Source organism: Microtus pennsylvanicus, chromosome 1, assembly GCF_037038515.1.
Source record: "Microtus pennsylvanicus isolate mMicPen1 chromosome 1, mMicPen1.hap1, whole genome shotgun sequence".
Lineage (NCBI taxonomy): Eukaryota > Metazoa > Chordata > Mammalia > Rodentia > Cricetidae > Microtus > Microtus pennsylvanicus.
The window spans coordinates 107,274,214-107,396,109 of record NC_134579.1 but is presented as its reverse complement, the minus strand read 5'-3'; the positions used below and the strand labels follow the sequence as shown (position 1 = coordinate 107,396,109).

The 121,896-nt window shown below is 42.5% G+C and overlaps 1 protein-coding gene and 1 non-coding gene across 4 annotated transcripts; both read left to right on the top strand.

Moving 5' to 3' along the window:
• Positions 1-235: 235 nt before the first annotated feature.
• Tpst1 (tyrosylprotein sulfotransferase 1) lies at positions 236-56,053 on the top strand. Of its 3 annotated transcripts, XR_012910984.1 has the most exons (7): positions 236-437; positions 21,652-22,600; positions 35,844-36,042; positions 50,165-50,215; positions 54,380-54,475; positions 54,890-54,933; positions 55,540-56,053. XR_012910984.1 is itself a non-coding variant. In XM_075977799.1 (6 exons), exons 2-5 carry the CDS (start codon positions 21,756-21,758, stop codon positions 54,905-54,907), a joined length of 1,113 nt encoding a protein of 370 aa, XP_075833914.1. In that variant the 5' UTR covers positions 236-437; positions 21,652-21,755; the 3' UTR covers positions 54,908-54,933; positions 55,540-56,053. The 3 variants fall into 3 exon arrangements, 2 of the variants coding, with proteins under 2 accessions (XP_075833914.1, XP_075833917.1); XM_075977799.1 differs by lacking the exon at positions 54,380-54,475; XM_075977802.1 differs by lacking the exons at positions 50,165-50,215; positions 54,380-54,475.
• Positions 50,976-51,108, top strand: LOC142842835 (small nucleolar RNA SNORA51). Its single transcript, XR_012909496.1, has one exon. It is a non-coding gene; the product is annotated as a small nucleolar RNA SNORA51 (small nucleolar RNA).
• Positions 56,054-121,896: the final 65,843 nt, after the last annotated feature.

The following is a 121,896-nucleotide window of genomic DNA, read 5'->3' as shown; positions in this document are numbered from 1 at the left end:
CCCTGCAGGTAGCGGCGGGGGTAGCCCCCCCACCTCCGCTCAGCCTAGCTCGCCTAACGTTGGGCCCGGATGTCAGACCCCACCCACCCCTCAGCTCCTGCCCCACCGGCTCTCTCCCAAACTCCGCCTCCCCGCGGAACCGACAAATCAGAGCGGCAGACACATCGCGCGGCCGGAGTCCGGGTAGCCAATGGCGGCGGGCGTGAGATCCTGCGGCCACGCGGCGGCGGGCGGCAGGAGCTGGAGGCGGCGACAGCGGTCAGTCGCTGCTGAGGCGGCCGCGGGTGCGCTTCTCGGCGGGGCCGGGCAGGGCCGTCGCCTGGCGGTGAAGAAGCGCTCCCGGGGAGGGCGCCATGGCCACCAGCTAGGGCGCCGGGAGAAACGGCCGAAGCCCAAGATGCCAGAGCGGCGTCACGGCTGCGCCTCCGCCATCGTAGGTAAGCGCGGCGCCGCGCTCCGGGCGCCGAGCCCCGGACGCCTCCATCCTTCATCCCGCCTGCCCCTTCCCCCCATCGCCCCGGTTGGCCGCCCGTCGCGTCCCGCTGCCTTTGCCCAGCAGTCCCTGGCGTTGCTGCCGCCCCCGCATCCGTCCAGCAGGCATCCCGCCTCACCTGCGTACACTCCCTCGGCATCCCTAGCCTGACAGAGACCGTCATCCCGGTTTTTTGAGACAACCCCCTCCCTCTTTTATGAGACATCGCACTTTGTAGCCCAGGCTGGCGTTGAACTCAGTCATTAGCCCTTGGTGACTTCGAACTAAATTCATAATGATGCAGCCCACATTGTCTTCTACCTCATTGCGTGTAGCTTAGGTTGGCTTCAAACTTAACTGTGTAGCTCAGGCTGACCTCGGAATCACCGTTTAGCCCAGGCTGGCCTCCTGCTCATCATGTAGATGGCCTCCATCTTCTAAGGCCTGGGATGGCAAGCACGAGCCATCGTGACTCCCCCTTTCCATGGCAGTTGCAGGTTCTGCTTCATGGGGAATCATACCTGGAGACCCTTCATTTCTCTCCTCTGCTCAAGTCTTCTGACTTTAGTAAACCTCCAGATTTTGCCTTTTCTTCCGCTCGACGCTCGACCCTTCAGACACTTCCCACGATTCTAACGCCAGTTCCTTTCCCCCTTTCTTTTTAAAGATGTATGCATGTTTTGTCTGCATGTATGTATGTGCACCACGTGTGTGCCTGGTGCCTCAAGAGGCCAGAAGAGAGCGTTGAGTGCCTGGGAGTTGGAGTTATGGATGCTTGTGAGGCACCATGTGGGTACTGGGAACTGAACTGTCATCCTCTGCAAGAGCAACAAGTGCTCCAACCCCCCTGAGCAATGGCTCTAGTTACCCCTCTCCTCGCTTGAGTTAGGACCTCAAACTGGTTCTAGGTTGCCCAGAACAGACTGTGTAGCCTTGAACTCAAAACAACCCAGCTTCTGCCTCCCACTTGTTGGGATGACAGGCGTGAACCACAGTGGGCAACTGAGATTTATGCTTTAAACACTGCTAGGGACAAGCAGATGGCTCAGGGAGTAAATGCTCTTGCCGCCAAACCTGACCACCCAAGTTAGAGCCTCAGAGCCCAAAATGTGGCAGGAGAGACCTGGCTTCTGCACGCTGTCCTCTGACCGCCACTGGAGCCTCCCATACCCTAGTAAATAAACGATGTAAAATATATATCGTTGTCCTTAGGTAAATTGTACCCATTATGTGTAAAGTGCTCATGGATGGTGACTCACACGGTAGGCCTAGCACAAGGAAGGTAGGCCCAGCTTTGCTTAGAGTACTTGAAGATCCTTTGACACCTCTCTCTCTCTCAGAGAATAGAAGAAATTGGTGGGTATTAGGACTCTTAAGGGCTTGCCATTTTTGCCTGTTGTTTGTGCTTATTTGATTCTGATCTAAACTTTTATCTCAGGAAGGGGGTCCTCGTCCCTAAAGAGAGACAACCTGTCTCTGCCTTCTGAGTGCTGGGATTAAAGGCGTGTGCCACTTTGCCCAGAGTATTTGTGGTTTTCTTTTCCTCCTTTCTTTTTTGTTTTTCTTTTTTGAGACAGTTTTCTCTGTAGCTTTGGTGCCTGTCCTGGAACTAGCTCTTGTAGACCAGGCTGGTCTCAAACTCACGGAGATCCACCTGCCTCTGCCTCCCGAGTGCTGGAATTAAAGACGTGAGCCACCACTGCCCAACTATTCATGGTTTTCAAAGATGTTTATTCAGTCTCCATTTCTGGTGAACATCAGGTCTCAGTTTTCATCTTTGCTGGATGACTCTTCGTCTCTCCCTCTTCTCTCTACCCGTGGTCTCTAAGCATATGTAAGCGCGCGCGCACACACACACACACACACACATACACACACACACACACACACATCCATTTCTCCTTAGAAATCTTAGAACCAGGGAGTCTTAGCTAATGATGGCTCGGGAGTGAAGAGTTTGTACTAGTCTTGAAACGGACCTAAGTTCAGTTCCCAGAACCCATATTGGGCAGTTCACAATGGCTCACAGGATATGGTGCCCTCTCCTGCATTCTGGGGCATCTGCACCCACATGCAAGTACGCACACGCATGCACACAAACATTCACAAAATTAAAAATAAATCTTTAAAGATGCATTTATGTATATATACACTGTGTGTCTGAATGTTTGCACATGTGTATGTGTTGGGGTTGCTTGTGCCAGTACATACATAGAGGCAGAAGAGGGCATCTCTGGTCTTTATGGCTATACAGCAAGCACCCTTTAAAAAATGTTTTTTATAATTTGTTTATTATTGTTTTGTGTGCATTGGTGTTTTGCCTGCACGTATTTTCTATTCAAGGGAGTCAGATCCCCTAGATTGGAGTCACAGACAGTTGTGAGCTGCCACATGGTTACTGGGAATTGAACCCAGGTCCTCTGGAAGAGCAGTCAGTGCTCTTAACCTCTAAGCCATCTCTCCAGCCTCCAGCAAGCACTCTAAACAGTGGAAAAATTTCTTCAGCCTCCAAAAGGAGTCTTGACCCTTTTCCTGGGAGGCAGCAGGATGGACTGGGGAGTCCAAGTGTAATCAAGGGGAAAGAAAGGGGCTGGGTCATATCTCTTTGTGTATCTAGTTTATAGAAAAGCTTTCCTCCTCCTCCTTTTTGGTTTTTTGACACAGGGTTTTCTGTGTAGCCATGGCTGCCCTGGAACTCGCTCTTTAGACGAGGCTGACCTCAAACTCAGAGATCCTCTTGTCTCTACCTCCCAAGTGCAGAGATTGAAAGTGTGTGCCACCACCACCCCTGCTTATAGAAAACCGTTCAATTTGCCTTCCTTTTTGGATATTTGTGTGAGTATGGATGCACACGTGTTTGGTCCTCACCGTCTACCTTGTTTTGTCTAAGGCAAAATCTCTTCTAATTCTCCATCATATATGTCAGGCTAGCTGGCTTGCAAGCTTCCAGAGATCCTTTGTCTCCACCTTCCACCTTGCTGTGGGAACATTGAGGTTATAGGCACACACTACTGTGTCTGGCTTTGTATGGGTTCTGGGGATCCAAGCTAAGGTCCTCATGGTTGTGTGCAAGCACTTTACCCCACTGAACCATTTCCCTAGCTATCATGCCTCCTCCCACCCCATCTCTTTTTGAGATAGGATCTCATTCTCAACTCAGGCTGGTCCAGAGTTTGCTACAGTCTTCCTGCCTCAGGGTCCTGAATGCTGAGATTACAGATATGAGCCACCACACTGGGTTATCTTAATGCTTAATGTCCACTGTGTTTATATATCTTCTTCCTCTCTCTCAGCCCTAAGAGTAGAGCTTTGAAATCAAGATGGGCTTCTACTTCTACATCCTCTACTCTAGCAGGTTACATGAACGGCCATTGAGAATAGATTTAAAAAAAGATTTATTGTATTTTTAATAGTATGTGTATCTCTGTGTGTGAGTGTATAGGTTTGATGTGGGAGTCCCCTCTCTGTTCTGTGATTACCATTAATGAATAAAGAAACTGCTTTGGACCTATAGCAAGGCAGAACTTAGGTAGGCAGGGAAAACTAGGCTGAATGCTGGGAGAAAGAAGGGCAGAGTCAGAGAGATGCCATGGAGCCACTGCCAGAGTCAGACATGCTGAAACTTTACAGTAAGCCACTGTCATGAGGCAATACACAGATTAATGGAGATGGGTTAAATTTATATGTAAGAGTTAGCTAATAAGAACCTAGAGCTAGTGGGCCAAGCAGTGATTTAAATAATACAGTTCCTGTGTGATTATTTCGGGACTAAGTGGCCAGGAACCAACAAGCGGCCTCCTGCTGCATAGGTTTGTGCACATGAGTGTACAGCCTGTTAAGGACAGAAGAGGACGTCAGATCCCCTGAAGCTGGAGTTACAGGTGCTTATGAGCTTCCTCACAGCTGGTAATCAAGCTTGGGTCCTCTGCAAGATCAGCAACCGCTGAGCCTTCTCTCCAGCTTGGAGGATCTGTTCTGAAAAGAGTTTTCTGATATTGGTAGTGCTGTGAAAGATGAATTAGACAGAGACGAGACTCTCTTCGTGGAGGTCACCACAGCGCCGGATGCAGGGGTAGATTTAAGGATGGAGAGTTTGGGGGACTTGGCATTTCAGGGTCTTGTGTGTGCTAAGCAAGCATGCTGCCACTGATCTGATTTACATCTCAAGCCCTAAGACTTCCCCACTTGGGACTTTGGTAGCTGCCCTAATGGTGTTTCTGTTCATTCTGTTAGGAAATGCCAGAAAAGGAACAGGTTTCGAAGGGAAAGGGAGCGACCCAGTACCGTACCTGTTACAGAGCTCACTGCTTGCTGAGCGCCAGCCTTCCTTCTTCTGTAAGCAGTCCCTGGATATTTGTAAGCCTTTGGTGAATTTTCAGGTTGCTGAGAAAACTGGTGGTAACCAGTTTGTCTACTTCCATGCAAAGCAAACTTTGGAAGGCCATACTCCAGCATCCTAGAAGTGCTTGTGTGTTTGTGTGTGTGTGTGCGCGTGTGTGTGTTGACACTCCTTTTGACCACTGTGCCTCAGTCCACATCTCCTATTTGCACAGAACAGCAGGTCAAGCAGCTGAGAGACATTCGCATGCATTTGGGGGGCTTTTCTAAGCTCTCTGAATATCTCATTCCCCAAATCTTTAGTCTTGATTGTTCCAGTTGTGGTTGCTGTTGCCTGAAGCCGTGGCACTAATTAGTTGTCTCTGATTATTTTTAGCAGATGCTTTGGGGATGTGACCGTCCATATGAAGGGAGCTCCAATTCCACTCAGCACTGTTTTGCTGGGAGCTGTAGCTCTGCTCTGCCCCAGCCGGTGGCTACTGGTGTTCCAAAGATGGCTATGAGGCTGGTGGTTTTCAAGATTTCCTCAGAGCTGGGGGAGGGGGTGAGGCCAGTTATAGTGCTATAGGGCTCACTGCTTGCTGAGCGTCGGGCTTCTCTCTTGTATAAACATTCCTTGGATTTTTGTAAGCCTTTGGTGAATTTTCAGAGTTCTAAGAAAGCTAATGTTGAGGATTTTGTTGGTGTGCCTGTACTCCCATGAAGAGCAGACTTTGGAAGATCCTAGGTTGAACTGCTTCTTCCTTCCTACCTCTCCTGCTTATGAAGAAGAAGGGGTTCAAGCATTAGGTTTTAACACATTTGTTTAGGCCACTGGTAACTCTGAAACGCTACAGATCTGTTTTTCTGTTTCTGTTTTGTGCTGGGAGTCAGCTGACTGTTTAAAAGTCCCTCAGTATGTGTTTCTGCCCTCTTCTGCTCGTGCCCTTCCCCACCAAATGGGGCTGTTACGGATCCTCCGCTGTAGCGCCATTTCCTCTGTCCTGCCCTTCCTCAGCCCGTCGGCCTAGCTCTTCCCTAAACTTCTCAGGTCTGTTCGTACCTCCCGTGTGACCGTCATGGCATGCGGAGGATCTCTTGTCTCCTTCCCCACCAACTCTTCGTAGGCAGATGGTGAGTCACGTTCGTTTCTGTGCTCTGTGTGTTTGAAATGTAGGAGTCAGATTTCATGGCAGAAACAGCCCATGTTTAAGATATTGTTACTCTGGATTGCATTTTAATTTTTCAGTACCGGATTGAAGGATGTTTCCTACTCTAGAGAAGTTACACAGGCTGCTGTCATGAAGTCCTCAGAAAGGTGCAAGAAGATAAAATAATAATAAGGCATTTCCATGTTGCTCATAAACATTGTAATTATAGTGGTTTCTGGTGAGCAATTCCATGTCTGTCTTCTCAAGAAGACGACGGCAGAATTTCTTCTGTGAGTAACTAGGTTGGTGGCAGTAATTTCCACAACAGAAGTGGAGAACCGATGTATGTGGGATAGTGAAACTACGCTGGGGCTGGAGAGATGGCGGTTAGTGCACGTGCACCGTTCTGTTGCTGTAAAGAGACACCGTGACCGAGAGCATTTAGCTGGGGGCTGGCTTACAGTTTCAGAGGTTTGATCCGTCTTCATCATGGCAGGGAGCAAGGCGGCATGCAAGCAGATGATGGAGCCGTAGCTGAGAGCCACATCATGATCTATGGGCAGAGAGAGACTCTGGGCTTGGCGTGCACTTGAAGCCTCAGAGCCCGTTCCCATTGACACACTTCCTCCAACAAGGCCACTCCTCCTTTCGAATAGTGCCACTCCCAGGTGACTGAAGCATTCAAATATGATCCTTTGGGGGCCATTCTTATTCAAACCCTCACACTGCTTTGCAGAGGACCTGGGTTTGGTTTTTAGTGTTCGCATCAGGCAGCTCACAAACTGCCTGTAACCTCACATTCAGGGATTTGGTATCGACTTCTGGTTTCTGAAAACACTTGTGTGTATGAAGTACACATAAACTTACGCAGGCACATACATGTGTATAACAAATCCTAGCTTGGTGCGGTGGTTACTCCTTTACTCTCAGTACTCAGAAGGCTGAGCCAGGTGGATCTCTGAGTGCTAGGTCAGTCACGGTTACATCGTAAGACCTTGTCTCAAAAAACAAAACAAAACCACAAACAAGACAGGGTTTCTCTAAGTAGCTCTGACTGTCCTGGAACTTGCTCTGTAGACCAGGCTGGCCTCGAATTTACAGAGATCCACCTGCCTCTGCCTCCTCAGTGCTGGAATTGAAAGTGTGCGCCACCACTGCCTAGCAACAACAAAAAATCCTACCCTCCCCCCCCAAAAAAAAAACCTAACAGGAAAGACACTTGTATGTGCACTTTCTATTCTCCTTATAGATCTGTTACCTCAAGACCAGACCTAGTTCTCCAGCCTTAGACTTAAGCAGGTGCAATCTGTGGAGAGGCAAAACCTGTGGGGAATGCATGCTTCCCACCTGTGAAAGTGAAGCGTGCGTGCGTGCGTGCGTGGATTAGGTTTTTTCTCTCATCATTCTAAGTATATTTGAGATGATTCTTCCAGAGAAAATATGAACTGTTTGCTTATGGAAGACAACTTTAGAAAATCTTAAATCTGCTTTGTTTCTCTAACAGTGCACACATAGCTTTTGCTCACTTTGTCCCTAGTGTGTCTGTCTGGGAAGCACCGTAATACAAAGTCAGACCTAGCTGGCTTCCGGCTTTACCAGCAGTTTGCCAAGTAGACTCATGAAGAAAATCATCCTTCTGAGCCTCAGTTTCTTCCCATCTAAAATTATTCTTAGAAATGTTTCTTTAATTTGGTGCTCCCTTCCAATTCCACAGTGCATGAACTTGTTATTTTTTGCATCAAGCATAAGTGATCAAAATAAGGGTAAGATTCTGTCTTATGTATTAGTGAGAGTGTGAGTTGATACAAGCAGATGTAATAGACAAATAGATAAAGAGCGGATTAGGGGCTCGAGAGATGACTCAGTGCATAAGTGAGTGTTCCTGTTGCTCTTCCAGGTGATCCAGGTTCAAGTCTTAGTACTCACACGGTGGCTCACAACCATCTCTGTCTCCAGTTCTCGGATACCCAGTGCCTTCTTCTGGCCCTCACAGACATGGGGCATGCATGTGATGCCTAGACATACGTGCAGGCAAACATCATGTACAATTAAAAAATGGGTTCCAAGGCCTGGGACAATGACACAGTGCATAAAGCGCTTTCCACACAGCATGAGGTTTAGAGTTCAGACTCCTGGAACCTGTGTAGAAACCAGGAAATAACGGCAACTGTCTGTTTTTCCAGCACTTGGGAGCCAGAAACAAGATCCCAGGAGTGAGCTGGTTTTAAGCAGGGGATGATGAGTGTATTTCATAGACAAGCCAAAGTCTATGAAAGATCCCACTTCAGTTAACAAAGTGGAGAGTGATTAAGACTTTGAGTCCTAATCACATTCAAGCACACACACGCATGCATGCATTCCACAGACATGCACGTGCGAAAGAAACAAACCAGTGGTGGCTCAAAGGAAAAGAAAGAGAAGGTGAACTTTGTGTTTCTAGCCTTTCTAAGGGTGGTGAAATTATAACGTTAAGCTTGGAAGAAAGGACCAGTAGTCTAACCTTAGGAAGGTGTTAGCTACCTAGAGTGTTGGTGAGGACGTTTAATGTGACCACTCTGCTGTAATGAATAGCCAATATGCGTATACTACAGTATGCTGTAGTCTGTGGAGTAAGCCAAAGGGTGAAGTGTTGGCAGCGTCTCCAGGAAATCACAACAGGCTCTAGTTACAGCCATCACCAGCACCACTAACTTCTCGGCAGTCGAAACTAATGCATTCAGAACAAATTTGTTCCAGTTTTGGGGGCTTGAGAGATGGCTCAGTGGTTAAGCGCACATAGGATCTAAGTTCAGTTCCTGCACTCACATCAGGTGGTTCACAGTCGCCTGTCACCCCAGCTCTAGGGGATCTCCACGTGCTCTTCTCGCCTCTGTGGACACTGTACTTACATGCACACACATACTCATATTTAAAAATAAAAAAATAAAAAGTCCTGTTTTTAAGGAGCTCAAAGTTGATTGGAAAAGCAGACAAATTAACCATCTAATGTAACGGAGAGGCGTGGTAGATGTTAGTACCATGGAACTGAGGATGGCTTTGAAGTTGAAAGGATGAGTGGGGGTTAGGTATAGATGTGGTGGTACCTTGCACAAGCACCTCAGAGATGCTTCAGTTGACATGGGCAGCACTGGGTGGGAGAAGGGGAGACCAGAGTTAGAGGCCAAGGCAGATGGAGGCTGGGGCTGGATCCCAAAGAGGCCTTACGTTTTGGTTGTGGGTGACTTTCTGAGAGGAACTGCCCACCAGAGGTTTTAAGCAGGGGATGGTGAGTGCATTTTCACCCTGGGGTAGTGAATGAACTGACTGAAGAAAGTTGAGGCTCAGCCATAGGCTGTGGATAAGTTGTTTATATTTTTATCTTGTGTGCACACATGCCACAGTGCAAATGTATACAAGTCAGAGGACAACCTGAGGGAATTGCGTCTTTCCCTCCTTGGGATTGAGTTCAGGCTGACAGGCTTGGTGCCAAGTGTCTTTGCCCACTGAGCTGTCTTGCTGCTCCTTCCATGAATTCTATAGTTATTTTGTTGATTAGAAAAAAAGAAGGCCAGACAGTGGTTGGGCATGCTTTTCATTCCAGCACTCAGGAAGCAGAGGCAGGTGGATCTGAATTTGAGGCCAGGCTTGGCTACAGAGTGAGTTCCAGGACAGCCAGGGCTACACAGAGAAGTCCTATCAAGAAGAAGAAGATAGTGAACTAACAACAGAATAGGGCTGGAGAGATGGCGCAGCAGTTAAGAGAACTGGTTGCTAGTCCAGAGAACCTGGTTTAATTCCTAGCACCCATATGGTGGCTCACAACCATTTGTAAGCCTGGTCCCAAGGGGTCCAACATTTTCTTCTGGCCTCCATGGGCATCAAGGCATACGTGGTACACAGACACACGCATACACACAAAATACATTGCTTTCAGACGATTTTGTTTCTGTTTACTTGTAGTTCTTTGTTTTATTTTGGTTATTTTGTTGAATATTTCTTTGTTTCAGGTGACTCTATAGGTGTTTCTAGAAGATTTAGGAAACACTTTGCTTCATATTTACCCATGGGTTCCTGGTTTTATCCTCACCTACTGTTCACGTATCCACAGCACACTGGTTGATGATGGGTTTTCACCAAGATTGCAGTCTGCTGGAGTAAACTAACCACTCACAGTGGTCTGTCTGAGTGAACACAAGATGTTTTTACCCAGTCGTTTGAGGTTGCAGAAAGGGGAAGTGGTTGATTTTGGGCTGGAGGATGGAAAAAGAGTACCCAGAGACAGCGGCCCTCCCTGAGGAGATGTGTGAAGGAAAAGGGGAACAACACAGGAGGCGAGCACAGGCAGTTGTCGACAAGCTGGCGCTGGTGTGAGTAGTCCTGAGGGCAGGCAAGGTGGGGGACAAGGACCAGCATGTGTGGGCGCCTTGGAAGCTACTCTTTAGAAGGGAGAGCCTTGCAGGTGTCTTGTTTCCTCCACTCCCTGCACCTTCCTTCCATAATTCCACCCTGATTGCTGTGAAAGGGTTTGTCATTGCTCTTGTTCTGTGGGTGAGGAAACTGTGACTCAGTGCTTTAACTCATGCCGTGACTCAGACCGAGCTCAGCTGCCATCTCCTGTGACCACCTGGCTGTGAGACGGACTCGGCGCCCCCTTCTCGTCTCCTTTCCCTTGTCTGGATTAATTCTACAAAGTTGCTAGGAAGGCATAAGCTTGATTGAGTGGCCGAATGGAAATAAACTGTTGGATCAGCCCTCCCTTGTGTGTGTGTGTTTGCGCACGAAAATGTGTTGATTACCATGGCTTATAGCTGACTGTTAGACTTGAGTTGAAAAATCCAGAAGAGGACTGAGTCAGCAAAACCGCCTGCATGTGTGCACGTGTGTGTGCGTGTGTGCGTGTGCGCGCCATGGTGCACTTGTGGAGAACAGAGGACGACTTTCTGGAGTAGATTCTTTCACCTTTACACTGGTTCTGGAGACAGAGCTCAGGTCCCAGGCTTGCATCACTGGGGGCAAGCACCTTTAACCACTCTGCAGAACCATTTTGCTGGCCTCATCTTATCGTCTTTTGACAAATGTCCTATGTATCTAAAAAATGGATCATTATATTGAGCCAACAGTGATCCTTGCTGAGTTTCAGCAGGTCGGCTCACTAGTCTCGTTAGATGTCCTCCTTCACTCACCTACCCTCCAGAGTTCTTCTGTTTGTTTGTTTTGGTTTTTCCAACACAGGGTTTCTCTGTGTAGACCTGGCTATCCCGGAACTCATTTTGTAGACCAGGCTGGCCTCAAACTCAGATCCACCTGTCTCTGCCTCCCAAGTGCTGGGATTAAAGGTGTGCGCCATCACCACCTGACGCCTCCACTGTTCTTAATACAACTCCTAGACATTATTTTATTTAACTTGAACTTTCAAAAGTGCTTGGGCTTTTAGCTTGTATTTCCCCCGCCGCGGAGTGTATCCTGGATGTTAGGGGCAGTTCTTAATGCCTGGCCTGCTCGCATTCCTCCTGACCATAGCATGCTTATTGAAGTGTGCTGCCTCCAGTCAGGTCCATCCTTGGAGTTCTTTGTCTAGGGTTGAGGCCTCCTGAGCTTTCCTTCTTCCACGTCAGCATATCTGTAGGTGTCATCCTTGTTCACACCATAGTTGGTGCAGCTTCATGGTGTAGCTTCTCTCGCATTCCTAGGAGAGGAAACCTCACAGCAGCTTCCTGCCCTCTGGTCTTACAATGTTCCTGCCGCTCTTCTACACTTATTCCGTGAGCCTTAGCTTTAGGAGTTGTGTTGAAGACGGGAGATGTATTTATTTTTATGTCATGCATATGGGTGTTTTGCCTGCAAGTATGTCATGTGTATCACATGAGTGCCTCGTGCTCACTGAAGCCAGAAGAGGGGTCAGTTCCCTTGGAACTATAGTTTTAGACAGTTAGGAGCTGCCGTGTTCTGGGACTTGAACCCAGGTCCTGTGGTATAACTTGATTTCTAATTGATCTTAATAATAAAAACTCAGAGTCAGATATTAGGGGGTGAAAGCTGAAAGATCACAGCAGAGCAACCAGCTACTAGCTCTTACCTCTATGAGATCCTCGGACCAAATAGGTATCCTGTCTCTATAAGTCCCCAGACTGAATGCCATCTCTATGAAACCTCAGACCGAGTCCTGAGCTCCTGTCTCTTCCCGCCTTATATTCCTCTCTCCACCCAGCCACATCATTCCTGTCCCCACCTCCCAAGTGTTGGGATTAAAGGTGTGAGCCACCACTGCTTGGCTCTGTTTCTCTTTTAGACTGACTCAGTTTAGCACAGCCCAGGGTGGCCTGAACTCAGAGAGGTCCGCCTCTGAGTGGTGGGATTAAAGGTATGTACCACCGCTGCCTGGCCTCTATGGCTAGCTCTGCACTCTGATCTTCAGGCAAACTTCATTTGTTACAGCACAAACAAAATATCACTACACTCTAGAAGAGAAGTCAATGTTCTTAACTGCTGAGTCATTCCTGCTCCCTGCTTCCAGTCAACAAAAAAACTACAGAATCTGGAGCAGGGCCAGCAAGATGAGTCAGCAGAGACACTTGACAGCAAGCCTGTCAGCCTGAGTTTAAGCCCAAGGAAGGAAAGAAGCAGCTCCCTCAAGCTGTCCTCTGGCTTCTGCACATGCACAGTGTGGCGTTTTAATTTCACTGATTTATTATGTGTATATGTGTATAGGAGAGGTGGGTGGAGCTTAGAGCATAGCTTGCAGGAGTCTGTTCTCCTATTTTAATGTGAGTGTAGAGAATTGAATGTAGATCGTCAGATGTGGCAGCAAGCACCTTTACTCATGAACTCATCTTGCTGGCCAGTCATTACTGGTTTTATTTTATTTATTTAATTCATTTTTCTTGTTTGTTTGTTTATTTATTTATTTATTTGAGATAGGGTCTCAAATATGGCCTTGACTGGCCTGGAGCTTGCCACAAGGCACGAACCCAAAGAGACACAATTGCCTTGGCCTCCCGAGTGCTGTGATTAAATGTGTCCCCCACCACATCTGGCAGTGCTGTTTTTAATATTTATCTATTCTATGAGTTTGGTGTCTTGCCTGTTTCTGTGCCTGTGTACCACATCCATGCAGTGCTCATGGAGGGCAGAAGAGGAGGATTCCCTGCACCTGGAGTTACAGAGTTGTGAGCCACCATGTGGGTGCTGGAATCAGACCTGGTTCCTCTGGGAGAGCAGCCAGTGCTGGTCACCTCCGAGCCGTCTATCTCTCCAGCTCAGTGCTGAAGTACTTTGGAAATTTTGTGGAGATTTTGCGGAGTGCGGGTAGAATGGTTGCCTAGCATGGAAAGCCTTTTCCTTGTTCTCCAGGACTGTACATAAGCAATGAAAGAGGAAGAACAGGCTGCAGTGGACCAGTTCTGGTCAGAGTGTTAAGTTATGTTTTACAGCATGTCAGTTCTTCGTCTTCCTCTTGAAGCTAAAAGTGAAACTAAGCATTCTAAGGTCTGTGCTGGTTGTATTTAGCCTTATCTCTGTAAAGGCCCCAACTGAGAAAACACTGCTCGTACTTTTTTGAAAAGACATGATACAGCATTTAAGGTGCTGGGAAGAGGCCTCTCTCTTATCACACGATGTCCATATACACTTGCATGTATACACTGGTAGAAGGGTAGGGAAATGGTCAGGCCAGCCTTTACTGTGCTTTTTTCTTTTCTCTTTTTTTGACTGACTTAGCCTTTCACAATTTCATATATATATAATATATACGAATATAACATATTCACATATATGTAGTATATATGTGAAATATTTGCATATAATATATTCACATATATAAAATATTTCACTATACCCTCCCATGGTCCTCTCTTAGTTCCTTCTCCCACTGGACCCTTTCTTCCCAACAAGTCCTCCTACTTCAATGTCTTTTAAGAAGATTTCTTTTTATTATTTTAATTATGTACATGGTATGTGAGTGTGTAGGCAAGTGTCCACAGAGGTCAAAGCTATTAAGATTCCCCCTGGAGCTGGGCTTACAGCCAGGTGTGAACTGTCCTCAGAAAGAACAGTATGTACCCTTTGTTTGTTAGCTTGTTTGTTTGTTGAGACAGGGTTTCTCTGTGTTTCCCTGACTGTCCTGGAACTTGCTCTGTAGACCAGGCTGGCTTCAAACTTACAGAGATCCTCCTGCCTCTGCCTCCTGAGTGCTGGAATTAAAGGTGTGCGCCACCACTGTAGGCCAGTATGTACTCTTAACCATTGAGCTGTCTCTCCAGCCCTGCCATGTCATTTTTTTTCTTTAGGGTTTGTGTGTGTGTGTGTGTGTGTGTGTGTGTGTGTGTGTGTGTGTGTGTGTAGGCCTGGACTCAATAGTGTCTTCCTCAATCTCTCTCCACTTTATTGAGGCAAGGTCTCTCACTGATTTGGCGAGTCTTAACTGGCCAGCTTGCCTTGGGGAATCCCTGTCACTGTTTTCCAAGTGTTAAGATCACAGGCAGCTACCATGCCCGTCCAACTTTTTTATGTGTGCTCTAGGCTCCAGCTCTCACACTTGCCTGGCTAGGGTTTTATCCACTGAACCATATCCCCGGCCCCATGCTTTCTTAAAGGGCTACTTGCCAAGGCTTTGAGAGGAATAAGATCACGATGTGAGTAGGGACCTCATGCTTGACACTGTCTCCTAGCTAGAGAATGTTGCTGCCAGATGGGTCCTTTTGGAAGCTCACTGAAGATGACTGCATGTGATGTGCACTGTCTTTCCACTACGCCTGCTGTGGTGGAGGTGGCGCGTAGACAAAGTCTTTGGGCTGTAGGGATTGAACAGCTTTTGGAGTAAATACAATATGTAAGATAAAATGCAAAAGGACATTTGAAGATTTGGTGAGACCTAGGGAAGTGCTGAGGAGAACATACTGCCTGAGTCTCAGCTTGGTCATCTGTGAAGCAGGATGACCCCGAGGCCCCTTGTTGCGGAAGTGCTGAGGAGAACATGCTGCCTGAGCCTCAGCTTGGTCATCTGTGAAGTGGGGTGACCCGAGGCCCCTTGTAGCAGAGCTGCAGTCTGGACCTGTGGTCTTCCAGCTTGAGAAACATCCAAAGAGGAAGTCGAACTTCATAAGTTAGTAAAAATAAGGAAAATGTTTTGCAGACATGAAAGACCGTTTCTTGGACTTTTTTTTTTTGTTTTTCGAGACAGGATTTCTCTGTGGCTTTGGGGCCTGTCCTGGAACTAGCTCTGTAGACCAGGCTGGTCTCGAACTCACAGAGATCCACCTGCCTCTGCCTCCTGAGTGCTGGGATTAAAGGCGTGCGCCACCATCGCCTGGCTTTTTTTGGTATTTTTGTCTGGCTAATGTGCCCAACTGATCCTTCTGTCCTTAGCTGGAGCACCCATTTGGTGACCTTGATGGCCTGTTAAGTGTGCAAAAGTCACATGTAGGGCCACAAAGATCTATGTTCTGAGATATATTCTGATACTATCAGTATGCTCAGGATAGGTAGTGGGAAATTGCTAATGGTATAAGACACTGTAGGCATCAGCCATGTTAACCTTTTCTTTTTTTGAGCTAGAGTCTCTAGGTCAGGTTGGCTTCCAAATCCATATGTAGCTAAGGATGACCTTGAAGCTAAGAATGGCTTTGAATTCCTCATTTTCTCGCCTTAGCTTTTAAGTACTGGGACAGTTGCCATGGCCATCTTGTTTATTTATTTATTTATTTTCTCTTTGACTTTTTTGAGACAGGGTTTAGCCACGGCTGTCCTGGAACTCTCTCTGTAGACCAGGCTGGCCTTGAACTCAAGAGAAAGAAAGATTCACCTGCCTCTGCCTCTGAGTGCTGGCATTAAAGGCATGCGACACCATGGCCAGCTCACCATGTTAAGTTTTGGTAAGCATCTACTTTTTATTTTTGATTTTAGAAGGGTAGCTAGTTGTTTGTTTTTGTTTTACAACTGAGTGGATTTTCCCCCCCTTATGGGGATAGAAGCCAAGGCATTATGCATGCTGGGCAAACACTACCAGAGTCACACCCCTGCCTTCAGTTGACTTTCCTTGCTGCTAAGGTAACTTTGAGTCATCTGTCATCCATTGAGTCCCGACAGTTGTCAAAAGTTAGCAAGTTAAATATAACTTAAAATATGAAATGTGTAAGTTTTTATCAGAAAGCCTTGCTCAATCGGAATAATTCTGTGTAGTTTTGCTTCTCTGCTTTCCTGTAGCATGCTCAGAAAGCCCTGAAACAAATGGATCCCGTTAGGAAGACACTCCCGTGACAACCCAAAGATAAAGCAACCATTGTTAAAGCCTCGAAAATTAGCTCTGCCCTGTTTCACTGAGTTGAGTGTGCTTTGTCCAGATTTCAGTCATTTAGAAGATTTCATTGAAGAATTTGTGAACTAGACTTGAGAACTTTTCCTAGAATCATTTCTCTGTCGGTATCAGTAACACTTGCCGTTCACTTCATTCCCTGCCACTGGACCCACACCACTGAGTACCGTTTGGTCAATTCACTTTCTTGTTTTCCAAAATATCACAGTTCCCCTCAAATTTTCCTTCACTAAAAAGAAAAAACAGGAGCTTGAGAGACGGCTCAGTGGTTATGCTCCTGCATCACGTGGATTCTGCTCTTCACCCATGTCGGGCGAATCTCACAACTTCCTGCAGCTCTAGTTCCAGGGCATCCAGCACCCTCATCTAGACTCCTCCACCACCTGCGCGCGCGTGTGCGCGCGCGCGCGCACACACACACACACACATAAAAGTAAAAGAAGAATCAGGCTGGGCAGTGGTGATGCACGCCTGAAATCCCAGGGTTTCTTTAATGAAACCCTGTCTTGAAAAACCAAAAGAGAAAAATAAAAGAACAAAAACTTACATATAGTAAAACTGACCTTTTTCTACACAATTTTGTGACTTTTTGTTTGTTTGAAACAGGGTCTCTTGTATGTATGCAAGGCTGGCTTTGACCTCCTGATCTTCATGCCTCCACCTCCTAAGTTCAGGGATTGCAGGCATATACCACTATGCTGGGTTTATGTGATGCTGGGGATGATCTCAGTGCTTCGTGCATACCAGGCAAGCGCTCTCCCAGTCTCAGTCTGTCCGGACTACATGTGGGCACACACATGTTGGGAGGCCAGGTGACTACCTCCAGTGTCGTTCCTCCGGTGCCCTCCACCTTTTTTTCGCCAAGCAGGTTACACAGGCTGACCAGCACTGTCTCCACCTCCCTTTGCTGAGCTCACACACAAATGTTGTGTGCATGTGTGCACATGTGTATATAAGCACTGTATGTGCAGGTAAAGAAAAACCACTGGAAGACAGCTCTCTGCTTCTGCTGTGTGTTGGAGGAATTGAATTCTGTTAAAGCCCTCTGTCTTTAAACAGTTCCCCTTGAATGCCCTGTCATGGCACATGAATCCTGGGTCACGGTCTCTTGCTATTTCCAAATAAACTCGTTGCTCTGGACAGTCTCTATTTCTGTTAGTCATTTTAGGTCGGCGTCATTCCAGTGGCTTTGTAGTTCTGAAACTTCAAAGTGGGAGTCCTTCAGCTTTATTCGTTGTCAAGGTTGTTTTGGCTAGAATGATCCTAAGTCTGATCAAGTGCCTCTTGCTTACAATCAGTCACATTTAATGATGCTGCACAGTCATCATCCTGACTGGCACTGTGAGGTTTGGAGTCCAGCCCTGCCTGCTTTCGTCTCTTCATCTGCCCCCTTGTTCCCTGCCTTGGAACTACATTGGCCTTTTCTCCTTGACAGTGTTCGAATGCCTTCTCCACACGGGCTCTTGAGCTCAGCATGCCCTTCACTTCATGCTGCCTTGCTCCTACTCATTCTTCAAATCGTAGCCTAAGTAAGGGCCACTTTGACAGAAAGACTGGTGGCTGGAGCATTGGCTCAGTGGTTAAGAGCACTGCCTGCTCTTCCAGAGGTCCTGAGTTCAATTCCCAGCCACCACATGGTGGCTCATCTGTAATGAGATTAGATGCCTTCTTTTGGCCTGCACGCATGCATTGCGGATAGAATACTGTATATATAATAAGACACTGTTTACTTAATAAGTAAGTTTTTTTTTTTTAAGGAAAGACTGATTTGAGGGAAGGCTTTAGTAATGTGCTTGCCTAGCAAGCACAAGGATGTGAATTTGACCCCCAGAACCCATGTAAAAAAACGCCGAGTGTGGTGGTGCTTGCTTGTAATCCCAGTGCTCGGAAGGTAGAGACAGGTCGAGCCTCGGGGCTCACTGGTTTGTCAGTGTGACAAGTGGTGAGTTCCAGGCCAAGAGAAATCTCTGTCTCAGGAGGTGGCTCGTGCTTCTGAGGATGACACCAAGGTTGACCTCTGACTTCTATATGCAGACACACACTCACATACATCACACGCACACGCACACACACACAAGGACAAACATTGAGTTGAGACATCTGGCTGGTTATTTGGCCCTTTGGTTCTTTGTTGTTGTTGTTGTTTGTTTAATGTGCATTGGTGTTTGACATGCATGTCTGTGTGAGGGAGTCAAATCTACTTGAGTTGTGTAGAGAGTTGTGAGCTGCCATGCAGGTGTTGGGAATTGAACTCAGGTCCTTTGGAAGAGCAGCCAGTGTTCTTAACCACTGAGCCATCTCTCCAGCCCCCTTCTTATATTCTTTTTTTTTTTAATGTCCTGCTGAGTTGTTTCCTGTATGTTTAAAATTGTCATGCTGTGTGTCATCCTTGGGCCTGTTGTCATTTGGGTGAAGCAGACCCTCAGCTCTATAGAATGCCCCCCTCTTCTAGTTTGGGAAGGTCCCCGTCATCCTTATAATATAGTTCTAATTTCATCAACCAGAACGTTGCTGTTCCAGGGTTGACTCTTACTCTGTTTTCTGTTTCTTGGTCTTCTTGCCATTGTTTTTTTTTTTTTTTCCTTCCCATATACTCCCTTTTAAATTAAATCCTGGAATAACATCTTAGGAGTGCCTTCCATATAATGGTTACTATTTTGTATTAAGACTTTTTTTTTATTGAGAAAAGGAGAAAAAAAAAACAAGTTTCCACCTCCTCCCAGCCTCCCATTTCCCTCCCCCTCCTCCCACCCTTCTACCCCTCCTCCCACCCATCTCCCCCTCCCCCCACTCCTTTCTCCCTCCCTCTCCAGTCCAAAGAGCAGTCAGGGTTCCCTGCCCTGTGGAAAGTCCAAGGTCCTCCCCCCTCCGTCCATGTCTAGGAAGGTGAACATCCAAACTGGCTAGGCTCCCACAAAGCCAGCACATTACGTAGGATCAAAACCCCATGCCATTGTCCTTTGCGTCTCATCAGCCCTCATTGTTCGCCATGTTCAGAGAGTCCCGTTTTATCCCATGCTTTTTCAGTCACAGTCCAGCTGGCCTTGGTGAGCTCCCAGTAGATCAGCTCCACTGTCTCAGTGGGTCGGTGCACCCCTCGTGGTCCCGACTTCTTTGCTCATGTTCTCCCTCCTTCTGCTCCTCATTGGGACCTTGGGAGCTCAGTCCAGTGCTCCAGTGTGGGTCTCTGTTGTATTAAGACTTTTTAATGCTGTATTGCTACCAGTTGTTTTAATTAATGCTTTTTATTTGTAGTCTTCTTTTTATTTATTACGTATACAATATTCTGTCTTGTGTGTCTGCCTGCAGGCCAGAAGAGGACATCAGATCTCATTTCAGATGGTTGTGAGCCACTATGTGGTTGCTGGGAATTGAACTCAGGACCTTTGGAAGAGCAGGCAATGCTCTTAACCTCTGAGCCATCTCTCCAGCCCCTTGTAGTCTTTTTTTTTAATTAAGTCAATCTTTTTTTTTAATCTCAGCATATTTCTCAGGGTTCTTGATTGAAGTCTGTGCAATGCCTGACAGAATACTAGACACTCCATTGCATCAAATGGATTAATAAATGAATAAACGAAAACCAGATTTTGGTTGGTATAGCTCGCTGAGACCATTAAACCATTTTTTAATTATGTATTCATTTTTAGAAAACAGCTGTGTTGAGGTGTGATTTGTGTCATAATACTCACCCATTGTTAGAGCTCAATGATTTTATTAGATTTATAGTTGTGCAACTGTGACAGCAGGGCATTCAGGAGATTTCATCTACTGGACAAAGTCCATACTGCCTGTTGGCAGTTGAATTCCTGCTTCTGCGGACTCTTCTCTCTGTAAGCTTGTCTGTGTAGATACACTATATACTGTGTGCGGGTGTTTGATTAGTGCGTGGCTTAGACCACTGAGACATTAAGCTCTTCCACCCGTACATCTGGCCTGGAGCAGGGGAGCTGTCAAGTTCAGGCTGTTTGTACATCTAAGTCTTCCTTTTCCTTTTTCTTTTTCCCTTTCCCTCTTCTCCTTCTTTAATTTTTTTTCAGACGGTATCTACTAGTCCAGTCTGACCTAGATTTCAGTATATAGCCCAGGCTAGCACCAAACTCCTGGCATTTTACCTGCCTCAAAGTCTTAGGATTGTAAATCTGAGCCGTACAAACGTCTCCATTCCTGATTTCTTTGTGCCTGCGTTGCCCAGCCGGCACAGCCTCAGCCTTCTAGAGTTGCTCACTTTGTTCAGCTTGACAGTGCACTTGGGCACGTGTCTTGTTCCCCACCTCAGATTAACAAGCTCCCTCCACTTAAGAGCAAAAGCTACCAGTGCCAACTGTTCACTGTCCTGCAGCTCATGTTACCTACTGAGCTGGGGGGTGGCGGAGTTACAGACTCGCTGTTCTGACCTGCTTTTGTAGTGTTCAGTTGTAAATGTTCTTAGGTTGTTTGATTTCCAGAGCACTGAAAGGCCCAGTTGTTAATCAAGCAATAATTGCTGAGGGGAGGGGGATTGGCTGCGTTGTCACTGGGCCAGAGCTGGAAGTCCTGACTCTCAGAATATATTCTCCTCCTCCTTTTCTAAGATTTTTAAAAATTTTTATTTTATGTGTGTGGGTATTTTGTCTATGTGTGTGTGTGTGTGTCTGTCTGTATGTATCACATGTGCCTGGCACCCATGGAAGCCAGGAAAGTCCATCAGATCCCGGGAAACTGGAGTCATAGATGATTATTAGCCACCATGTGGGAGCTAGGAATTGGACCCATGTTCTCTGCAAGAGCAGCAGGATGGTTCAGCCATCTCCCCAGCCTGGAATGTTTTTTTTTTTCTGTCTTTGTTAGCATCCTGCTGGAAAACAGAGTCAGTAGGGTATGTTTAGAGAACACAGACACACTCACATCATACTCTCTGCGGGTAGGAGGATGGAACAGCTAGAAGATTGATGTGTATTTCTGTGTGTAGTAATTTGAATACAAGTGGAATGTATTAAATATTTGCTAAATTTGCTGTTAAAAATGGTTTTGTTTTTCTGTTATGAGCCAGGTGCATAGCTTCATGTTTGTTAAATAAAAAAAAAGCTGTTTCTAATTATAAGCATTTTTTGTTTGTTTGAGGGGATGGGGCTCTCTTCTAGAGGGTCTTCATGGTAGGGAAGCACTCTGCCATTAGGCTGTATTCCCAGCATCCTTTTACTTTGAGACAGACTTACGAAGTTACCCACGCTGTCCTCGAATGTAGACTGGCCTTAATACAGTCTGCTGGTCTCAGCCTCCTGAGTAGCTGGGTTATAGATCTGCACCATGTGCCTCACTGTTTGCTCACATCTGTGGATCTTACATTCTTAGGAGAGTCAAGCATCCAGGTCGCTTCTGCTGCTTTCTGGCTAGAACCATTGCTGACTGGTACAATTATAATGTAATCTTTGTTTTTCTACCAGATGCTGACCATCTTTCTGAAGTAGAATCTCCATGGCCTGAACATTTCTTGACAAAAGTAATTTTGAGTAAAATATATGTTTAAAAAGAAGATAACCACATCAAGATGGTGGGAAAGCTGAAGCAGAACCTACTTTTGGCATGTCTGGTGATTAGTTCTGTGACAGTGTTTTACTTGGGCCAGCATGCCATGGAGTGCCATCACCGAATAGAGGAACACAGCCAGCCAGCTAGACTGGAGAACCCCAAGACGACTGTGCGACCTGACCTGGACAGCAAAGACAACAAAACATTCACCTATCACAAAGATATGCCTTTAATATTTATTGGAGGTGTGCCCCGGAGTGGAACAACGCTCATGAGGGCTATGCTGGATGCACATCCTGACATCCGCTGTGGAGAGGAAACCCGGGTCATCCCGCGGATCCTTGCCCTGAAGCAGATGTGGTCCCGGTCCAGTAAAGAGAAGATCCGCCTGGACGAGGCTGGTGTCACTGATGAAGTGCTGGATTCTGCCATGCAAGCCTTCCTTCTGGAGGTCATTGTTAAACACGGGGAGCCAGCACCTTATTTATGTAACAAAGATCCTTTTGCCCTGAAATCTTTGACTTACCTTGCTAGGTTATTTCCCAATGCCAAATTTCTCCTGATGATCCGAGATGGCCGGGCATCCGTGCATTCCATGATTTCTCGAAAAGTAACCATAGCGGGATTTGACCTGAACAGCTACAGGGACTGCTTGACCAAGTGGAATCGGGCCATAGAAACCATGTACAACCAGTGTGTGGAGGTTGGGTATAAAAAGTGCATGATGGTCCACTATGAACAGCTTGTCTTACACCCTGAACGGTGGATGAGAACGCTCTTGAAGTTCCTCCAGATCCCATGGAACCATTCAGTCTTGCACCATGAGGAAATGATCGGGAAAGCTGGGGGAGTGTCTCTGTCAAAGTGAGTACATGCAGTGTTTCTTCTTCTTTCTGACCCTGTATTCAAATGATGGAGATGTAGAAGTGTGCCATTCACTCAGGCCACACACACACACACACACACGGGACTCGGAGACAAGCTTCTGTGAGTCCAAGGCCAACCAGGTCTGTGAAGTGTTGCAGAGCAGTCAGGGCCACAGAGACCCTGCCTCAAGAAAGAAGAGAAAAGATATAGGCAAGTGTGTTTGTGCAGTGCTGGGGACAGTGCTGCTGGGCAAACCCTGTACTGAAGTCACATCACCAAGCTGAATTTAGAAAATGTCACAGGGACAGATAAGGACATCATTATCTCCTGCAGGTAGGAGGTTGATCAACCACAGAAAGAGCAAGGCCAGATTAGACTCCAGAGCTTGCCCCTGGTGGGCTCTTGTATTTTTCCAAAGGACTGAACCGCATTCCTTGCTTTTGGGTATGTGAAAGATACATTGTGTTTTTACAAAAGGCTAGACAATCTCCAAATCTGGGCACCTAGTTCATATAAGAAGATTGTTAGTTCAGTATGCATACAACAGTGATTTTAGCATTGGTGAGATGTCAGTGTCTGCTTTCTTTTTCCTGAACTAGCTGTCCTGGCACTGATAATCTGTTGTTGACTTTTTTATTCCTACAGTGAGGTCATGCGAATAGAAGTTGCTGCTACATTCAGTAGAGTAGGGGCTGGAGAGACGGCTCAGTGGTTAAGAGCATTGACTGTTCTTCCAGAGGACCCCAGTTCAAGTCCCAGCACCCACATGGCAGCTCATGATTGTCTGAAACTCAAGTTCCGAAGAATCTGACACCCTTACACAACAGACATGCAGGCAAAACACCAATGTACATAAAATACAAATAAATAAATTTTTAAAAAATTGAGGAGAGTAAATTGGTTATACTTAAATTTCACTTTTATTCCTATATATTCCCTTATAAAATTAAGATAAAAAAGCAGATCACATACTTCCAGTATACAGTGGTACAGAATATACATTACTGCTCCACAGTGTAGGGAAGGGGCACAGTGAGGAAGTAATGGACCAAAGCAAGACCAAAAACCAGTTAGGCTAACCCCAAACTCTGTGCACTCTCTTCTTTGTGTGTGTGTGTGTACATGCGTGCATGCACACACACGTGTTGACTGGTGATCTTACTATTTTATTCTGGAAGCTCATTCATCTTTTTAAAAAAAGATTTATTTTATTTGTGTGCTATGTGAGTGCAATACCAGTAGAGACCAGACGAGGCTATCAGGTTGTCTGGAGTTGGAGTACCAGGGTTGTGCACTGCTCGACATGGGCACTGTTGGCCAAGCTTGGGTCCTTCCCAACAGCAGCAGGCACTCTCACTTTGACAGCTCTCCAGCCCCTCTTCCATCTTATCTTCTGCAGCAATGAAAAAGAATGCATGATACTTTTCAAATTTTGATTAGATGATGGGTATGGTGTCATATGTCTTGACTCTCAGAGCTCAGGAGACAGAGTTTGAGACCAGCATGACTTATATAGTGAGTTCCAGGCAAGCCAGTTGACACCCTGCTTAGCTGAGATCCTTCCTCAAACAAAACAACCCTCCCCCCCAAAAAACCTATCAAGATTTTATTTGAGGGTTTTTTTTTTTTTGTTCATGTCATTGCTTGGGTAACTATCTATGGAATAGCTTTTAAATGTGTTTCATAATCCCCGATTTATTCATGTTTTGTTTGATTATTTTTCTCATTACTCATTACGTTTTTCTGCTTATTTGTGCACCAGACATTGTGAATATTACTATTTTGGGTCTTGGGTATTTTTGTACTTTCTATAAATACTCTAAAAGTATTGAGCCTTGTTCTGGAGTTCATTTAAATTACTTGGCAGATTGAGTGTTTAGAATTTTGTGTCTATGGTTTATTTGGTGAGTGAAAGAACTACTTTATGCTTTCTGTGAATACGGCCTTCTTGAGTACTGTCTACTGGGGAGTTTCCCACCTGCTGGGTAGGAGCAGGCTCTGTTCTGTTGCCATAGAAGGGCTGGACAGAATTTTATGCATTGGTTTGCATCCCCCCCCCATCACAGCTCCAGAATCCCTCTGTCTCTGTTCTCAAAGCTCCAGCTACTTGCCTTTCGTTGGACTTTCTGTTCCATTTTTTTAAGTGTCTGCTGACCCAGCCTTCATGGTGGGACATGAATCATATAGCCCAGAGTGGCCTTGAGCTCCCTATATAGTTGTATCAGTCAGGGCTCTCTAGAGTAACAAAACTTATAGAATGATTCTCTCTGTCTCTGTCTCTCTCTCTCTGTGTGTGTGTGTACGTGCGTGCGTGTGTGTAAAGAAGATTTATTGGAATGGCTTACAGGCTGCAGTCCAGCTAACCCAACAATGGCTGGCCTTGAATGTAAAGTCCAAGACTCTAGTGGTTGCTCAGTCCACAAGTCTGGATGTGTCAGCTGGTCTTTAGTGTATGCTGGAGTTCCAAAGAGGTTCCAGTGCCAGTGAAGGAATGAGTGTGCTAGCTAGCAAGGCCAGGGCAAGCAGACAAAGAGCAAAAGCTTTCTTCTTCCATGTCCTTAGATAGGTTTCCAGCAGAAGGTATGACCCCGATTAAAGGCGGGTCTGTAACGGAGGTTTCTCTCCTATCCACCAGTTCCCGAATAACCACTCTGAGGCTTAATACTAATTACTTAACTTAAAACTGTTTGGCCTGTTAGCTCAGCCTTATTATTAACCAACTCTTACAATTTAAATTAACTCACTTCTATTATTCTATATTTTACCATGAGACTTGTTGCTTTGTTCTTCAATCTTGCTTTCCCGGTGACTGCTGGCTGGCGTCTCTCTCACTTCTGCCTTCTTTCTTCCTGTCTGTCTGCTTGAATTTCCTGCCTGGCTCTATTCTGCCTGGCCATTGGCCAAATCAGCTCCTTTATTAACCAGTGGTATTCACAGCATAAAGAAGGGCATCCCACATCACTAATCTTCCCACCTCAAGATCAAAGGTATCTGCCTCAGAGGTCCAGACTAGAATTAGATTTACCCATTTCAAACCAAGCGAAAGGTCTCCCACAGGTGTGCCCTCCTGTATTGTAGTTCACTCCAAATGTAGTCAAGTTGACAACCAGAAATAGCCGTCACAATAGTTAAGCGTGGTCTTGAATTTTTGACCCTCCTACTTATATTTCTGGACTATTGGAACTTCAGGAACGTGCCACCAATCCCATCTTGTCTTCCTGTCATGTGTTAATATGTTCTGGTTTTTACAGTTGCAGCTTTCCTATTCTGAGTGCACAATTTTCTGCTCTGTCTCTGTAACATGATTGTGTTACTTTTCAGTATGTATTCCTAATGTGTCGAGGCTGAAGGAAACCTAAGGCTTTTGTTCTCTCAACAACTGAACTCAGCCATCTTGGCTGCTTGTGAAATAACAGCTTCTGGACTCCATGCAAGGGACATGGTTTCTGCCATTTCATTGGAAACCCAGTATCATTTATCACATTATTTGAGTGCAGACTTTTCTGTTATTGTTTTATCATAGGTTCACAACATTGTAAATTCGCATTAAGTTGATTTAATAGGAATCGAGGAAAGAGGCATCTTCAAATAGTTTTAAATGTTTTGCTGGCGACTGGAGTTGTGGTTCAGTGGTTAGAGCACTTGCTGCTTTTTGCAGAGAACCAAGTTCAGTTCCTGGACTCCCAGTGAATGATTCACAACTTCTCCAGTTTCGGGGGCTCTGATGTTCTCTTCTGCCTCCACTGACAGCTGCGCACATGAGGTGCACACATACAATCAAATAAATGAATATCAGTAAATCTTCAAAGAAAGACTGAAATGAGGCTGGGACCTAGCTGTTCTTCCTGACTCATCATGGCTTACAGCAGTATGTAATTCCAATTCCAGGGGATCCTAAGCCCTCTTCTGACCTCTGTACATATCAGGCACACACATGGTGCACATACATACATGCAGGCAAAACATTCATATACATAAAATAAAAATAAATCAATCATAAAATGTTTTCTGGAGACCAGTGAGTTATCAGCAGAGAAGGGTGCTTTCCATATCCATAGAAGGAGAGAGCCAGTTCTTCCGAGTCCTCTTGCCTCCATACTCTTCCTTGCACGGTCACCTAAAAATGCATATGATAAAAACTGATTCTGAAAACGTTTCCTGGGCAGGTGAGATGCTTCTGGCTAAAAGTCAGTCGTGTGTTCAAGGCTGATGACCCGAGTTTCAGTCTGATCCCGGGACCCAACTGGTAGAAGAAAACTGACTCCTTACAAGTTGTCCTCTGATCTTCATATGTGCAACACACGTACACACACACACGTACACACACGTGTACACACATACACGTGTACACACACGTGTACACACACATACACATACACACACGTGTACACACACACGCTCACACACACGTGTACACACACACACGCTCACACGCAAAATAAACAAGTAATAATTAAAAACAAAATATTTTGCTGTTTAGGGTGACATAAAAAAAAGATGATGCAGGAAAGAACTGGGATTTTCTTCTTCCATGTGAGGAACACACACGTACACAACCTACAGGAAAATAACCAAACCTGTGAGAATCAAGTTTTTTAGAAATCTAGAAATTACACAAAAGCTCAAAACATCTAGGGGGCCGGAGAGATCACTCAGCAGGTAAGAGCACTTGTTGCTCTTGGAGAGGAGCCTTGGGTTTGGTTCTAAGCTCTCCAAGCCTCTGATAACTCTCACTCTGGCTACAGAGAGTCCGACACTCTTCTGGCTGCAGCAACAGTGTATGACATACATGCAGGCAACACGCATACATGTAAAATAAGCATCTATTAAAAACATCTCGGGGAGTACTTATTCATAAAATATCTGAATTTCATGGGAAGGGTGATACTTATATGTTTGTTTTTTTTTTTAATTCACCTTAGCCCTGATCATCACTCTATCAGCTGGGCTGAATGGACAGCCTGAATTGGTGCTTGTTTGCTTTTTTGGTAGTTCCTTGAAAAGGTCTCTCTATTCCTTTTGACCCAGAACTGGTTTGCCCCTGAAGCTGCTGAGAATATTGAGGCCTGTTACCAGAAACATCTAGGGGTTTTGGCATGCTACCTGAGGCAGTAGATAACAATGTGGTCAAACTCCAGAAACCCTGAACATGTACAAGGTCTCTGACGTGTTCTGCCAGCGCAGATGGCCAAGGTCCTGGACTTGCGTGCATGCCTGCCTGGAGAGGACTTCTGGCTGGTCCCAAGGCTCCACAGAAACAGAAAACACAGGCAAGGGCAGAGTTAGAAACCAGCTGCCTGAATGCGGTGCCCCAAACACACACAGAGCTCTTGTGGGTTTAGGCATATAAAAAACTTTATCTAGTCAGGCAATGGTGGAACAAGGCTTTAATCTCAGCACTCAGGAGGCAGAGGCAAGCAGATCTGAGTTCAAGGCCAACCTGGTCTACAGAGTGACTTCCAGGACTGCCTGAGCTACACAGAAAAAAAAAACAAACAGAAAGACACTCTGTCTGGTTGTTGGCTAACCACCAGTTTGACAAACACAGACTTCGGTGCCACACATGAAAAAAGAAACGCAGACTTTGTAAAATCCATTCTGAAGAAAATTATACACTAAGCAACAACTAGGGCAAAGTGGAGTGTATGTTCATTTATGTGAGGTACACCTATGTGCTGATGCTCATGTGTATGTGTGCCTGTGGAGAAGTCACTGTGGGTGGTTTCTCAAGTGCGGTCACTGTGGTTCTGAGCCCCAGGGATCTGCCTGTGTCTCCTGCTCCAGCTCTACGATTGTAAGCACATGCTGTTTTACATAGGTTCTGAGGATCAGACTCATCTCCACACTTGCAAGGCAAACGTTCCATGGATGGAGCCAGCTCCCAGGCCCTGAAATATTTATTTATTCTTTTTTTTTTGTTTTGTTTTGTTTTTTTGTTTTTTTTCGAGACAGGGTTTCTCTGTGGTTTTGGAGCCTGTCCTGGAACTAGCTCTTGTAGACCAGGCTGGCCTCGAACTCACAGAGATCCTCCTGCCTCTGCCTCCCGAGTGCTGGGATTAAAGGCGTGCGCCACCACCGCCCGGCTTATTCATTTATTTTTAAATTAACAACAAGCCAGAAGCAGGTAGATCTCTGTAATTTCAAGGTCAGCTTGGTCTGGTGATAGTGAGTTCCAGAACAGCCAGGTTTATAAAACCCTGACTCAAACACTCAAACAACAACAAACAAAAAACCAAAAACATCAACCTAAATCCAATTATGAGTCTGTTGGTTTCCTTTGCTGCTTAGTTGAGTTTTTTGTTTTGTCTTGTTTTTGTCTGTTTAACCCAAGCCAGGGTCATTTTGGGAAGAGGGAACTTCAGTTGAGAAAACGCCTCCCAGGGGCCCTGTAGAGATGGCTTCCAGTTAAGAGCATTTACTGCTCTTGTAGAGGATCCTGATTCAGTCCCCAGGCCCCACACAGTGCTTTATAACCATCTGCAGCTCCAGTTCCAGGGGATCTAACACCTTCGGATTTCCACAGCACTCAACACATGTGGTGCACATACATGCACTCAGGCAAAACAGTGACACACACAGAATAAAATGAGGAAGTCTAAAAAATAAAGAGAAAACATTTGCGGGACTACTGATTGTTGTGAGCAGTACCACCCTTGTGCAGGCCGTCCTTGGTTCTGTAAGGAAGCAGGCTGAGCAAGCCGTGGAGAGAGCAGTACAGCAGACAGTGGCCTCCGTCGTCTCTGCTACAATTCATGCCTCCTCCAGGACCCTGCCCTGTTTTAGTTCCTGCTCCGACTGCTCTCAGGGAAGGACTATGATTGGGATGTGTAAGCCAAATAAATCCTTTCCTCCCCAAGTTACTTTTGGTCACGGTGTCTTATCATAGCAACAGAAAGCAAATCAAGACAGTTCACATACGGGATTTTAGTTAGCGTTTTAGCACTGGCCCCTTGTGTTACTCCTGAAGTCCAGAACAGGCTCTGTAGAATTGTAAGCAGCATTGAACCACAGTGATTGTCACTTCATGCTGGAGGGCCAAAGCAGACCGTGCTAGTGAGGGAACATTTGAGAAACGGGATGCAGTGTTTTTATAACCACATTAGGTCGTTAAAAAAAAAATGAAATCAGATTTGCTGTTTGCAAAGAATGCAGGGCTGGCTGGCCACACACCAAGATGTTGCTCCACAGAGAAAATAAGACGACCAGGGACGAACTGCAGCACAGCTGCTTTGTCTCCACACAGAAGAATAAAGGCTGAGGCACAGCCCGCATGTGGGGGAGCTGAAGAGTAGACCACGGGAGGCTGTTTTCTCCTCATTCTTGCCTTGACCGTTCCTGTAAACTGTGACATGTTCTTTCTTTCTGAAGAATGGAAGCAGATTTCCCCAGTTTCTTCTATTGAGTAGATGAGGAGAAATAATCAGATATAAAATATTTAAAGCAGTCATGAAAATGCATTTTTATTCTATTCATTTCATTCTAGAGACAATCACTGATTTTATAGGATGGATATTGAATTTAAACAGATTGATTAGCTTCAAAGAAAGTAAAGGTGGTGAAGAGATCATAACTAGGTTATTTCCAGCCACTAGAGAACAGGTAGTCTAATGTTACATAAATATGTTAGGTCATGAGAGAGGGAAGGATTGTGGCTGACACCTGTAATCCGAGCACACGAGCTAGAGCTAGGAGGATCAGGAGTTAAAGGCTGCCGGGGTCTGATACATTGAGAATTGGAGGCTGTCTTAGTCAGGGTGACTGCTGGCTGTGATGAGTCATCCTGACTAAAAGCAAGTTGGGGAGAAAAAGTTTATTTGGCGTACACTTCCACATTGCTGTTCAACACCAAAGGAAGTCAGGACAGGAACTCAAACAAGGCAGGAACCTGGGGGCAGGAGCTGATGCAGAATCCATGGAGGAGTCTGCTTATGGTCTTGTTCCTCCTCATGGTTTGCATAGCCTGCTTTCTTACAGAACCCAGGACCAACAGCCCAGAGATGGCACCACCCACAGTGGGCTGGGCCTTCCCCGTCTATCACTAGTTTAGAAGGTGCCCCACAATTGATTTTATGGAGGCATTTTCTTAGTTGAGTTTCTCACCTCTCAAATGACTTCAGTTTGTATCAGGTTAACATAAAACTACCCAGGACAGACACCAATGGGGCTACTGAAGACCTTATCTCAAAAGCAAAGAAAAATCAGGGAAGGGAGTGGAAAAATGACTCAGTAATTTTTAGGGAGTACTGCTTTTGCAGAGGACCCGAGTGACTCCCAGCACCCATGTCAAGGCACTTCGCAACCACCTGTAATTCCAATTCCAAGGACTGTATTGTGTGTTATTCTAATGTCAACTTTCCACAAGTTGGACTCACCTGAGTAGGGAACCTTCCCCAGGAACTGTCCTGTCGGGCCTGATTGACGTGGGAAGACCCACCCCACTGTAGGCGGCACCTTCTGGTGGGAGCCCAGATACAGGGATGGGGGAGGCTTTTGGGGAGACTTTCGTTTGCTTGGCTTCCCTCCTGATGCTGGGTGGCTTTGCCCTTTGGTTGCCCTGACTCCTTAGATGGTAGCAGAACCCAGCAGCCCTCCAGGAACCTTCTAGGCTATTGGATCCAGTGCCCTCCTCCAACTTGTGTGCATGACCACACATGGGACACACAGACATGCATGCAGGAAGGGGCCCATACACATAATAACTGGATTTTTTCCTTATTTTTTTAAGACAGGATTTCTCTGATAAGCTCTGGCTGTCCTGGAATTCATTTTGTAGACCAGGCTGGCCTCAGATTCAGAGATCTGCCTTCCTCTGCTTCCCAAGTGCTGGGACTAAAAGCATGTGCCACTATTGCCTAGCTTTAAGAAAAATTTTTAAATCTTTAAAAAATTTTCATTTTGGTTGGGCGGTGGTGGCGCACGCCTTTAATCCCAGCACTCGGGAAGCAGAGGCAGGCGGATCTCTGGGAGTTCGAGGACAGCCTGGGCTACAAGAGCTAGTTCCGGGACAGGCACCAAAGCTACAGAGAAACCCTGTCTCAAAAAACAAAACAAAACAAAAAAAAATTGTCATTTTATGACCCCTTTATTTAGTCACAATTTGCAGTGGAAATTGTGGGAAGGAAATTTCAGATAAATTTTTAAAATGTCTGCCAGATGCTCAAACCATAAACAATAGCGATGAAAGGAATTCAACTGTGTATCAAAGACTGGTAAGATAGCATGACCAAATAACTTTTATTTTAGCAACTGTCAACATAATTTACTCAATCTGTGAATTAAAGAATAAAGACCCACCTGATTATGCCATTCAGTTCTGAGCTTTCTTGGTTAAAATTTAACCTTAAGGAAGGAAGGGATAAACTTGAAATGTAACCATTACTTTTATTTCCTGCGTTTTTATTACACATCCTATTCCGTGCTGGGTAGTGCCCCCACAATGGGCAACAGTGTTAACGAGACATACACAGCACAGCTTCCCCTCCTGGGACTCTTATTAACACTGAGAGGCCGTCCTATAAATACGTTAGAAGACAAGCGAAAGGTGTGTTTTGTGAGATGGTAATAAACACTGGGTGACAAGCAGTGAGGCAGAGAGATGGCTGTTTGTGGAAACGGCTGGAGGAGTGTCAGGAAAAGCCTGTGACATCTGAGTGGAAGGTGCGGGCTAAGTGGATGAAGCAGACAAACAGCAAGATAAAGGCTATATATGAAGTAAGAAAACCGTGTGTTAGAGGCTTTAATGAAGAAGAGAAAGAAAGAAAGGAAGTAAGAAAGAAAGAAAGAAAGAAAGAAAGAAAGAAAGAAGAAAAAACAAAGAAAAAGCAAGAGCAGTGATGAGAACAAGAGTTGTAATCTGCCTGGCTACATGTGATGCCCTGCCTCAAAAACCAAACAGTAATAACCTGACATGCCTTAATTACCTTCAGTCTGCAGGTTTCAGGTGCTCCATTCCTTTCTTTACCACACATTTAAATTTGTAAATTTTTTATTTTATGGCTCTATATTATATGTCTGTGTTTGTGTCTTGGTGAGTGTATGTCACATGTGTGCTGGGAGCTGCTTGGTGTGAGTGCTGGGCACTGAGCCCAGGTACTCTGCAAGGGTAGGGAACACTCCTAACTGAGCTGTCTACCACACATTGAAGGTTTTGTTTTATTTGTTGATAGAGGTGCACTGTGTAGCCTTGGCTGACCTGGAACTAGACATAGCCAGCCTCAAACTTAACAGAGATCCACACTTCCTGAGTGCAGGGTTATTTTTATTTTCATGTGTTTCTATGTCTCTGTGTGTATGTCATGTCTATTTGGGCCTGTGGAGACCAAGAAGGGTTGATGGAGCCCCTAGAGCAGAGTTTCTCAACCTGTGGATCTCAACCCCTTAGGGGTCAAATGACTCTTTCATGGGAGTTGCCTAAGATGACCAGAAAACACAGATATTTATGTTAATATTCACAACAGTCTGGATTGATGGCTCAGGGTTTAAGAGCACTGGCTGCTCTTCCAGAGGTCCTGAGTTCAATTCCCAGCATCATATTGTGGATCACAGCCATCTATAGTGAGATCTGATGTCCTCTTCTGGCCTGCAGGGATACATGTAGATTGAGCACTCATGTACATAAAAATAAATAGATCTGAAAAAAGATTCATAACAGTAGCAAGATTACAGTTATGAAGTAGTAATGAAAATAATTTATGTTTGGGGTCACCAGAACATGGGAACTGTATTAAAGGGTGGCAGCGTCAGGAAAGTTAAGCACTGCCCTGGAGCCCCCTGTTGTGTTGGCTGGAAAGGAGTGTGGATCTCCTGCAAGAGCAGCAGCAGTATTACCTTAGAGCCATCGCCAGCCATTTTTTTAACCATATACTTTATTTTTGAAGGATACATAATTGTCTGAAATGTTATTTGTGGCATGCTGATTCCCCCCCCCCCCCCCCACACACACATTTTTCTCAGTTCTATACTCTATACCAGTTGGCAGCTGAACCTAGAGGCTTAGGCAGTCTGATTTGGCAATGTTATTCATCAGTGCGTGGTTCTCTTTCTTTTGTGATGTTAGCAGCTCTTGATCTTCGGTGCCTAGATTTATCAGTTTGCTCTGTCTTGCATCTTTTTGTAGTCTGATTTCTATTTCTCTTTCATATGTTAGTTATAAAATTTTATTATCCTACTGCTGGCTTGTTAGCCTTTGTTCATGAGTCTTTGTGTGCCCATGCCCACACATGTAAACAATTATGCTATAAATATCATCTGTATGTAGCACATATATTTATTTTTAGGTTTATATGTTTTGCTTTATGTGTATGAGTTCTGTCTGCATGTGTGTATGTTCACCATCTGCGCGCCTGGTGCCTGTGGAGGTCAGAATAGGGCGCCACCTGGAACTGGAGTTACAAATGGTTGTGAGTTGCCATGTGGGTGCTGGGAGGTGAATCTTGCTCCTTTGCAAGAACAAGTGCCCTTAACTACTGAGCCATCATTCCAGCCTCCAATATAACATGCTTTTAAAAAGATTTTATCTATGCATATGTGTGTGTCTTTGTGTACACTCGTGTGCTCTGTGGGTACACACCCAGGCCAGAAGAGGATGTTAGATCATCTGGAGCTGGAGTGACAGGCAGTGGTGAGCCACCCAAAGTGCGTGCTAGGACTTGAACTCTGGTCCTCTTTAAGAGCAGCAAGTGCTTTTAGCTACTGAGCTGTCTCCAGTCCCATAGCACCTGAATTTCTGGTGTAGATACATTTAAAAGTATTTTGAGCTAGGCGGTGGTGGCGCATGCCTTTAATCCCAGCACTCAGGAGGCAGAGGCAGGTGGATTTCTGTGAGTTCGAGGCCAGCCTGGTCTATAAGAGCTAGTTCCAGGACAGGCTCCAAAGCTACACAGAGAAACCCTGTTTTGAAAAGCAAAGCAAAAGCAAGCAAACAAACAAAAAACCCAAAAAGTATGTTTGTTAGAATTATTAAAATTCCATGTATTTATTTATGTGTGTGTCTGTGTATATACACATGACACTGTGTGTATATGGAACTCAGAGGACAACCTGTAGGAATTAGTAGGTTCTGGGGATAGAGCGCAAGACATCAGGTTTGGTGACAAGTGCCTTTTACTGACTTAGCTATCTTCCTGGTCCTAAGCATTTTAAAACCATCTTTCACAAAGACAGAACCTGAACATTTTCTAATACTAGTCTTTAAAAATATGGCTATTGGTGGCATCTCATGGTGTATTTCCCTGTGGTCATCTGGCTTTGGTTTCTTGACTTCTATTCTTCCTCTTTGCATGTCCACTCCACACGGATGCTTCAGATGGAGGACTTGAGTTCTGGTAGTAGTTGCTGCACACTGATTCAGCTGCGGCTTGACAGACAGCCTGACTGTGGACAGCTTTAGTAGTGGGTGCTGAGAGAGGCTGGACTCTCATGACCCATCGATGGGGCGCTGGCTGGTTCACGTTGGTTAGGTTTTTTTGTTTTGTTTTGTTTTTGTTTGTTTTGTTTGTTTGTTTGTTTTTGAGACAAGGTTTCTCTGTGAAGCTTTGGAGCCTGTCTTGGAACTAGCTCTTGTAGACCAGGCTGGCCTTGAACTCACAGAAATCCACCTGCCTCTGCCTCCTGAGTGCTGGGATTGAAGGTGTGCGCCACCACCGCCCGGCTGGGCTGTGGGTTTTGAATCACACCAGTGTGTCAGATACTGTGTTTTAAGGTTCCGGGGAGACAGAGTGCCAGAATGGTAACTGAAATCCCTAGTACATGTCAAGACCACATGTTGCCTGCTTTCTAAGACTGAAGGAAACACTTGTCTGCTGCCCATTCTTTTACATTTTTATTATGTTTATTACTGTGTGTGTGTGTGTTAGAGAGAGTGTGTATGTTAGTGAGTGTACATGGGCACATCGTTTGGCTCAGTAGAGAGAGAGAATAAATAGTGACACTCTTTATGAGTCAGAAGACAAGTTTTGAGAGTTAGTTGTCTTCTGTTAAGTGCTTTTAAACCCACTGAGCCATCTCAGCAGCCCTGACAAAGAATTTAAAGCTATCAAATAGAATTTACAATTGTTTAACTCTTTTCTCTTTCTGTCCCATGCAGTCAGGCTGACCTCTGACTTGCTTTTACACACTGGGATAATCTGGAACTCCTGATCCTCCTGCCTCTGCTTTTGGAGTGCTGAGATTATAGGTGGATACCGCCATGTTTTTGTTTTGTTTATATTTTTGGTAAGTAATTGTTCATTTTTTTTTTCAGAGTGGAAAGATCAACAGACCAAGTCATCAAGCCTGTCAACATGGGGGCTCTAGCAAAGTGGGTTGGGAAGATACCCTCAGATGTTCTACAAGACATGGCAGTAATTGCACCCATGCTTTCTAAACTTGGATATGATCCACATGCCAATCCCCCTAACTACGGAAAACCTGACCCCAAGATCCTTGAAAACACCAGAAGGGTAAGTGAGATTCTCAAAGTAACTAAGGAAAGACATGGGATTTGGCTTTGAGTAGATTTTTCTTGCTCCGTTTCTAACTTTTTATGACCAGGAAATTATTTCAAATTATCATTGTTCTAACTTGCTGAATGCTTTACCATCAGAGGTCTGCAATGTCAGCAAAACCCTTCTTTCAAAGAGCTGTGGGGACAGTTGAGTCACGTGCTCTGCTCAGCTGGTAGGATGTTGTCCTTTGACTCCATTTGCATGGTGACATTTGTTCCCGTAGCTGATTACCCCAAATTTGCACAAACAGCAGAATTATCTGGCTTTACTTCTGGTTCCTTTTTCTTTCCTTACGTGTAAGGAACGCTTTACTTTTAACGCTTTGTTTAGCTGAGGTGTGATTTCTTGACCCCTGAGGACAGATGTTATACTGTCCCCTGCTGGGGAGATGGCTCAAGTCCTCAAGCTTGTTGCGCAGATGTCAGGTCTTGGGTTCAGTCCCCAGAACCCACAGAAAAGCTGGCATGATGTTCACCTCCATACACATGTGGACATGCACTCTCCCCAATATATATAAGCACTACACATAATAAAACTAGATACAGATTATCATGGAGAGATGTCTCCGCAGTTAAGAGCACTGGCTGCTCTTGGAGAGGACCTGGATTCAGTTCCCAGCACCCACATGGCAGCTCACAACTGCCTATAACTTTAGCTCCAGGGGATCAGATGCCCTTTTTTGGCCTCTAAGGGCACTGTATACATGTGGTGCACTACATACATGCAGGCTAAACATTTAAACACGTAAATAAAAATAAACAATAAACGGGGTTGCAGCTTTACTGAATGTTGTTTCAGATAGCTAAAAACTTAAAGAACTAACCTGAATAAATACATTAGTGGTAAAATCTGGTTTCAAATCAGAATTTTACATATCTGCTAAAAGTTTTTGTTGCGTAAGATAAACATAACACTTAAACTTTTTTTTGACATCTGTGTTGGGGAAAGGATTAGACAGAGTCGCCTGTGGCTCAGGCTGGCCTTTAACTCACTAGATAGAAGAGGAGCTGGGTACTGAACTCAGGTTCTATATTTTAGGGTTTTTATCAAGGTTAGATTAATAAAGGTGAAATTAAAACAGTCAAAGTGTCTGAGATTTTTTTTTTTAGTTACTTGATATATGTTGCTGAACACACGTGTATACTGTAGAAATTATTGAAAATCAATATAATGGAAGCAATTTGTTTTAGATTTTTGCTAATTTTAATAGGTTTTACTGATTAATGTAATTGAACATTTACAGTTTATTAGCTGTCTATATGTGGGTTTTTGTCTGTTTTGTTTTTTTCCCTCCCTCCCTCCCTCCCTCCCTCCCTCCCTCCCTCCCTCCCTCCCTCCCTTCCTTTCTTTTTTTATTACGTAGACAGTGTTCTGTCTGTATGTATCCGTGCATGCCAGAAGTGGACACCAGATCTCGTTACAGATGGCTGTGAGCCGCCATGTGGTTGCTGGGAATTGAACTCAGGACCTTTGGAAGAGGAGACAGTGCTCTTAATCCTGAGCCATCTCTCCAGCCCCGTGTTTTTGTTTTTTCAAGACAGGGTTTCTCTGCCCCAGAACTCGCTCAGTAGACCAGGCTGGCCTTGAGCTCAGAGATCCTCCTGCCTCTGCCTCCAGAGTGCTGGGATTAAAGGTGTGCGCCACCACCATCTGACTGTTGGTTGTGTTTATGAACTGTGTTTTCTGAAAGTTTTATTGTTTCACATATTAAAGTTTTGAACTGCAGTTTGCTAAACAGCAAGCCAGCATTAGTCTAGCCTCTCACTTTGTAATCCCTGACAGTCTTTTTTTAATGGGCTGGTAACTGGTAGCTTTCTCCTGTGCACAAGACTAGATGGGATTTCCTTAAATTAAGACAGGTGTGTCAGTAATATTTCAAGGTTTCCAGGACAGTATTCAGTACAGTTTCACATGTGCAAGTTGTCTTGGCTAGATTATTTTTGGCTTTCTTGAGTGGTAGTTGAGAAGAATGCTGTGGTTTGAACCCATGTGATTCGAGAATGTGTTTTATGCCCACTGTGGCTTTTGAAAGGGTTTCATAATGCATCCTGGGGGGTCGAGAATTGAGAAAGAAAAGATGAATTCCATTTTTGATCCCTTTGTAATAATGTATTCAATACTAACATGCTTAGATTTTTGTTTCTTATTTTTCTTTTACTGTGTGTATGGCATGCACGTGGAAGTCGGAGGACAACTCTGGAGAGGGTTCTCTCCTTCCACTTTTATGCAGGTTCCAAGAATCACACTCAGCTTGCCAGACTGTCAGCCACTGGAAACTAGTGAGCCATCTTGCTAACCCCATCCTTGTCTTCTGAATTTGAATTTCATTGTCTGCCTTACCAGTTAGCTGCATTTCAAACCAAATCCTGTGTATCTTCAAAACTTTTTTTTCTGTTTTGCTCTGTTTTTTTGCCTTTGATGATTCAGATGCTGATAATATGCAGCAGTCGTGAGCTGTATCATGATCATATAGTTCCAAAGACATCTCTAATGCAGAGTCTGGTGGCTGTCTGCAGCAGTCGTGAACTGTATCATGATCATATAGTTCCAAAGACATCTCTAATGCAGAGTCTGGCTGTCTGCAGCAGTCGTGAGCTGTATCATGATTATATAGTTCCAAAGACATCTCTAATGCAGAGTCTGGTGGCAGTCTGCAGAAGTTGTGCCTTTACTTATGCTGGGGAGAGAGGAGGACGGGGTAGGAGAACAATCACATTTTGACTGGGAATGTAGAAATCCCCATCTGCAGACCTAAAAATGCTGGTTTTTACAGAGTGTACGAAGCCCAGGAGTTAGGATGTCTGAGTCAGCACATCTTAGGGATACATTGCCCAATTCTAAATCAAAATCATGTGTGTTGAGGTTGCCCTGACTCACACAGTAAGCTGGAAATGAGATACTAACGCATCCCATGCCCTCTCCCCACCACTCTCTAATCCCCAGATTGTGGCACACTTTTATAAATAATGCTCCCCGGGTCACATTTCAGCTTCTCCCTCTTCCATACTTTTTTTTTTTTAATCTTTTTAGACCTAGGAATTTGTTTGAGAATATGACCAAATATACTCCCTTCCTCAGAAATATAGGCTTATGCATACATTGAATTTTAGTGAACACAGTTTTAAGTTTCCTGTTTCATAGTGTTCTTGTCAAGCTCATCCACCCTCAAGGCTTTAATTATTTTTATTATAACCCATTTGCTGATGGCTGTCATTCTTGGGGTTTTCTGAGGAGACTTTGGCTGAGCTGAAGGTTCATTGTTCCTAACTGCTACTTGGGTACATGAAAGATCCTCATATCCAGTGTGCAGAAAAACTTACTGTCTAAACTTCCTGCTGGCTAGAGAGTTAGCTGCACCTGTTTCCGGCTAGAAGAAATGCAGACTAGGTAACAGGAGTGCAGCTGTGACAGCCTGCATGCTGCATGTGTGCTCTGGCAGCCAGAGAGCAGGTAGGAGTTGGTGCACACAGGGCAAGCCTGATGTTGTTTAAAGACCTGGTTGCTAAACTTAAGAGTCAGGATGTTGTTTGTAGCACGTTTTACATGCAGATAAAACATTAGTTCACATAAATAATTTAAAAAGAAAAGCTGTATAACAGCAATAATTGAAGAGGTCATGAATTTGGGAGGAGTAGGGGAGACGTGAGAAGATGGAGTAAAGGTGTTGTATGTAAATGCAGAACTCGTGTAGGAGATCCCCCCAAATAAAGATAAGTGTTTCTCCTTTTTTTTTTTTTTTTTTTTTTTTTGGTTTTTTGAGACAGGGTTTCTCTGTGTAACAGTTTTGGCTGTCCTGGAACTCCCTTTATAAACCAGATTGCCTCGAACTCACTGTGATCTGCCTGCCTCTGCTTCCCAAGTGCCGGGATTAAAGGCGTGTGCCACCACCCCCAGCTTTGTTTCTCATTTCAAGAAAGCAAAGAGCAGCTCCAAGTATGAATGGTGTAGCCCTCGTCTACCCTAGTGAGAAAAGAGGAAGTCGTAGTTGGTGGAAAGCAGGGGTCAGGGTGCAGAAGGCACAGTACAAGACAAGGGGGAGCTTGCAGTGAGTGAGGAGAGCGGGGTTAACGGCCTGGACCATGCAGCAGAAGCCACAGTTGGTAAAAAGCTCTTGTCAGCCTGACCCATGGTGGATGGAGAAAACCTACTACTGAAAGTTGTTCTCTGACCTCCATACATACAGCATGGCACACCCGCACACATGCACATGCACACACAGCAACACACACGCTTCATTAGATGATTTAAAAAAGAGAGAAACTGCAGCAGGTGAGACAGAAAGTTGCTAGAGCCTGGAAGGTGCCGCTGCATGTTGAGGTGTAGCTGCTTCTGCTTGTGTCCATCTCCGGGCATGGCATTCTATCTAGTTTGTCCAGCTCTTTACCTTAGACCACCTAGCACTGCAGATCCCATGGGAAAATTCTTGAGTGGGGGCCGGAGAGATGGCTCAGTATTTGAGAGTGGTTGCTCCTTCTACAGAAAACCTGCACATCACACCTCCAACTCCACTCCAGGAATCTGTACCCTCCTTTGTCCTCTTAGGCTAGACTTCTTAGAACAAAATTTACTTTTGAATATTTGGGGATTTTGTTTTTGGTCTTTGATCCTGGTTTTAATTGTTCTGTTCTCAGAGAACAATCATACTATGGTTTCAATTCTTTAAATGTGCTTAAAATTGCTCTGTGGCCAGCGTGTGGCCTCACGTTAATGCGAAAAAACTGTTCTGCAGTTGTGATATTCTGTAAATGCCATCATATTGTTTGGTCTGATAATTCTTAGTTGATTTATAAATTTGAGAAGAGTGCTATACTTGTGGCTTTTCTTCTTTCATTGTCCCCTGTGCTTCATGCATTTGGATCTGTGTTGCTGAGAGAATAACTAGATAGAGCTTGAGGAATTAGAATTAGCTCTTGCCATGAGGTAGCCCCAGCACTGATGTCTTTCCTAGGAGTTGGCCTTATCTGAAGAGCAGAGCCGCAGTGCGGTCTGTTTTCCTCATCCTTCAACTTTTTTAATCTGTGTCTTGATATTGAAAGTGACTTAAGTGATGGTGTTGTGGTTAATGTAGTCTGACAGTTCCTTTAAGTGAGGTGTTGATTTCCTTATATGTATGGTAACTACTCATCTGGTTGAGCTGAATGAATTCCGCCATCAAGTGTTTGTTTCTTATTTTTGAACTGTCTATCTCTGTTCCTTTCTTTTCCTGGCTTCTTTTGGATTAATCAAGTATTTTTTAGTATTTTGTTTTATTTGCTGTGGCAATTATCTCCTCATTTTAGCTATATTTGTGTTTGTCTATTATATTGCTGTAATATTGCTGTAGAACAAGGGCTGCAGTTTTTCCGTAAACAGACAGTTATTATATATTTTATGCATTTTGGACCACATGTTTTTCTTGATACAGATTTCTTCCCGGCATCTTTTCTCTTCAGCCAATGCCTGCCTTATTAGGATTTACTAGCTGCTAATTCTCTTAGCTAAATGTTTTGCTTTGGGAATTTTAAAATTACATTTATTTATTTTGTATGGGATGAGGTGCATATGCAGCCCCATGCCTGGCTTTGTGTGTGTGTGTGTGTGTGTGTGTGTGCGCGCGTGCGTGCGTGCGTGCGTGTGTGTGTGTCAGAGGCTCCACCTTAGATGTCTTCCTTATTCACGCTCCACCGTATTCATTGAGGAGAGTCTCTACTGAACCCAGATCTCACAGATAAGACTAGCCAGCTTGCTCTGGGGAATCCCTTGTTTCCATCATCCAATCACTAGGATTGCAGGGGAGATACCACAGCCGCCCAGTATTTATGTGGGGGTCATGCAAACTTAGGTCCGCATTCTTGCAGAACAGCGCTTTATCTACTAAACCATCTCCTACCCCCTTCTGGCTTTTTATTAGTTTTAAATTAAATGAACATATTTTTTATTCACCGATCCTTTGTCTTCTGAATCTAATTGGCTGCCCGGTGATGTTCTCATTTCAGACAATGCATTCTCCAGTTCTTGAATTTCCATTTTTCTTCATTATGTTCATCTCTTCATGTTCTTCAGCATGTCAGTGGCACTGGCCAGAAACAGATCTCTGTGCTGTTGCCTGAGGAGTTTGTTGTCTAAGATCTCTACTCAAGTGAAGCCCAGATTATTGACCTCCCTCTGAGCTAGTATGAGATGGAGTTGAAGATTGTTACTTAAAAACATTGATTTGAGGTTAATGTAGATTTAGAACTAGAGATGCTCAGAGACAGATCAGGATAGGATACACTCCGTGGGAGTTCCCTGAGAGATACTTGTCCATTGTCTTTTTGCTGCTATATGTATAATTTTGCAAGGTTCTAGATTGTCTCTTTGAAGGAACGGTGAGGAATTTCAGTGAGATGCCTGAGTGGCTCCTGCATGGGATCCCAGCTGAGAAGGCAGATGACTGTGCTGTAACTAAACAGTCCTGTCTGTGAGATTCTGAGACGTTTCACTTGGGAAAAGAGGGAAGCCATAGTTAGGATCATAGTTGCTCAGGAGTTAGCATGGTTTGTTGCTGTGCTGACATTATCTGAAGTATCTCTGTATAAAAGGCCTCCTGTCTCCATGTCAGCAGCCTTCACAGCGACGTTGCTCATTGATTCGCAGCTGGTAAGAGACTTCAGCCAGACTGCTAAGAGAGGGGCCTTCCCTTCCCACACCTGCTTAAGTTTGTCTTTCTGTCCCAGGCCAGTGCTTCAGAGATAGCCTCGCAGTCAGGATTCCTGGCCGCTAGTTTAGCTGAATGGGGGCACCATTCAGTGAGACTGTCTGAGAAGATAAAATAGAGAGCACTAGAGGAAAACACTCAGCATTGACCTCTGGCCTCTGCATGCGTGTGCACATGTATGTACACACGAACACACTCATGTGAACATGTGTGACAGATACACAAATAGGAAGTGAAATAAATACGTTTTTCCCAAACTCTGTCTTTCCTCCTTTATTTACCTGGAGTGATCATTCAGATCTCACAGTGAGCTTCTCTGGGGTTGAACGCCAGCTTCTACCTTTATTTTCCTCTCAGAGCTGAGTAAATTAAGAGAGATAGTGACCCTTAGCCCAACTCTTTGTTCCCGGCTGCTCAGCCACAAAATAACCACATAGAAATGGTATTAATTAAATCACTGCTTGGCCTATTAGCTTCATTTTTAGCTGGCTGTGGCATGTACTCCTGTAACCAGTACTTATGAGACTGAGTCCAGAGAGAGCCTCGGTTACATGGTGAGTGCCAGGACAATCAGAGTTGGAGTTCTGTTTTGTTCTAATCTCGAACTCTACCCTAAATTTTTTTTAAATATTTATTTATTTATTTATTATGTATACAATACTCTGTTGGCGTGTATGCCTGAAGGCCAGAAGTGGGCATCAGACCTCATTACAGATGGTTGTGAGCCACCATGTGGTTGCTGGGAATTGAACTCAGGACCTTTGGAAGAGCAGGCAACGCTCTTAACCGCTGAGCCATCTCTCCAGCCCCCTCTACCCTAAATTTTTAAGACAAGTTCGAGACCAGCCTGGTCTACAGAGCTAGTTCCAGGACAGGCTCCAAAGCCACAGAGAAACCCTGTTTCGAAAAACCCCCCCAAAAAAATAAAATAAATTTTTAAGACATAAAAAAGTCTCTGTTAGAGAGTGAGCAGTGTTTCCACTAAGTTTGTGACCGTGCCTTGTAACTCCTTAAACACAGCCACTTTCTAAAGCAGGGAGACAAAACCAGACTGACTCATCTCTGCTGCACCTCTCATCCAGATGGGAGGGGCTACCCTGTCTAGAGTCAGGCAACTCAAGGGACAAACCAGCCTGTGAAGACCCCAGCCCTGACATTTCCCCTCCAGCCTCTCCTGTGCACATTGCAGGAGCAGGACCGTGGAAAGACAAACGGAGCCGTAGAAACGTCCAGGTGCGGGGCACAGGCATGCTGGAAATGCCCTTTCAGGCTGCAAAGACAAAGATGAGAGGCGAGGAGGCTGGAGGAGTAGCTCTGCCTTGAGGTCGCATGGTTAAGAGCACTGGCTGCTCTTCCAGAGGACCTGGGCTCAATTCCCAGCACGCTCAGAGTGGCTCAGAACCATCTGTAATTCCAGTAATCTGGACTCTGAAACCCTCTTCTGGCCCAGGTGGATACCAACTATACACATGATACACAGACTTACATGCAAACAAAGCACCCATACACTAAAAATTTTTAAAAAACTAGAGGTAAAGGTGATAATTAGCAAAAATTCACGCACATGAAACGCAATGGAGGGATAGCCAATGAGTAATAGATGCCCCCAAAGGAGAGGACAGGGACGTGGGAAGCTGGCTGCGACCTGGCAGGTACAAGCTCTCACCGTTCTGAGAAGCACTGTGAAAAGGCGGCAGAGCCTGGATAGAGTTTGGTAGTGTTTTTAAATTTCAAGGATCTTGGGCAGCTGCTACCAAGGAAAAGAAATGGAGGGAGAGGGGATTGTCAGCAAACAGAAATAATACTGGCTGCAGTGTTCTCACTTGTGATACTACATGTTAGCCAACAGCAGACACGGCAGTGATTGCCAGCTGCACATGTAATTTCTTACTAGTTTTGAGTAGCTTGTACATGTCGTGTCCCTTAGCATCTGCTTTCTTTTCATTCATTTATTTTCAGGGTGGGTTTTTTTGTTTTTCTTTTCTTTTTTATTTAGACAGGATCTGGCAGTGCAGCCTGAATTATTCAGGAATTCACTATATAACCCAGTCTGTGCTCAAACCACAGTCTGCTGTCTTAACCCTCTGAGTGCTGGAATTGCTGATGTGTGACACCATGCCCTGTCCACTGCCTTTTAGAATTTTAATTTTTTAGGTTTTTGCATTTTTATGTGAATGAGTGTTTTGCATGCATGAATGTCTGTGCACCACGTGAGTGCAAAGTTCAGAAGGAGTCAGATCCCCTAGGATTGGTGATTGTGAGCCACCATGTGGATGCTGGAAACCAAACCCAGGACCTCTGCAATAGCAACAAGTGCTCTTAACTGCTAAACCATCTCTCCAGGTCCTCCATTGCCTTATAAGTAGTCTAGTGATATATCTGAGTAGGAATAGCACCTGCTGCAAAATAGTATCTCCTAAACATGGCGGGAATGCTGCCCAATGAAATCTCAGCAGTAGAGTTACCTAAACAGGATTTGCATGGTGACCACACCAGTCAACATGCCAGTGTGCTTAGGGGAAATTTACTAAGGTCCTGCCCACACTAGGTAGAAGAGCTCCAGTCAATCATTGGCTACTGAGGTAGGGATCTGTTTTCTCCAGGGACAGGCCCCTTGCTGTGTTATCCAATCCCAAGTAGTCAGCCCGAAACATATGTTCATACAAGCAACACTAAATGGACTTAGGATTTATATATACATGCATGCACATATATATATATATCCTCTAGCCGTTCCACAAGAATAGTAGAGAGCTGGGCCAGGATACCAGTCTTAATATGACAGTTAGCTGGTTCTTTGGTATTCAACGCTCATAGCAATGTGGCTATCATAGTCCTCTGTATTGGGAAGCCACTTGCTCGTTCCCGGCCACGCAGACTCGCAATTACCACACAGAAACTGCATTAATTAAATCACTGCTCAGCCTATTAGCTCTAGCTTCTTATTGGCTAGCTCTTCTATCTTAATTTAACCCAATTCTATTAATCGGTGTATCGCCATGTGGCTGTGGCCTACTGGCAAGGTCCCAGCACATCTGTTCCAGGCTGAGACTACATGGCGTCTCCTGACTCCACCTACTCTTTCTGTGTATCTTTTCCAGCCTGGCTATATTCTGTTAAGCCATTGGCTGAAAGCAGCTTCTTTATTCATTAACCAATAAAAGCAGCACATACACAGAAGGACTTCCCACACCAGTCCTCGACAAGCATGGTCCAGCACATTCATCATGAACTTTCATCTTCAGAACCTTATCCTGGTGACTAGAGAGGTGGTTTCACAGTTAAGAGCACTGGCTGCTCTATCAGAGGACCTAGGTTCAATTCCCAGCACCCACATGGTGACTTAGAACTGCCTGTAACTTCAGTTCGGAGGGGGTCTGATACTCTCTTTTGGGCTTTATACATGAATGCCGTACACAGACATACATGCAAGCAAAGCACCCATACACATATATTGAAAACAAACAAACTATACAGACCAGGTTTGCATTGAACTCACCTATTCTCTTCCCTTTCTGCCTCCTAAGTTCTGGAATTAAAGGCACTTGTCACCATCCTGGGCTTGAAAAATCCAAGTCTTAACGATAACTTTCATATATTGGTACTGCTTACTGTGATAAGAAAGTGTCTATTTTATATGGACCATGTAGTCCCTATTAATAACTTTCTGACTCATCTGCATCCAACAGTTATTGCACTGTAACCTTTTTTTTGTATTAAAGATATGTTTAGAGTGGATTTTCGTGCTTCTGAGCTGATTAATGCATTTTCTTCACAATGGTGGGAAGCGTTAACATCGTTCCCACTGCTTCCAGACAGGACAAGACTGTTGAACTTTCTAAGAACCCAGTCTGTGCTATGCACAACTGCCAGAGCACTTAGATCAGAACACGTAAACACGCATGTCACCAGCTGTTAGACAGCATTTCTGTTTTGGCGATAAGGAGTCTCTCTGAGTCGCACAAGCCCAGAGGGACTGGAAATGTAAACTTCAAAGCTAGCTCCTTCCTGTGTTGTCATTCCTGGCTAGAGTTGTGTTTTCTCTACGTGTGAAACTACTAAGTCATAATTCCCCAAGGGAAAGTGATAGAAATAATGAATTGTATTAATGATGAATAGCAGGCAAAGCATGTCCTGTTGGTGAGGGTCTGCCAGGAACTGAGACTTAAAATCAATCCAGTTCTGCACAAAATTATGTTTAAGCTAATTCTGGCTGGAGACCTGTCTCTTCACTCGTCCCCGGACCCAAAGGAAGCGCCAAACTCAAGTTCCCGTCCTTTCCTTCCTGTGTGTTTTCCCTATCCAAATTGCTTCCTTCAGCTAGTTGTGGGTTCAACCCCCTGATTCAAGGTAAACTTCACTCAACAGTCTCGAATATCACAGTATGATCAAATATCCCGAAACAGAATCTAGTATCAAATTTCTTCTGTGTTTGTTTATTATTCGCCATTTAGAGAATTTCTTTGTGTGCTCAGAAGCTATCTGGTGACTAGTCAGTATCCATAGGTTCTTGTCACAGTAATTCTGAACTTGGCAGCTGTCAGACTGTGTGTGTGTGTGTGTGTGTGTGTGTGTGTGTGTGTGTGTGTGTGTGACTTTTTGAGACAGGGTTTCTCTGTGTTGCCCTGGCTGTCCTGGAACTCATCCTGTAGACTAGACTAGCCTTGAACTCACAGAGATCCGCCTGCCTCTGCTTCCTGAGTGCTGGGATTAAAGGCGTGCTCCACCATGCTGGTGTCAACCTTTTTTTTTCCAACTTTTTTTAATAGACTGCTTTTTCATTCTTTATGACATTAATAGTTCTACTTAAAACCAAAAAACTAAACAGAAGCAAAACTACTACAAACTGTTGAAACCAACATTTTTATACTTAAACAGTGGGTGTGTATGCATTTTAGTAGCTATTTATTTATTTATTTGGAGAGAGACATAGGTTCTCACTGTGTAGCCAAAGCTGGCCTCAAACTCATATTTTTTTTGCTCCTGCTTCTGCCTTTCAAGTTCTGCATACCAGATATGAACCTCCACAACCAGCAAACAATAACTTGTTAACATTACGCCATTGAGTTAATTTGGTTATCTGATTTTTCCTATTTAAATATATATACAGAGAAGTATGCCTAGCATATCAATAAAAGATCACACCTCATAATACTACAAAATTAAGACAGTATATTTCTTCTTTTTTTTTTTTTTTTTTTTTTGGTTTTTCGAGACAGGGTTTCTCTGTGGTTTTGGAGCCTGTCCTGGAACTAGCTCTTGTAGATCAGGCTGGTCTCGAACTCACAGAGATCTGCCTGCCTCTGCCTCCCAAGTGCTGGGATTAAAGGCGTGCGCCACCACCGCCCTGCAAGACAGTATATTTCTTAGGATCTGTCTCCCCTGATACACACTGTCATGGTTATGTGTTGAGATTCATCTATGTCGTTAGTCGTATAACAATTTATATTATTCCCACTGTAGAATATACAATATATGCATTGACTGTGTTTAATAATTTATTATTATTTAGTGACCCTCAGGATTAAAACTAGGATATCATACACACTAGGATATTACAATACCATAGAGCCACACCCATTTTTAGACAGGGTGTCACTGTGTATCCCTGGCCAGCCTGTATCTTGCTATATAGACCAAGCTGACCTCAAACTCAGAGAGCCACCTGCCTCTGCTTCCCAAATGCTGGGATTAAAAGCATATGCCATCACATTCTGCCTATTTGGAATTCTTTTGAGACTGGGTGTCAAGTAGTCTGTGCTGGTCTTGAACTCACTGTGTAGCTGAGGCTGGCCTTAAACTTGAGATGCTCCTGCCTCCACCTCCCAACTGCTTGGATTATAGATGCACATTCCTGTGCCTGTTTTACTTATCCATTCTGAGTGTGTTGTTCCTCAGGACTGCTTTTGTCATACTGTATCTGGAAGTTAGGGTTTGTTATAGTGTATGCCCTTATGTAAAACTTTATTGTCCTAATTATAACTATTTAATTAGTTTAGCACAAATTTGTGTGTGTGTGTGGGGGTGTTTGTGTATGCATACACACTGGATTAGTTACTTTTTAATTGCTGTAACAAAACACCAGTACATAAGAGAAAGCAATTAATTGGGCTTAAGGTTTCAGAGGGCTAGAGTCCATCATGAAAGTCGGCATGGCAGCAGCAGCAGGCCTGCGGGCTCCGGAGCACAGCTGAGAGCTCATTTCCCAGTCCACAAACAGGAAGCAGAGACAGCACAGTGGGAATGGTGTGAATTTTTTGAAATCGTAAAACCTGTCCTAGTGACACGTCCTCCAACAAGGCCTTCCGAAACAGTTCCGCATGCTGGGTGGGGGGCGGGGTACCAAGTATTCAAACTTATGTGCGTGGAACTGGGATGTAGCCCAAAGCCCTGGATTCCATCCCAGGACTGTATAAACCAGGCACAGTGATTCGGGCCTGAACCCCAGCACTGCCACAGTGGAGACGGGCAGGAGGAGTGGGGGCTCAAGGTGATTCTCAGCTAAATAATGCATTTAAGGCCACTCTGGGATGGCCTTGTCTCAAAAGAAGAGATCTCTGAGCTTTAAGTAGATGTTACTCTAAGAATCATCTAATATTTCTTAAATAGGCTTTTTGGGCAAACTGAGGAAACTGCTGTTGGCTCAAATCCAGGATTGTAACTGGAGAACTGATGGGCAACCAGGAGGAGCCCACTCCTAACCAAGCTCTGGCACTTGATTGTGGTTCCTACCCGACATGGCCTGCCCCTTCCCAGTCAGCCAGCCCAGGAGCACTGGGGCAGCTGCTGCCATGGACTCTAAGTGAGTTAGGTCTCACTGAGTTCTGTTTCCCTCGCTGGCCCTGAACTGGCAGGTCGCTCTCTCGTGAGTGAGGCAGCAGCCCAGTGGCTGTGCCGTGCACCAGGAGCCCAGTGGCTGTGCACCAGGACCCCAGTGGCTGTGCTGTGCACCAGGACCCCAGTGGCTGTGCTGTGCACCAGGAGCCCAGTGGCTGTACCGTGCACCAGGAGCCCAGTGGCTGTACCGTGCACCAGGAGCCCAGAGGCTGTGCCGTGCACCAGGAGCCCAGTGGCTGTGCCGTGCACCAGGAGCCCAGTGGCTGTGCCGTGCACCAGGAGCCCAGTGGCTGTGCCGTGCACCAGGAGCCCAGTGGCTGTGCCGTGCACCAGGAGCCCAGTGGCTGTGCTGTGCACCAGGAGCCCAGTGGCTGTGCCGTGCACCAGGAGCCCAGTGGCTGTGCCGTGCACCAGGAGCCCAGTGGCTGTGCTGTGCACCAGGAGCCCAGTGGCTGTGCCGTGCACCAGGAGCCCAGTGGCTGTGCCGTGCACCAGGAGCCCAGTGGCTGTGCTGTGCACCAGGAGGCTCCGTGTCCTAACTCACCCCTGCTCTGTTCTTTCCAGGTCTATAAAGGAGAATTTCAGCTACCTGACTTTCTGAAAGAAAAGCCCCAGGTACCGTACGTACACCACTTCCCCTTCCTCTTCTTTTCTGTAAGAGCTGGCTCTTCCACAAAGTAAGCTTTGGAAAAGACAATGAAGTATAAACAAACAAGAAATAAAATCCAGGTGTGCTGCTTTGTAGCCGTAATGCCAGCCATCAGCTGAGAGGAGAGCATCAGCACAAATCCAAGGCTGCCTGGGCTACACAGTGCAGTTCCAGGCCAGCTCCCTTCTCAGCGTGCCAACAAGCAGATAAGTAAGGGAAGTAGAAAAGACAGTGACCTGTGCTGGCGGTAGCGAGCGGCTGTGATGTGAGAGAATTTAGGGTCTTCCGCAGCTAGGGAAGTGCACACTCAGCCACACAGATTTCACATGGGAATGGGGAGAATGCCTGAGCATCTACTTTGCATTAAGTTGCAAAGTAATAATAATAATAATAATAAATAATAATAATAATAATATGTACCTTTGGTATTTTTATTATATTCATGTTTGAGGTGTTTTAGCTGTTCTCACATTGGAAACTGAAAGACCTATAATACATAATGCACACAGCAGTTGGCTGTCAGCAAATGTGAGAGTTCAAAGCCTGTAATCCTTGTTTTTAAAAATAATTGAAACCAGCCAGGCAGTGGTGGCACACACCTTTAATCCCAGCACTCAGAAGGCAGAGGCAGGTGGATCTCTGTGAGTTCGAGGCCAGCCTGGTATACACAGTAAGTTCCAGATCATTCAGGCTACATAGTAGGGCCTGTCTTAAAAACAAAAACAAGGCCTCCTTGTGCTTACCACAGGCTGTGTTCTTACACTGGCTGTATAGAAAGAGGAGGCATAATAAAGCCACCCCATGTACACCTCAGCTCAGGCCACTGTGCCTGGTCTGTATTGTGAATGGGGAGACATGGAACAACAACAAAAAGAAACCAATCTATAATTACAACTGTAATGTTTCAACTCACTTGCATTCCATTTTTGTGTCCAGAATTGGAGGAAAACCGAGATTCTCATGGTGTGCCTGGAGTAGCACAGTGTGTCCTGTGGTCCCCTGTCACTGGTGTAACAGCTGGGAGAAGAGACATCACTGCCTGTCATTAGCCTTGATGTTCCACATGGGCTGAGGCTTCCTATCTCTAGGGTGCTGCTGTCCATACTGAACTCAGTTTCTGAAAGTGTTTGAGTTAGGATTGCAGGGGAAACACTGTCTTATGTGTCGCATACAGCAAGCCTGGAGTAAGCAGGCCTCCTCTGGAGCTCAGTGACGCTGTCTCTCACCAGGAGTGAAGGCCGTGCCCAACCTGACCACTGTCAGTTACCAGCCGTCTGGAATGATGTGTGGTACCAGAGGGTCTCAGAGTGCATTCAGGGCATATTCTTAGCAGTGTCTGTTTAACTCTTTCCCATTCTTTCATGTATTCAACAATTGTTGCTAGGAATTTGCTAGGAGTGAGAAATTAGGATATGTCCGCAGGAGTTGGGAGAAACGGAGTCTTCTCAAGGAACTCAAGGACCTGATGTTTGTATAGAGGGAGAGCAGGGCCAGGCCCAAAGTGCGCATGACATCCCAGAGCCCTGGGTGGATTCCCGAAGATACCATTACTCACAGCCTTGGAAATTGCCAGAAAGCAATCTAAGAGGCAGGATAAACTTGAAGAAACCAAGAAAGGGGATTTGAGACCGAAACTGACGACTTCCCTGTGCTTCAGCACACACCCAGTAGCTCCAGATGGAGAGGGGGTGGGTAGAATCATGCAAGAGAAAGTCCCCGAACTTAGAGGGGAAGCCGTCTTCGGTCATAGAGACATGGTCATGAGTTTAAAGATTGATAAGAGTCCAGGACAGTGGTGCATACACCTTTAATCCTGGCACTCGGGAGGCAGAGACTGGTGGATCTCTGAGTTTGAGGTCAGCCTGCTCTACAGAGTGAGTTCCAGGACAGCCAGGGATACTCTAGAAACTCTGTCTCCAGTGGGGAGGGGGGAATGATAAATTACACACCAGAGTTGAGAATATTTGCTTATTAAAACTTGCCATAGCTGGATATAGTAGCACACGTCTGTTCCCCAGCACTGGGAAGATGGAGGCAGGAGGATAATATGCTCAAGGTCAGCCTGGGCTATAGAGCCAGACCCTATCCTAAACAAGCAGAAACAACGCTAGAGTTGGTGCAGTGGCTCAGAGGGTAAAGGCATTGCCCCCCAGCCTGTCAGCCCGAGGTTGATCCCACATAAAGAGGGAAGGATGAACTGACTCCTGCCGTCCACATCCATGCTGTGGTAGGCACTTCCCCACAGAGCATCCACGCAAACACCCGACCACATACATGCTGTGGTAGGCACTTCCCCACAGAGCATCCACGCAAACACCCGTCTACACAAACCTAATAAGCAAACGAGGAATTTTTAAAAATGAATGCCAGAGTTGGGTATGGTGATACACCCTTGAACTCAGCGCTTGGGGGACAGAGGCAGGTGGATTTCTATGAGTTCAAGGCTGGCCTGGTCTATATACAGAGTTCTAGGCCGGCCAGTGGTACATAGTAAACCCTGTCTCAATATAGTAATCTAATATTAAACTTTTAATTATTATTCTTAAGTGTATGCTTGTTTTTCCTGCGTGCATATCTGTGTACCTCATGCACGCCAGTGCCCACAGAGGTCAGAAGAGGGTGTCATAGCCCCTGGAACTGGAGTTAACAAACCTTTGTGAGCCCGCATGTGCGTGTTATGAGTCAAACCCGAGTTCTCTGGAAGAGCAACAAATGCCCTTAACCACTGAGACGTCTCTCCAACCCAATAATAAAATTGGTTTTTGTCCTTTGAGACAAGGTCATTTTATTATGTAATGCTTGCTGTCCTGAACTCACTATGTAGACCATACTGACTTCGAACTCACAGAGATATGACTGTCCCTGCCTCCCAAGTGCTGGGATTAAAGGCGTGCGCCACAATGCCCAACTCCAAAAATAAAGTATCTAAGAACTATAAATAAATGGTAGGAAACAAGCCTTCAGTGGGACAACAGTAAGTTGTAGAGTATAGAGAAGTCTTATAAGACAATAAGAAAAAGCTTTAAAATGCCTTGATACGCACTTCAGGCTACTCACTGTTTCCCGCACTCGTGCCGGGGGATCTGACACTCTCTTCTGGCCCCTTGGGGCATCACACTCACATGTATGTACTCTTACACAGGCAGAAAGACACACACACACAGAGACATACATGTTAAAACATGTTTAACACATGTTAAAAAATAGAAATCTTGAAAAAGTGTGCTATAGCAATGGCTCAGCAGTTAAGAACGGCTGCCCTCCCAGAGGACCCAGGTTCAGTTCCCAGCCTCCATGTGGCTGCAAGTCTAGGTCCAGGGGATTTGATGCCTTCTTCTAGTTTCTTTGGGAACCAGGCATGCACACGATGCATAGACATACATGTAGGCAAAATACCCATATACATTAAATAAATAAGTAAAAATTTAAAAGAAAGATTATGGTTTAATTAAGAAATGGGTCCAAGTGTGGGCACATGCTTGTAGTATCAGTACTTGTGAACTAGAGGCAGAAGCATCAAATTCCAGGCCATCTTCAGCTACACAGAGTGTTCAAGGTCCTGTGGGTTACACGAAACCCTGTCACAAAACAAGAAACAGAAACTTGATAAGCTTGGCAGCACATGCTGGTAATCCCAGAGTGAGGAGGCAGAGGCGGGGGACCACTGCAAGTTCAGCCAGCCTGCTCCGCACAGTGGAGTTCAAGGTCAGTCAGAAGTGAGGAGGTACAGGGGCTGGGTCTTGGAGGGCCCTGGAGACACTGCGTGTCCTGTCCCTGTGGAGTCAGAGCCCACACTCCCTGTGCTCATTCCTATGCGAATAACCAAAAGCTCCAGCATTTGACTTGAGGCCAGGCTGACTGGAAGGTTCTGAAAGTGAGCCCACCCTGTCATCTCGTGTCCCCACACAGATTTGTGAGAAACAAAGGCATCCTTGTTACTCAGGCGATGCCAAGGATTTAGTCTGTCCCTGGAGTGTGGGAAAGGCCAGTCCAGTTTCTTTCCTTAGAACAGTTACAGGCTGAGTTTATCTAAAACTTTGAGCAGACGCTGTTAATGGGTCTGGGGTCGCTCAGAGGGTCATTCACCATGACCATGAATATATTTTAGTAAGGAGAGGCTTTTTATTTAGGTGCTGGCCCCCCGAAGGACTGCACCGGAGAGCTCTCCCAAGGTGCAGTCCCCAGCCATATCAACCCAGGATGTATAAAGGCAAACCCGTAAAATGGTATGTATTCTGTCTGTGTGAAGGCAGGGTCTTTCTGTAACATATATGTCTTGCAGTTGTCCTAGTGATCTTTTTGAGCAGAGTAAGCAAGCTTAATTACAAAAGCAGAAATAGCAGTCGGTGTAATGACCTACTATTTTGCTAGAACAGCAGATTTGACAAGACCAGTCAATTTTAAGAATGGTCTTCAGTGTCTTGGGAAGGGGGAGTGGGCCGCTGGAGCACAGCCTTCACAGGCCACGGCCTGCGTGCTAGAGGCTTTCTTTTCTCCAGTCTCTCAAGCATGGTAAGTTTAAACCTTAAGTGTGATGTTAGCCGTCAGTCCTCTGGGGCATGGCTGCTGTGTTGCTGAGAGCAGTCGTACCTCTTCCAGCTGACTGCAGGACTTTAACGTATCTGTGGTTCCTTCCACAGACCAAGCGATTGGAGTAGCTGAGCCTGGAACTTCCCACAGTGAGGTGAGGCCCGCCGGGTGCTGCTGGGTGGGAGTCTCCACTTGGGCCGACAGAGACAGCTGTGTGTTCAGATAGTGAGCACGGCTCTGTCACCTCCTGGCACCAAGCAGCTTAACTCTGTGTCTGTTCCCTTATCTGTGAAATGAAAGCGTGGAGTAAGTGGAGATGGCGTTTGGAAGGGGTCTTTAACGTTAGGAGGGACCGAGAGACTGAGAGCCCAGTCACCGAGGGCCGACGAGAAGAGTGATCCCGGAGAGCCCATTCATCTCCTATGGTCACTGCACATAATGAGAAGTCAGCATGGTGGCTTTGCACGTTGGACATTAGTGGTAGCTGTGGATGCAGGTGACTGTCGCCACCATTAGAAAGCGTCTGTAGCAGCCCTGTGTTCTCTTGCTTTGTACCTTGAGGTTATTTGCAGGCACTGGAAACAGCACAGATGGCAAAGTGTGTCCTCCATGCCCCTCAGAGGCGTGGTTGTTCGTCCTCCTGCCCCTGAACTGCAGGGGCCCACCTAGCCACTGGTGCAAACAGGGAAGCAGGTGGGGATGGTACGGGAAGGGCAGCTTTGATCTGTGCCCGTGACCACATGCTATGTGTTTGCCCTAGGGATGACTGCTGCCTTTTCTACAGAAGGGAAATCTCTGGAACTGCTGTCTCCTGCAGGGAGAAATGCTGTGACCCAACCCATCGCTTCTGCTCACCTGCCAGCCTCCTGTCCCTAGGGAGGTGCCACAGCCGGCCTCCCTGAGTGATGGCTCTCGAGCCCAGTGACTAGCACAGCCCTCAAGATGAGGAGCCCCGCAGGGACACGGTTCTGTTACAGCTCCTCTTGTTCTTGTCGTTCTTACCAGATTCCAGTCTTAATTTCAAGAGAAGGAGAGTTTAAGGAAGGCATTTGGTTAACAAAATTGGCAATCTAGTTCAGAATCTGTTGTCTGTACACGTTCGTGTTTTTGTAGAACACTTGTGCCTGTTTAAATATATTGATGTGGATAATAGTAAATACTTACTTATTTAAACGATTGATTGTATTGTTTCAGAGAGTTGGGAAATGACTGTATACATTTACAGCCTAATGACTTTTGTATTTTATTTTTCAGAATAAAAGCTTAAATGTGAAGCATTCGAGTGCTTTTGCTTTGTCATTCGGAGCATAGACCTCAGATGGTGCTACACACCAGCTTCCTGTGGGCTGTGCTATAGGTTCCCTCCCTCGCTTCCCTCCCCTGTGTGTGTGCATGTGTGTATGTATTTGGGGCGTGTGTGGATGGTTAAGGTCAAAGACCTTACCGTTTCCAAGAAGCCATTATTGTGGAACACAGAATAACAGAGGTAATAATAATCACATTTATTGATTATTATTATTATGTTTCAGGTGCCTGGCATGGAACGAGATGTTTTACGTATTATTCCATCTTCACACCTGTCCCTAGTTTAGTCACGTATGTCGACGTCACCAACCACAGCACTTTTAGCCTGAAACTTAAAGGTCATCTCTGCTTTCGTCCTCTTCTCTTTCCCTCCACGCATGTACAAGGGGACAAGACCTTTGATCCTACCTTCATGTATTTATTGAAGTTATCCGCTTGCCTCCAGCTCCTCTGTCCCAGCCCTAATCAAAGAATCCACCCTGTCATCCTGACACCATTACAGTAGAGGATCGGAACAGTATCTCCACACCCACTCTTGCCCCATCCTCTCCACGCACGACTTCACTGCCCCCTTGGGAATAGCGCACACGCTGCTGTGATCCAGCCCTAGCCAGCTCTCTGCTCAATCCCACCATAGGCCTCTCTCCCTGGAATGTCATCTTTCCCTCTGCTCCTGGCCTGGTAGCTACCTCCTTATCCTGAGGTCCCTGCAAGTTCTGTGTCCTCAGGAAGATTCTCCTAGCTCTTAAAACTAGTCACCTGCGGTGGTTACTTTTGCGTTGCTGTAACCAAGATACTCTACAGAAACAGCTTCACGGGAGGAACGGGTTCTTTTGGCTTACGGTCCATCCTGGAGAGAAGGCATGGAGAGTGGATGCTGAGATGTTGAGTCCGGTTGGCCAGGAAGCACAGTGGCAGGAGCCAGGCATGGGCAGAGCCTTTAAAGGTGCACCCTGGAAGAAGGTGATGGCCAGACCACAGGACTACAGCAATCTCCCCCTCCCATTCCAACAGGCTCCTTACTGAGACACTGTCAGGGAGTCCCGGCTAACAGGCTTCCATATGACGAGATTTCTGACTAGAGGAAGTTAGCTAACACTAACGGTCTTGGTGGCCACCCTACTTTCTACTTTCTGCCTCCTGCCTATAATGGGAGAGCGTGGAAGATTATGTTGCCATCAGAAAGTTAGAAGGGACCCCTGCTTCTGCCATGTAGGCCCTGACTTCTGCCTCCGGCTAGCTCATCTATGTTGTCTGTCTGTGGTGGCTGGGGCCTGAATTCTTTAGAGCTACGGCATGTTTTGTCTGTCTATAGCTTTAATAATTCTTATCCTCAACAGTCCTTCTTACTGCTCCTCTTAAACCCACGTCCAAGCAGGGCTGTAGTGGCACACGCCTTTAATCCCAGCACTGGGGAGACAGGGAAAGGCAGATCTCTGTGAGTTCAAGGACAGCCAGGACTGTTAAGCCCATGCCCAAGCCCTTCCATAGCCCTGATGACATGTAAACCTCCATGGGGCTCCTGCAGAATGGAACTGCTTACATCTGGCCCAAAGTCCATGATGTGGCCTCTGTACCTCACTGACACCCCCACTACACCCCTTCTTCATAACGTCTTTTTTTCTGGCCTAAGTATATATTTCCTTTTCCATTTTCCTTTTTCGACCCACCCTCACCCAGGCAAGGTTTCTTAGTGTAGCCCTGGCTGTCCTGGAACTCACTCTGTAGACCAGACTAGCCTTGATCATAAAGATCTGTCTATCTCTGTTTGCCTAGTGCTGGGATTAAACATATGGGCCACAAACTCTTGGCTCTTTTTTCTTATTTTGAGATAGGGTCTCATTCTGTAGGCCAGGCCAGTCTAACTATATAGTCTCAGCTCGCCCGAATTGTAGCAACCCTTATGCCAGGATTATAGGTGTGAGCCACTATGCCTGGCTGTAGTCTAAGCATATATTTCCTGAGCTCCACTAAGGAAGGCCTTTCTCTTCCCTATGACATCACAGATCCCGTCCAGCATCTTATTCATCTACTTACTAGTTTCTCAGACAGGATCTTCCTTGTTCTACATAGCCCAGGCTGACCTGGATTTCACTGTATATCCTAGGTAGTCTTCAGCCTTGTGGCCGTCTTTCTGCCTTATCCTACCAAGTCTCCTCAGTCATTTAATAAACATGTCTATGTTTGTGGAAGGTCAGTGTTTCATAAAATCAAATGAAGCCCTACAGAGTGACTGAAAAGTGACTAGATGGAATTGAATAGAAGACACGGATATCAACCTGTATATCTTCGAACACCTGATCTTTGATAAAGAAGCAAAAAATACCAAATGGAAAAAAAGAAAGGATATTTAACAAGTGGTGCTGGCATAACTGGATATCAACATGAAGAAGAATGAAAATAGACCCATAGCTATCACCATGCACAAAACTCAAGTCCAAATGGATCAAAGACCTCAACATAAAGCCAGCCACACTGAACCTTATAGAAGAGGAAGTGGGAAGTACGCTTGAACGCATTGGCACCGGAAACCACTTCCTAAATAGAACCCCAGGAGCACAGACACTAAGAGAAATAATTAATACATGGGACCTGTGGGAGCCCGTGAGGGTCCAACACAGATTCCCTAACCCGGTTGGAACGGAGTCGTGAGGAATAAAACTGACACAGCTTACACGGTCAGCATGGGAAAAGCCAGATCTCTCTCCAAAGACCTCTCATTTATTCTCCAAACAGCTTATATATCCTCACATGAATAGAGCGGGAACACATTAGGCTATCTCCTAGGCAACCAGATGCATGGGCTCTGGTCACATCTGCATCTAGCAGTCAGGTAGGCCTTGAATTAGCATCTCTATAAGACATCCTCCAAATTACAAAGGAAGGAAGCACCAAACATCCTGGCCAGTTTCAGTCAACACCTCAGGAGATCTACATCCTTGCTATTGTTAGGCAGAGACATCTTGTCTGCAGAGCTACATGATCAGCTCAGACTGGGCCTATGGCTTTTGTGCCATACAGAAATATGGGCCTACAATCCACTCTCTCTTATTAATTTTAATAATCCCGGTGCTTCTGCAACAGGACAGATAAGTTGCGCCTGATTTGGGCAAAGTCCTCTTCATTTACCCAAATTTTCCCGTCATTGGAACAGGCATCTTTTATGCAAGCCCCTGTCTTAGGCATCTGGGGAGAAGAAGCTTCAGACCCGTCATTGACTGCCGACCTCTGTAAAGAGAAGAGATTAGTGGAGAGAAATATACTTTTCAGGCCCTGTGTATCAGCCATATCTTGCCAGGATGTATCACAATGCTTTATGAATAATTATGCTCCCAAAGGCTATATTCTCCTATCTTAAAGGAGAGTAGAATCGCCTGAGTTGAAAATGTTTCTTCCGCTGGTACAGACCATCATTCAGAATTTACTTTCTCAGCATGCGTATCAACTCTCAACATTCATCGTCACAACCTCTCTTTCAGCCAACTGTCAACCGCAGCAATTCACAATCATGATTTTTCCACATCATCGGTCAATACCGATCTTTAAATTTCTAATACCGTAATTTCATGTTTAGCAGGTCAAAACCAGCTCTCCCAATTTTTATAATTTCGTGTTTGGTTGGTCATTACCAACAATCATGACTTTTCCATATTATCGGTCAATACCGATCTTCCAATTTTTCATGTCATTTCATATTTAGCCAGTCAGTACCAGCTCTCCAAATTATTCATAATTTCATATTTAGCCGTTCAAAACCAGCTCTCTGATTATTCATTTCATATTTAGCCGGTCCACACCAGCTCTCTGATTATTTATTACTTCACATTTAGTTGGTCAGTACCAACTCTTCAATTACTCATAAATTCATATTTAGCCAGTCAATACCAGCTCTCCAATTATTATAATCTCATATTTAGTTGGTCATTACCAACTCTTTCATATTCTTTCTTTACCATAATTTCATATTCTGTTCGGTCATTACCGATGTATTTGGCACCATTGGTCATTACCAGATTTTTCCCATCACCTTATATGCAGCTGTAAATATCAGGTCATTACCGTTAAGAGCATAATACCATTTGCTGTTATTAAATCTCATTTTCAGTCTTTGTGTAGCTGTTAAACCCTCAGTCTGCCCCCTTGTTAAGTAAAGGGGGGTTTGAGACATACTTTATTTTGCATCTTTCTTTCCCTGAGGGGAAAGCTTAGGTCTTAGTTCTTAGGTTTAATATTTTATTCAAAATAAGTCCTGCCCCATAAACCGAGAACACTCAAATGTTCAGTTTGTATCTTAGTTCTGAAGCAACAGGTTTCACACCACAGCCAGCAGCAGACACCGCAGTCAGCTCATCTCAGCAGGATCTCTCTGTCCGAAGTCTCCTTGCAGCGCTGCCTGCGAGTTGCGGGTCCAGATCAGGCTCCTCTTTGTGGGCTGGGTTACTGGATTCCTGGAGCCGTTTTATTTCTGTTCCTTCTGTGGTGTGGTTGTCAGCTACGCTGTCTCCAGGTCCGTTGTCCTTCTGCTGAATGCATCGAATTAGTTGCTCTGGAAGCCATCTCGCTTGGTTTTCGTCCTGTGAGAAAACACAGACATGCCCTCGACCCCATATTAGGATGGGGTCGGGTCCCTTCCAAACCCCATTGCAAGGATCTTTCCATTTTGCTTTAGCAAATGTGGTTTTTGTACCGTTATGCCACAATCTGTCCGCAGCTGATTGCTCATGGACATCTGTATTTAGAAAGTTTAGCGTAAACAATGCATGATTTAAGGCATTGTGTGGCATCTGAGGATACAACTCCCCTGTCTTTATTTTTTGGAGTTGTGTTTTCAAGGAGCTGTGTGCCCGCTCCACAATTCCTTGTCCTTGAGGATTATATGGAATACCAGTCTTATGAACGATATTCCATTGAGTACAGAATCTTTGAAAAACTTTGTTAATATATCCGGATCCATTGTCCGTCTTTATTACCTTTGGGGTTCCCATGCATGAAAAGCATTTTAAGCAATGAGTTATTACATGCTTGGCAGCTTCTCCAGTTTGTGCTGTGGCCATTATGAATCCTGAGTAAGTATCAATTGTCACATGCACATATCTCAATTTTCCAAACTCAGTAATGTGAGTTACATCCATTTGCCATATATGGTTAGGAAGAAGTCCTCGGGGATTTACCCCCAAATGAAGCACAGGTAAATATTGTGGGCATCTTTCACATTGTTTAACAATTTGTCGAGCAGCTTCTCTGGTCAGCTTAAATTGTTTTCTTAAACTTAAGCTGTTTTGATGATGCAAAGCATGTGATTGCTGTGCAAGTTCAACCTGAGATACAGCAATTATTTTTGTAAGTTTGTCAGCTAGAGCATTACCTTCAGTTAATGGACCAGGAAGACTTGAATACGCTCTGATATGTCCCACAAAACATGGTAACTTCCTACATTGTATGGCTTTTTGAATCTGCTGAAGCAATATTTTAACTTGTTCATTGCCAGTTGCTATATATGACACTGTTTCCAGGATCCTTAACGCTTCATAAATATACCGGCTATCAGTATATAAATTAAAAGCCTTATTATCAAAATTCTTAAATACCAGAGCGACAGCCCGCAGTTCAACTATTTGAGCTGAAGCTGGTTCTGTCTGTACCACGTGTCCTTTGCCATTGACAACATAAGCAGCTTTTTTCCATTAGATGAGCCATCAGTGAAAATCAACAAAGCATCCTTTAAGGGATGCTTTGCTACTATTTTAGGAAAAATGAATGAATGCTGTTGCGCAAACTGCAGTAACTGGTCAGCTGGGAAAAGATTATTAATCTGACCTTGAAACTGAGCAAATGCAATTGCCCATGAGTCACTATTTTGAAATAACTATTCAATTTGCTGCTTAGTATAAGGAACATTGATTACAGCTGGTTCTAAGCATGCTACTGCTTCAAAATAAGGATTTAATACTTTTGCTGGTGATACAGGCAGATGTACTCATAAAAGTGGTCCGTTCTGCCGTAAGACTGCTGTAGGAGTCAGCCTTGTAGAAAAATACATGCTTGCCATGCCTGGCTGTAATCAATATAGCACACCTGCTGTTCCTGTATAGCCTGCTCTGTCTGTGAGAGAGTCTGTCTGGCCGCTTCCGAAAGCTGCCTGCTAGAATTTGGATCACTGTCTCCTTTAAGTATCTCACTTAAAGGCTCAAAGTCTTCTGTAGGAAACCTCAAATAAGGTCTTAGCCATTGTATATTTCTTAATAGCCTTTGAAAGTAAGAGTCTTTAAGTCATCCTTCCTGATTTTTATCTTTTGAGGCTTAATTTCTTTGGGGTATAACATATGACTTAGATATTGAAAAGGTGTGTGCCTCTGTACTTTCTCAGGAGCGATAACCAAACCTGCATGGCTTAGACACTGCTGTAACAATCCATATGTCTCTAGTAAAGTATCCTTTTTGGCTCTCTGAAATTAACTGGAGGAATACTAAAAGCAAACCTTTGACAACCTTGTGGCGCTAAAGGAATTGAATAAAAACAATCTTTCAAGTCTAAGATAATCTTATGCGTGCCTTTTGGAATGGCTGCCGGGGACGGCAACCCTGGTTGCAATGCTCCCATTGGCTGCATGGTTGCGTTAACCTCTCTGAAATCCTGAATTAATCTCCACGTTCCCGATTTCTTTTTAATAACAAAAATTGGAGAGTTCCATGGAGAATTAGATGGTGAAATATGTCCATTATCCAGCTGTTCCTGCATTAACCGCTGGGCAGCTTGCAATTTTTCTTGTGTTAGAGGCCACTGACTCACCCATACAGGCTCATCACTTTTCCATATTATCGGGTCTGCATGGAGTGCAGGTCTTTCAGCGACCTCTCCTAAAAATAGCCTAATTCTGCTCTAGAAGGTCTACTGTCTGATACGACAGGATCAATCTTTCCCTTATTATCTTTTCCTAGACCTAGATTATTCCTATTCCTAGGTAATAATCCTTGTTGAAACATCTGATTAGTAACAGCCGTGCTGGGAGAATATAAATATACTCCCATTCTGGACATGATATCTCTGCCCCATAAGTTCACAGGTAAATGGGGAATAATATACGGCTTAAAGGTTCCTTCATGTCCTTCCTCATCTTTCCAATGCAGTTTATTGCTACTTTGCTCAGGATTTCTAGTCTGACCAATTTCTTGTAACTGTGTAATAGTTTCCATTTTTGGCCACTTAGAAGGCTACTGACTGGCGGTTATGACGGAAGTATCCGCGCCAGTATCCAGGATCCAGGAGGCCAGAAAATCTTTTTCCATTTATAAACAAAGTGAGTTCTGGTCTCTGTACCCAAACTGCACCAGCATCTTCTCCTCTCTTTTCTTTTTAAGACCTCAACATAAAACCAACAATACTTAACCTCATATAAGAAAAATTTTGAATTAACACTTCAATGCACTGGTACAACTCTAACATAGCCTCACTGGCTTACACACTGAGAGGAACAATAAGATCTCTTGAACTGAGAAGCTTCTGTATAGCAAAGGACTTAATCAACATGACATAATCTCAGGCTATAGAATTGAAAATCTTCATTAATCACTAATCCACTTTAAAAACATACAAAGAACTAAGGAAATTAGTCACCAAAAGAACAATTAATCCACTAAAAATATGCAACAGACCTAAACTGAAAACTCTCAATAAATGAACCTAAAATGGCTGAAAGACATTTAAAAACTGCTCAAATATAACATCCTTAACCATTGGAGAGATGCAAATCAGAACAACTCTGAGACTCCATCTTATTTATCTTTGCAACATGACCAAGATAAAAAACACTGCTCACAACTTATGCTTAAGAGAAACTCCTCCATTGCTGTCGACTTTTCAGAAAATTAGGCAACAAACCACTTTAAAACTCAGCTATACCTCCTCTGGGCTTATAAACAAAAGATGCTCAACCATGTCACAAGGACACATGCTCAACCATGTTCACAGCAGAATTACTTTATCATACACAGAATCTGAAAACAACTCAAATGTATCTCTTCTACACACATCATAAATGAGATAGCCACAAATACCATAAATATTTTTGAGTAACTCTAATCACACAAATTGAAAACCTGTACAACAAGAACTTTAAATCTCTGAAGGAAGAAATTTAAGCCATCAGAAAATGTAAAGATCTCCTATTCTCTTGTAAAGATAGAACCAACATAGCAAAATTTGCTGTTTGTAGGCAAGTGAATTCGTATCCAAGGTGGATTGATTTCAGTACTGTGCCTCTGTAGTACAGTTTAAAGTCAGAGATTGTGATGCATTCAGAAGTTCCTTGATTGTACAGGATTTTAAGATTGCTTAGGCTAGCCTGAGTTTTTATCTTTTCTCATAAGGTTTAGGATTGTTTTTTCAAAGTCTAAATAATTTTGTTACAAGTTTAATGGGCATTTGCATTAGATCTGTAGATTGCTTTCAGTAACATTGTCAGTTTTGCTGGTACAATCTCTTTGGATGTCAGTGTGGCGATTTCTCAGAAAATCAGGAAACAACCTTCCTCAAGACCCAGTAATACAACTTTTGGGTATATAGCCAAAGGATGCTCAATCGTGCCACAAGGACATATGTTCAACTATGTTCATAACAGCATTGTTTATCATAACCAGAACCTGGAAACAACTTAAATGCTCCTCAATCAAAGAATGGATAAAGAAAATGTGGTACATTTACACAATGGAGTACTACACAGCAAAAAAAAAATAATGACAGCTTGAATTTTGCAGGAAAATGGATGGAGCTAGAAAACATTATTTTGAGTGAGGTAACCCAGACACAGAAAGACAATTATCACGTGTATTCACTCATAGGTGGTTTTTAAACATAAAGCAAAGAAAGCCAGCCTACAAACCACAATCCCAGAAAACTTAGACAACAATGCGGACCCTAAGAGAGGCTTACATAGATCTAATCTACATGGGAAGTAGAAAGTAGAAAAAGACAAGATCTCCAGAGTGAATTGAGAGCATAGGGACCTTGGGGGAGGGTTGAAGGAGGGAGGAAAGCAGAAAAAAATGTAGAGCTCAATAAATATCAGTAAAATAAAAATAAAAAGAAAAATGACCAGAGTAAAGCTGAAGAAACAGTGGATAGAGCCAAAATGTAACAATTGGGAAGCTGAGGCAGGAGGATTATGATTACTGAGACCAACTAGGGATACATACGGAGGTAAGGCAATGGAGGGAAATATGTATGCTATAAAGTGAAAACTAGTAAGTAGGCTTGGTAATACACACTGAAAATTCACTCACATGGGTGATAATACATGCCTGTAATTCCATCTCTTGGCAATAATGCCTACAATTCCATCTCAATAATACATGCCTGTAATTTCATTTCTTGATTATACACGTCTGTAATTCCACCTTGGTAATACATTCCTGAAATTCCACCTCTTGGTATTAGTACATGCCTGTAATTACATCTGGTGGGTGGTAATACATACCTGTAATTCCAGCTTCTTGGTGGAAATACATGCCTGTAATTCCATCTCTTAGTAATACGTGTGTGTAATTCCAACTCATGGGTTATAATAAATGCTTGTAATTCCATCCTGTGGGTGGTAACACATGCCTATAATTCCATTGCTTGGTAATAACACATGCCTGTAATTCCATCTCGGAAATAAATAACCGTCATTTAATCTCTTAATAATACAAGCCTAAGCTTTCATTTCTTGTTAATAATACATGCCTGAAATTCCATCTTGTGGGTGGTAATATAATGCCTGTAATTTCATCTGGTTGGAGGTAATACATATCTCTAATTCCATCTTGAAGGTTTGTAAAACATGATTGTAATTCCATCCCATGGGTAATAACACATGCCTGTGATTCCATATCTTGGTAATATCACATGCCTGTAATTCCACTATGTGGGTGGTAAAACATGCCTGTAACTCCATCTCGTGGTAATAATAAAAACCTGCAATTGCATCTCTTAGGTGGTAATACATGCCTCTAATTCCATCTATTGGGTGGTAGTGCATGCCTGTAATTCCATCAATTTGGTTATACTACAGCCTGTAAATCCATCTGGTGGGAGTAATACAATCCTGTAATTTCATCAATTGGGTGGTAATACATGCCTATAATTCCAACTGGAGGTAGTAATACATGCCTGTAAAATTCAATCTCATTTGGGGTAATGCGTGCCTGTAATTCTATCTGGTGGTTGGTGACACATGACTGTAATCCCTGTGGTAGTAGTAATACATGCCTGTAATTCCATCTTGTGGGTAGTAATACATGCCTGTAATTCCATCATTTGGGTAGTAATACATACCTATAATTCCATCAATTTCCTAGGAATACATGCCTGTATTCTATATGGTGTGTTATAATAGATGCCTGTAATTCCATGATTGGGTGGAAAAACATGCCTGTAATTCCATCCTTGGAGTTGCTATACATTTCTGTAATTCCATCTGGTTGGTGATAATACATGCCTGTAATTCCATTAATTTAGTGATAATACATCTTGTAATTTCATCTGGTAGGTAGTATACATGCCTGTAATTCCATCAATTGGGTAACAATAAAGCCTGTAACTCCATCTGATGGGTGGTAATGCATGCCTGTAATTCCATCTGGTGGTAGTTAAGACATGCCTGTAATTCGATGTGGTGGTAGTTAAGACATGCATGTAATTCCATAATGGGTGGTAATACAAGCCTGTAATTTGTTGATAATACAGCCTGTAATTCCATGTTGTCGGTGGTACTACATGCCTGTAATACAATGAATTGGGTGATAATAAAGCCTGTAGTCCATCTGGTTGGGAATAATCCATGCGTGTAATTCCATATGATGTATGGTAAAATATGCCTGTATTTCCATTAATTGGGTGGTAATACATGCCTATAATTCCATGTGGTGAGTGTAATACTTGCCTGTAATTGCATATGATGTGTGGTAATATATGGCTATAATTCCATCTGGTGGGTAGTAATATATGCCTGTTTTCTATATGGTGTGTTTTATTTATTTATTTATTTTAAAGATTTATTTAGTTATTATGTATACAACATTCGATGTATGCCCGCATGCCAGAGGAGGGCGCCAGACCTCCTTATAGATGGTTGTGAACCACCATGTGGTTGCTGGGAATTGAACTCAGGACCTTTTGAAGAGCAGCCAGTGTGCTCTTAACCACCGAGCCATCTCGCCAGCCCTATATGGTGTGTTTTAATACAGCCAGGAATTCCATCTAATGGATGGTAATACGTGACTGTATTTCCATCAATTGGGTGGTAATACATACCTGTAATTCCAACTGGTAGGTGGTAATACATGCCTGTGATTCCATAAGATGGGTGGTTATCGATGCCTGTAATTCCATGTGGTGGTTGGTGAGACATGCCTGTAATTACATGTGGTAGTAGTAATACACGCCTGTAAGTCCATCATGTGGGTAGTAATACATGCCTGTATTCCATATGGTGTGTTGTAATAGATGCCCGTAAATCCATGATTGGGTGGAAATACATGCCTGTAATTCCATCCTTTGAATTGTTATAATTTCCTGTACTTACATCTGGTGGGCTGTAAAACATACCTGTAATTCCAATGTGAGTGTAGTATACATACCTGTAATTCCATCCATTGGGTGATAATAAAGACTGTAATTCCATCTGATGGCTGGTAATACATGCCTGTAACTCCATCTGGTTGGTGGTAATACATGCTGGTAAATCCAACTTCTGGGAGAAAATACATGCCTGTAATTCCATATGGTGGATGATAATACATGCCTGTAATTCCATCTGGAAGGTGGTAAAACATGCCTGTAATTCCATCCTCTGAATTGTTATAAATTCCTGTAATTCCATCAGGTGGGCTGTAAAACATGCCCGTAATTCCAACTGGTGGGTAGTATACATGCCTATAATTCCATCAATTGGGTGCTAATAAAGACTGTAATTCCAACTGATGGGTGGTAATGCATGCCTGTAATTCCATCTGGTTGGTAGTAATTATTGCCTATAATTCCAACGTCTGGGAGGTAATACTTGCCTGAAATTCCATAAGGTGTGTGGTAAAACATGCTTTAATTCCATATGGTGGGTGGTAATACATACCTGTAATTCCATCTGGTTGGTGGTAATACATGCCTGTAAATCCTACTTCTGGGATGTAATACATGCCTGTAAATCCATATGATTGGTGGTAATGCGTGCCTGTAATTCCATATGGTATGTGGTGAAACATGCATGTAATTCCATCTGGTGCGTGGTAATACATACCTGTAATTCCATCTAGTCAGTTGTAATACATGACTGTAATTCCATCTCAAGGGTGGTAATATATGTTTGTAATTCCATTTTGTCGGTAAGAAAACATGACTGTAATTCCATCTGATGGTTCTAGAGACATGCCTGTAATCCATCAATCGGGTGGTAATACATGCCTGTAATTCCTTCTTGTGGTTGGTAAAACATGCCTGTAATTCCATCTAGTGGCTTCTAATTCTTGCCTGTAATTATATTTTGTTGTTGGTAAAACAGGCCTGTAATTCCATCTCATGGGGGGTAATACTTGCCTGTAATTCCATCTGGTGGTTGTTGACACATGCCTGTAATTGCCTGTGGTAGTAGTAATACACGCCTGTAATTCCATCGGGTGGGTCGTAATAAATGCCTGTATTCCATATGGTGTATGGTAATAGATGCCTGAAATTCCATGATTGGGTGGTAAAACATGCCTGTAATTCCCACTTGTGGGTAGTATACATGCCTGTAATTCCATCAATTGGGTGATAATAAAGATTGTAATTCCATCTGATGGGTGGTAATACATGCCCGTAACTCCATGTGGTTGGTGGTAATACATTCTGGTACATCCAACTTCTGGAAGGTAATACTTGCCTGTAATTCCATAAGGTTTTTGGTAAAACATGCTTGTAATTCGATATGGTGGGTAGTAATGCCTGCCTGTAATTCCATATGGTATGTGGTGAAACATGCCTGTAATTCCATCTGGTGCGTGGTAATACATACCTGTAATTTCATCTAGTCAGTTGTAATACATGCCTGTACTTTTATCGGGTGGGTCGTAATACATGCCTGTATTCCATATGGTGTGTGGTAATAGATGCCTGAAATTACATGATTGGGTGGTAAAACATGCCTGTTTCCATCCTTTGAATCAGTATAAATTCTTGTAATCCATCTGGTTGGCTGTAAAACATGCCTGTAATTCCATCAATTGGGTGATAATAAAGACTGTAATTCCATCTGATGGGTGGTAATACATGCCTGTAATTCCATCTGGTTGATGGTAATACATGCTGGTACATCCAACTTCTCGGAGGTAATACTTGCCTGTAATTCCATAAGGTTTTTGGTAAAACCTGCTTGTAATTCGATATGGTGGGTGGTAATGCATGCCTGTAATTCCATCTGGTTTTTGGTAATACATGCCTGTAATTCCATCTGGTTGATGGTAATACTTGCCTGTAATTCCAACTTCTGAGAGGTAACACTTGCCTGTAATTCCATAAGGTGAGTGGTAAAACATGCTTTAATTCCATATCATGGGTAGTAATACATACCTGTAATTCCATCTGGTGGGTGTTAATACATGACTTTAATTCCATTTGGTTGGTGGTAATAAATGCCTGTAATTCTATCTGTTTGGTGGTAATACATGCCTGTAATTACATATGATGGGTGGTAATGCCTGCCTGTAATTCCATATGGTATGTGGTGAAACATGCATGTAATGCCATCTTGTGCATGGTAATACTTACTTGCAATTCCATGTAGTCCGTTGTAATACATGACTGTAATTCCATCTCAAGGGTGGTAATATATGCTTGTAATTCCATTTGTCGTTAATAATACATGACTGTAATTCCATCTGGTGGTTTGTAAGACATGCCTGTAATTCCATCAGTTGGGTGGTAATACGTGCCTGTAATTCCTTTTTGTGGTTGGTAATACATGCCTGTAATTCCATCTCATTGGTGGTAATGTGTGCCTATAATCTCATCTGGTGTTTGTTGACACATGCCTGTAATTGCCTGTCGTAGTAGTAATACATGCCTGTAATTCCATTGTGTTGGTAGTACTACATGCCTGTATTCCATATGGTGTGTTGTAATATATGCCTGTAAGTCCATGATTGGGTCGTAATACATGCCTGTAATTCCATCCTTTGAATTGTTATATTCCTGTAATTCCATCAGGTGGGCTGAAAAACATACCTGTAATTCCAACTGGTGGGTAGTATACATGCCTGTAATTCCATCAATAGGGTGATAATAAAGAGTGTAATTCCGGTCATCCTACAGGGGATATACTACCTCTCTCTTCCTATCCCATCCAGCTTACATCCAGATCCCCCCACCCCCTGTCTCCCTTCCTCCCTCCCTCTTTGGCATAGTACCTCCCAGCTCAGCCTGCTCAGCCGCTGGGACCGAACCTGAATCTGGAGGGCAAAGGGGAGGGCGGTACCTCCTTTGTCTCCATAGCCTGCCTGCAGCAAGCAGGGTGGGCCCTTTGTTTGCGACCTACACAAGCAGCACGGAGTTTCGATCTGGGCACTGGGTGAAACATCATTGTGGTGAGTGAGTGCTGCGGCAGCCAGGAACAGGGGACTCAGACGTTCTTCATCCCTCCTACACTTCCTGGTCATCCTACAGGGGCTATACTGCCCGATACCTCTTCTCTCTTCCTATCCCATCCAGCTTACATCCAGATCCCCCCACCTCCTGTCTCCCTCCCTCCCTCCCTTCTTTGGCGGCATAGCACCTCCCAGCTCAGCCTGCTCGGGCGCTGGGACCGAACCCGAATCCGGAGGGCAAAGAGGAGGGTGGTAGCTCCTTTGTCTCCATAGCCTGCCTGCAGCAAGCAAGGTGGGCGCTTTGTTTGCGAGCCACCCAAGCAGCACAGAGATCCGATCTGGACACCAGGAGAAACATCACTGGGGAGTGACATCACTGGGAAGGTACATCAGTGGGCAAGAAGACATGATCCTGTAAAAGAAGATCCATAGGGGAGCACTCGGAGGAAAAGATGGGCAGGCGCCAATGCAAGAATTCACCCAACAATCTGAAAAACAACATGAAACCACCAGAACCCAGCGACCTCACAACAGAAGGACATGAACACCTTAATCAAGAAGAAGTAGAAAAAACTGACTTAATGAAAGTGATACAGGCCCTTAAACATCATATAAAAAACACCCTTATAGAAATGGATGAGAAGTATAACAGAACATTTGAGGAATTGAGTAAATCAGTGAATGATACCCTAGGAAACCAAGGAAAAACAATCAAGCAGATAATGGAAACAGTTCATGACTTGAAAACTGAAATGGAGGCAAAGAAGAAAACACAAACAGAGGGAAGGCTGGACATGGAAAATCTAGGTAAACGAATAGAGACTACAGAAACAAGCATAACCAGCAGAATACAAGAGATAGAAGAAAGAATCTCAGATTCTGAGGATAACATAGAGAAAATAAATGCACTGATCAAAGAAAACAGCAAGTCCAACAAACTCTCATCACAAAACATTCAGGAAATATGGGACACAATAAAAAGACCAAACCTAAGAATAATTGGAGTAGAAGAAGGAGAAGAAGTGCAGCTCAACGGTCCAGAAAATATACTTAATAAAATTATAGAAGAAAACTTTCCCAACCTGAAGAAAGATGTACCTATGAAGGTTCAAGAAGCATACAGAACACCAAATAGGCTGGATCAAAAAAAAAAACATCCCCTCACCATATAATAATCAAAACACAAAATATACAGAATAAAGAAAGAATATTAAGAGCCGCAAAGGAAAAAGGCCAAGTTACTTATAAAGGTAAACCTATCAGACTTACACCTGACTTCTCTATGGAAACCATGAAAGCCAGAATGTCCTGGATAGATGTACTGCAAAAACTAAGAGACCATGGATGCAAGCCCAGACTACTATATCCAGCCAAGCTTTCATTCACTATAAATGGAGAAAACAAAATTTTCCAGGATAAAAAAAATTTAAACAATACGTAGCCACAAATCCAGCCTTGCAGAAAATAATAGAAGGAAAATCACTAACCAAGGAGTCCAACAATGACCACAATAACTCAGACATCTAGAGACCCTTCACCAGCGCAACTCAAAGAAGGGAAACACACAAACCCTACTACTAAAAAAGTGACTGGAGTGAACAACCACTGGTCATTAATATCACTTAATGTCAATGGGCTCAACTCACCTATAAAAAGGCACAGGCTAAGAGATTGGATACGAAAACAGGATCCAACATTCTGCTGTTTACAAGAAACACACCTCAACCACAAAGACAGGCACCTACTCAGAGTAAAGGGCTGGGAAAAGGCTTATCAAGCAAATGGACCTAAGAAACAAGCAGGTGTGGCCATACTAATTTCTAACAAAGTTGACTTCAAACTTAAATCAATCAGAAGAGATGGAGAGGGACATTTTATGCTCATAACAGGAACAATTCATCAGGATGAAGTCTCAATCCTGAATATCTACGCCCCTAATATAAAAGCGCCCATGTACGTAAAAGAAACATTACTAAAACTCAAGGCAGCCATCAAACCACACACACTAATAGTAGGAGACTTCAACACTCCTTTCTCACCAATGGACAGGTCAATCAAACAGAAACCTAACAGAGGAATTAGAGAATTAATGGAGGTAATGAAGCAAATGGACTTAACAGACATCTATAGATTATTCCACCCAAATAGGAAAGAATATACCTTCTTCTCTGCAGCTCATGGAACCTTTTCGAAAATTGACCACATACTCAGTAGCAAAGCTAACTTACAATGTTACAAAAAAATATTAGTAACCACCTGTGTCTTATCAGATCACCATGGATTAAAGTTAGAATTCAACAACAATGCTACCCCCAGAAAGCCTACAAACTCATGGAAACTAAACAGTCAACTACTGAACCATACCTGGATTAAGGAAGAAATAAAGAAAGAAATTAAAGTCTTCCTTGAATTCAATGAAAATAAAGAAACAACATACTCGAACTTATGGGACACTATGAAAGCAGTGCTAAGAGGAAAGTTCATCGCACTAAGTGCCCACTTAAAGAAAACAGAGAAAGCACATATTGGAGACTTAACAGCCCACCTGAAAGCTCTAGAAAAAAAAGAAGCAGACTCACCTAGGAGGAGTAGAAGACTGGAAATAATCAAACTGAGGGTGGAAATCAACAAAATAGAAACACAGAAAACAATACAAAGAATCAATGAAACAAAAAGCTGGTTCCTGGAGAAAATCAACAAGATTGACAAACCCCTATCCAAACTAATCAAACGGCAGAGAGAGAATACGCAAATTAATAAGATCAGAAATAAAAAGGGGGACATAATCACAGACACAGAGGAAATTCAGAGAATCATTAGATCTTATTACAAAAGCCTGTATAACACAAAACTGGAAAATGTAAAAGAAATGGACACTTTTTCAGATAAATACCATATACCAAAGTTAAACCAGGACCAGGTGAACAATCTAAACAGACCTGTTGGTCGCGAAGAATTAGAAGCTGTTATCAAAAACCTCCCTACCAAAAAAAAGCCCAGGACCAGATGGTTTCAATGCAGAATTCTACCAGAACTTCCAAGAAGAGCTAATACCTATACTCCTTAATGTATTCCACAATATAGAAACAGAAGGGTCATTACCTAATTCCTTTTATGAAGCTACAGTTACTCTGATACCAAAACCACACAAAGACTCAACCAGGAAAGAGAATTACAGGCCAATCTCACTCATGAACATCGACACAAAAATCCTCAACAAAATACTGGCAAACCGAATCCAAGAACACATCCGAAAAATTATCCATTATGATCAAGTAGGCTTCATTCCTGAGATGCAGGGCTGGTTCAACATACGAAAATCTATCAATGTAATCCAGCATATAAATAAACTGAAAGAAAAAAAACCATATGATCATTTCATTAGATGCTGAAAAAGCATTCGACAAAATTCAACATCTTTTTATGATAAAAGTATTGGAGAGATTAGGGATACAAGGGTCATACCTAAATATAATAAAAGCTATATACAGCAAGCTGACAGCTAACCTCAAATTAAACGGAGAGAAACTCAAAGCCATCCCGCTTAACTCAGGAACACGACAAGGCTGTCCACTCTCGCCATACCTCTTCAATATAGTGCTTGGAGTTCTAGCAATAGCAATAAGACAACATAATGGGATCAAGGGGATTCGAATTGGAAAGGAAGAAGTTAAACTTTCATTATTCGCAGATGATATGATAGTGTACTTAAGTGACCCCCAAAACTCCACCAAAGAACTTTTACAGCTGATAAACAGCTTTAGTAATGTGCAGGATACAAGATCAACTCCAAAAAAATCAGTCGCCCTCTTATACACAAAGGATATGGAAGCAGAGAGGGAAATCAGAGAAGCTTCACCATTCACGATAGCCACAAACAGCATAAAATATCTCGGGGGTAAATCTAACCAAGGAAGTGAAAGATCTATTTGACAAGAACTTTAAGGCATTGAAGAAAGAAATTGAAGAGGATACCAAAAAATGGATGGACCTCCCTTGCTCTTGGATTGGGAGGATCAACATAGTAAAAATGGCAATTCTACCAAAGGCAATTTATAGATTCAATGCAATCCCCATCAAGATCCTATCAAAATTCTTCACAGATCTGGAGAGGACAATAATCAACTTTATATGGAAAAACAAAAAACCCAGGATATCCAAAACAATCCTATACAATAAAGGATCTTCTGGAGGCATTACCATCCCTGACTTCAAACTCTATTACAGAGCTACAGTAATGAAAACAGCGTACTACTGGCATAAAAACAGAGAAGTCGACCAATGGAATCGTATAGAAGACCCGGATTTTAACCCACAAACCTATGAACACCTCATTTTTGATAAAGGAGCTAAAAGTATACAATGGAAGAAAGAAAGCATCTTCAACAAATGGTGCTGGCACAACTGGATGTCAACCTGTAGAAGAATGAAAATAGACCCATATCTATCACCGTGCACAAAACTCAAGTCCAAATGGATTAAAGACCTCAATATCAGCCCGAACACACTGAACCTGATAGAAGAGAAAGTGGGAAATACCCTACAACAGACAGGCACAGGAGATCGCTTCCTATGTATAACCCCAGAAGCACAGACATTAAGGGCAACATTGAATAAATGGGACCTACTTAAACTGAGAAGCTTCTGTAAAGCAAAGGACACTGTCACTAAGACACAAAGGCAACCTACTGACTGGGAGAAGATCTTCACCAACCCTGCAACAGACAAAGGTCTGATCTCCAAAATATATAGAGAACTCAAGAAACTAGACTTTAAAATGCTAATTAACCCAATTAAAGAATGGGGCACTGAACTGAACAGAGAATTCTCAACAGAAGAAGTTCAAATGGCCAAAAGACACTTAAGGTCGTGCTCAACTTCCTTAGCAATCAGGGAAATGCAAATTAAAACAACTTTGAGATATCATCTTACACCTGTCAGAATGGCTAAAGTCAAAAACACCAAGGATAGCCTTTGCTGGAGAGGCTGTGGAGGAAGGGGTACCCTCATCCATTGCTGGTGGGAATGCAATCTTGTGCAACCACTGTGGAAGTCAGTGTTTCGGTTTCTCAGGAAATTCGGGATCAACCTACCCCTGGACCCAGCAATACCACTCCTGGGAATATACCCAAGAGATGCCCTATCATATGACAAAAGCATTTGTTCAACTATGTTCATAGCAGTATTATTTGTAATAGCCGGAACCTGGAAACAACCTAGATGCCCTTCAATGGAAGAATGGATGAAGAAAGTATGGAATATATACACATTAGAGTACTACGTGGCGGTAAAAAACAATGACTTCTTGAATTTTGCATGCAAATGGATGGAAATAGAAAACACTATCCTGAGTGAGGTATCCCAGACCCAAAAAGATGAACATGGGATGTACTCACTCATAATTGGTTTCTAGCCATAAATAAGGGTCACGGAGTCTACAATAGGTGAAACTAAAGAAATTAAATAAGAAGGTGAACCCAAGGAAAAACATATAGCTATCCTCTTGGCTATGGGAAGTAGACAAAATTGCCGGGGAGAAAATTGGGATCTTGGGGGTGGGGTGGGATGAGGGTAAGGGAAGATGGGGAGAGAAAAGTTAGAAGGGAAGGAGGGGGAGACTTGGGGAAACAGGAGGATTGGGATAAAGGAAGGTTGGACAGGGGAGCAAGGAATCACAATTCTTAGTTAAGGGAGCCACTTGAGGTTTGGCAAGAGACTTGACCCTAGAGGGGTTCCCAGGAACCCATGGTGGTGTCCCCTGTTAGTCCCATGGGCAGCTGAGGATAGGGAACCTGAAATGACCCTATACTATAGCAATACTGACGAATATCTTGCATACCACCATAGAACCTTCATCTGGTGATGAATGGAGATAGAGACAGAGACCCACACTGGAGCACTGGTCTGAGCTCCCAAGGTCCCAATGAGGAGCGGAAGGAGGGAGAAGATGAGCAAGAAAGTCAGGACCAAGAGGGGCGCACCCACCCACTGAGACAAGGGGGCTGATCTAGTGAGAGCTCACCAAGGCCTGCCGGACTGTGACTGAAAAAGCATGGGATAAAACCGGACTCTCTGAACATGGCGAACAATGAGGGCTGATGAGAAGCCAAGGACATTGGCACGGGCCTTTGACCCTACTTCATGTTCTGGCTTTGTGGGAGCCTAGCCAGTCTGGTTGTTCACCTTCCTAGACATGGACGGAGTGGTGTGGACCTTGGTCTTTCCACAGGGCAGGGAAACCTGACTGCTCTATGGACTGGAGAGGGAGGGGAAGAGGAGTTTGGGGGAAGGGGAGAGGGGTGGGAGGATGGGGAGGGAAAGAGGAAGCTGGGAGGAAGCAGATACTTTTTTTTCTTTTCTCAAAAAACAAACAAACAAACAAAAGACTGTAATTCCATCTGATGGGTGGTAATACATGCCTGTAACTCGATCTGGTTGGTGGTAATACATGCCTGTACATCCAACTTCTTGGGGGTAACACTTGCCTGTAATTCCAAAAGGTGTTTGTTAAAACATGCTTGTAATTCCATATGGATGGGTGGTAATGCATGCCAGTAATTCCATCTGGTTTTTGGTAATACATGCCTGTAATTCCATCTGGTTGGTGGTAATATTTGCCTGTAATTCTAACTTCTGAGAGGTAACACTTGCCTGTAATTCCAAAAGGTGTTTGTTAAAACATGCTTGTAATTCCATATGTATGGGTGGTAATGCATGTCTGTAACTCCATCTGGTTTTTGGTAATACATGCTGGTACATCCAACATCTGGGAGGTAATACTTGCCTGTAATTCCAACTTCTGAGAGGTAACACTTGCCTGTAATCCATAAGGTGACTGGTAAACATGCTTGTAATTCCATATGGTGGGTGATAAAACATGCCTAAAATTCATCTGGTTGGTGGTATAAATGCCTGTAATTACATGTGGTTGGTGGTAATACATGCCTGTAACTCCATCTGGTTGGTAGTAATACATGCCTGCACATCAAACTTCCTGGAGGTAATACTTACCTGTAATTCCAACGGGTGTGTGTTAAAACATGCTTGTAATTCCATAATGTTGGTGGTAATGCAAGCCTGTAATTTTATCAAGTGGGTGGTAATAAATGTCTGTAATTCCCTTTTGTTGGTGGTAATACTTGCCTGTAATTCCAACGTCTGGGAGGAAATACTTGCCTGTAATTCCATAAGGTGTGTGGTAAAATAAGCTTGTAAATCCATATGTTGAGTGGTAATACATACCGGTAATTCCATCTGGTTGATTTTAATACATGATTTTAATTCCATCTGGTTGGTGATAATAAATGCCTGTAATTCCATCTGCTTGGTGGTAATACTTGCCTGTAATTACATATGATGGGTGGTAATGCCTGCATGTAATTCCATATTGTATGTGGTGAAACATGCATGTAATTGCATCTGGTGCATAGTAATACATACCTGTAATTCCTTCTAGTCAGTTGTAATACATGACTGTAATTCCATCTCAAGGTTTGTAATCTATGCTTGTAATTCCATTTTGTCGTTAATAAAACATGACTGTAATTCCATCTGGTGGTTTGTAAGACATGCCTGTAATTCCATCAATTGGGTGGTAATACGTGCCTGTAATTCCTTCTTGTGGTTGGTAATACATACCTGTAATTGATCTAGTGGCTTGTAATTCTTGCCTGTAATTATATTTTGTTGGTGGTAACACATGCCTGTAATTCCATCTCATTGGTGGTAATGCGTGCCTGTAATTCCATCTGGTGGGGGGTGACACATGCCTGTAATTCCCTGTGGTAGTAGTAATACAATCCTGTAATTCCATTATGTGGGTCGTAATACATGCCTGTATTCATATGTTGTGTTGTAATAGATGCCTGAAATTCCATGATTGGGTCGTAATACATGCCTGTAATTCCATCCTTTGAATTGTTATAAGTTCCTGTAATTCCCTTGGTGGGCTGTAATACATGCCTGTAAATCTAACTTGTGGGTAGTATACATGCCTGTAATACCATCAATTGGGTGATAATAAAGACTGTAATTCCATCTGATAGGTGGTAATACATGCCTGTATCTCCATCTGGTTGGTGTTCATACGTGGTGGTACATACAACTTCTGGGAGGTAATACTTGCCTGTAATTCCATAACGTGTGTTGTAAAACATGCCTGTAATTCCATATGGTGTGTGGTAATTCATGCCTGTAACTCCATCTGGTTGGTGGTAATACATGCCTATAATTCCATCTGGTCGTTGGCAATACATGCCTGTAATTCCCTCTTGTTGGTGGTAATACTTGATTGTAATTCCAACGTCTGAGATGTAACACTTGCCTGTAATTCCATAAGGTGAGTGGTAAAACATGCTTGTAATTCCATATGGTGGGTTTTAAAACATGCCTGTAATTCCATCGGGTTCTGGTAATTCATGCCTGTAATTCCCACTTGTTCGGGGTAATACTTGCCTGTAAATCCACCTTCTGAGAGGAAACCCTTGCCTGTAATTCCATAATGTGAGTGGTAAAACATGCTCTAATTCCATAGGGTGGGTGGTAATGCATGCCTGTAATTCCATCTGTTTTGTGGTAACACATGAATGTAAATCCAACTTATGGGAGGTAATACATGCCTGTAATTCCATATGATGGGTGGTAATTTCTGCATGTAATTCCATATGGTATGTGGTGAAACATGCATGTAATTCCATCTGGTGCGTGGTAATACATACCTGTAATTCCATCTAGTCAGTTGTAATACATGACTGTAATTCCATCTCAAGGGTGGTAATATATGCTTGTAATTCCATTTGTCGGTAATAAAACAGGACTGTAATTCCATCTGGTGGTTTGAAGACATGACTGTAATTCCATCAAATGGGTGGTAATATGTGCCGGTAATTCCTTCTTGTGGTTGGTAGTACATGCCTGTAATTCCATCTAGTGGCTTGAAATTCTTGCCTGTAATTATATTTTGGATGTGGTAAAATATGCCTGTAATTCCATCTCATGGGGGGTAATACTTGCCTGTAATTCCATCTGGTGGTTGTTGACACATGCCTGTAATTGCCTGTGGTAGTAGTAATACACGCCTGTAATTTCATCGGATGGGTCGTAATACATGCCTGTATTCCATCTGGTTTGTTGTAATAGTTGCCTGAAATAAACGATTGGGTGGTAAAACATGCCTGTGATTCCACCCTTTGAATTGTTATAAATTCCAGTAATACCATCTGCTGGGCTTTAAAATATGCCTGTAACTCCAAATTGTGGGTAGTATACATGCCTGTAACATTATAAATTGGGTGATAATAAAGACTGTAATTTCATCTGTTGGGTTGCAATACATGCCTGTAATTCCATCTGGTTGTTGGTGTTACATGCCTGTAATTCCAACTTCTGGGAGGTAACACTTGCCTTTAATTCCATAAGATAAGTGGTAGAACATACATGTAATTCCATATGGTGGGTGGTAATGCATGCCTTTAACTCCAACTGGTTGGTTATAATAATTGCCTGTAATTCCATGTGGTTGGTTTTAATACATGCCTGTAATTCCCTCTGGTTTTTGGTAATATATGCGTGTAATTCCATCTGGTTAGTGGTAATACATGCCTGTAATTCCATCTGGTTGGTGGTAATGCATGCCTGTAATTCCCTCTTGTTGGTGGTAATACTTGCCTGTAATTCCATAAGGTGTGTGGTAAAACATGCTTGTAATTTCATAATGTTGGTCGTAATGCAAGGCTGTAATTCCATGTCGTTGGTGGTAATAATTGCCTGTAATTCCATGTGGTTGGTGGTAGTACATATTGTAATTCCATCTGGTTTTTGGTAATACATGCCTGTAATTCCCTCTGGTTGTTGGTAATACATGCCTGTAATTCCATCTGGTTGGTGGTAATATTTGCCTGTATTTCCCACTTGTTGGTGGTAATACTTGCCTGCAATTCCAACTTCTGAGAGGTAACATTATCCTGTAATTCCATAAGGTAAGCAATAAAACATGCTTGTAATTCCATATGGTGGGTGATAAAACATGCTTGTAATTCCCTCTTGTTGGTGGTAATACATGCCTGTAATACCGTCTTGTTCGTAGTAACACTTGCCTGTAATTCCCTCTGGTTGTTGGTAATACATGTCTATAATTCCATTTGGTTGGTGGAAATACATGCATGTAATTCCCTCTCGTTTTCTGTAATACATGCTTTTAATTACATAAGGTGTGTGGTAATACATGCCTGTAATTCCATCTGGTTGGTGGTAATACAAGGCTGTAATTCCCTCTTGTTGGTGGTAATACTTGCCTGTAATTCCATAAGGTGTGTGGTAAAACATGCTTGTAATTCCATATGGTGGGTGTTTAAACATGCCTGTAATTCCATCTGGTTGGTAGTAATAATTGCCTGTAATTCCATGTGGTTGGTGGTAATACATACTTGTAATTCCATCTGGTTTTTAGTAATGCATGCCTATAACTCCATCTGGTTGGTGGTAATACATGCCTGTACTTCCCTCTTGTTGGTGGTAATACATGCCTGTAATTCCAAATAATGGGCGGTAACACTTGCCTGTAATTCTATAATGTAATTGGTAAAACATGCTTGAAATTCCATATGGTGGGTGGTAATGCATGCCTGTAACTCCATCTGGTTGGTGGTAATACATGCTGCTACATCCAACATCTGGAAGGTAATACTTGCATGTAATTCCATAAGGTGTGCGGTAAAACATGCTTTTTATTCCATAATGTTGGTCGTAATGCAAGGATGTAATTCCATCTCGTTGGTGGTAATAATTGCCCGTAATTCCATCTGGTTGGTGGAAATACATGCCTGTACATCCAACTTCTTGGAGGTAATATTTGCCTGTGATTCCAACGGTTGTGTGTTAAAACATGCTTGTAATTACATAATGTAGGTCCTAATGCAAGCCTGTATTTCCATCTGGTTGGTGGTAATACATGCCTGTAATTCCCTCTTCTTTGTGGTAATACTTGCGTGTAATTCCAATTTCTGGGAGTAATACTTGCCTGTAATTCCGTATGGTGGGTGGTAATGCATGCCTGTAATTCCATCTGGTTGTGCGTAATACATGCCTGTAATTCCATCTGGTTGGTGATAAAACATGCCTGTAATTCCATCTGGTTGTTGGTAATAATTGCCTGTAATTCCATGTGGTCGTGTTAATACATGCCTGTAATTCCCTCTGTTTGGTAGTAATGCATGCCTGTAATTCCATCTGGTTGGTGGTAATACATGCCTGTAATTCCCTCTTGTTGCTGGTAATACTTGCCTGTAATTCCAACCTCTGAGAGGTAACACATGCCTGTAATTCCATAAGGTGATTGATAAAACATGCCTGTAATTCCATTTGGTTGGTGTAATAATTGCCTGTAATTCCATCTTGTTGGTGGTAATACATGCCTGTAATTCCCTCTTATTGCTGGTAATAGTTGGCTGTAATTCCAACCTGTGAGAGGTAACACATGCCTGTAATTCCATAAGGTGATTGATAAAACATGCCTGTAATTCCATTTGGTTGGTGTAATAATTGCCTGTAATTCCATCTTGTTGGTGGTAATACATGCCTGTAATTCCCTCTTGTTGCTGGTAATAGTTGGCTGTAATTCCAACCTCTGAGAGGTAGCACTTGCCTGTAATTCCATAAGGTGAGTGGTTAAACATGCCTGTAATTTCATATGGAGCGTGGTAATGCATGCCTATAATTCCATCTGGTCGTTATAATACATTCCTGTGATTCCCTCTTGTTGGTGGTAATACTTGCCTGTAAAGCCAACTTATGGGAGTTCATACTTGCCTGTAATTCCATAAGGTGTGTGGTAGAACATGCTAGTAATTCCAAATGGTGGGTGGTAATGCATGCCTGTAATTCCATCTGCTTGGTGGTAAAAATTGCCTGTAATTCCATCTGGCTGGTGGTGATACATGCCTGTAATTCCCTCTTGTTGGTGGTAATACTTGCCTGTAATTCCAACTACTGAAAGGAAACACTTGCCTGTATTTCCATAAGGTGAGTGGTAAAACATGCTTGTAATTACATAATGTTGGTCGTAATGCAAGCCTGTATTTCCACGTGGTTGGTGGTAATACATGCCTGTAATTCCCTCTTTTTTGTGGTAATACTTGCCTGTAATTCCAACGTCAGGGAGTAATATTTGCCTGTAATTCTTTATGGTGTGTGGTAATGAATGCCTCTAATTCCATCTGCTTGCTGGTAATACATGCCTGTAATTCCATCTGGTTGGTGGTAATACATGCCTGTAATTCCCTCTTGTTGGTGGTAATACTTGCCTGTAATTCCTTAAGGTGTGTGGTAAAACATGCTTGTAATTCCATATGGTAGGTGGTAATGCATGCCTTTAATTCCATCTGGTTGTTTGTAATGCATGGCTGTAATCCCATTCGGCTTGATGTAATACATGACTGTAATTCCCTCTTGTTGGTGGTAATACTTGCCTGTAATTCCAACTTCTGGGAGGTTGCACTTGGCCGCAATTCCAACCGGTGTGTGTTAAAACATGCTTGGAATTCCAAAATGTTGGTCGTAATGCAAGCCTGTAATTCCATGTGGATGGTGGTAATACATGCCTGCAATTCCATCTCGTTGGTGGTAATACTTGCCTGTAATTCCAAATTCTGGGAGGTAACACTTGCCTGTAATTCCATAATGTAAGTGGTAAAACATGCTTGTAATTCCATATGGTGGGTGGTAATGAATGCCTGTAATTCCATCTGGTTGGTGGGAATACATGCCAGTAATACCCACTGTTGGTGGTAATACTTGCCTGTAATTCCTTCTGGCTGATGGCAATACATGACTGTAATTCCGTCTTGTTGTTGGTAATACTTGCCTGTAATTCCAACTTCTGAGAGGTAACACTTGCCTGTAATTCCATAAGGTGACTGGTAAAACATGCTTGTAATTCCATATGGTGGGTGAAAACATGCCTGTAATTCCATCACGTTGGTGGTAATAATTGCCTGTAATTCCATATGGTTGGTGGCAATATATACTTGTAATTCCATCTGGTTTTTGGTAGTACATGCCTGTAATTTCATCTGGTTGGTGGTAATACATGCCTGTATATTCTTCTTCTTGGAAGAATTACTTGCCTGTAATTCCAACAGGTGTGTGCTAAAACATGCTTGTAATTCCATAATGTTGGTCGTAATGCTAGCTTGTAATCCTTCTGGTTGGTGGTAATACATGCCTGTAATTCCCTCCTGTTGCTGGTAATACTTGCCTTTAATTCCTACTTCTGAGAGGTAACACTTGCCTGTAATTCCATAAGGTGAGTGGTTAAACATGCCTGTAATTCAATAAGGTGAGTGGTTAAACATGCCTGTAATTTCATATGGAGCGTGGTAATGCATGCCTATAATTCCATCTGGTCGTTGGTAATACATTCCTGTAATTCCCTCTTGTTGGTGGTAATACTTGCCTGTAAAGCCAACTTATGGGAAGTCATACTTGCCTGTAATTCTATAAGGTGTGTGGTAGAACATGCTAGTAATTCCAAATGTTGGGTGGTAATGCATGCCTGTAATTCCATCTGCTTGGTGGTAAAAATTGCCTGTAATTCCCTCTTCTTGGTGGTAATACTTCCCTGTAATTCCAACTTCTGAAAGGAAACACTTGCCTGTAATTCCATAAGGTGAGTGGTAAAACATGCTTGTAATTCCATAATGTTGGTCGTAATGCAAGCCTGTAATTCCATGTGGTTGGTAGTAATACATGCCTGTAATTCCCTCTTGTTGGTGGTAATACATGCCTGTAATTCCCTCTTGTTGGTGGTAATACTTGCCTATAATTTTAACTTCTGGGAGGTAACACTTGTCTGTAATTCCATAACGTGTGGTAAAACATGCCTGTAATTCCATCTGTTTGTTGGTAATAATTGCTTGTAATTCCATGTGGTTGGTCGTAATACATACTTGTAATTCCATTTGGTTTTCGGTAATACATGCCTGTAATTCCATCTGGTTGCTAGTAATACATGCCTGTAATTCCCTCTTTTTGTTGTAATACATGCCTGTAATTCCCTCTGGTTGTTGGTAATACATGCCTGTAATTCCATCTGGTTGGTGGTAATAATTGCCCGTAATTCCATCTGGCTGAATGTAATACATGACTGTCATTCCCTCTTATTGGTGGTAATACTTGCCTGTAATTCCAACTTCTGAGAGGTAACACTTGCCTGTAATTCCATAAGGTGACTGGTAAAACATGCTTGTAATTCCATATGGTGGGTGATAAAATATGCCTGTAATTCCATCTCGTTGGTGGTAATAATTGTCTGTAATTCCATGTGGTTGGTGGTAATACATATTTGTAATTCCATCTGCGTTTTGGTAATACATGCCTGTAATTCTATCTGCTTTGTGGTAATACAAACTGTACATCCACCTTCTTGAGGTAATATTTGCCTGTAAATCCAACGGTTGTGTGTTAAAACATGCTTGTAATTACATAATGTTGGTCGTAATGCAAGCCTGTATTTCGACGTGGTTGGTGGTAATACATGCCTGTAATTCCCTCTTTTTTGTGGTAATACTTGCCTGTAATTCCAACGTCTGGGAGTAATATTTGCCTGGAATTCTTTATGGTGTGTGGTAATGAATGCCTCTAATTCCATCTGCTTGCTGGTAATACATGCCTGTAATTCCATCTGGTTGGTGGTAATACAAGGCTGTAATTCCCTCTTGTTGGTGGTAATACTTGCCTGTAATTCCTTAAGGTGTGTGGTAAAACATGCTTGTAATTCCATATGGTTGGTGGTAATGCATGCCTTTAATTCCATCTGGTTGTTTGTAATGCATGGCTGTAATCCCATTCGGCTTGATGTAATACATGACTGTAATTCCCTCTTGTTGGTGGTAATACTTGCCTGTAATTCCAACTTCTGGGAGGTTGCACTTGGCCGCAATTCCCACCGGTGTGTGTTAAAACATGCTTGGAATTTCAAAATGTTGGTCGTAATGCAAGCCTGTAATTCCATGTGGATGGTGGTAATACATGCCTGCAATTCCATCTCGTTGGTGGTAATACTTGCCTGTAATTCCAAATTCTGGGAGGTAACACTTGCCTGTAATTCCATAATGTAAGTGGTAAAACATGCTTGTAATTCCATATGGTGGGTGGTAATGAATGCCTGTAATTCCATCTGGTTGGTGGGAATACATGCCAGTAATTCCCACTGTTGGTGGTAATACTTGCCTGTAATTCCTTCTGGCTGATGGCAATACATGACTGTAATTCCGTCTTGTTGTTGGTAATACTTGCCTGTAATTCCAACTTCTGAGACGTAACACTTGCCTGTAATTCCATAAGTTGAGTGGTAAAACATGCTTGTAATTCCATATGGTGGGTGAAAACATGCCTGTAATTCCATCAGGTTGGTGGTAATAATTGCCTGTAATTCCATATGGTTGGTGGCAATATATACTTGTAATTCCATCTGGTTTTTGGTAGTACATGCCTGTAATTTCATCTGGTTGGTGGTAATACATGCCTGTATATTCTTCTTCTTGGAGGTAATACTTGCCTGTAATTCCAACAGGTGTGTGCTAAAACATGCTTGTAATTCCATAATGTTGGTCGTAATGCTAGCTTGTAATTCCTTCTGGTTGGTGGTAATACATGCCTGTAATTCCCTCCTGTTGCTGGTAATGCTTGCCTGTAATTCCAACTTCTGAGGTAACACTTGCCTGTAATTTCATAAGGTGAGTGGTTAAACATGCCTGTAATTCCATAAGGTGAGTGGTTAAACATGCCTGTAATTCCATATGGAGCGTGGTAATGCATGCCTATAATTCCATCTGGTCGTTAGTAATACATTCCTGTAATTCCCACTTGTTGGTGGTAATACTTGCCTGTAAAGCCAACTTATGGGAATTCATACTTGCCTGTAATTCCATAAGGTGTGTGGTAGAACATGCTAGTAATTCCAAATGGTGGGTGGTAATGCGTGCCTGTAATTCCATCTGCTTGGTGGTAAAAATTGCCTGTAATTCCCTCTTCTTGGTGGTAATACTTCCCTATAATTCCAACTTCTGAAAGGAAACACTTGCCTGTAATTCCATAAGGTGAGTGGTAAAACATGCTTGTAATTCCATAATGTTGGTCATAATGCAAGCCTGTAATTCCATGTGGTTGGTGGTAATACATGCCTGTAATTCCCTCTTGTTGGTGGTAATACTTGCCTATAATTTTAACTTCTGGGAGGTAACACTTGTCTGTAATTCCATGACGTGTGGTAAAACATGCCTGTAATTCCATCTGTTTGGTGGTAATAATTGCTTGTAATTCCATGTGGTTGGTGGTAATACATACTTGTAATTCCATGTGGTTTTCGGTAATACATGCCTGTAATTCCATCTGGTTGGTGGTAATAATTGCTTGTAATTCCATGTGGTTGGTGGTAATACATACTTGTAATTCCATGTGGTTTTCGGTAATACATGCCTGTAATTCCATCTCGTTGGTGGTAATACATGCCTGTAATTCCCTCTTTTTTGTTGTATTACATGCCTCTAATTCCCTCTGGTTGTTGGTAATACATGCCTGTAATTCCATCTGGTTGGTGGTAATAATTGCCCGTAATTCCATCTGGCTGAATGTAATACATGACTGTCATTCCCTCTTGTTGGTGGTAATACTTGCCTGTAATTCCAACTTCTGGGAGGTAACACTTGCCTGTAATTCCATAAGGTGACTGGTAAAACATGCTTGTAATTCCATATGGTGGGTGATAAAATATGCATGTAATTCCATCCCGTTGGTGGTAATAATTGTCTGTAATTCCATGTGGTTGGTGGTAATACATATTTGTAATTCCATCTGCGTTTTGGTAATACATGCCTGTAATTCTATCTGCTTTGTGGTAATACAAACTGTACATCCAACTTCTTTGAGGTAATATTTGCCTGTAAATCCAACGGTTGTGTGTTAAAACATGCTTGTAATTACATAATGTTGGTCGTAATGCAAGGCTGTAATTCCATCTCGTTGGTGGTAATAATTGCCTGTAATTCCATCTGGTTGGTGGAAATACATGCCTGTACACCCAACTTCTTGGAGGTAATATTTGCCTGTGATTCCAACGGTTGTGTGTTAAAACATGCTTGTAATTACATAATGTTGGTCCTAATGCAAGCCTGTATTTCCATCTGGTTGGTGGTAATACATGCCTGTAATTCCCTCTTCTTTGTGGTAATACTTGCCTGTAATTCCAATTTCTGGGAGAAATACTTGCCTGTAATTCCGTATGGTGGGTGGTAATGCATGCCTGTAATTCCATCTGGTTGTGCGTAATGCATGCCTGTAATTCCATCTTGTTGGTGATAAAACATGCCTGTAATTCCATCTGGTTGTTGGTAATAATTGCCTGTAATTCCATGTGGTCGCGTTAATACATGCCTTAATTCCCTCTGTTTGGTTGCAATGCATGCCTGTAATTCATTCTGGTTGGTGGTAATACATGCCTGTAATTCCCTCTTGTTGCTGGTAATACTTGCCTGTAATTCCAACTTCTGAGAGGTAACACTTGCCTGTAATTCCATAAGGTATGTGATAAAACATGCTTGTAATTCCATATGGTGGGTGGTAATGCATGCCTGTAATTCCATGTTGTTGGTGGTTAATACATGCCTGTAATTCCCTCTTGTTGCTGGTAATTGTTGCCTGTAATTCCAACCTCTGAGAGTAACACATGCCTGTAATTCCATAAGGTGATTGATAAAACATGCCTGTAATTTCATTTGGTTGGTGTAATAATTGCCTGTAATTCCATCTTGTTGGTGGTAATACATGCTTGTAATTCCCTCTTGTTGCTGGTAATAGTTGGCTGTAATTCCAACCTCTGAGAGGTAGCACTTGCCTGAAATTCCATAAGGTGAGTGGTTAAACATGCCTGTAATTCCATATGGAGCGTGGTAATGCATGCCTATAATTCCATCTGGTCGTTATAATACAATCCTGTAATTCCCTCTTGTTGGTGGTAATACTTGCCTGTAAGCCAACTTATGTGAGTTCATACTTGCCTGTAATTCCATAAGGTGTGTGGTAGAACATGCTAGTAATTCCAAATGGTGGGTGGTAATGCATGCCTGTAATTCCATCTGCTTGGTGGTAGAAATTGCCTGTAATTCCCTCTTCTTGGTGGTAATACTTCCCTGTAATTCCAACTTCTGAAAGGAAACACTTGCCTGTAATTCCATAAGGTGAGTGGTAAAACATGCTTGTAATTCCATAATGTTGGTCGTAATGCAAGCCTGTAATTCCATGTGGTTGGTGGTAATACATGCCTGTAATTCCCTCTTGTTGGTGGTAATACTTGCCTATAATTTTAACTTCTGGGAGGTAACACTTGTCTGTAATTCCATAACGTGTGGCAAAACATGCCTGTAATTCCATCTGTTTGGTGGTAATAATTGCTTGTAATTCCATGTGGTTGGTGGTAATACATACTTGTAATTCCATTGGGTTTCGATAATACATGCCTGTAATTCCATCTGGTTGGTGGTAATACATGCCTGAAATTCCCTCTTTTTTTTTGTAATACATGCCTCTAATTCCCTCTGGTTGTTGGTAATACATGCCTGTAATTCCATCTGGTTGGTGGTAATAATTGCCTGTAATTCCATGTGGTTGGTTCTAATACATGGCTGTAATTCCCTCTGGTTGTAGGTAATACATGCCTGTAATTCCATCTGGTTGGTGGTAATACATGATTGTATTTTTCTCTTTGGTGGTAATACTTGCCTGTAATTCCAACTTCTGAGAGGTAACCCTTGCCTGTAATTCCTTAAGGTATGTGCTAAAACATGCTTGTAATCACATATGGTGAGTGGTAATGAATGCCTGTAATTACATCTGGTTGGTGGTAATACATGCCTGTAATTGCCTCTTGTTGCTGGTAATACTTTCAGGTAATTCCAACTTCTGGGAGGTAACACTTTCCTGTAATTCCATAAGGTAAGTGGTATAACATGCTTGTAATTCCATCTTGTTGTTGGTAATATATTACTATAATTCCATCTGGTCCTTGGAAATACATGCCTGTAATTCCCTCTTGTTGGTGGTAATACTTGCCTGTAATTCCAATTTCTGAGAGGTAACACTTGCCTGTAATACCATAAGGTGAGTGTTAAACATGCTTGTAATTCCATAATTTTGGTCGTAATGCAAGCCTGTAATTCCATCTGGTTGGTGGTAATACAGGCCTGTAGTTCCCTCTTGTTGGTGGTAATACTTGCCTATAAATCCAACTTCTTGGAGGTAACACTTGCCTGTAATTCCATAAGGGAAGTGGAAAAACATGCCTGTAATTCCATTTGGTGGGTGATAAAACATGCCTGCAATTCCATCTAGTTGTTGGTAATAATTGCCTGTAATTCCTTGTGGTTGGTGTTAATACATGCGTGTAATTCCCTCTGGTTGGTGGTAATGCATGCCTGGACTTCCAACTTCTTGGAGGTAATACTTGCCTGTAATTCCAACAGGTGTGTGTTTAAACATGCTTGTAATTTCATAATGTTGGTCATCATGCAAGCTTGTCATTCCATCTGGTTGGTGGTAATACAGGCCTGTAGTTCCCTCTTGTTGGTGGTAATACTTGCCTATAATTCCAACTTCTGGAAGGTAACACTTGCCTGTAATTCTATCTGGTTTCTGGTAATAATTGCCCCCTAATTCCATCTGGTGGGTGGTAATGCATACCTGTAATTCCCTCTTGTTGGTGGTAAAACTTGGCTGTAATTCCAACTTCTGGGAGATAACACTTGCCTGTAATTCCATAAGGGAAGTGGTAATACATGCTTGTAATTCCATATGGTGGGTGGTAATGCATGCCTGTAATTCCACCTGGTTGGTCGTAATACATGCTTGTAATTCCCTCTTGTTGATTGTAATACTTGCTTGTATTTCCAACTTCTGAGAGGTAACACATGCCTGTAATTCCATAAGGTGAGTGGTAAAACATGCCTGTTATTCCATATGGTGAATGGTAATGCATGCCTGTAATTCCATATGGTCGTTGATAAAACATGCCTGTAATTCCCCCTTGTTGGTCGTAATACTTGCCTGTAATTCCAACTTCTGAAAGGAAACACTTGCCTGTAATTCCATAAGGTGAGTGGTAAAACATGCCTGTAATTCCATCTTCTCTGTGGTAATTCCATCTGGTTGGTAGTAATATATGCCTGTAATTCCCTCTTGTTGGTGGTAATACTTGCCTGTAATTCCCGAAGGTAACTGGTAAAACATGCTTCTAATTCAATATGGTGGGTGACAAAACATGCCTGTAATTCCATCTGGTTGGTGGTAATACATGCCTGTAATTCCATCTGGTTGGTGGTAATACATGCCTTAATTCCATCTAGTTGGTGGAAATACATGCTTGGACAACCAACTTCTTGGAGGTAATACTTGCCTGTAATTCCAACAGGTATGTGTTACAATATGCTTGTAATTTCATAATGTTGGTCGGAATGCAAACCTGTAATTCCATATGGTTGGCGGAAATACATGCCTGTAATTCCCTTTTGTTGGTGGTAATACTTGCCTGTAATTCCAACTTCTCGGAGGTAACACTTGCTTGTAATTCCATTAGGGAAGTGGTAGAACATGCTTGTAATTCCATATGGTTGGTGATAAAACGTGCCTGTAATTACCTCTTGTTGGTCGTAATACTTGCCTGTAATTCCAACTTCTGAGAGGTAACACTTGCCTGTAATTCCATTAGGTGAGTGGTAAAACATGCCTGTAATTCCATATGGTGAGTGGTAATGCATGCCTGTAATTCCATCTGGTTGGTGTTAATACATGCCTATATTTCCATCTGGTCGTTGGAAATACATGCCTGTTATTCCCTCTTGTTGGTGGTAATGCTTGCCTCTAATTCCATCTTCTCGGTGGTAATAATTGACTGTAATTCCATGTAGTTGGTGTTAATACATGCGTGTAATTCCCTCTAGATGTTGGTAAATCATGCCTTAATTCCATCTGGTTGTTGGTAATACATGCCTGTAATTCCGTCTTTTGGTGGTAATACTTGCCTGTAATTCCATAAGGTGTGTTGTAAAACAAGCTTGTAATTCCATATGTTGGGTAATAATGCATGCTTGTAATTCCATATGTTGGGTGTAATGCATGCCTGTTATTCCATCTGGTTGGTGGTAAAACATGCCTATAATTCCATCTGGCTGATGGTAATACATGCCTATAATTCCCTCTTGTTGGTGGTAAACTTGCATGTAATTCCAGCTTCTGAGGTAACACTTGCCTGTAATTCCAACAGGTGTGTGGCAAAACATGCTTGTAATTTCATAATGTTGGTCGTAATGCAAGCCTGTAATTCCATCTGTTTGGTGGTAATACATGCCTGTAATGCCCAGTTGTTGCTGGTAATACTTTCTTGTTATTCCAACTTATGGGAGGTAAAACTTGCCTTTAATTACATAAGGGAAGTGGTAAAACATGCTTGTAATTCCATATGGTGGGTGATAAAACATACCTGTAATTCCATGTGGTTGGTGATAATAATTGCTTGTAATTCCAAGTGGTTGGTGGTAAAACATATTTGTAAATCCATCTGGTTTTTTGTAATACATGCGTGTAATTCCATGTGATTGGTGGTAATAAATGCCTGTAATTCCCTCTTGTTGGTGGTAATCCATGCCTGCAATTCCCTCTTGTTGGTGGTAATACTTGCCTTTAATTCCAAATTCTGGGAGGAAACACTTGCCTGTAATTCCATAAGGTGAGTGGTAAAACATGCTTGTAATTCCATATTGTGGGTGATAAAACATGCCTGTAATTCCATCTGGTTGTTGGTAATACATGCCTGTAATTCCCTCTTGTTGGTGGTAATACTTGCCTGTAATTCGATGTGGCTGGTGGTAATAAATGATTGTAATTCCGTCTTGTTGGTGGTAATACTTGCCTGTAATTCCCTCTTGTTTGTGGTAATTTTTCTTGTAATTCCAGCTTCTGAGTTAACACTTGCCTGTAATTCCATAAGGTATTTGGTAAAACATGCTTGTAATTCCATATGCTGGGTGGTAATGCATGCCAGTAATTCCATCTTCTCGGTGGTAATAATTGCCTGTACTTCCATCTGGTTGGTGGTAATACATGGCTGTAATTCCCTCTTGTTGGTGGTAATACTTGCCTGTAATTCCATAAGGTCTGCGGTAAAACATGCTTGTAATTCCATATGGTGAGTGGTAATGCATGCGTAATTCCATCTGGTTGATGGTAATACATGCCTGTAATTCCCTCTTGTTGGTGGTAATACTTGCCTGTAATTCCAGCTTCTGAGGTAACACTTGCCTGTAATTCCATAGGTAATTGGTAAAACATGCTTGTAATTCCATATGGTGGGTGTTAAAACATGCATTTAATTCCATCTTCTCAGTGGTAATAATTGCCTGTAATTCCCTGTGGTTGGTGTTAATACATGCCTGTAATTCCCTCTGGTTGTTTGTATTACATGCCTGTAATTCCATTTGGATGGTAGTAATTCCCTCTTGTTGGTGGTAATACTTGCCTGTAATTCCAACTTCTGATAGGTAACACTTGCCTGTAATTCCCAAAGGTAAGTGGTAGAACATGCCTGTAATTCCATATGGTAGGTTTTCAAACATGCGTGTAATTCCATCTGGTTGGTGGTAATAATTGCTTGTAATTCCATGTGTTGGTGGTAATACATGCTTGTAATTCCATCTGGTTTTTGGTAATAAATGCCTGTAATTCCATCTGGTTGGTGGTAATACATGCCTGGACATCCAACTCTTTGGAGGTAATACTTGCCTGTAATTCCAACAGGTGTGTGAAATAGATGCTTGTAATTTCATAATGTTCGTCGTAATGAAAGCCTGTAGTTCCTACTGGTTGTTGGTAATACATGCCTGTAATTCCCTCCTGTTGGTCGTAATACTTGCCTTTAATTCCAACTTCTGGCAGGTAACACTTGCCTGTAATTCCATAAGGGAAGTGGTAAAACATCCTTGTAATTGCATATGGTTGGTTTTAATACATGCCGGTAATATCCTCTGGTTGTTGGTAATACATGCCTGTAATTCCATCTGGTTGGTGGTAATAAATGCCTGTAATTCCCTCTTGTTGGTGGTAATACATGCCTGTAATTTCCTCTTTGGGTGGTAATACTTGCCTCATATCTAACTTCTGAGAGGTAACACTTGCCTGTAATTCCATATGGTGAGTGGTAATGCATGCCTGTAACACCATCTGGTTGGTGGTAATACATGCCTATAATTCCATCTGGTCTTTGGAAATACATGCCTGTTATTCCCTCTTGTTGGTGGTAATACTTGCCTGTAATTTCATCTGGCTGGTGATAATACATGACTGTAATTCCTTCTTGTTGGTGGTAATACTTGCCTGTAATTCCCTCTTGTTTGTGATAATACTTGCTTGTAATTCCAGCTTCTGAGGTAACACTTTCTTGTAATTCCATAAGGTATTTCGTAAAACATGCTTGTTTTTCCATATGGTGGGTGATAAAATATGCCTGTAATTCCATCTGGTTGGTGGTAATACATGCCTATAATTCCATCTGGCTGATGGTAATACATGCCTATAATTCCATTTGACTGGTGGTAATACATGCCTGTAATTCCCACTTGCTGGTGGTAAAACTTGCCAGTAATTCCAGCTTCTGAGATAACACTTGCTTGTAATTCCATAGGTAATTGTTAAAACATGCTTGTGATTCCATATGGTGGGTGATAAAACATGCCTGTAATTCCCTCTGGTTGCTGGTAATACATGCCTGTAATTCCATCTGGTTGGTCGTAATACATGCCTGTAATTCCCTCTTGTTGGTGGTAATACTTGCCTGTAATTCCATAAGGTGTGTGGTAAAACATGCTTGTAGTTCCATATGGTGAGTGGTAATGCATGCCTATAATTCCATCTGGCTGATGGTAATACATGTCTGTAATTCCCTCTTGTTGGTGGTAAAACTTGCCTGTAATTCCAGCTTCTGAGGTAACACTTGCCTGTAATTCCATAGGTAATTGGTAAAACATGCTTGTAATTCCATATGGTGGGTGTTAAAACATGCCTGTAATTCCATCTGAATGGTTGTAATAATTGCCTGTAATTCCATCTGGTTGGTGGTAATACATGCCTGTAGTTCCCTCTTTTTGCTGGTAATACTTGCCTGTAATTCCAACTTCTGAAAGGTAACACTTGCCTGTAATTCCCTCGGGCTAGTGGTAATACATGATTGTAATTCCGTCTTGTTGGTCGTAATACTTGCCTGTAATTCCCTCAGTTGGTGGTAATACTTGCCTGTATTCCAGCTTCTGAGGTAACACTTGCCTGTAATTCCATAAGGCATTTGGTAAAACATGCCTGTAATTCGATATGGTGGGTGATAAAACATGCCTGTAATTCCATCTGCTTGGTGGTAATAATTGCCTGTAATTCCATGTGGTTGGTGTTAATACATGCCTGTAATTCCCTCTGGTTGTTGGTGATACATGCCAGTAATTCCATCTGGTTGTTGGTAATACATGCTTGTAATTCCATCTGGTTGTTGGTAATACATGCCTGTAATTCCCTCTGGTTGGTGGTATTACATGCCTATAATTCCATCTGGTTCATGGTAATACATGCCTGTAATTCCCTCTTGGTGTTGGTAATACTTGATTGTAATTCCAGATTCTGAGGTAACACTTGCCTGTACTTCCATAGGTAATTGGTAAAACATGCTTGTAATTCCATAGGGTGGTTGTTAAAACATGCCTGTAATCCCATCCTCTCTGTGGTAATAATTGCCTGTAATTCCATGTGGTTGCTGTTAATACATGCCTGTAATTCCCTCTGGTTGTTGTAATACATTCCTGTAAATCCATCTGGTTGGTAGGAATACATGCCTGTAATTCCCTCTTGTTGGTGGTAATACTTGCTTGTAATTCGAACTATTGAGAGGTAACACTTGCCTGTAATTTCCCGAAGTTAGGTGGTAAAACATGCCTGTAATTCCATATGGTGGGTTTTAAAACATGCCTGTAATTCCATCTAGTTGGTGGTAAAAATTGCCTGTAATTCCATGTGGTTTGTGTTAATACATGCCTGTAATTCCCTCTGGTTGTTGGTAATACATGCCTGTAATTTCATCTGGTTGGTGGTAATTAATGCCTGTAATTCCCTCCTGTTGGTGGTAATACATGCCTGTAATTTTCTCTTGGGGTGGTAATACTTGTCTGTAATTCCAGCTTCTGAGAGGTAACACTTGCCTGTAATTCCATAGGTTGAGTGGTAAAACATGCTTGTAATTCCTTTTGGTTAGTGATAAAACATGCCTGTAATTCCATCTGGTTGGTGATAATAATTGCCTGTTATTTCATGTCCTTGGTGTTAATACATGCCTGTAATTCCCTCTGGATGTTGGTAATACATACCTGTTATTCCATCTGGTTGTTGGTAATACATGCCTGTAATTCCATCTGGGTGGTCGTAATACATGCCTGTAATTCCCTCTTGATGGTGGTAATACTTGCCTGTAATTCCATAAGGTGTGTGGTAAAACATGCTTGTAATTCCATATGGTGTGTGGTAATGCGTGCCTGTAATACCATCTGGTTGGTGGTAATACATGCCTGTAATTCCCTCTGGTTGGTGGTAATACCTGCCTGGACATCCAACTTCTTGTAGGTTATACTTGCCTATAATTCCAACAGGTTTGTCTTAAAACATGCTTGTAATTTCATAATGTTGGTCGTCATGCATCCTGTAATTCCATCTGGTTGGTGGTAATAATTGCCCCTAATTCCATCTGTTGTGTGGCAATACATGCCTGTAATGCCCTCTTGTTGCTGGTAATACTTGACTGTAATTCCAGCTTCTGGGAGGGAATACTTGACTGTAATTCCATAAGGGAAGTTCTAAAACATGCTTGTAATTCCATATGGTGGGTGATAAAATTGCCTGTAATACCTCTTGTTGGTCGTAATACTTGCCTGTATTTCCAACTTCTGAGAGGTAACACTTGCCTGTAATTCCAAAAGGTGAGTGGTAAAATATGCCTGTAATTCCATATGGTGAGTGGTAATGCATGCCTGTAATTCCATCTGGTTGGTGGTAATACATGCCTATAATTCCATCTGGTCGTTTGAAATACATACCTATTATTCCCTCTTGTTGGTGGTAATACTTGCCTGTAATTCCATCTGGCTGGTGGTAATACATGACTGTAATTCCGTCTTGTTGGTGGTAATACTTGCCTGTAATTCCAACTTCTGACAGGTAACACTTGCCTGTAATTCCATAAGGTGAGTAGTAAAAACATTTTTGTAATTCCATTTGGTGGTTGATAAACATGCTTGTAATTCCATCTTGTTAGTGGTAATAATTGCCTGTAATTCCATGTGGTTGGTGTTAATACATGCCTGTTATTTCCTCTGGTTATGGTAATACATGCCTGTAATTCCATCTGGTTGTTGGTAATACATGCCTGTACTTCCATCTGGTTTGTGGTTATACATGCCTGTCATTCCCTCTTGTTGTTGGTAATGCTTGCCTGTAATTCCATCTGGCTGGTGGTAATACATGACTGTAATTCCGTCTTGTTCGTGGTAATACTTGCATCTAATTTCAAATTCTGAGAGGTAACACTTGCCTGTAATTCCATATGGTAGATGGTAATGTATTCCTTTAATTCCCTCTGGTTGCTGGTAATACCTGCCTGTAATTTCATAAGGTGTGTGGTAAAACATGCTTGTAATTCCAAATGGTGGGTGGTATTGCATGCCTGTAATTCCATCTGGTTGGTGGTAATAATTTCCTGTAATTCCATCTGGCTGTTGGTAATACATGACTGTAATATCGTCTTGTTGGTGGTAATACATGCCTGTAATTCCAACTTCTGAGAGGTAACTCTTGCCTGTAATTCCATAGGTAATTGGTAAAACATGCTTGTAATTCCATATGGTGGGTGTTAAAACATGCCTGTATTCCATCTTCTCGGTGGTAATAATTGCCTGTAATTCCATGTGGTCGGTGTTAATTCCCTTTGGTTGTTTGTAATACATGCCTGTAATTCCATCTGGTTGTTGGTAATACATGCCTGTAATTCCATCTGGTTGTTGGTAATACATGCCTGTAATTCCCTGTGGTTGGTTGTAATACTTGCCTGTAATTCCAACTTCTGAGAGGCAACACTTGCCTCTAATTCCCGAAAGTAAGTGGTAAAACATGCCTGTAATTCCATATTGTGGGTTTTAAAACATGCCTGTAATTCCATCTGTTTGGTGGTAATAATTGCCTGTAATTCCATGTGGTTGGTGTTAATACATGCCTGTAATTCCCTCTGGTCGTTGGTAATACATGCCTGTAATTTCATCTGGTTGGTGGTAACAAATGCTTGTAATTCCCTCTTGTTGGTGGTAATACATGCCTGTAATTTCCTCTTTGGGTGGTAATACTTGCCTGTAATTCCAACTTCTGAGAGGTAACACTTGCCTGTAATTCCATAAGTTGAGTGGTAAAACATGCTTGTAATTCCATATGGTGGGTTATAAAACATGCCTCTAATTCCATCTGGTTGGTGATAATAATTGCTTGTAATTCCATGTGGTTTGTGGTAATACATACTTGTAATTCCATCTGGTTTTTGGTAATACATGCCTGTAATTCCATCTGGTTGGTGGTAATACATGCCTGGACATCCAACTTCTTGGAGGTAATACTTGCCTGTAATTCCAACAGGTGTGTGTTTAAACATGCTTGTAATTTCATAATGTTGGTCGTCATGCAAGCCTGTAATTCCATCTGGTTGGTGGTAATAATTGCCCCTAATTCTGTCTGGTTGGTGGTAATGCATACTTGTAATTCCCTCTTGTTGGTGGTAATACTTGGCTGTAATTCCAACTTCTGGGAGATAACACTTGCCTGTAATTCCATAAGGGAAGTGGTAAAACATGCTTGTAATTCCATATGGTGGGTGATAAAACATGCCTGTAATTCCATCTGGTTGGTGGTAATAATTGCTTGTAATTCCATGTGGTTGGTGGTAATACATACTTGTAATTCCATCTGGTTTTTGGTATTACATGTGTAGGGATAAGTCCCGCCCCTTAGGGGGTATGTTCGCCTCAGGCTAACGTCTGCCTATAAATTTGGCTAGCATGCTCCGAGCTGTCTCTTCTACTTTCCTGGGGTCGCGGGAACGGTGGTTCTGTAAGTCTATTTCTACATTGAAACTATACATATTTTTACAAACTGTCTGCATTCGTTTACCCTGCTACATTTTGGCGTCCAACGTCGGGCTATTTTGCCCCCGACTCAAGCGGGTAGCCCGCTAGCTAACACAGCACCCTCCCGGGTGCTGTTTTTCAGTTCGTGACTCCGGCCCCAGTGCTGAGTCCGAGACATACTCGGCCACACAGGCCCATTCTGCCTGCCTTGGCTAAGTTTTGCAGCGGAACCCCACTGCCTGAATTAGCAGAAGCTCAAGTACCTGCGGTTTTGCAACAAAAGCTGCCACAGCGGCATCTTTGGTCTGACACAAAGTGACTTGGCCGGGCAGTGGTGGCGCACGCTTTTGATACCGGCACTTGGGAGGCAAGGGCAGGCAGATCTCTGTGAGTTTGAGGCCGGCCAGGCAGTGGTAGTGCACACCTTTAATCCCAGCACTTGGGAGGCAGAGACAGACGGATCTCTGTGAGTTCGAGGCCAGCCTGGTCTACAAGGGCTAGTTCTAGGACAGGCTCCAAAAACACAGAGACCAACAACTGGCAGGAACCGATCATTGCAGGTAAAAAAATTTTCTTTTATAAATAAAATGTCTGAACACATTACTGTTCAAGAATTTAACAGTTTTTTAAATTGTACCATGTGGGAGATTTTACAAGAGGTGTCTATCACGCCACCTCTATGGATCCTTCTGGGATTCGTAGTTTTCATTGACACCAAATGGTTTGATAATAGAAATATGATAAAGTCTTTACTAGACGAATCCAGGATTCTTAAGGCAGAGATTGAATGCTTAAAAACAATTGAGAATGATAACAATCTTCTCAAGAATCAGTTTGAAGTTCTCCAGACAGATAACAACCTTCTCAAGAATCAGTTTGAAGTTCTCCAGGCTGATAACAATGTTCTCAAGAATCAGTTTGAAGTTCTTTAGGCTGATTTTAAGGAGAAATTCATTACTATGGAAGAGAGAACAGCTGATTTAGACAATAAGATTCAGTCCCTTTCTGTAGGAAATGAAACATTAACTGAGAGAATCAAAACTGCTGAATGTGACAATCGGATTTTGTCTAAAGCTTATGACAGATTGGCGGAAAGATTGTCAATACAAGAAGGCACGGTTTATGCCATAAAAATTGTGTCCAAAGATGAGATGTTATCTCTAACGGACAAACTTCATACTTTAGAATCCTCAATGAAGGCTTTGGAACATAATTCTGGACAGGAGATTCAGACATTGCAGAAGGCAATGGTGAATAGAATTGAAAAGTTTGAGGAATTTCTAAATTCCGATGAAGAAGAGCAAAGGGTAGAAAGGCAAATTTTAACTACATCTGTGGGTAAATCTCTCCGGGACAATTTCCACAAAGCTCTACCTACAGCTCTACCTGCCTTTCCAGTAATAACAACAGAGAAGGTGGTTGGTTCCAGAAACCCTAGGGTCATCAAGGAGGATACATGGGAGCCTGTCCGTATGAATGACCTCAAGGAAATTAAACAGGCTGTCATGACTTTTGGGATGCAAGCCTCTTTTGTTAAAGAGATGCTAAGATCTTGGGCCACGACAAACAGAGCAACCCCCTTGGACTGGCTCCAGCTGAGCTCTGCAGTACTTGAGAGTGGACCGCAATTGGAATGGCAATGCTTATTCAGGCAAGAGGCTAGACTCTTAGAACAGCAGGAAAAAGCAAAGGGAATTGACATTTCCCTAGATAAAATTCTAGGTGAAGGGCTCTTTTCCGACCCTCAGGAACAAGCTAATTTGGATGAAAACACACTCTCCATGTGTACTACAGCAGCCTTAAGGGCTTGGGACAGGGTACAAGACCCAGGACAGAGAATGGAATCATTTGTCAGAGTTAAACAGGGTCAGAGAGAACCCTTTAGTGACTTTTTACAAAGATTAACTAAGGCTGTACAAATAGGGATATCTGACCCAGAAGCAAGACGTATAATAATTGAGTCTTTGGCTTATGAAAATGCAAATGTGGAATGCAAAAGGATTTTGGGGCCTTTAAAGCTCAGATCAGCGCCTTTGGAAGAATGGGTCTTGCATACACTCAATGTTGATACATTTGATTATGGCACTGAAGCATGGGTAGAAGAAGCAATTTCCAATGGTAAAAGGAGACACCAGAATACCAAATGTTTTAATTGTGGCAAAATGGGTCATATGAAAAGGAATTGTAGACAACGGATTTTCAGAAATAATAATAGTAATGCATCTTTCAGAAATAATAATAATAATGCATCTTCTAGAAATAACAGAAATAGGAGGACTCAGCCTTCAGGTTTATGTAGAAGATGTGGAAAAGGCAGACATTGGACGAATGAATGCAGGTCTACAAGAGATAGACAAGGCAACCTGATACAGTCGGGAAACGTGAGAGGGGGGCCTCACAGGCCCCCGTGGCAAACATGGTTCAGTCATATCCAGTTTCTGCAGAGAACGTGCCTCATCAGGACAATTAGGAAGCCACATGCCTACTGTTACAAGCAATAATGATCAGAAAGATAAGTTACGTGTGTTTTGGCAAACTTCTATAAATGATCAAAGACCTAAACTGAGAGTGTGTGTAAATGGCATTTTTATTACTGGCCTGCTGGACACAGGTGCTGATGTAAGTATCATTACCCCAGAATCTTGGCATCCGTATTGGCCTCTTCAGAATGTAAATGTTCAGCTCCTGGGAATTGGAACCCTATCTCGAGTAAGGCAGAGCACGAGATGGATTGAATGTATAGGGCCAGAGGGACAAATAGGAAAATTAGAGCCATATGTAGCCAATATCGCAATGAATTTATGGGGTCGTGACCTATTACAACAATGGAATACCGAAATTAACATTCCTGCTACTTCTAGAGCCTATAGTTCTGAGAATAATATTAAAAGATATTACAAACGGAGAAAACTGGCCATTCGGGTTGTACAAGAACAAGCAATTGATGTCCCTTCAGAGATACCAACAGCCTTGCCTCTAAAATGGTTGACTGAGAAACCAATATGGACAAAGCAATGGCCTTTAGCTGAGGAAAAGTTACAGGCTTTAGAACAGCTGGTACAAGAACAATTAGATGCTGGACATATAGAAGAATCTACCAGCCCTTGGAATTCTCCTGTATTTGTGGTTAAGAAAAAATCAGGTAAATGGAGAATGGTGACAGATCTCAGGGCCATCAACAAGGTTATTCAACCTATGGGCCCTCTGCAATCTGGAATTCCTTTGCCCTCTTTATTACCAAAAGGATGGCCTCTCATAGTTATTGATTTAAAGGATTGTTTTTTCACTATACCTTTGCAAAAAGAAGATAGAGAAAAATTTGCCTTCACAGTGCCTACTTATAACAATTCTCAACCTTCGAGGAGGTACCACTGGACTGTTCTCCCCCAGGGTATGTTAAATAGCCCCTCCCTGTGCCAATATTTTGTGAACCAACCATTGCAAATAATACGCAAGAAATTTCCCAAATCTATACTATACCATTACATGGACGACATCTTGTTATCCGATTCAAACATGGACACCTTGAACAGACTGTTTGAAGAAATAAAGATACTTTTACCTAAATGGGGATTGCAAATCACTCCTGAAAAGATTCAGAAGGGAGATTCTGTTAATTATTTAGGTTATAAAATAGGTTTGCAAAAAATTAAGACACAAAAAGCACAAATTAGGAGAGATCGCCTACTGACTCTTAATGACTTTCAAAGACAGTTAGGAGGCATTTCCAGTCTATTGGAATAACACCTGATCTAATAATTCATTTGAACAAAACCTTAGATGGTGATAAAGATTTAAACAGTCCCAGAGAATTAACAGCTGAAGCAGAAAAGGAACTGACAATGATTGAGGAAAAATTACAACAGGCACATGTGGACAGGGTGAATCCAGAGCTCGATTGTATTCTCGTCATACTACCATCAAAAATTTCTCCTACAGGAATTTTAATGCAGAGAGATGATATTATTTTGGAATGGATCTTTTTACCACATAAACCAAGTAAGAAACTGAAAACTTATGTGGAAAAAGTCTCTGAGTTAATTATAAAAGGCAAGCTGAGACCTCGTCAGCTAGCAGGCATAGACCCTGCAGAAATTATAGTGCCTTTCACTGCTGATGAACTAAAGAAATTATGGGAAGATAATGAACCATGGCAAAGAACTTGTGCTAATTTTTTTTGGAGACATTAATAACAACTATCCAAAAAAGCAAGCGGCTTAACTTCATAAAGAGAACTTCTTGGATTCTTCCTCGAATCGTCCGTGATGCTCCAATAACTGGAGCGCGTATATTCTATACTGATGCCAATAAATCAGGGAAGGCAGGTTACAAATCAGAAGACTTGGATAAGGTGGAACAAAGTCCGTATAATTCTGTCCAGAAGGCAGAATTATATGCCATTCTTATGGTGCTAAGGGATTTTAAAGAACCTATTAATATAGTTACAGATTCACAATACGCAAAAAGAGTTATTTTACATATTGAAACTGCTGAATTTATATCTGATAATACTGAACTAACCTCATTGTTTCTACAGGTTCAAGATTTGATCAGGAACAGGCTTTGCCCTATGTACATAACACACATCCGATCCCATATGGGTCTGCCAGGTCCTCTAGCACAAGGTAATGCAGAAATTGATCAATCACTGATTGGTAGTGTGCTACAAGCCTCTGAATTTCATAAAAAAACATCATGTTAATAGCAAAGGTTTGAAGAAAGAGTTTTCAATTACATGGCAACAAGCTAAGGAGATTGTAAAGAAATGCCCTACTTGCTCTTTCTATAACCAAATGCCACTGCCTGCAGGGGCTAATCCAAAGGGCACCCAAAGGAATGAAATCTGGCAGATGGATGTGTTCCACTTTGCAGAATTTGGCAAATTAAAATATGTTCATCACACCATTGACACTTATTCAGGCTTTCAATGGGCAACTGCTTTAAGTTCAGAAAAAGCTGATTCAGTAATCACTCATTTATTAGAAGTCATGGCTATCATGGGTATACCTACACAAATAAAAACGGACAATGGTCCTGCTTATGTTTCTAGGAAAATGAAACGGTTTTTTGATTATTACAATATCAAGCATGTTACAGGTATACCATACAATCCTACAGGTCAAGCAGTCATAGAAAGATCAAATCGAACTATAAAAGATATGTTGAACAAACAGAAAGGGGTGGAAAACACCCCCAGAAATAGGCTACATAATGCTTTGTTAACCTTGAATTTTCTCAACGCTAATGAGAAGGGAACAACGGCTGCAGAAAGACATTGGATAATGGAAAAGTCTACTGAACTAAATCAACCAGTTTATTTCAAGGATGTGCTGACCTCACAATGGAAGCCAGGATATGTGCTACTTTGGGGAAGGGGTTTTGCTCTTATCTCCACAGGTGAGGAAAAATTGTGGATACCATCAAAATTAATAAAGGTTCGGTTAGAAGAAGAGAAGCCACTTGGAAAAGATAAATAACAATTCTTTCATAAGGATGGAGAACATACTGATGGTAAGAAATACAGATAGGTTGGAGGCAGGATTCTTTTCTTATCTCTACAGGAAAATACTCATCTTCAAAGAAATTAAGGGACCCTGAATATTTAATTACTGATGGATGGACACATTTTGTAAGTATTAATTTTTATTTATATGTCTTATTAAACATTTCCTTATAAATATATAGAGCTGGTTTTGAAGTTGGACTCTGGCTCAGTCCCTCTCCAATTCCAAGCCTGTTAGTAAGAGAAAAACCCAGAGTTTCTGGAGTTTCTGTCTCATGTCAAGAGCCATGATATGGGACAGAAAGAAATATGAGTTTAGAAATCATCTTTGCTTTTCTTCATATCTATCATACTTTTCATTGAATATATCTATCATGCCTTTTATTGAATATATATATGTATGTATATATATAAATGTCTATATGATTAATGTTTAAGTTTTTCACAATGAACAATGAGTTTTTCCTGAAGTGACATTTGAAGTTTCCAGGAAGAAGATGGGGCCCCACAACAACAACTCTACCTGGTTGATATGACGTCATGATACTGATAGCGCTACTACAAGACCTGTTTTGGATACCAGCTGCACAAGACAGTCCCAAGTTGGTTAGCTGAAATAGTGCACATCTTGTACAACATTCTGGCCAGACCTGCACAAAATACTCAGAGACTATTGGCAATTTTAAAAGACATTGATCTTGAAATTTAACCATCATTTTACTTTCACAGGATCCCCCAGAAAGAACGTCGCCCCCATGACAGCTGGAAGTAATTCTAGAGGACGACGTCCCCTCTCCCAGTAAAGTTTACCCCTGGGTTTAGGGGCATCATTTAGGGGTTGGGAGGTTGGGGGAGGAATTTTATAAGCTCAGGGATCATTTTGGAAAAAAAAAGAGGGATGATGGGATAATAGATTTGTAATTGTGAGTTACTGTTTTTAGACAAATATATTGGTATAGATTCTTGTATATTGATACAAAGTTAAATTATATTGACTATTGTATGCATGCATGTTTCTACCTTGTTTAAAACGTTTTTATGTATTGACATATATTGTATTGTATATATTTACCATATTGCAGTGTACATTTCTACCTCTGATTAAGATACTTATATAATATTTGTGTATTGATATATATTTACCTACTGCAATGTATATTTGTACATTGTTTATATTTGGAGGTCATTGTCCTCATTTGTTACACAGTTGTTTATTGTCTTAGTCTTTAAGTTAGATAGATATTGAGAATTATATAGATAAATAGTCATCTAAGTTTGTCATTTATAATCAGACTAATTAGGTTCTTTAGATATATAGAGATTATACTCAGTATAGATATATAATCTTCAACCTCTTCAAAGAGCTGTAGAAAATGGCCTTTAATCTAACTCAGAGTTTCGTGATAGTGAGACACAATTGCTCCTGGCAACACCGCTCTATTCCCGATAGAATGTTGAGCACCAAAGACACTCCACCTGGAGCCTTTCTATTTGGCAGAACTGGCCTTTGGGCAAAGAAATGCCCATACCTCAACCACTGACACAGATACAGAGCGTGTATCAATGGATAAAACAGGACTGTCATATCCTGCCAAGACAGGGTAAGATAGTTTTGAAAAGTTCCTGGCCTTTAATAATGGTATGTCAGTTATGTTAGGCCTTAGCCAAAATTGGTTGACTCAACATTGCAAACGAGACTTTGGGTGATTGCCCAGGTAGTCAGTTGTCTCTGTCAATTGTTGCACATTTTGGATATATCTCGTTTGTTGAGTAGTGTTTATTCCCTTCTCAGATCTTTGACGGAGTTGAAGATTATAGAATTGTAGTTACTATTTACATTATTTGGACTCCTTGAGATAGAATGTTTAGCAAGGCTTTTGTTCTCAATATTGTTTGTTATATTTATTATTTGTTGTTATTGTATGTAGTTGTATTTGGTTTAGTTCTGTCTTATTTAGACAAAAAGGGGAGATGTAGGGATAAGTCCCGCCCCTTAAGGGGCGTGTTCGCCTCGGGCTAATGTCTGCCTATAAATTTGGCGAGCATGCTCCGAGCTATCTTTTCTACTTTCCTGGGCTCCGCGGGAACGGTGGTTCTGTAAGTCTATTTCTACATTAAAACTATATATATTTTTACAAACTGTCTGCATTCGTTTACGCTGCTACATACATGCCTGTAATTCCATCTGGTTGGTGGTAATATATGCCTGGACATCCAACTTCTTGGAGGTAATACTTGCCTGTAATTCCAACAGCTGTGTGTTAAAACATGCTTGTAATTTCATAATGTTGGTCGTAATGCAAGCCTGTAATTCCATCTGGTTGGTGGTAATACATGCCTGTAATTCCCTTCGGTTGGTCGTAATACTTGCCTGTAATTCCAACTTTGGGAGGTAACACTTGCCTGTAATTCCATAAGGTGAGTGGTAAAACATGCCTGTAATTCCATATGGTGAGTGGTAATGCATGCCTGTAATTCCATCTTCTCGGTGGCAATACATGCCTATAATTCCATCTGGTCGTTGGAAATACATTCCTGTTATTCCCTCTTGTTGGTGGAAATACTTGATCTAATTCCATCTGGCTGGTGGTAATGCATGCCTATAATTCCATCTGGCTGGTGGTAATACATGCCTGTAATTCCCTCTTGGTTGTGGTAATACTTGCCTGTAATTCCAGCTTATGAGGTAACACTTGCCTGTAATTCCATAAGGTATTTGGTAAAACATGCTTGTAATTCCATATGGTGGGTGATAAAACATGCCTGTAATTCCATCTTCTCGGTGGTAATAATTGCTTGTAATTCCATGTGGTTGGTGTTAATACATGCCTGTAATTCCATGTGGTTGGTGTTAATACATGCCTGTAATTCCATCTGGGTGGTGGTAATACATGCCTGTAATTCCCTCTTGTTGGTGGTAATACTTGCCTGTAATTCCATAAGGTGTGTGGTAAAACATGCTTGTAATTCCATATGGTGGGTGGTAATGCGTGCCTGTAATTCCATCTGGTTGGTGGTAATACATGCCTATAATTCCATCTGGCTGGTGGTAATACATGCCTGTAATTCCCTCTTGTTTGTGTTAATACTTGCCTGTAATTCCAGCTTATGAGGTAACACTTGCCTGTAATTACATAGGTAATTGTTAAAACATTCTTGTAATTCCATATGGTGGGTGTTAAAATATGCCTGTAATTCCATCTTCTCGGTGGTAAAAATTGCCTGTAATTCCATGTGGTTGGTGTTCATACATGCCTGTAATTCCCTCTGGTTGTTTGTAATACATGCCTGTAATTCCATCTGGTTGGTAGTAATGCATGCCTGTAATTCCCTCTTGTTGGTGGTAATACTTACATGTAATTCCAACTTCTGATAGGTAACACTTGCCTCTAATTCCCGATGGTAAGTGGTAAAACATGCCTGTAATTCCATATGGTGGGTTTTCAAACATGCCTGTAATTCCCTCTGGTTGGTGGTAATAATTGCCTGTAATTCCATGTGGTTGGTGTTAATACATGCCTGTAATTGCCTCTAGTTGTTGGTAATACATGCCTGTAATTCCATCTGGTTGGTGGTAATAAAGGCCTCTAATTCCCTCTTGTTGGGGGTAATACATACTGTAATTTCCTCTTTGGATGGTAATACTTCCCTGTAATTCCAACTTCTGAGAAGTAACACTTGCCTGTAATTCCATAAGGTGAGTGGTAAAACATGCTTGTAATTCCGTATGGTGGGTGATAAAAGATGCCTCTAATTCCATGTGGTTGGTGGTAAAAATTGCCTGTAATTCCATGTGGTTAGTGGTAATACATACTTGTAATTCCATCTGGTTTATGGTAATACATGCCTGTAATTCCATCTGGTTGGTGGTAATACATGCGTGGACATCCAACTTCTTGGAGGTTATACTTACCTGTAATTCCAACAGGTGTGTGTTAAAACATGCTTGTAATTTCATAATGTTGGTCGTAATGCAAGCCTGTAATTCCATCTGGTTGGTGGTAATACATGCCTGTAATTCCCACTTGTTGGTGGTTATACTTGCCTGTAATTACAATTTCTGGTAGGTAACACTTGCCTGTAATTCCATAATGGAAGTTGTAAAACATGCTTGTAATTCCATATGGTTGGTGATAAAACATGCCTGTAATTCCATCTGGTTGGTGGTAATAATTGCCCCTAATTCCATCTGGTGGGTGGTAATACATGCCTGTAATTCCCTCTTTTTGCTGGTAATACTGGCCTGTAATTCCAACTTCTGGGAGGTAATACTTGCCTGTAATTCCTTAAGGGAAGTGGTAAAACATGCTTGTAATTCCATATGGTGGGTGATAAAACCTGCCTGTAATTCCCTCTTGTTGGTCGTAATACATGCCTGTAATTCCGTCTTGTTGGTGGTAGTACTTGCCTGTAATTCCAACTTCTGAGAGGTAACACTTGCCTGTAATTCCAAAAGGTGAGTGGTAAAACATGCCTGTAATTCCATATGGTGAGTGGTAATGCATGCCTGTAATTCTATCTGGTTGGTGGTAATACATGCCTATAATTCCATCTGGTCTTGGAAATACATGTCTGTAATTCCATCTTGTTGGTGATAATACTTGATTGTAATTCCATCTGGCTGGTGGTAATACATGACTGTAATTCCGTCTGGTTGGTGGTAACACTTGCCTGTAATTGAACTTCTGACAGGTAACACTTGCCTGTAATTCCATAAGGTGACTGGTAAAACATGCCTGTAGTGCGATATGGTGGATGGTAATGCATACCTTTAATTCCATCTGGTTGCTGGTAATACATGCCTGTAATTCCATAAGGTGTGTGGTAAAACATGCTTGTAATTCCAAATGGTAGGTGGTAATGCATACCTGTAATTCCATCTGGTTGGTAGTAATAATTGAATGTAATTCCATCTGACTGGTGGTAATACATGACTGCAATTCTGTCTTGTTGGTGGTAATACTTGCCTGTAATTCCAACTTCTGATATGTAACGCTTGCCTGTAATTCCATAAGGTGAGTGGTAAAAACATGCTTGTAATTCCATCTGGTGCGGGATAAACATGCCTGTAATTCCATCTGGTTAGTGGTAATAATTGCCTGTAATTCCATGTGGTTGGTGTTAATACATGCCTGTAATTCCCTCTGGTTGTTGGTAATACATGCCTGTAATTCCATTTGGTTGTTGGTAATACATGCCTAATTCCATTTGGTGGGTGGTAATACATGCCTGTATTTCCCTCTTGTTGGTGGTAATACTTGCCTGTAATTCAAACTTCTGGGAGGTAACACTTGCCGGTAATTCCATAAGTGAGTGGTAAAACATGCCTGTAATTCCATATGGTGAGTTGTAATGCATGCCTGTAATTCCATCTGGTTGGTGTTAATAATTGCCTGTAATTCCAACTTCTGGGAGGTAACACTTGCCGGTAATTCCATAAGTGAGTGGTAAAACATGCCTGTAATTCCATATGGTGAGTTAAAATGCATGCCTGTAATTCCATCTGGTTGGTGGTAATAATTGCCTGTAATTCCAACTTCTGAGAGGTAACACTTGCCTGTAATTCTGTAAGGTGAGTGGTAAAACATGCTTGTAATTCCATATAGTTGATGATAAAACATGCCTGTAATTCTCTCTGGGTGATGGTAATAATTCCCTGTCATTCCATGTGGTTGGTGTTAATACATGCCTGTAATTCCCACTGGTTGTTGGTAATACATGCCTGTAATTCCATCTGGTTGGTGGTAAACATGCCTGTAATTCCATCCGGTTGGTGGTAATACATGCCTGTAATTCCGTCTGGTTGGTGGTAATACTTGCCTGTAATTCCAACTTCTGAGAGGTAACACTTGCCTGTAATTTCATAAGTGAGTGGTAAAACATGCTTGTAATTCCATATGGTGGGTGATAAACATGACTGTAATTCCATCTGGTTAGTGGTAATAATTGCCTGTAATTCCATGTGGTTGGTGTTAATACATGCCTGTAATTCCCTCTGGTTGTTGGTAATACACTCCTGTAATTCCATCTGATCGTGGGAAATACATATCTATTATTCCCACCTGTTGGTGGTAATACTTGCCTGTAATTCCATCTGGCTGGTGGTAATACATGACTGTAATTCCGTCTTGTTGGTGGTATACTTGCCTGTAATTCCAACATGTGAGTGGTAAAATATGCCTGTAATTCCATATGGTGGGTGGTAATGCATGTCTGTAATTCCATCTGGTTGGTGGTAATAATTGCCTGTAATTCCATCTGGCTGGTGGTAATACATGCCTGTAATTCCCTCTTGTTGGTGGTAATATTTGGTTGTAATTCCATGAGGTGTGTAGTAAATCATGCTTGTAATTCCATATATTGGTGGTAATGCGTGCCTGTAATTCCATCTGGTTGGTGGTAATACATGCCTATAATTCCATCTGGCCGGTGGTAATACATGCCTGTAATTCGCTCTTGTTGGTGGTAATACTTCCCTGTAATTCCAGCTTATGAGGTAACACTTGCCTCTAATTCCATAGGTAATTGTTAAAACATGCTTGTAATTCCATATGGTGGGTGTTAAAATATGCCTGTAATTCCATTTTCTCGGTGGTAATAATTGCCTGTAATTCCATGTGGTTGGTGTTAATACATGCCTCTAATTCCATCTAGTACTTTGTAATACATGCCTGTAATTCAATCTGTTTGGTAGTAATACATGCCTGTAATTCCCTCTTGTTGGTGGTAATACTTGCCTGTAATTCCATAAGGTGTGTGGTAAAACATGCTTGTAATTCCATATGATGGGTGGTAATGCGTGCCTGTAATTCCATCTGATGGTGGTAATACAGGCCTATAATTCCATCTGGCTGGTGGTAATACATGCCTGTAATCCCTCTTGTTGGTGGTAATACTTGCATGTAATTCCAGCTCATGAGGTAACACTTGCCTGTAATTCCATAGGTAATAGGTAAAACTTGCTTGTAATTCCATATGGTAGGTGTTAAATATGCCTCTAATTCCATCTTCTCGGTGGTAATTATTGCCTGTAATTCCATGTGGTTGGTGTTAATACATGCCTGTAATTCCCTCTGGTTGTTTGTAATACATGCCTGTAATTCCATCTGGTTGGTCGTAATACATGCCTGTAATTCCCTCCTGTTGGTGGTAATACTTGAATGTAATTCCAACTTCTGATAAGTAACACTTGCCTGTAATTCCCGATGTTAACTGGTAAAACATGCCTGTAATTCCATACGGTGGGTTTTCAAACATGCCTGTAATTCCCTCTGGTTGGTGGTAATAATTGCTTGTAATTCCATATGGTTGGTGATAAAACATGCCTGTAATTCCATCTGGTTGGTGGTAATAATTGCCCCTAAATCCATCTGTTGGGTGGTAATACATGCCTGTAATTCCCTCTGGTTGTTGGTAATACATGCCTGTAATTCCATCTGGTTGTTGGTAATACATGCCTGTAATTCCATCTGGTTGGTGGTAATACATGCCTGTAATTCCCACTTGTTGGTGGTAATACTTGCCTGTAATTCCATGTGGTTGGTGTTAATACATTCCTGTAATTCCCTCTGGTTGTTGGTAATACATGCCTGTAATTCCATCTGGTTGTTGGTAATACATGCCTGTAATTCCATCCGGTTGGTGGTAATACATGCCTATAATTCCGTCTGGTTGGTGGTAATACTTGCCTGTAATTACAACTTCTGAGAGGTAACACTTGCTTCTAATTCCCTAAGGTGAGTGGTAAAACATGCTAGTAATTCCATATGGTGGGTGATAAACATGCCTGTAATTCCATCTGGTTAGTGGTAATAATTGCTTGTAATTCCATCTGTTTGGTGTTAATTCATGCCTGTAATTGCCTCTGGTTGTTGGTAATACATGCCTGTAATTTCGTCTTTGGATGGTAATACTTGCCTGTAATTCCACCTTCTCAGAAGTAACACTTGCCTGTAATTCCATAAGATGATGGAAAACATGCTTGAATTTCCATATGGTGGGTGATAAAAGATGCCTCTAATTCCATCTGGTTGGTGGTAAAAATTGCCTGTAATTCTATGTGGTTGGTGGTAATACATACTTGTAATTCCATCTGGTTTATGGTAATGTATGCCTGTAAATCCATCTGGTTGGTGGTAATACATGCGTGGACATCCAGCTTCTTGAAGGTTATACTTACCTGTAATTCCAACAAGTGTGTGTTAAAACATGCTTGCAATTTCATAATGTTGGTCGTAATGCATGCCTGTAATTCCCTCTTGTTGCTGGTAATACTTGCCTCTAATTCCAATTTCTGGTAGGTAACACTTGCTTGTAATTCCATAAGGGAATTGGTAAAACATGCTTGTAATTCCATATGGTTGGTGATAAAACATACCTGTAATTCTATCTGGTTGGGGGTAATAATAGCCCCTAATTCCATCTCGTGGGTGGTAATACATGCCTGTAATTCCATGTGGTTGGTGGTAATACATGCCTGTAATTCCCTCTTTTTGCTGGTAATACTGGCCTGTAATTCCAACTTCTGGGAGGTAACACTTGCCTGTAATTCCATAAGGTGAGTGGTTAAAACATGCTTTTAATTCCATATGGTGGGGGATAAACATGCCTGTAATTCCATCTGATTAGTGGTAATAATTGCCAGTAATTCCATGTGGTTGGTGTTAATACATGCCTGTAATTTCCTCTGGTTGTTGGTAATACATGCCTGTAATTCCATCTGGGTGGTGGTATTACATGCCTGTAATTTCCTCTTGTTTGTGGTAATACATGCCTGTAATTCCATAAGGTGTGTGGTAAAACATGCTTGTAATTCCATATGGTGGGTGATAATCATGCCTGTAATTCCATCTGGTTAGTGGTAATAATTGCCTGTAATTCCATGTGGTTGGTGTTAATACATGCCTGTAATTCCATCGGGTTGTTGGTAATACATGCCTGTAATTCCATCTGGTTGTTGGTAATACATGCCTGTAATTCCATCTGGTTGTTGGTAATACATGCCTGTAATTCCCTCTTGTTGGTGGTAATACTTGCCTGTAATTCCAACTTTGGGAGGTAACACTTGCCTGTAATTCCATAAGGGATGTGGTAAAACATGCCTGTAATTCCATATGCTGAGTTGTAATGCATGCCTGTAATTCCTTCTGGTTGGTGATAATAATTGCGTGTTATTCCAACTTCTGAGAGGTAACACTTGCCTGTAATTCTGTAAGGTGAGTGGTAAAACATGCTTGTAATTCCATATAGTTGGTGATAAAACATGCCTGTAATTCCTACTGGGTGGTGGTAATAATTGCCTGTAATTCCATGTGGTTGGTGTTAATACATGCCTGTAATTCCCTCTGGTTGTTGGTAATACATGCCTGTAATCCATCTGGTTGGTGGTAATACATGCCTATAATTCCGTCTGGTTGATGGTAATACTTGCCTGTAATTCCAATCAGAGAGGTAACACTTGCCTGTAATTCCATAAGGTGAGTGGTAAAACATGCTTGTAATTCCATGTGGTGGGTGGTAATGCGTGCCTGTAATTCCATCTGGTTGGTGGTAATACATGCCTGTAATTCCATCTGACTGGTGGTAATACATGCCTGTAATTCCCTCTTGTTGGTGGTATACTTGCCTGTAATTCCAGCTAATGAAGTAACACTTTCCTGTAATTCCATAGGTAATTGGTAAAACATGCTTGTAATTCCATACGGTAGGTGTTAAAATATGCCATCTTCTTGGTGGTAATAATTACGTGTAATTCCATGTGGTTGGTCTTAATACATGCCTGTAATTCCCTCTGGTTGTTTGTAATACATGACTGTAATTCCATCTGGTTGGTGGTAATAAATGCCAGTAATTCCCTCTTGTTGGTGGTAATACATGCCTGTAATTTCCTCTTTGGATGGTACTACTTGCCTGTAATTCCAACTTCTGAGAAGTAACACTTGCCTGTAATTCCATAAGGTGAGTGGTAAAACATGCTTGTAATTCCATATGGTGGGTTATAAAACATGCCTCTAATTCCATCTGGTTGGTGGTAAAAATTGCCTGTAATTCCATGTGGTTGGTGGTAATACATACTTGTAATTCCATCTGGTTTACGGTAATACATGCCTGTAATTCCATCTGGTTGGTGGTAATACATGCGTGGACATCCAGGTTCTTGAAGGTTTTATTTACCTGTAATTCCAACAGGTGTGTGGTAAAACATGCTTGTAACTTCATAATGTTGGTCGTAATGCAAGCCTGTAATTCCATCTGGTTGGTGGTAATACATGCTTGTAATTCCCTCTTGTTGGTGGTAATACTTGCCTGTAATTCCAATTTCTGCTAGGTAACACTTGCCTGTAATTCCATAAGGGAAGTGGTAAAACATGCTTGTAATTCCATATGGTTGGTGATAAAACATACCTGTAATTCCTTCTGGTTGGTGGTAAAAATTGCCCCTAATTCCATCTGTTGGGTGGTAATACATGCCTGTTAATACTTGCCTGTATTTCCAATTTCTGGGAGGTAACACTTGCCTGTAATTCCATAAGGGAAGTGGTAAAACATGCTTGTAATTCCATATGGTGGGTGATAAAAGCTGCCTGTAATTCCCTCTTGTTGGTCGTAATACATGCCTGTAAGTCCCACTTGTTGGTGGTAGTACTTGCCTGTAATTCCAACTTCTGAGGGGTAACACTTGACTGTAATTCCAAATGGTGAGTGGTAAAACATGCCTGTAATTCCATATTGTGAGTGGTAATGCATGCCTGTAATTCCATCTGTTTGTTGGTAATACATGCCTGTAATTCCATCTGGTTGGTGGTAATAAAAGCCTGTAATTCCTTCTTGTTGGTGGTAATACATGCCTGTAATTTCCTCTTTGGAAGGTAATACTTGCTTGTAATTCCAACTTCTGAGAAGTCACACTTGCCTGTAATTCCATGAGGTGAGTGGTAAAACATGCTTGTAATTCCATATGGTGGGTTATAAAACATGCCTCTAATTCCATCTGGTTGGTGGTAAAAATTGCCTGTAATTCCATGTGGTTGGTGGTAATACATACTTGTAATTCCATCTGGTTTACGGTAATACATGCCTGTAATTCCATCTGGCTGGTGGTAATACATGAATGTAATTCCGTCTTGTTGGGGGTAATACTTGCCTGTAATACCAACTTCTGAGATGTAACGTTTGCCTGTATTTCCATAAGGTGATGGTCAAAACATGCTTGTAATTCCATATGGTGGGTGATAAACATGCCTGTAATTCCATCAGGTTATTGGTAATAATTGCCTGTTAATACTTGCCTGTAATTCCAACTTCTGGGAGGTAACACTTGCCTGTAATTCCATAAGGGAAATGGTAAAACATGCTTGTAATTCCATATGGTGGGTGATAAAAGCTGCCTGTAATTCCCTCTTGTTGGTCGTAATACATGCCTGTATGTCCCTCTTGTTGGTGGTAGTACTTGCCTGTAATTCCAACTTCTGAGGGGTAACACTTGTCTGTAATTCCAAATGGTGAGTGGTAAAACATGCCTGTAATTCGATCAGTTTGTTGGTAATACATGCCTGTAATTCCGTCTGGTTGGTGGTAATAAAAGCCTGTAATTCCCTCTTGTTGGTGGTAATACATGCCTGTAATTTCCTCTTTGGAAGGTAATACTTGCTTGTAATTCCAACTTCTGAGAAGTAACACTTGCCTGTAATTCCATGATATGAGTGGTAGAACATGCTTGTAATTCCATATAGGGGGTGAAAAAGATGCCTCTAATTCCATCTGGTTGGTGGCAAAAATTGCTTGTAATTCCATGTGGCTGGTGGTAATACATGAATGTAATTCGTTCTTGTTGGAGGTAATACTTGCCTGTAATTCCAACTTCTGAGATGTAACACTTGCCTGTATTTCCATAAGGTGATGGTCAAAACATGCTTGTAATTCCATATGGTGGCTGATAAACATGCCTGTAATTCCATCTGGTTAGTGGTAATAATTGCCTGTAATTCCATGTGGTTGGTGTTAATACATGCCTGTACTTCCCTCTGGTTGTTGGTAATACATGCCTGTAATTCCATCTGGTTGTTGGTAATACATGCCTGTAATTCCATCTGGTTGTTGGTAATACATGCCTGTAATCCATCTGGTTGGTGGTAATACATGCCTGTAATTCCATCCGGTTGGTGGTAATACTTGCCTGTAATTCCATAAGGTGAGTGGTAAAACATGCTTGTAATTCCATATGCTGGGTGGTAATGCGTGCCTGTAATTCCATGTGGTTGGTGGTAATACATGCCTGTAATTCCGTCTGACTGGTGGTAATACATGCCTGTAATTCCCTCTTGTTGGTGGTATACTTGCCTGTAATTCCAGCTTATGAGGTAACACTTGCCAGTAATTCCATAGGTAATTGGTAAAACATGCTTGTAATTCCATACGGTAGGTGTTAAAATATGCCTGTAATTCCATCTTCTTGGTGGTAATAATTGCCTGTAATTCCATGTGGTTGGTGTTAATACATGCTTGTAATTCCCTCTGGTTGTTTGTAATACATGACTGTAATTCCATCTGGTTGGTGGTAATAAATGCCTGTAATTCCTCTTGTTGGTGGTAATACATGCCTGTAATTTCCTCTTTGGATGGTAATACTTGCCTGTAATTCCAACTTCTGAGAAGTAACACTTGCCTGTAATTCCATAAGGTGAGTGGTAAAACATGCTTGTAATTCCATATGGTGGGTTATAAAACATGCCTCTAATTCCATCTGGTTGGTGGTAAAAATTGCCTGTAATTCCATGTGGTTGGTGGTAATACATACTTGTAATTCCATCTGGTTTACGGTAATGCCAGCCTGTAATTCCATCTGGTTGGTGGTAATACATGCGTGGACATCCAGGTTCTTGAAGGTTTTATTTACCTGTAATTACAACAGGTGTGTGGTAAAACATGCTTGTAACTTCATAATGTTGGTCGTAATGCAAACCTGTAATTCCATCTGGTTGGTGGTAATACATGCCTGTAATTCCCTCTTGTTGGTGGTAATACTTGCCTGTAATTCCAATTCCTGCTAGGTAACACTTGCCTGTAATTCCATAAGGGAAGTGGTAAAACATGCTTGTAATTCCATATGGTGAGTGCTAATGCATGCCTGTAATTCCATCTGTTTGTTGGTAATACATGCCTGTAATTCCATCTGGTTGGTGGTAATAAAAGCCTGTAATTCCCTCTTGTTGGTGGTAATACATGCCTGTAATTCCCTCTTGTTGGTGTTAATACTTGCCTGTAATTCCAATTTCTGCTAGGTAACACTTGCCTGTAATTCCATAAGGGAAGAGGTAAAACATGCTTGTAATTCCATATGGTGGGTGATAAAAGCTGCCTGTAATTCCCTCTTGTTGGTCGTAATACATGCCTGTATGTCCCTCTTGTTGGTGGTAGTACTTGTCTGTAATTCCAAATGGTGAGTGGTAAAACATGCCTGTAATTCCATATGGTGAGTGCTAATGCATGACTGTAATTCCATCTGTTTGTTGGTAATACATGCCTGTAATTCCATCTGGTTGGTGGTAATAAAAGCCTGTAATTCCCTCTTGTTGGTGGTAATACATGCCTGTAATTTCCTCTTTGGAAGGTAATACTTGCTTGTAATTCCAACTTCTGAGATATAACACTTGCCTGTAATTCCATGAGGTGAGTGGTAAAACATGCTTGTAATTCCATATGGTGGGTGAAAAAGATGCCTCTAATTCCATCTGGTTGGTGGCAAAAATTGCTTGTAATTCCATCTGGCTGGTGGTAATACATGAATGTAATTCCGTCTTGTTGGAGGTAATACTTGCCTGTAATTCCAACTTCTGTGATGTAACGCTTGCCTGTATTTCCATAAGGTGATGGTCAAAACATGCTTGTAATTCCATATGGTGGGTGATAAACATGCCTGTAATTCCATCTGGTTAGTGGTAATAATTGCCTGTAATTCCATGTGGTTGGTGTTAATACATGCCTGTAATTCCCTCTGGTTGTTGGTAATACATGCCTGTAATTCCATCCGGTTGTTGGTAATACATGCCTGTAATTTCATCTGGTTAGTGGTAATAATTGCCTGTAATTCCATGTGGTTGGTGGTAATACATGCCTGTAATTCCATCTGGTTGTTGGTGATACATGCCTGTAATTCCATCTGGTTGTTGGTAATACATGCCTGTATTTCCCTCTTGTTGGTGGTAATACTTGCCTGTAATTCCAACTTCTGGGAGGTAACACTTGCCTGTAATTCCATAAGGGATGTGGTAAAACATGCCTGTAATTCCATATGCTGAGTTGTAATGCATGCCTCTAATTCCTTCTGGTTGGTGGTAATAATTGCGTGTAATTCCAACTTCTGAGAGGTAACACTTGCCTGTAGTTCTGTAAGGTGAGTGGTAAAACATGCTTGTAATTCCATATAGTTGGTGATAAAACATGCCTGTAATTCCTACTGGGTGGTGGTAATAATTGCCTGTAATTCCATGTGGTTGGTGTTAATACATGCCTGTAATTCCCTCTGGTTGTTGGTAATACATGCCTGTAATCCATCTGGTTGGTGGTAATACATGCCTGTAATTCCATCCGGTTGGTGGTAATACATGCCTATAATTCCGTCTGGTTGGTGGTAATACTTGCCTGTAATTCCAATCAGAGAGGTAACACTTGCCTGTAATTCCATAAGGTGAGTGGTAAAACATGCTTGTAATTCCATATGGTGGGTGGTAATGCGTGCCTGTAATTCCATGTGGTTGGTGGTAATACATGCCTGTAATTCCATCTGACTGGTGGTAATACATGCCTGTAATTCCCTCTTGTTGGTGGTATACTTGCCTGTAATTCCAGCTTATGAGGTAACACTTGCCTGTAATTCCATAGGTAATTGGTAAAACATGCTTGTAATTCCATACGGTGGTGTTAAAATATGCCTGTAATTCCATCTTCTAGGTGGTAATAATTGCCTGTAATTCCATGTGGTTGGTGTTAATACATGCCTGTAATTCCCTCTGGTTGTTTGTAATACATGAGTGTAATTCCATCTGGTTGGTGGTAATAAATGCCTGTAATTCCCTCTTGTTGGTGGTAATACATGCCTGTAATTTCCTCTTTGGATGGTAATACTTGCCTGTAATTCCAACTTCTGAGAAGTAACACTTGCCTGTAATTCCATAAGGTGAGTGGTAAAACATGCTTGTAATTCCATATGGTGGGTTATAAAACATGCCTCTAATTCCATCTGGTTGGTGGTAAAAATTGCCTGTAATTCCATGTGGTTGGTGGTAATACATACTTGTAATTCCATCTGGTTTACGGTAATGCCAGCCTGTAATTCCATCTGGTTGGTGGTAATACATGCGTGGACATCCAGGTTCTTGAAGGTTTTATTTACCTGTAATTCCAACAGGTGTGTGGTAAAACATGCTTGTAACTTCATAATGTTGGTCATAATGCAAGCCTGTAATTCCATCTGGTTGGTGGTAATACATGCCTGTAATTCCCTCTTGTTGGTGGTAATACTCGCCTGTAATTCCAATTCCTGCTAGGTAACACTTGCCTGTAATTCCATAAGGGAAGTGGTAAAACATGCTTGTAATTCCATATGGTTGGTGATAAAACATGCCTGTAATTCCATCTGGTTGGTGGTAAAAATTGCCCCTAATTCCATCTGTTGGGTGGTAATACATGCCTGTTAATACTTGCCTGTAATTCCAACTTCTGGGAGGTAACACTTGCCTGTAATTCCATAAGGGAAGTGGTAAAACATGCTTGTAATTCCATATGGTGGGTGAAAAAGATGCCTCTAATTCCATCTGGTTGGTGGCAAAAATTGCTTGTAATTCCATCTGGCTGGTGGTAATACATGAATGTAATTCCGCCTTGTTGGAGGTAATACTTGCCTGTAATTCCAACTTCTGAGGGGTAACACTTGTCTGTAATTCCAAATGGTGAGTGGTAAAACATGCCTGTAATTCCATATGGTGAGTGGTAATGCATGCCTGTAATTCCATCTGTTTGTTGGTAATACATGCCTGTAATTCCATGTGGTTGGTGTTAATACATGCTGTAATTCCCTCTGGTTGTTGGTAATACATGCCTGTAATTCCATCTGGTTGTTGGTAATACATGCCTGTAATTCCATCTGGTTGTTGTTAATACATGACTGTATTTCCCTCTTGTTGGTGGTAGTACTTGCCTGTAATTCCAACTTCTGGGAGGTAACACTTGCCTGTAATTCCATAAGGGATGTGGTAAAACATGCCTGTAATTCCATATGCTGAGTTGTAATGCATGCCTGTAATTCCTTCTGGTTTGTGGTAATAATTGAGTGTAATTCCAACTTCTGAGAGGTAACACTTGCCTGTAGTTCTGTAAGGTGAGTGGTAAAATATGCTTGTAATTCCATATAGTTGGTGATAAAACATGCCTGTAATTCCTACTGGGTGGTGGTAATAATTGCCTGTAATTCCATATGGTTGGTGTTAATACATGCCTGTAATTCCCTCTGGTTGTTGGTAATACATGCCTGTGATCCATCTGGTTGGTGGTAATACATGCCTGTAATTCCATCCGGTTGGTGGTAATACATGCCTATAATTCCGTCTGGTTGGTGGTAATACTTGCCTGTAATTCCATAAGGTGAGTGGTAAAACATGCATGTAATTCCATATGGTGGGTGGTAATGCGTGCCTGTAATTCCATCTGGTTGGTGGTAATACATGCCTGTAATTCCATCTACTGGTGGTAATACATGCCTGTAATTCCCTCTTGTTGGTGGTATACTTGCCTGTAATTCCAGCTTATGAGGTAACACTTGCCTGTAATTCCATAGGTAATTGGTAAAACATGCTTGTAATTCCATACGGTAGGTGTTAAAATATGCCTGTAATTCCATCTTCCTTTTGGTAATAATTGCCTGTAATTCATGTGGTTGGTGTTAATACATGCTTGTAATTCCCTCTGGTTGTTTGTAATACATGACTGTAATTCCATCTGGTTGGTGGTAATAAGTGCCTGTAATTCCCTCTTGTTGGTGGTAATACATGCCTGTAATTTCCTCTTTGGATGGTAATACTTGCCTGTAATTCCAACTTCTGAGAAGTAACACTTGCCTGTAATTCCATAAGGTGAGTGGTAAAACATGCTTGTAATTCCATATGGTGGGTTATAAAACATGCCTTTAATTCCATCTGGTTGGTGGTAAAAATTGCCTGTAATTCCATGTGGTTGGTGGTAATACATACTTGCAATTCCATCTGGTTTACGGTAATGCCAGCCTGTAATTCCATCTGGTTGGTGGTAATACATGCGTGGACATCCAGGTTCTTGAAGGTTTTATTTACCTGTAATTCCAACAGGTGTGTGGTAAAACATGCCTGTAATTCCATATGCTGAGTTGTAATGCATGCCTGTAATTCCTTCTGGTTGGTGGTAATAATTGCGTGTAATTCCAACTTCTGAGAGGTAACACTTGCCTGTAGTT

What these genes read in the sequence shown, in the direction of transcription:
- Tpst1 (XM_075977799.1), top strand. Translation starts at nt 21,756, where the DNA reads ATGGTGGGAAAGCTGAAGCAGAACCTACTTTTGGCATGTCTGGTGATT. An exon ending in GGGGGAGTGTCTCTGTCAAA is followed by an intron (nt 22,601 to 35,843) that starts GTGAGTACATGC and finishes TTTTTTTTTCAG; the next exon opens with AGTGGAAAGATCAACAGACC. An exon ending in TCCTTGAAAACACCAGAAGG is followed by an intron (nt 36,043 to 50,164) that starts GTAAGTGAGATT and finishes TGTTCTTTCCAG; the next exon opens with GTCTATAAAGGAGAATTTCA.